The 117,108-nt window shown below is 40.2% G+C and overlaps 6 protein-coding genes across 6 annotated transcripts; 4 read left to right on the plus strand and 2 right to left on the minus strand.

Moving 5' to 3' along the window:
* Window positions 1–3,242: 3,242 nt before the first annotated feature.
* Window positions 3,243–13,271, plus strand: nags (N-acetylglutamate synthase). The gene is made up of 8 exons (XM_030793696.1): window positions 3,243–3,689; window positions 5,642–5,940; window positions 7,514–7,721; window positions 9,441–9,621; window positions 10,072–10,111; window positions 10,678–10,809; window positions 12,156–12,338; window positions 12,575–13,271. The coding sequence occupies exons 1-8, from the start codon at window positions 3,321–3,323 to the stop codon at window positions 12,747–12,749; spliced, it is 1,587 nt and encodes a 528-aa protein (XP_030649556.1). The 5' UTR covers window positions 3,243–3,320; the 3' UTR covers window positions 12,750–13,271.
* A 17,992-nt stretch (window positions 13,272–31,263) lies between these two features.
* LOC115829662 (beta-1,4 N-acetylgalactosaminyltransferase 2-like) lies at window positions 31,264–36,728 on the plus strand (the record flags this gene model as incomplete). Its single annotated transcript, XM_030793826.1, has 9 exons — window positions 31,264–31,457; window positions 31,776–31,882; window positions 32,234–32,271; window positions 32,593–32,773; window positions 34,540–34,626; window positions 34,739–34,920; window positions 35,058–35,201; window positions 35,515–35,743; window positions 36,547–36,728. Coding segments are annotated over 9 exons (1,344 nt in total), but the record flags the coding sequence as incomplete, so codon positions are not given.
* An 11,628-nt stretch (window positions 36,729–48,356) lies between these two features.
* Window positions 48,357–67,642, plus strand: LOC115829181 (beta-1,4 N-acetylgalactosaminyltransferase 2-like). Its single transcript, XM_030793242.1, has 14 exons — window positions 48,357–48,738; window positions 48,905–49,063; window positions 49,150–49,259; window positions 49,362–49,490; window positions 49,578–49,693; window positions 63,384–63,524; window positions 63,877–63,983; window positions 64,332–64,369; window positions 64,677–64,857; window positions 65,600–65,686; window positions 65,799–65,980; window positions 66,117–66,260; window positions 66,569–66,794; window positions 67,461–67,642. Exons 1-14 carry the CDS (start codon window positions 48,357–48,359, stop codon window positions 67,640–67,642), a joined length of 2,184 nt encoding a protein of 727 aa, XP_030649102.1.
* Window positions 67,643–80,344: 12,702 nt separating this feature from the next.
* On the plus strand, window positions 80,345–92,319 carry LOC115829182 (beta-1,4 N-acetylgalactosaminyltransferase 2-like). The gene is made up of 9 exons (XM_030793243.1): window positions 80,345–80,475; window positions 80,706–80,812; window positions 81,103–81,140; window positions 81,684–81,864; window positions 82,642–82,728; window positions 83,863–84,044; window positions 84,228–84,371; window positions 84,738–84,966; window positions 92,144–92,319. The coding sequence occupies exons 1-9, from the start codon at window positions 80,345–80,347 to the stop codon at window positions 92,317–92,319; spliced, it is 1,275 nt and encodes a 424-aa protein (XP_030649103.1).
* Window positions 92,320–101,148: 8,829 nt separating this feature from the next.
* Window positions 101,149–106,226, minus strand: LOC115829183 (beta-1,4 N-acetylgalactosaminyltransferase 2-like). The gene is made up of 9 exons (XM_030793244.1): window positions 106,096–106,226; window positions 105,767–105,873; window positions 105,439–105,476; window positions 104,286–104,466; window positions 103,422–103,508; window positions 102,850–103,031; window positions 102,532–102,675; window positions 101,955–102,183; window positions 101,149–101,324 (listed from the first exon to the last, which is right to left on the minus strand). Exons 1-9 carry the CDS (start codon window positions 106,224–106,226, stop codon window positions 101,149–101,151), a joined length of 1,275 nt encoding a protein of 424 aa, XP_030649104.1.
* Window positions 106,227–107,525: 1,299 nt separating this feature from the next.
* LOC115829184 (beta-1,4 N-acetylgalactosaminyltransferase 2-like) lies at window positions 107,526–114,114 on the minus strand. Its single transcript, XM_030793246.1, has 6 exons — window positions 114,063–114,114; window positions 113,561–113,742; window positions 113,281–113,424; window positions 112,772–113,000; window positions 111,858–112,021; window positions 107,526–107,543 (listed from the first exon to the last, which is right to left on the minus strand). Exons 1-6 carry the CDS (start codon window positions 114,112–114,114, stop codon window positions 107,526–107,528), a joined length of 789 nt encoding a protein of 262 aa, XP_030649106.1.
* Between the last annotated feature and the right edge of the window lie 2,994 nt (window positions 114,115–117,108).

Below are 117,108 nucleotides of genomic sequence, written 5' to 3' on the forward strand. Positions count from 1 at the left end.
AGGCTCTGATCCATTTACATCTATCTGTACAACATACCTGTAAAGAAAAAATGACTCATATGTGGCTTATGTATGCACTGATGTATGTTGTGTAACTGTGACCCTGTTAGGATATTTTCCATCTATCATTAATCTAGCCTGTGGATAATGACATGCTAAAAAGTCACATAAATTTAACAGTTTGAAATGTCAATAGACTTCCCTTTAGACCTTCTTGATGGAGGAACATCACTACACAGTGGCCCTCTGCATTACTAACTTGCAGAGTTCTCATTGTCATGAGAAGGCACAAAGCAATGACAGGAAAACAGAATAAGACTGCTGAAAGATGTCTACCTAAAACTGCAAACAGAAAAAACAAAACCAAATGTTTTTACAATTTTGTTTTTCATTTTTGTTGCGTTGTGTTTTTCTTTCCGAGCGCCGGAGGATAGCTTCTAGCATACCACCCTGCTTATTCACAAATTTATGCCTGATGTATCCCTGTAGGTTGTAATCTGTAATGGAAATAAATTTACTAAAGTTAAATTTTGTCATTTGTTCTGCCTCTGCTTGTCTCTACCTCCACATGCACTGCAGTAGTTTTGGGAGAATTTGTCCTAGTTTGATCTGATCTAATGCACTTGGTGTTACTGGTAGAACTTTTTTTGTTTTTTAACTATTATAACACATGTGGCTGTCAGACTCAGGATATCCGAAAATCTCTTCACTACGAAATATAGGAAAAAAAACAAAACTTTGTCATTTAGCTTTGGTAATTCATCATGCTTAATTTGTCACAATATAACTTATTTTTTTTTTCCTTATTCAATAAGAGGGGTTCTGTTTCTCGAATATTTTTGCGATTTAGGACATCATATGTCTCAGAAAACATACCTTTATGTGTAGTTATTAAATTAATGTAAAGAAAGATGAATATAGACTTATGTTAGGAGTTACAGCTCTAATCTCCTTCGACCCTCATTGCTTGTGTTATGATACGCAACGGTTTTTTATATGGCGTGTCCCTGTGTAACACAAGGAGAATTCTAGATTTTCATTTACGATCTGGAACCCCCTCTGACCACACGACAATGCAACATCTGCTCCAGCTGAGAAAGGATTAGATGTCAATTAATGACTGCCACCACTCACCCAGGATTAAACCCTTTGACAATTTAATAAGGGCTGCAACCCACCAAAGCGTAAAACATCCCAGATTACAGCCTGTGACGCTTTAAGGGATGTTTTAGTTTTGAAAAGCAAAATGTTTGTGCTGTTTATTGAATTGTGCGTGGATACAAAGAATCCCCGCATTTATACCACTTCCATGAAGAGGCAATAGAATGAATTGAGAGATCAAAATTGTGTGTCAAATAAAATTAAATGTAGAAAGTTTCAAAACAGAAAATAGAGTTTCATAATAATATCTGATATCTTAGCATAGTATATAGCTACACTTTTGCATGATTCATCCCAAACCATCCATCCTCTATCTCAAAATAGGATACATTTATAATTAACTGTAAACTTTTGGGATTTTTCCCTGTTGTCTTAGATCAATGATACACTAGGCTGCTGATTTTAGTTTCTACAAGCTGCTGTATGTTACAAAAATCATCAGAGACCAAAAGCCTGCAGGTCTGTGGTCCTCAGAGAGAGAGAGAGGATTGGCTGAAAAAAAATGGTTTCATGGCAGATTTTTATCATCTGAATCTGGAATAGAAAGGATAGAAAGGGAAAGTGGCATAAATCCAGGTCACAAAACACCATATGGGCCTTATCCACATGTCAACATCACACCACTGCACTGAAAACTCTGAGAGGCAAACTTGTGATTTGGCATGAAAACCAACATAACCGTGCCAAGATTTCAGCTTGCAAACTGAACATTTTAAGCCTGCAGGCAAATGGAGGGTGTGTTTCATGTACATCTCCACTGGTAAATTTGCTGAAGTCCCTAAGAATCAGCTCTTGCTAGGAACTTAATGTGCGCCATACAGAATACATGAATGCTTCAAGTGCGCCTGGTTTCACTTAGGAATTTTGAAATTCAAAACTGTTCTGTGTCTTGTATCTACTCTAATTTTGAATCTAAAATACAGTCATGATTCCTGTAAATAAACAGCAACAAAGACATCATAGCAGCTCCTTGTGTGGTTACAAAGGCCCTGAAAACACTGAGATTCAGACAGAAAAATTCACATGAAATGGTCTCCCTCAGAGAGATGTTAGCCATTAGTAAAGTATTGCAAATACCACAAATGTCCTCAACACTACGTTCTATGTTCAGCCACAAAGTAAAGCCTGTGGTGGGGTAGTCTTTATAAAACATATCCAGTCTTCTACACCTTGATTCCTGTCCTTCATATTATGGACTGATACTCAGGTCAACAACAACAACAACAACAACAACAACATCAACTAATAAAGGGATATCCCACTGAACATGAAGATAAGCCTCTTATTCATTGTTCTCAAGTGCAAAGAATCTTCCTTTGTCCATGTCTTAAGTGAAAATGTAGCTGTCGAGATTTAGTTGTTTGGCTCTCCAGTATGACTAAGTCACCATGATAACGGTTTGTAGGAATGACAGTACAGTGGAATGCGGTGTAAAGTCAGATGTATGACTGTGACAAGAGTAGAAAAACCCCCATAAATAATTCTGTCCGAAGCCAATTTAAATACTTTTGTTTAGGTATACTGAAAGAGCAGTTTCATACTAGTTCCCAAAAGTTTTCCAAATTTCTAATTGCAAGAGCACTTACATTATTTGTTCTTCTAAGATTCAACGTCTTTGCTCATGTAAAACTGTGCACAGCTGTGCACGTATTAGTGTGGCTCTGACAACATTTCAGAAGCTTAAATCCCTGTTATCTAATGCACGACAAAAAGGAAGTTCCCCAAGATAATATAATCATCATCATCATCAACAAAAACCCACTTTACTTAAGATAACAGGACAGCCTGGGATACAGGATTAAATTTTAAATGAAAGGAAAGGATGTTTTACTTGTTGGGGAAATAGCTGCTATGGACTAAATTTATTAGGTCTAAATTATGAACCCATCAGCACTGAGCAGAGTTTAAGACAGTGGTTTGGAGAGGCCTAAAATACCGTAACATAATAGTGTGAATGAATGCATTTGAAGCTCACTTGTGGCCATGGCAACAACCCTTTAGCAGCTGTAGCCACGCCTTTACTTGGGATTGAGGGCAGACTATCTCTCTGAGAGAAACTAGCGTGGCTGGCATGGAGGCGAAGTTACAGAAGTTGTTAAAAGGCCAAAAGGCACACGTCTAATTCTCAGATAACTACCACAGAACACCGTGGAGTTAGTATGGCCAAGGTTAACGGTACTACGTCTGGCTGTAGAGCCATTGTTATGGCGGGACAGTTTCTGTCTAAACCCTCTCCATTAGTCCAGCGCCAGAACACCACTCAACAGAGATTCGTGAGACTTCAGCGTCGTATGAAATCAGCTAGCGCCGCTGGACAGGGAAACAAAACCCCTGCACAGACTCAACAAGATGTCTCACATTCTTTCTCCACCGTTGACCGCAACGTTTGGTCAAATCGCACGTTAATTTATCGGGACGTTAAAGCATTCCTCAATGAAATAGGTGGGGATCCCCGGGAGGCTCGTTACTGGCTGACGCAATTCCAGAGAGCTAACCTGTCTCAAGCACCAGCATTCGCAGTTCTAGAGGTGAGTCAGTGCAAAGTGGCTTTTGTAAATGGTGAATTAAAGAAAATGATTGCTCATGACCTTAAGTCTGAGGGGGACTGACAGAGTTCATTTGACGCACACTTGGCGCACACGCGAAATGGCATTTGTTCCACTGTTTCAGGATAATCTACGCAGATGAGCTGCGAGACATGAGCACTCAAGTTCAGCTGAGGTTCACTCATATCATATGAAATGTCGTTGGATTAATGTTCATTTATTGTATGAAATTACACTACCAGTTTTATTATATTTCACCGGGTTTAAAACTTAGTACAACTTTAAAAATAGTTAATTATTCCCAGTTTTGTTGTGCGTTTGAACTTCACTTACTGTGTGATTTGTTTGGAAGAACGAATAGCCTAGTCTCGTCGCTTTGTTTAAAGTCCGTCCAAAATTGTGCAGGGGTGCACATTTCCTTTCTTCCCCACTTGGCTCGTTTACCCCTGTAGACAATTGAAACGCGCCGGGCAAAATCGCAAAAACCCTGTCACTGGAACAATGATCTGGCCGCTGAAGTCCGACAACTTCAGCAACTTCTGAGTTGTTGTTGTTTTTTTTTGTTTTGCTGTTGTTGTGAGTGAGCGGTAGCTTGCACACTCATTTGCGATTTCATTAAAACTGTACAGTAAATTGCCGCACACCGACAAACCCGTGACAGGGTTATAGCTTAGGCATCTATTTACAGGCAGTCAATGTCAGCAGCCTATGCCACGGTGTAGCCGTTACAGCTGCTTTCTTGGCAGCCATGTAGCTAATGTTAATAGCAGCTGAAAAGGTCAAGGTAAAGGGCTATCAGCTGACCAAGTTCACGGTCACCTAAAGGGGTACTCATTCTAATGAAAATGAGGTTGTTAACAGTGTCCGTATTTCTGTAGTTTGGGCATACATAGTACAGAGCTGGTTTGGCATGTCAGATTTTTCTGATACGTTACAAGTCTTTCTGAGTTTTGTGAACCGCGTTCTTCTAGTTGTATGGTTGAGGCCTTCAGCTCGTTTACAGTCTTCTGCGTACTGTAAAACACCTGCATTATCTTAGGAAGGATTTGAAAATTGAACGATGAGGTTAAGCAGATGCAAATTTCTCAAGTATCCTGGAGTCTCCCAGAAGTTAGCGTCATCATTAGGATTCTAGGACTTGTGTAGTGCGCTCTCTTTGTCAAAAAATCCTTCTCAAGTGTGTTAGTTTCACTTAGAGATTGTAACTGTGTGATCTCAAGTAAAATGTCTAAGCTTTTTTGTTCCTTACTATTATTTGTTATCATCATAACTTGCCATCACAGGCTGTGATTAAGTACCTTTCCATACTTTTAAACTGTGAAAATGCCCACTTTCCTCTTTTTTTCCCCTACATAGTCAGTGTTGCAGATGGTCCATGTGAATTTGTTTTCTGGCCTATGGAAATGTGGTGTCCAGATGAGCAGGGAATGGGACGCGTCTTTTTCCTCAAAGCCATGTCTGTGGAAAAGTTGATAGCCCCTTCAAAACGAGTGTAAATAGATCTCTTTGTGGGACAGGACGCCGCAAACTCCATTTTCAGTATCCCAATAGAATTTTTCAATTTTGAACTGTTTCAAATTTGGAACTAAAATGACAGTTTTGAATCCTCAAATCACAAAGTTGCAAATTTATTGCGAAATAATCTCCTGGTCTCCTTACCAGTGCGCCATTTTAATTGTCAGGAGATTCAAATTAGAGCAATGTTTTTTTGTTGTTTTTTTTTTTTTTAGGAATGAACTGTATGGAGGTGAGCAAAATGTCCAGTTTTACATCATTAGCAGTAATAGATCCTCCCTGCTCTACCCAAGATATAATGTACAGTGCGGTGTCTTGTTAATGACACCTTTTCTGGTTTTATGCTGGTGAACACAGCTTAATTTTTAACCAGGAATCCTGACAGTTATGCTGACAGCATCTGTATCTCTCCCCTTTAGGTGGACACATCGGTATTTGAGAGCCGAGAGATGGTTCATAGCTTGGCTTTTGGGCTCTCTTTCCTGCAGCGGATGGACATGAAGCCAGTGGTTGTAATGGGGCTCCCTCGGCGTGAGGAGGAGATGGAGGAGGAGAAAGGTGGCCCGGCAGGGACCTCCTCCACCTCCGTCTCCAGAGCTACTCTGGTGAAATACTGTCAGGCTCTTACTGAAGCCCTGCAGTACAACTCTGCTAGTGTAATGCCCTTCTTCAGCGCTGAAGCCCTGCTACTGGTACAGGAACCTCAGCATGGGGGCAGGTCAGTCAAATCACAAACACAAATTGACCCAACTGTGAGTTCAAATGAAAAATCTAACTCCTCCCAAAATGTGTGTGTGCGCACTATCATTCAACCCCCAGCTTCAGTGCTTTGTGGACCATCCTTTAGCCTTCATAAACTTGAAAGGAGTGTTTTTGGTGATGCTTTTGGACATGCTTCTTACACCTCTCTTTTGGAATCTCTGGCCATTCCTCACGTGCAAAAGCCTCTACCTCATTGATGTTTGATGGCTTCCATGCTGCAACCGCCTTTTTTGAATCCCACCAAAAATTTTCAATGGGAGTTAAATCCGGGGACAGAGAGGGCCACTCCAGGACATTCCGGGATCTATTTCTCAACCAAGCTTTGGTTGTCATAGAGGTGTGCTTGGGATCATTGTCTTGCTGAATAGTCCAAGGATCACCAAGGTGCAATTTCCCAACAGAAGGCATCACATTCCTCTTTAAAATGGCTTGCTATTTTTAGGACTCTGTGATCCAAGTTACACAGTCAAGATTACCAGTTCCTGCAGCAGAAAAACATCCCTACATCATCAATGATCCACCTCTATGCTTGACTGTGGGGGTGGTATTCTTCTGGTCGTACCATGCCAGACTGGTCCACGTGTCCAAATAGTGCCAGTTTAGTTCATAGAACTGTCTCCCAAAACTCTGCAGTCCAATCAGAATTCCACCTGGAATATTCTAGTCGACCTTTGATGTTCCTTGTGGTAAAAAGTAAAGTCCTGGAGTCCGGCCATAAAGTCCTTGTTTATTCAGTGCTCGTCTCATAGCTGCCACTGAAGCACTCGTCCCGGCCCGTGTCAGGTCATCCTGTAGGTGTTTTGCAGTAATATTGGGGTTTTTATTAATTGAAATTTCAAGTTTATTTAGAGCCCAGTATGTCTTGGTTAAGTCGCTAAGGGCTCTTGATGAAACTTCGAGGTTTTCTCCCGTGGCCAGGCAGGTTTGCAGCTGTGCCATAAGTTTTAAACTTCCTTACAGTGCTCCCAGTGGGGTCTCTTGGAATGTTACATTTTTGGGAAATCTTCTTATACCCAATGCCCATCACGTGCAATGAAAGAATTTCCTCTCTCGGTTTTTGTGAAAGCTCCTCAGTTTTACCCATGATTTCAACTCACCTTGAACACCTTCATGGCTGGGGTTTATATATGCATCAAAGCTAAAGCAAATTAAGGATCATCAGAGTTCCCAAAGGCTTCCACTTTAGGCCATAAAAACTAGCAGAAGGTTTTAGAAACAGCAATATTACATAGGTGTTGAACCATTGTGACATGGCTAGATTAACAAAACATCCTGTTGCTCACGAATACTACATCATACATTTTCTTGGTTGATTTCATGGATCTCTAAATTGATAAATAAGTCATCCAAAGCAAAATCTAGCTCTTTGAAAAAACTGTCATCGGTAAATCCTTACAACCTCTGGGTGGTTGAATATTTCCGATTGCAACTGTATGTTTTTTGAATGTACAGCTACTTTATTCTGTTATTTTCTGTCATTTGTATAAATCACCCACATAACATCTTTCTTATCTGATTGGCCATTGCAGTTCTTCCATTGTCGTGGATACGGGGCTGCTTCAGTGGAGTTTGGACTGCGGCACCATCCCGCTCGTGTGTCCTGTGGGTCGTGACACCAGCGGACATTCTCTGGTACTGGACTCTGTCCAGGTCATGGCCTCCATCTCTAGGGCACTACAGCCCCTAAAAGTCATGTTCCTCAACAGCTCAGGTGGCATCCGAAACCAAAACGAGAAGGTGTGTGTGTGTGTGTGTGTGTGTGTGTGTGTGTGTGTGTGTGTGAGCTTACAAGGAGTAGTGGTTGTGCCTTTGTGTTTGCATACATCATTGATTTTAACGCATACGTGTGTGTGGCATTAATTAGTTTTACTGGGCATTTGCTTTATTGGCAAGCTTTTATATGAGAGCCTTGTTTGAATCAGTTATTATTAAAGGAGTGTTACAGACTTGGGCGTATGTGCTTTAGTGTTAGATACAACTGGAAAACAAGTTTAAAACAGATTTCCACTGACAAAAATGTTCAGTGAACTTTTCAGTTACTCATATTGGGATGAAAATCGACCATGTCATAATGCTCATAGTTTCATCACCGATTAAGTAAAAAACAAAAAAAAAAAACAGAGTTTGTCACTGGCATTGTACATCTGCAATCAGGTGAATTGATTAGTTATCAGAGAGGGTTGGGAGAATCAGCACTAGAAGTCATTCTTAAATGTTGTGGTGTGATGAACAGCAACCACTGACGTTTCTCAGGCTTCAGTAGGTTCTAACATGGGTATAAACTCTTAATTACTATACAAACATTCCAAGTCTTCACTCCTACAAGAGGTAAAGACAGCGCTCCCCTGAAAAGAGGTAAAAGTCCCTCCCCTGAATTGAAAAAACCCAATGTTCTAAATGAGTATTAAAATTTAAGCTCTCTTGTAGATTATAGTAAATAACATAAATATACATAGGCAACAGATTTTTTTTTCCTTTCTTTGGGGGGCGGGGGGGCTACCATACTGATATGAATAGTTACCAAACTGATGTTGATAAATATTGAATTACATTGAAATGTTAACACTAATGATTGGGTATAAGTAGCAGTTAAAAGTTGTCCCTCCATTAGAAGCCTATGAAAGGTCCACAAGCTGAAAACTATGGAGGGTCCGTAGGCTGAAACCTTTTCCACTGGATATATCTTAAAAAGTAAAATAATAAATCGCCCTGCATTCTTAATGTATTGAGTATGTAGGAAGATTCAGAATGTACTTCCAGTGGCTGCACAAAAACTGAAGTTAATTAGAGGTGTGTATCAAGGAAGGGTGGCCACTGTTTGCAGATGTTGGGGGTTTGTGACATGTCACTTGGGCGCCCTCTACTGCATTTTGTTGGTAATACTAGTTAGAGGACCAACCATGCTGTTTTAATACCATGACCATGTGACTGGCAGTTACTAGGGCCCACAAGACTGTTCTAAAGATTTTGAGATCAGTGTTTGAACTAGTCTTAGAACTCATTACAATGAGCTAAAATTAATGAAACTTTAACTAAAACAAGCAAACCTCAAAGATGAAATCTGATTCTCACAGTAACACAGCTAAACTCAAAGCTGCAAGTTTTCTTTTACACGAATTAGTAGACTTCATGTATGTACATTTAACTGAATCTTTCATTATATTGTCGCTGAGCAGCAGAACATTTTATGGCATGCAGCTTTAAAAATGTGATTTTTCCCTGGCATTTCATATTTGAATGTATTTTTTGGTATGTATGTGTTTTTTGTTTTTTTTTTTGGTTTGTTTTTTTTTGTTTTGTTTTTTTTTTACCTGCTGCATGGGAAAGCCAAGGGCAGTTTTCCCACAGGAGTAGAAGCAGTTACATTTAATGTGCTGCCTACTATTCATAGCTGTTTTCGTGTACCTTCTGTGACTCTGGTGAAGATGAGATGAGTGCGTTCTCTGGCTCTTGCAGGTGGTGGATTTGGTGTCGTTGCCCGGCGACCTGCCTGCACTTTGGTCCGCGCCGTGGCTGAGTCCGGCAGAACGGCAGCGGGTCGGCGCCATAGCCCAGCTTCTCAATCAACTTCCTGCCGAGTCCTCAGCTGTCGTCACCTCTGCCAATACCATGCTCACTGAGCTTTTCAGCCACAAGGGTAAAGAACACACACGCACGCACGCACAGAAGTGCCTCATGTTCTAAAGTTACAGAAACTCATACAGTCAGTCAGTGATACCCATTTACACACTAATTGCACCATATCGTGTTTCACTGGTCCCCTCTGACACATACACTCACTGAAATCCTAGCTGTGCCAACACACCATTCTCACCGATATACATTGCATTTAAGGATCCTTATGTCGTAATGTTGAACCAGTGACCACAGTGAAGCTTTCCAAACAAAAATCTTGGCATTTCGTTCTCTCTGTCTCCTCAAGGCTGTGGATGGTTTTCTTTGCTTCTCTTGATCAATGATGTGCTTATGACTGTGGTGTGAATTTATACACTTGTTATGCAAATATTGACAGATACCCAGAGATGGGAACATCTTGTCTTCTTGTTAACAAACTCTTAAACCCTTTTGATTTTTCTTTTGGGGTAAGGTTCTGGGACCCTCTTCAGAAATGGAGACCCTATTCACAAGTGAGTGTGTTTTCCATTTTTATTCTGCTCAGATCTCTTCTTACACCAAATTAAGTTCAGGATTCTGTTTCTGTCTGTTTGCGGTTTCTCAGCAAACCTTTTTAATTTCTCTATTTAATTTAACTAATACTTTGTCCTAGAATTGTTTGTCTGTGCTAATACTTTATTCTGTAAATCCCACGTTTACAATGGGAGCACCTAGATATTTAACCTGTCGCATTATCTTTTCTGATACCTTTTCTATTCATTACCATTAATTATTCAAAAGATGGCCAAATTCAGGTCAAAATCGAATGAACTGGGCCATGAGAAACCATGGCCGTGTCCCACAGAACTACAGCAGGAAATAAAAATTCAAATAGACATTTCATAACCCTTGTCCCAATTACTGGACACATCATTTGAGAACACTGAAACATGATGGTTCAGTATCATATTCATCTTAGATTATCTCCCAGGCAACACATAAATCTTAAAACACAGAGCACATGTTTAGTGGTACTGCAAGGCGTGAGGGAGAGAGTTTGTGGATACAGAGAAACTTTACACTCTCCTTCCTGGTACAGGTACAGAAGCTTGAATGACATTGACGTTGACCGCCTCCTGGCCTTAATCAACAAGACGTTTGGAAAGAACCTAAAGAAGGATTATATCACCTCATTGAAGGGGAGGCTCCACTCCATCTATTTATCAGAGGGGTAAGATGCCATGCTTTTAGCGCCTCTTACTGAAATCATGTGGAGACCACATATCTGAGGGGGTATGAAGGTCTGTACCTTTAGTTTGTGTCATTTTTACGTTTTGCAGTTCGAACCGCCGATCAAACTGTCCCGCAAACATCAGTCTAACAGCCGGTCTGTCAGTAAATTAGTTCTGTTGTCCATCATGTAGGAATAATCTGGCACCAGCGTCCCTTTCTTTTTAATCAAGCAATATGACGTTGTGGTAAACCAGTGTTCACTTTAAAAAGAAAAGAAAGACGTCATTTGAGGAACAGAGTCATTTCAGCTCTGTATTGACCTGTTAATGTGTCAAAGGTTGCTGTGGACAAATACCAAATCCATTCCCACCGTCACATGTGCATATCAACCCCTCCTTTTGTTCTTATAAAAACTCAGCTCAAGGCATTGCAACATGAAGGGGAGACCACATAGTGATAAATTAAACATCTCTTGATAAAATTAAGAAAAAAAAAAAAGATGATTTCAGCAGAAATGATGAAGCATCAGCGTAAGTGAAAGGTTCAGATAAAGGTTCAGAGTGTGGTGATGGCAGCATATATAGTGTAACACAAATCCAAAAGGTGCCGAAAATGAGGAGAGTAAGCACACCAGGGGAACGTAAGCGTTTTCCTCTCTAAGTCCATCAGCAGGAGCAATTAAGGGAACCACCACCACCTGTCAGTCATCTCCACCCCGACCCCGTGGGACAGAGACAGCTTGCCAGAGCTAGGCAGGACCGTGACAATACAAACACAGCCCTATTTTAATTTCTTTTTTTACCACAGAGCTCCGCTGAATGACACTCGTTTTGTAAGCAATGACTTTGCCTTCTGTATAATCAAGACGAGACTGCACAAACAAGATACTGTTCGGTCAAAAAAAAATTTTAGAAAGAATGCTTTTTTTTTTTTTTTTTTTTTTATTCCAAAATCTATCTATCCTGAATTATTTAAAAGAAAAAAAAACACTGAATGAACCTTTAGAATGAAAGTGTTTTGAAGGGTTTTGGAAGGACATGCGGTAGCAGCATGAGAAATTACAAGTGCTAATGGGATTTTTTTTTTTTTTTTCCTTGAACACATGACAGGCCTTCAAGAAATAATTTCCACAAAAGTCTCTGTTTTCAAATTTTGAATATTTTCCAGTTAGTAAATCGGCAATGAAATTCCTGTGGAAAAAACAATAACCACGTTCCTTTTTTTCCCATCATAATAATCATTCAAAATGAAGTATCACATCCGTATGTACCTCAAATCGAATTTAGACACTTTCCCCTCATGCCTAAGACAAAAATCACTCATGTCTGATTGGACCAAACACAGGTACAGCGCAGCTGCCATCATCACCTGCGAGCCGGTAAGCAGCGGGACACCCTATCTGGACAAGTTTGTGGTGAGCAGCAGCAAGCAAGGTCAAGGCACAAGTCAGATTTTATGGGAGTGCATCCGACAGGACCTGGGCAAGCTCTTCTGGAGGTCCCGTGCCACCAACCGCATCAATCCATGGTGAGACCTCCCACCTCAGCCATTACATTCATAATGGATGCCATTGCTTGTTGTAATGATCTGTGTCGTTTTTGTTGTTCTTAGAAGTTAAAAGGTAACTAATAGTTAAAAATTGTTAAAGGTGGAGAAAAAAAAAAGTCGAATTACACGCAGTTGGCCGTGGAAGGGTCTTTGTTAATCTGTGGAAATAACAATATGGTGAACTTGTCCTTCACTCTCTCACTTACTGACTTTAGGTATTTCAAGCACTGTGATGGGAGCTTCGTTAACGGGAACTGGATAGTTTTCTGGTTTGGCCTGTCGGACATCAGAGAATCTTATGAGCTTGTTGAGTATGCTAAGCAGCTGCCCGACTCTTTCAGTAGTCCTGGTGTGGAAGAAACTTCCTTGCAGCTACCCTCTGGATCATGATGTTCCCTTGACCGCTCTACCATGATCTTCATGCAGCGTGACAGCCCAAGTTTAGCCAAACGTTTTTGACGTAAACAATTTTTGGAAGCTTCAAGCTCAACCCCTGAGTGGCATTATTGAACACCCTAATAAAGTCTCTGGTAATATAGGTTTCTGGGTTTTTTCACCCAGAGAGTTAAGTCCAATATGCAGCTTCTACACTGTTGCATGGTTGTGAGGTTCTAGAAAAACATTTGTGTCAAACTGGTACCATGTGGAAAGAATTTTTTTGCACAATTTAACAAACAGTTCTGGGAATACAAATAGCATATGCTAGTTACCTTTTTTTTTTGCTTTGAGAAAGTCAAAACAATGGTCAATAATTTTGTTTTGTCTCTGTACAAACAGTTTAATTTCTAGAAATTAGAGATTAAAAACTTTACAGCACTTCAAATATACTGATGTAATTTCCTGTTAAAACACTGATCTATATTAGCTTGTACTATTTGCAACTCATGTGAATAACAAATTTTTACATTTATCTGAAAGGAAATATGTCCAAATTCTGGAAGTAAAAAAATCACTTCATGGTCAGTGCAATATGATTAATTGGTATGTCTTTTTTTTTTTTTTTTTAAGTTACAGGTTGATTTGAGACACAGTCGGTCATTGTGTTTCCAGTGTATCACTACCTAAAAACCCAAAATTGGACAGTGTGATTGGATCATAAAGATAACTGGATTAAGTAACAGATGAAGCCTGTGGTAATTCTACAGGGACTTCATCATTGGAATTACCAATTCCCTGTGCTTTAACAAGTCACTGACATAGCATGGCCTTTGCATCAATTAGGGAGCCTGAAATCTGGCACACACCTCCTAATGCAAGTGAAAACAGCCACCTTCTCAGCACTTGTCCAGTTTATAAGGGCCTCAGTGGGTGCATAACAAAGGAAAGAGCCCTAAACACAGAAGACATGAAGCTCACATCTTAGTTGTTTAGATGGCTTGCTACCCTTCAAAGAGCCATTTAAAATATTTGATGAAGCTAATATTTTTTGATTTCTTGTTTCACCACATTCTTCTAAGTAAATAAGTTACAAAGATATATAAATATTTTTTGGAGCGTTCTTGGTTAATGTGTTAATCCAACGTTGGCAAGTCCTAAAATGACCTGTGACTGCGGGTAGGGTTGCCACTACAGCCAATGTTTTTCCAAACCCCCAGTGCTTTAACCCAGTGCAAGCACAGTAATTTGACCAGTTATTCTCTTTGTCATCTCAGCTATATACACACAGTGGGATGAAATTGCATGTCCTCAGGAGAGCAAGTTGGACCTGAAGAAGCTGTTGCACTCGCACGCATTGAGCAGTTGGGGGTTAAATCAAGGGCACTTCAACCATGGTAGTTCAGGCTGCTCATTCACTCCCCCCACCCACGTTTTTCTTGCCGATCCGGGGGATCAAACCGGCGACCTTTCGGTCATAAACCCGCTTCTCTAGCCCTTAGCCCACAGCTGCCTTTTGACACTCTCAAACCAGCATGCCTGGCTTCTACCATCATTTTCCATTCCAAGACACTTAGTAATCTTTTTTTTCCTTGCCTTTTCTCCCTGACATACAAAATTACTGCCTCGTTTTTTTCAAGCCTTAATAGTCTCCGCCCATTCATTTATCCCAGAGTGGGTTGAAAAAGTGGATTCAATTAGAGATCATAGTATTCACCTGGTCAGTCTATTTCAAGGCAAGTGCAGGTGTCCCGTAAAGTTTTATAAACTCCGTGTACATCCCAAATGCTGGAGTAAATGCAGGTTAAGCTAAAATGATCTTCTAGCTTCTTCTTGCTTCTCTGATCAAGAGAATATAAAGGTTGGCTGTGGGATCAAAATGGGGAGGTGAATGATTAGCATTCATGCAGGGCAGCTAATGGGACCTTCCTAAGTCCCCTTGACAGGTACAAGTAATTTCTGGGGCAGGCTAGTAAAAGATGTAGAATAAGTAGCCAATCAGGCAACCAACATTTATTTAAACAGCTCGCAACCATTCAGGTCAGGTTCAGACACTCAACATGACAGCCACATCAGATGTTGTTAGTTAGCATGGTTTGAAACAAATACCACAAGGGTTATTTTCACTCACCAGCATTTAAAGCAATGATATTATACAAATACAAGGGGGAAATGATATAATGAAAGTCTTACATTGAGTTAACAACACTCAGCCATCACTTGTTGACTGGAATGAGCTCAAATGACATCAAAGTGACTCACCCACGATTATGGAGTCTCTTCTGTTTCTGCTTTATTTATACATCCATGTATAGACAATTTTAGTGTTTAAGACAACTGCTTATCTCTTATGTGAATAGTTAAATAAACACACAGCCCACAGTTTAAGCCATTATATAATGTAATGTATTGCTGAAGGTTTAGAAGATGTGAAGAGCTAGAAAGCTGGGCAGAGATCGAGAAAATGCTAACCAAATACCAGCACCTCTAATGATCTCCTGAATTACTGACAATGTCCTGCTCAAACACAGTGACCTCCACAGTCCTGTCAATTTTGTTCTCGTTGAAAAACAGGAAGACCTCCACCCCTCAGAAGGTATTTAATGGTTTACTGAGAGTTAGAAATAGGAAGTTCCTACCAGCAGAAAAAAAAACAAACAAACAAAAAAACGTTCAAAGACAATGCAAAAAATTTGCCTTGAATTATTTTTTTTTTTCTGTTTTGGACTCTAGATGTTTTTTGGAATTCCCCCCCCCTTTTTTTAACCTAATTTGGAAATATCAATTCCTGGTACTTCTGCAATGGATTGGTGACCTGTCCAGGGTGTTTCCCTGCCTTTCACCCAATTAACAGTGGGATAGGCTCCAGCACACCCCACGACATTAATTAGGACAAGCAGCTTCTAGAATGAATGAATGAATGAATGAACGAATTCCTGGTACTGCCAAGTCCCCATAACAGCAGGACCAGTGTTCCGCTGCAGGAGAGTGGAGGCCAGTATATTCTTCATCTGACAAAAAGTTAATTGCCACTTCTTTCCTCCTTCCACTATTTTATCGTAAGTATCTCCACCACAGTGCAGCGCTTCTAAAGCAGCATGCTATTTCCTCACATTATCTAAGAGGTGCTGACACCCCACTGAGACTAGCCTCCAGTGTGAAGACAAGGAGGGAACCCTGTCCAGCTGACCCTCCCAACTATATTCGTCACAACTCTCAACCCAGCCAGTGGTCACTTTCATTTTAACATTAAAGACACAACTTAGTATGACCTCATATTCTTATTATTTCTACTGTTTACTCAGCTATCAATTAGCCAAGTTAGTGTAAAGCAACAGTTAAATCTAGTCAATATCTGATCATTACATTAGCTTTAGGTGATGAGAAGAAAGGCTGAACTGTGCAAATGCTTTTTGCTTTACCCAAATCTCTAGTGTTGGTGTGGTACATGATGCAAGACACTTGACCAAACGGAAGATTTATGTGGTTTTACATTTTTGGTTGAAACATTCAGTTTATACTGACCCTGGCTCTGCACCTGGTCTGTTGTGCCCTCCACAGACAAAATACCGCTGGATACATTCAGTGACACCTGAGACCATAGCAATACCTCAGCTTTGAACACCAAAGAACACTACAGAACACAATGAGTGCTTCCCAACAAGTTGATCCTTGCATGGGATCAAACTGCTTCACAGTGTTTTTAAGGAGTGCATAAGGTGATATTTGTGGGAATTTTCAGTTAATTCTCAATCTCGTAAATTTCACTTACGTGCAATAAAAAAAAGACAAGCAGACAACTCTTGGCTTAAGTTTAAAATTTCAAGGGCATATACCTTTCAATGCTTCTGCACACTGCAAGATACGAGGGCCCATCTCATTAAAATACCCTCAGGTTTTGACAGTTGTCTTTCCGTTTGTGTTTTTTAATTGTTAGCAAAGCCTGGAAGTTCTCACTCGCTCATTCACTCAATATCTAAGCCACTTATCCTAACTTGGGTTGCGAGGGGTGCTGGAGCCCATCCCAGCACATTTGGCAAAAGGCAGGGAAACACCCTGGACAGGCTGCCAGTCCATCGCAGAAGCCTGGAGGTTATACCTCAGATTACATTTTTCATGTCATGTTTGGTCCCCATGGAAATACAGTTCTCTAGACTGTTTTACTAGAAATCTGATAGTTATACTGCTGTACAGGTCTCAGCAGTCCATCTTGCTAATACTCGCACTGTGTCAACATGAGAGGAAAACACAAATGAAGACAGAAACGGGACATTTCCTTCCAGCCCCGTGGTGAGAGATGGCTAGTTAGCTAGTGAACTTCGGTTAATGTTAGCTACAGACTTGGCTTAACACAAAGCACTGAACAAGGGGTAAGGGTATAGTTTTTCAGAGTGTTTTGAATTAGGCCTACTTTTGCCTAGATCGCTCAAACTTCTGGGACTTCTTCTTGAAACATGGCAGACATCCCACCTCTCCCAGAAGTTCCGGTAGTCTCCAACATACTGATGGCAGCTCCCTGACGCCCGTGTAGGTACCCGGTCCGTCCCGGCTGCCCGATCAGTTCTGCGCATGTGCGCGCTTGCGCAAAAGTCAGCTAACCCTATCCCTAACCATAAGCGCGTGCATGTGCAGAACGGATCGGGCAGCTGGGACGGACCGGGCACTTACAGCCCAAATTATATACAATATCCCAGAAACTGATTTTTTTGAGAGCGCGTGAGCGAGAGGGAAAGAGAGAGAGAGAGAGACCGAGAGAGAGAACGAGTGACCAAGAGAGCAAGTTGCTGTGTCCAAAATCACTCACTACTCACTATGTAGTGCACTATATAGTGAGTTCACCATTTTGTAGTGCTTTCCCAATGAGTAGTGAAAATTGTTATACCCCATATAGTGCACTGAAAGTATCCCACAATGCATCGTGGAACGTGCAACTGATGTACCTTACATCGATTGACTTAGATCATCATGCATTGCGGCCTGTCTCGTGAAAGCAGGCAAGTCTTTACAGACCAGTCAGATGCAGATGTTCTGGCGTTCATTTATGTGACAGAGACAATAATTACGAATATCCAGCGCATAATTATGTAGCAGCATAACATCCAAATGGTGTCTGCAATGTTTGAACAGCCCCTTATCCCCTCCAGTGAGTGTTTCATATACCAAAGTGAGTGAATGGTTTCGGACACAGCAAGTGACAGACATAATGACAGAGTGACAGAGAAAGCATCCTGATTGGTCTCTCTTTGAGAAGTAGATCTAACAGTTTTCTCCGTGGATGGGCTTTACAGTTGACCTCTCTCACTCTTTCATTGTCCATCAGTACAATTAAGTGTCCTGCTGAGCCATGGCAGAGTGTTACGAAAAAAACTTAAAGTTGGAATAGATTTAAAAAGAACGACTCCATGAGTTGAATAATATAATATAACATAAGTGCATATTTTGATGTCACATTTTCTATATCCAACATTTACAGATTAGACAAAGTCACTAAACAAAGTATTACATAAGATAATAAGGGTACACCTTATGCTTTTATTCCTTTTAGGGACCACGATGAATTAAGGAGGCTAAGCACAGAGAAGGCTGCAATCATATACCTGGGGGGTGGGGGTCTGCAGTGGTGGTGGTGCTGCCTCCCTGAAATGAGTTTTTGCAGGGTGGGATGTCTGAGTATGGACAAGTCACAGCATTTGTGTTGTTTTGCCAGATACATCCTAAGCCATCGATGAAAGATATGTCTGTAAATAAAAGTACCATTTAGCCTAAGGCTGGCTATTTTAAGTTGTTAAATTTCAAAGGAATTTCATGTTACTGGAATATTATAGCTAGTCAGTGGTTCATGGGCATGTAAGGTGGTAGACTTTCATATGACTGTAAATGACAGGTTATACCAGTATCAATTTCTGCTCATAGAATTGTACAGCACAATGACTGTTATTAGCATTTGAAAGGCCAAACCATCAGCTAACGACTGTGGTCACGCGGATGCCTGAAAACCTCCGTCTAACAGCTTTATTCGGACATTTGCGGGAGTTTGCAGGTCCGCATAACAAAGTTCTGCAGGCATCCGAATACCTCCGGCAAACAGCAGGTTTGGCGGAAGTTTACTTTGTCCGGATATTTCCAGATAGGCCTACACCACTTTTCACGCAGTGAATACGTTTTGTCATGAACGGTTCCATAAGTATGTTCTAGTAAAGACGTTATCTGTGGTTGGACGGCAGAGCCTAGAAGCACAATCACGCAGTTATACACTTGCTCACTGAAGAAGACAGAGACTTTGCATTTCGACTTGAATCCCAGTGAAGTGAGATGGAAAAAACAGCCAGACCACAGGCTAAGCTGAAAAGAACAGCATTCAAGAGGGCAGTGCGTAGGTCGCAGGATACAACGGCGGTTTTAGGTATGGGCGATATGGGAGTCTTGCTTCAGGCGGCATAGCACAAAAAAAAGAAAAGAAAAAAATCGGAATGTTGACATCTGACCGATCGGTTTCTATCGCTCATTGAGGGAGGGGGTCGCCCCGGGCGCCACAGCTAGAACCGCTACTAGAAGGAACATAACGTGTAGCTGAAATCAGCTCTGTGCGCACTATTGTACCATAGAGTACAAACACGTTTGGTTCATCTCTTCAGTTTTAATAATTAATTAATATTTTGCTTGTCTTTCCATGAAATGGAAAAAATACAGAATTAAAAATGATGCAGAATGTCTGAATGTCTTTTTTTTTTTTACAGTCACATAGTAGACTCATTATTGTGTCGTAGAGGGCTGTGTAAAGTATGTTTCCCATACCCAATATCAAAAGCCCATTTAGACAGACTGAAAATACAGTGTCACTAGGGCAAGTTCTTTTCTTCAGTTCTTTCTGGGAACCAGGAGGATTCAGACAGTAAGGGAGATCACTGGTCTGTGTGGTCGTATGTGACAGCTTTGTATTTTCAAGAGTATAAAATAATCACACACGATTTATGATCAGTGACTAAAGTCCTGCCACAGAATCTCTATGCAAAGATAGGTTCAGACATTATTCTTCTGTAAGATAAACCACTAGTGTTCTACTCAGTTTAAAAACTGTCAGTTATGAAAGCTTTTACTATACTAATGTCACAACCTATTGATTCCTTTAGTGTGTGATAATATAATTTAGAAAGATCATGATTATAATCTCCGGTGGGTCTGACTGTAACCATAATCTCAAATGGTTCTGTAACAGGGGCGATTCCAGGATTTTTTTTTTTATGTGGTGGCACAGGGGGGACCAAGAACCAGTCGGGTGGGGGGGGGGGGGGGGCGGGGGGTATGGGGCATCAGAAAATTCCATCAGAAATAAATACAGCGTTGAAAATTGACTTCGAAAACACTGGGCACGATTTTCAGGCTCTTTTTGCAGTGCCCTGTGCCCTAAAAATAAATACAAACCATTAAGTCGCTAACTTAGCCATTAATATTACACAAAGCTACATTAGATAGCTATGGTCTGGTCTGATTAGAGGCAGACTCATTCAGTTGTGAGGCCGTTTTTGGATACGCAAATAGGGTTTAATTTCTCCCAACACACCCCAAAATAATGTTGTTTTGTTCCAGTACGAACGTAACGGTATAACCAGTCTACAGCTTAAAATGCTCAACGTCAATGGATATCCTGCCAAAATGAAAAATGAAATTAAATAACTCGATTTTCATTTTCACGACAAACACGAGTCTTTTCTGACAAAAATAACAAAATAAAATTTTTACCATTTCACTTCATTAGTTAGGATTTTCCTTTCAACAGATTTTGAGGTACAACTCAGACAAAATGCGGGGTTCAAGACAAAAATGAGACAAAAAAACGGGGTTGGTGTCACCCCGTTGCACCCCTTTAGACACGCCCCTGGTCTGTAAATTGTTTCAAAAGTTACACAGTAATCAAATTGATTATCGTCATAATTTAATTTGTTCACAAAAATGTCTAATAAACCTACTTAGTTATAGTCACTGTGCTCTAACAGCAACAATAACTATGCCTACACGGATACTGGACTCTTGCTGGACTACTGCAGTTTTCATGAAACTGGGTTTAAATCTGCGCAACAGCAAGAGACTTTTCTTTGGTTCCCGACGATCTATAAGAAGGCCCCCCTGAATATTTGTCCACTTACATAGAAGGGACCGCCAAACCGTGTATTCAAAGCTTCATGTCCTGTGATAGTTAAAATACAAAATGCATCGGTTCCTATAAGGAAGACGGGAACATGCAGGAATACTGGCCGGTTTTGCATAAACTGACTCATTCACACTGAATAAACGGAATGCTTAAGAGGGAAGTCCAAGGCTGAGTTACATCCCTTTTAAATCTTCAGATTATAAGTAGATAAATCGAAGGAGAAAACAGAGGTTGTGACGATAGCTTACTGAGGAGAAACAACACATGCATGGTTGACGACCTCTTATTTACCCGTATAAAATCTATTAGAATCTAAATTGTTTAATTGCACTTTAAAGACGATATGTACACCATCGTTTCGTTCTCTCTTCGTTGATCACTTAGATATTTTATGAGCAGGAGAAATTTCAGTAGTCAGTCAAATTTTTCTCTCCTACATGTTTTGGGGAATCAAGGATCCGTTAGAAACAGTCTCTCACGTCTACATATTCAGACGCTCGAGAGATGTATGCATTTGCACTGACTTTTTGAATACAGTGTGGTTTAGGGTGTTAGTTACGGCATTAAGAGATTATATTTCCTTGTATTTTCTGTGTTCTATAAAGTACACATCAGATTTGTCGTTGTATTGCAGTAGCCACCTTCTCTGTAAAAACTAAATATATCTTTTTCTACCACTCACCTCATGAGGTGAGAAGCATGGCTTTGTAGTCCTCTTCGTTACAAAAAAAAACAAAAAAACCCCAAAAACATACAAACAAAAAAAAAAAAACCCAAGAAAAATCTCATTTAAAAATTAAGAAAAGTGAACTGGATTGCCTGATGAAAACTAAACTTAATTTAGATCATATTGACCAGGTCAGATCATTTTCTTCAAAGTAAATTACTGTGAATTTGATAATAGGCCAAATCAAGCAGACTACTTATCAATCAGTTCAAAACAAGCAATGTGAAACATTCATTCAGATTCATTAAGATATATTAAGATCTATATCATGATGCTCCTGCGATGGACTGGCGACCTGTCCAGGGTGTTTTCCCACCTTTCGCCCAATGAGCGCTGGGATAGGCTCCCGCACCCCCCACCGCCCAAATTAGGTTAAGCGACTTACAAAAAAGAATGAATGAATGAGTGAATGAATCATGATGCTCCTTTTTACTTTATACAAGAGCAGAGGCTATCCAGGTGATGCCTTCCAACATAGAATCCAAATGACAATTTAACACTGGACACAATGTCTACATAAGTTTAAGTTTAGTGTCTGCTTAAGTTTCGCAACATCACTTGTCCCTGTTTGCAGACAGTCTAGGTTGTCATTCTCCTTTTACTGACGTGTAGTTTTAGCTGTGTGCACACTGGCGTGTAGCATATTCGTTTTGTAGTTGTGTGCGTAGGGCAGGTGCTGTTTTCATTGTGGTTTATAGATGGAACTGGGGGCTACAGAGGGTGATGAAGGGTTTTGCCATTATTTGTAAATCTTGCTTTGTTTCAGATTTGATGTGAAAGTTTGGGTTACACTGTCAAGTAATTACATGCTTCATAGAATAAAGAAGTCAAGCAAATCTCACATGGGAAGGTAAATTTATTTTTCTTTGCAGGAGTAACTCATGAAAGTTACTCATGAAACTCAGACCTTTGGAACAACACAAATAAACAATCAGAACATTTCAAACTATACAACTATAGAAATATATATATATACAAAATAAGAGCCATAAATATCAAAAAGAAGTAACAAAGACAAATATAAACATTTTTTAAGTCTTTTAAGTTAGCCTATAAGACCGACAGAGCCTCTGTCGATCGACTCGTCCTAACAACACAGATATACGTCGTTTCCCAAAATCCCAAGCACTGTTCCTGGTGTGTAGACCATCGCTATCAACCGTGAACGTGTCAATGTTAACACCAAACCTCATGTCAGCAAGTTGGATTTTCTCTTTCTCGAAAAAACACCCAAGAGTTGCCCTGATATCGCGTGCCTCTCCTTTGCTTGAACTTGTCATTGAAAACTCTAGTTTCTGCCTGTTATAGGAGACAGATGGCTGTGGCCAATCCCTCACTCAACCTACAGCCCTCAGTTCCCTATCGGTCGAAGCATATTCATTCGAGCCTAAACTCACTGGCTTGCATAGTAACACAAGCATAGACATTAATCTGTTACACCAGGATGGTCGACTACCGGTAAAAGTCTGTTACGCCTTTTAATTGTGATCATATAGGGAAGTAAGAAGAGGAAGTCGTTTTTATTTATGATCACAGGCGAAGAAGAAAAAATTAACTGGGTTGAGAATTTAATTTTTCAACACGGGGACACCAGTTATAGTTCATACAACTCAAATTTAATGAAGTCAGTAGAATTTTGTTGTTTTGAAGCGAATAAATACCCGAAGTGGGTGCTTCCTAATGGCTTAGTATTTGTATGTGTGTATCCTAATATGCCTGTGTGTCGTCCTCTCCAGCTTGGTCACTCAAAATTAAAACACAAAATCCCAGTTGTTGCAATGTTCAGAATCCATCTCTCTGCCTGGTTAACTGACCCACACGGTGACATGATATCATTGACTTGACATGCAAATGAGCGATAGAAAACCGTTGGAGCAAATATCACCGTTACGAATTTTCTTACGCGGGCGCCCCATGACGCCCCAGGTAAGATGCCGGCCATGTCGCCCATACTTAAATCCGCCGCTGGTCTTTGCATCAAAAAATGTTTGTGTAAAAATGTGAAATAATACCAAGAAATTCTAAAGTCTCTCCCGCCCCTCCCAAGCTTCCTTCCTCCTATACACTGCAGTAGGGAGTTTTTCCTTGCCACTGTCGCCTTGGGCTTGCTCACTGGGGGTTTAGGCACTGATCGCTGTAAAGCCGCTTTGAGACAATTTTGATTGTAAAAAGCGCTATATAAATAAAATTGAACTGAATTGAAATGAATTGAAGTGTTACAACCGTCCCTTGTTACAGCTGTCCGTGGTCTCCCCTACTTTAAAAATGAAGGTGTGTTTTGGGCGTAACGTTCAATAAACCAATTTACAATGTATACAAGTTACAAGTTGGCATTTAGAAAAAAAGCGACTTACAACAAGTGCAATCAGGCTTAACTACTCCATGAGCGGAAGATCGCGGTGAGAATGCAAATTCATTATTCTCAGTACCACGCTCATGTAGCTCCTTCTGTGACCACAGAACAAAGAGACAATAAACAAGACCTGTGACATAGAGACAAGGTTAGTACATAGGATTTTTTTTACATAGCATAACATAGAAAGATAGGTTATGCATTGGGGGACAGATGGATTCTGAGAAGATGGGTTTTCAAATCAATCAGAATGTCATCTCTCATTCCCTTTAAAAACCACCTCCGCTTGCACTTTAGCGGATTGCTAATATAACGTCGAAATTAGGAAGAGCAAGAAACTAGAAAATCAAGGCGGAGGAGACAAACTTTCTCTTGCGCGAGGTGAAAGCACGAACAATCTAAACGTCACACAGCTCCCCAAGTCGAAGTAAGCATATCCTCCTTTTCTGTGATTTTAAAATTTCCAAAATAAGTTAAATATTCGGTGGACAAGGGTTTGGACTTTTTCTCAGTCAGATACGACGTTCCGTTTACCTACCAGCCTATAGATAAAGCATTTAGTAACCAAACATTTGAAGCGCATTTTTAGCACTCCAAACGTCCTCTCTGTTACAGTGAGTTTTTTTCATGTTAAATGACAGAGAACACGTTTTCGACTGAATGACAATTCAAGAACTGTTGTTAGAAGGATATTCATGAGGTGACAGTTGACTGTTACAGCCTGGATAACAGGGACGTACCCGAAACCGAATATGTTATCCGGGAAAGCATAAATAATGCGATGGAAACAACATATTTTTTTTCTACCCGAAGTTGCTTATTCGCTGGAAAAGCCACGATTGACATGTACATGTGTCAGCCATTATGTTTCTGCAAATCGATTCATATCATTATACATGTCCACAAGATAAAAATGCCCATTCTGTTGATTCCACTTTGATTCCACTAACTGGTCGTTTCATTTGCTACACATTGCTGAAAAGTGATCGCTTACTTCCACCGAGTCAGGTGCGTGAGCTAGCGAGACAAAAGCCTGGTGTGACTGCTGGATTACCCCCGCAACCTATACATCAAAACGAAGCTTAGAACCTGTAGTTTTCAGCAGTATGTGTTATTTTCCTCAATTAAAAAAAGACAGTCGAAAGTCGTTTCATTTACTACACATTATTGAAAAGTGATCGCTATATTCTATAGTCGCCTCCGCCGAGTCAGTGCAAAACACTGGGAAAATGAAACGGGCAGAAAAAGCTCATGTATTACTGTTATGTAATTACAGCTGTAATTCACTTCTTCCTCGTCAAGACGTTAACACATCAAGAAACGCGAACGCACCATCATTGGAATTTAAGATGATTCCTTCCAACTGAAGGATATTTTTTTTTATATTTCTTTACTGTAAATAGTTTCAATTTCCAATGCAAAACAGAATCTTTCGGTTTATAAAACATTTCTGCAGTTTCTGATTGTTCAACGTCCCCCAGTTAAAGAGGTGGGGGGATGGGGGGTCAGACAGTTCATAAAACTTAGTTTAGTTAAAAATAAAAATGAGAGAGAGCGCGAGAGAGAGAGATGAAAAGTAGCCCACAGTATGACGTGGAAATATATTTCATAATTAATTGTATGCCAATAAATCAATCTGATGTTTAGAAGGCACAAAAATGCATAGCCAATGAATATTAGGTTAGAAAATACAACATTTGCCCGATTGAACGTGATTTCCGGTATAAACCACGCCCGTTTACAGTCTACTATTCGAATGCAGATACAGAGAAAGATCATTTTGATGGTTGAACAGATACGGATACGGATAGAGATAAAGATTCAGATAATGACGTCTACAGCTCTACAGGATGAGCATAATTCATGGCGACATTCCTCTTTGTTGTGGGACAGGTGAGGGGTGAGGTGGCATAAAAGTCGTTTAAATGAAGACATTTAATCCGTGATCTGTGCATAATTGCTGGCGCTGTTGCTGTCGCTGTAAAAGGTCCCCCGACCGAATCTGTTTAAATGCTGTTGTGTATAGCTGATGAAATAATTAGCCAATTTCATGCGTCTTTGCTCTGTTATCACATGGATCTTTACCTTGATGTCCACGATAACATTCCACAGCTATATTTCACTATATTTTTTTATTCTTTTATGCATGTTTGTATGTGCCGCTGTAACAAACATTTACTTGCGTTGCGAACTCACCTACATAGGCGTGTATTACTATATTTATATTGCGCCCTTAATATATCAATGCAACTACTGCGCCATACTTTAGACCAGGTTTTTGTTGGTTTAAGCGCAACTGCTCTCAGTTGCAGTCTAAATAGCGATGCGCCAACAATGCGCTTGACCACTCTTCGTCTTCAGACCGATCCGCCCAGATAGGCGCAAGTGCATTTGGGGGCTAGGCGGAAAAATGACAACTGGGCGGGTCTGAAACTAGCAATGACCTTGCTCCTCTGGTTCGCGCCGGGTTGCGCCGGGTGTAAAATAGGGCCGAATATGTTTCAGTGCGAGCAAGCAACTATCAGACTGCACTTCGAACAGAAATGGATATAATTCTTGCAACTCGTCTAAAGGTAAGCTATGCGTTTAATTCACTTTATGATGTCAGCCTCGGCTCTCATGATTATTACGCAAAATGTTGAATGATTTTTGGGTCGGTCTGCATTTATTTGGTATTCGGTAAGAGTACATAGTCTATTTCAAATGATGTAGCAATGACGCGCACGGTGCAGTGTGTGTGTGTGTGTGTGTGTGAGAGAGAGAGAGACAGAGACGTGGCTTGCACGTAGGCTATGTTTTGTGCAGTGTGAGTGCGCAGTGCAGTGTGTGTGTGTGTGTGTGTGTGTGAGAGAGAGAGAGAGAGAGAGAGAGAGAGAAAGAAAGAGAGAGACTTTGCAGAATGTTTTGAAATTGGAACTGGGTTGGTGTGTTGGTTGTTGACGGCAAACTAATATTATCAGGCATTTACATAGGCTAATAGGTTGAGTTCCCGAACGACAGTTCGGGTAAACCCCCCGCGGTAACTCTAATGCCCCCATATTAAATTTGCTCTGGCACCGACCATATTGGACTCCGTTATTCTATGCATTACAAATTATCAGCTTACAAATGCATTTATTTTCGCATAAAAGCCTTAGTCTAGCGTTGCAAACCCTGCAGGTGCTGCTTCGGTGATTACAGGCAGAACCTTCAGCTCACTTGTTTGTAACCAGCGAAACTTTTCGCTCGATTTGAATAAAGAACTCTTAACCTGACTAGGGGATATATGTGTGGGCAACGAACGGACAGTACTCGTTGTAATTAATGCATTAATAATACTATTTATTTGTATTTTGACAGAATGAGGGTCCGATATCCTTCGCGGTTAACTGTCTTCACAGTGGCCACAGCTGTCACAGTTTTCATCCTATTTGGAGCTGTGTATTACACTACTAAAGGATCTCTGACTTTAAGGTACTTGGTAAATGTTATGATGTTTATTATTATTAGTAGTAGTAGTAATAGTAGTAGTAGTAGCTAGCCAGCCTATAACAGCACCTAATTTACTTAAGCAGCGATATAAAGTGCATTGTAATGGTAACATTTAAGAGCCAACATTTAACAGCACTGTATTTTTTTTTAACTTAAAGTTTTCCTGTAGGACAAATTGATATAAGAAAAGGCGTGACATGTCCTGAAATGGCTGCTTTCCCTCAAGAAAAGTAGGTATTTAAAACAGTAGTACTAATTAATGAGGTGATTGAAGTAATCAGTGAGTGTATTTGTTAACATTAGTGACAATTGAAGACTCACTGCAGAAGATATGGTGGCTTTTCTTTTGGAGAACAAACATATACATGTGGTTGGTCTTCTGTTCAAGGACAGTCATATTTCAGCCTAAGTCAAACTTTCCATTAAAGAGTCATATTTTCAAAATGGATGGATTTTTTTTTTTTTTTTTAAAGTCTATCCTAAATTTTCAGTTTGATATTTATACAGCACATGCCATATGAACAGGAAGCTGTTGCAACTTTGTGTATTCAAATATGACAGTTAAAAAGGAATTACAGCAGACATTATTACAGTGCTTTGAAAGCTGGCTTTTTAAGTCTGTATGTTGTAGGCTACAAATGGAAAATGTAAGCTTCAATAAGGATCTAGATGTACGGGGTTTTTTGTTGTTGTTGTTTTTTTTTTTTTCAAATTAAAACCTAAAGCAGGTCACGGAGCATGCACTTTTATGGAGCAACACCTAGTTTTGGTGCAACAGCAACATAAAAAGAAGACTTTTGTCACAGTTTTATTGAAACAAAACACGAAACATAAGACTTGAAAGAAACCTGAAACAAAAGAATTCTTGAAACCTATCAGGACTTGAAACATGATTCACGATGCAGGATTCTTGACACAAGCTTGACCATATATCCAACTCACTCGACAAAAGCAACTCAACTCAACAAAAAGAAAGATAGGAAAACCAGGAGTATTTAAACAGGACGGAGCAAGACTAAACTAACTGAAGACAGGTGAAATGATGATTCAGTCACGGTACACTAAACCTTAAGGAATCAGGGAGTAACACAAACCGGCTAGTAGAAGGGAAAAGAGAGAATTATGGCCTGACACTACTTTTACTTTATACACCCCTGCAAATAAATAAATTCATTAATAGCACATTTCATAGCCTAGTATTGTGTGACCTATAAAATATGTTGCCAAGACAACTTAAATATAAACTGAGCCTATATAATGCAAAAATTTGTTTTTTCCTCCGCTGTTACGACAATGACAGATTCGTTAAGTGTTTGGTCATGTGGCTAAGGGTTGTGCGAGATCAAAATCCAGTGGCGCGCCGGTGCTCACTCCATAGCAACAGCCCTGCGCTTTGAGTCGAATCCGTATATTAACACGACTCCGAGATATCAAAGCAAGCGCGGTTTCGCAATTCGGACCGACCAGCCTATTAGCTATTTTATTTTAGATCTCATTGCATCTTCAATTATCCTATTTTCAAGTTATGTAATTTGACGGGCTTGGAATCCAAAGAGACGTAGGTCCACATTTAATGTAGGCTAATGTCCTTATTTAATAAACAATAGCAAGGCTATTTGTTTTAGCCTATTTTATTGTTGTAGATAATATATTCACTTCGCAAAGTTTGCTAAGAGTTGCAAAGAGCTCATTCGTGCTGACTACTTTTATTAAAATACATTTGTTGAATCATAGCGTTTGTGTTTATTTATTTATTTGTTCATTTTATTGCTGTTTAAATGTAGGCTATTATATAGCTATTTAAAAACATATGTCCAGTAGTTGTTCTACATGGAGTTCTGGAATATTAACGGCCATAAAAGCCGTCAAAAAAGTCAAGCGTAAACTCAGGGGAGGACACAGACAGACACTGGTGGCGGACCGGGAGACGGGACTGGTCCAGAGACTCTGCAGGTGGCCTGGGAGACGGGGCTTGGCGGTCCAGTTTTTTGTAAATTGTAAATTTAAAAGTATATTTCATATTATAAAATGAGATCATTTTAGACTTCGACTGCTCTGTATTGTAACGCGCAACTGAATGAGAAGCAGCTATTCTCAGTTATCTTCCTAAATAATGTCTAGTTATATGATTAATACAAGGAGAGAGGAAAATATTAGGCCCCTTTGCCGTATCCTCATATTCATATCTTCACCTTTTAATAACACGCTAAATTCGTTGCGTTCTTTAAAAAAGAAAGGATTGCTCCTCTAATCCCTTTTTAATGCACTAGTCTTTGATTTCCTTATTGTTTTACAATAAGCAACGTAGGTGTTCCTGGTTGCAAAACATTCACAACCTTCATTTGGTTTAATATTTGTCGTATTTCTTTTTCTTTTTTGGTCACATGTCGTGATCTGTGACTTATCTTAATGCGAGAGAGCTAAGGAAACATATCAGACGGAAAGCTATAGTTTTGTACCTTAAACAATTATATGCTAATTTCCATTTTTTTTTTTTACAAGAAAGTCATTCCAACATCCAGAATGCTAACCTCTGAAGATCACAGTGGGACTAAGACTTATCATTGTCTCATGGAGCTGTACATTCTAAAAAAAAAAGAAAAGAAAAAAAAGCTGTATGCGTTCTAAAAATTATATCAAAAGGAATGTTTTAATTAAATTGTTACAAAAGATCTCGTATTTCCCCTTTCCTTGTTTTTCATCATTCCAGTTTCATCTTGGGGGCAAAATTAAAACGGAATGCTCAGCAACAGTTTTCAGATCTGCAGCTAGGTAAAGGGTCTGCGGCCTTTTCTGTTGAATCATATCAAATAGCCTAGATCTACAAGAAAAACCTAAGGGCGACTGCGGTAGCCAATTTAATAATTATCGAACGATTAGCTTAAGAATAGTTATGCAAACTTTACTTCATCTACAGATTTGGCTATAGGTATCTCTTGGTTGCAGTCAGAGATATCTTCTAACAGTGTTGCGCCGAGCACAGAATTTTCGGACCCTTATCGCAGAACATCCTCGTCCATCATACAGTTGCGAGAAACTCTCGGCGATTTCTGCATGTTTTATCATACCTTTCATTAAATCGGAACAAGGTTCTAAAGTGGACATCTCAACAAGAGAACAGATCCTCTAAACTAGTCTTATTTGTGCTTCTAGATCTACTATGTTTGGGCTGAAATTAGTTGCAATGGGCCTTTATTCATAATTGGATTAATGAAAGTTTGATGTCTTGATTGTGTGTGGTGAAATCTATTGGAATAATTAATGTTATTTTTTCCTGGGATATTACTCCGCTAAAAATGAATGCTTTAAAAAAAATTTTTTTTTTAATTAATTCTTTTAATTCAGTGTGTGAAGAAATACAGAAATAAAATAAAAAGCTGTCTTTTTGTTTTCCAGTTTTCCATTTCTAAACGAAAAACGAACGCAATATACACGAGTCCAAAACATACACAGATCACTTGGAATTGCATTAGTATTTCTTGATACTCAGTTTTTCAAATAATCTTGTACCAGCGGAGCCCATCACCTGCTTGACTGTAGTTTCCATTACTACGTACCTCGTGGCTAGATTCAGGGAGGAGGATTAGACACGTTATTTACATGCTTGCTCTACTGAGATTCCGTTTCCACGCTGTCTAAAATATGTTCTTTCCTTAATCATAATGGGATAAATACTGAACAGCACTGTATCACACTTATGCTGTAATTTAAATTCTCCTGTGTGATCGTTAAAAAAAATCTTGATCAATTGCTAGTATTATATACTCGAAGAACTACATGATAAGAAAAATATTTGTAATTTAAAAAGACAGAATGATGTACCTTCTTGTTTATCTCTAAATATACGATTAATCTGCTCATTATTTACACTCTATCTTACAGTAAAAACCAGATGGGAAATTTCGACCACACATCATGCTCCTGTACAGGCAAAGGTGTTGTCCTCAAAAACGCTATACCTGGGGACCAACTTGATGAAGTCCTGAGACGCAGAGCAGAGGAGTACAGGAAACAGCAGAACAGGTGGGTAAACATTCACACACACGCATCTCTAAACAAATTCATCATTCAGTAAAAAAAAAAAAAAAAATCAGATCAGTTCAACGTGGGAAACTGAGCTCTGAGGTGAAAAAAGCGACGGCAGGTTAGGCATCTGTCTTAAAAGGTTGTTCATATTCACGCACACATCCCTTATATAGCTTCTTTTAAAATCCCATAATTAAAAAAAAAAAAAGATTATGGGCTAGTGTTTCCATTACGTAGTTTTAATTAATCCAGCGGCATAATAATCAACGTCAGTTTCATACTGCGTTTTTTGAAAATGTAATATCTTTTGTCCAGGACAAATACCAACCTAGATGTCCTACTCGTAGCTCCTTCCAACTCTCCTCTTCAATATCCTATTCATGGCTTCACAGTTGAACCCTTGACAAAGAGCCTGATTCCAGGTATTCTAATCTTTGAGAAGACATATATAAAATCCATTTCACAAAACCTATTATTTACAAAGGTTTTAAACATAAGAATATTCACTAAGATGACACTTTGTTCAAAAATACTGTAAACAAGGTTGTATTTTTTGCCCTGTCATTTATGTAGGCTAGAACTGTTATTAAAAAGACATATAAATAAGTATGGATGTCTAATGAACTTCTGAAGCAGGCAATTTTATCATTCTTGTTTCTCTGAAAACACATGATTTTAAACACACTGTTGAAACAATGGTACGTTACCTGCATTACCATGTTATCAGTCCTTTCACAGTGGACTAAATATTAAACTAATGACTATTGTTACAGGCTTAGCTGTGCATGCAGGAACAAGGGAACTTTACAAGGTGTGTTTGTGAAAAAATAAATTCAGCTTCTCTTCAGAACTGCTGTGAATAATTGATTCCCACTTTTCACTAAAGTTCAAGTGACTTGTTAATGAAACAAAATCTTGCTGGTTTTCTTTTGCCTTATCATATTTCATGACCTGAATTGACAAATTGAGCATTCATGCTCTTTGATGCAATTTGTCCTGAAATTTATTGTACTTTGATGGCTCATGAATATGAATGCCTGTCTTTTTTTAAGCTACTCTTTTTTTTTTATTACTATACATGTACATACAGATTTTGGTGGTGTTGTGAGCTGAGGTGCTGCTGTGCTTTCAGGTGTTCTTGAGTGTGTCCTATGGTAATCTGTTAGTTGACGGTGCAACAGAAACAGATCTGGTGGTAGGCCAGGGTCAGAATGCGCTGAACATTTCAACTACGTGTGTGGATCGACTGAATCAGCTCCTGAGTCAGGTGTCGTACACCAGCACCATCTACCGCATCAACACCAGAGACTTGGGTAAGATCCAGATTTCACACATACCAGCCTTACTTCCTGGGTTGATGTTATCACCGAAGACTTATGTGACTCGAAAAAAAGAAAGATAAGACGCATAATTTCTGTATCACTTAGACAGAACTTGTGTCTTAACCTTCCTTCTTCTTCCTTCTGCTTCCAAATGCATATTATTTGCAAAGAATGCAAACACTTGAGTATATGTCTTAGTATCACGCTGAGTCAGGTCAGTTTTGATTCATCTGACCATTAGTTTGTATATTTGACCTTGTTTTAATAGTAAATTCAGGAAAAACATATGTATTTTCATGTCTAACGATACCTGTTTTAGAGATATCAGAACACTTGGTTTGGCTGCCTTGAGTTTCCTTAGTGCCTTAAATGTAATTTTGCTGAGTGAAACAATTGAAAAATGCAAAGATTTTCCTCATTTTGAAAGAACATTATTGTTCTTGCTGGGGAAAAACCCCCCAAAAAACACATCTGTGTGCTTGATATGATTTTGTATTGTTTAATGAACGATATTTTTACAACCCACAGGTCACTTGCTGAGTTAAAAATACAGGTGGTCAAGGAAGACAGCTCCCTGTTCTTTTATTCCAAAAGAATGTTTGTCTCTAACATATAAGAGGAATTTGAACTGTTTTTTTTTTGTCTATACACAGCTAAAGTTCTTACGCCCCCGTTGTAGTGTGGTATCAAGGGGTATGTAGGGGGGACGTAGCATAAAGGAACCCACCACCTGTGCTGGTTTTGGGACGGTGTGATTGGAGACGGAAACACTGACACGGGGAATTGATGTGAAAGAAAAGTGCATGATATATTTGGAATATTTACAAAAAGTTTACAAGTAGATATTTACAAAAATATGTACAGGGATATATTTACAAGGACACACAAAACACACGAAGGTGGGAGAGGACTACAGACAGTGCCAAAGAAATGAAACTAGTAAAACAAAAACCACCCTAAATGTCTACCGAAAAACACACTAGACTACAACACAAAAAGGTGGCAGAGCCAAAGGAAACCTGACTACACTCACTATCTAGTAACAAAAATACAAAAGTGGCACCCGCCTCAAACCTAACCCTATACAGCGTGATCACTACCGCGGGGGTCCCCTTCCTTACCTATCCTTCTCCCCGCGATAACCAAAACACCAAAGCCAGAGTACAATCCACAAACAAAGTCAATAAACGAAAATTCAGGGTCGAACACAGAACGGCAAGTGTGTAACGATAGCAGGAAACACGAAAGGCAGAAGGCAAACAACAAGATCGAAATCTTACACACAGCACATCCAGCAACTTTAAATGTTGGCGCTCCGCGTCCGGTTGGCCAAGCCAAAAGGGGCACTCCGTTGCTGTTTGGCCAGGCTGGCATGGGGAGGCGGGACCTAACATCAGGCCAGATGGGACTGACAGCCTTTCACGCCACAGCTGGGTACCTGGGGGGAGAGAGAGAGAGAGAGACAAGACACAAATAAAACGCATAGCGCGCCGCACGTAACACATTGCTAATGCTAGTGTAAGCATATTGAAACTCATCTACTTTGACAGTGGAATGGATCACATAGTACTAAGCCCAGTTGCATTAAGATGAAATCTACCAGAAAACTGAAACTTGGTTGTCATAAAAACACTGGAATATTGAATATTCCATATCAGATTTTGCTCTGTCACTGTTACGTTGTCAAAATGAGAAGTGATGGCATGAAGAAACATAATTGGACGGTGTCAGTTTGATCTCCGTCTTGTCTCTTACAGCAAACTTCACATTTGAAGACCATGCAGTCACGTTTCCCATTATCATTAAGAGGTCTTCTATGCCCGTTTTATATGATCCTGGAACAGGTTAGATCACCTTTTCTTGTTTTCCTTTCTTTAGTAACCACTACTGAAAAACATCTCTGTTTCTTTTTAAAAGCATTTCTGTGAATGAGAACTTTCGTTCATTTTTCTTTAGATATCAACACTCAAGTGACAGTTGCAACTAAAACCTTCCTCAGATACAAGGAGCTAAATGTCCTAATTGAAAGTATTCGGAAGTATTACAAGGACATTAAAATCATTATTGCAGATGACAGTTTAAACCCAGAAAGGGTGAACGGCTCTAACATTGAACGTTACATTATGCCTCCAGCTCAGGCAAGTTGAAGTTTGATAACTTTGATTCATCTGTAGTTGAAGACCAACTACAAGCTCTGTGCACCTTATTTTTTCTCAACGTTCTGATAAAAAAATACGCTGTTCATAATTAGAAACTATTCTGTTTGATACTACAGGGCTGGTTTGCTGGCAGGAACCTGGCTGTCTCTCAAGTAACAACGAAGTACTTCCTGTGGGTAGACGATGACTTCCAGTTTAACAGTGAGACCAAAATTGAGAGTTTTGTGGAGATCATGGAGGCTGTGCCAGAGTTGGACATTGTGAGTAATTCAGACAATCATCTGCTCTGGTCTAAAATGTGAGAGTTACAGAAAAAACTGTCACTTTTATTCCAGATTGAATAAACACAATATACTTACATTCAATAGATTCTAAACAAGGAAAGCAACTGATGTGTATCCTAATAGGTATGAGAAGTTAATTGAGGCATAAGACTCAATCATCAACCTTTTAGATTCAATCCTTAAATTTTGTTAATTAACCGAATTGTGTTAACCAAATGCCAAACCCTATTGACCTTAAGCCCAATAAATTGAGACAGGAACTTTCTTTTTCTTCCCCCTTCATGAGCAGGTGGGTGGTGCTGTGAACAACAATCAGTTCTATTTCAAGCTAGTCTATGAGAGTGGGGACATGGAAGAGGGAGGCTGTCTTTCCAGAGTCTTCAACACTACCCACCAGGCTCTCCCCAGCTATCCACATTGCTCTCTTGTAGATGGCGTCGTCAACTTCTACTTGGCCCGAACGGACTCAGTGCGTAGGGTGGGCTTTGACCCCGTCCTTAATAGAGTGGCACACAGTGGTAAGGGTTGTACAGAATATCACAAAAGTATTGTGCATCTCTAGGGATTAAGGTTTTGTTCATTGTTATATTGATTTACGCACGACTTTCCTTGTTTTAAAAATCAGATATTCAGAAGCCATATCCTATTTTGCAGTGCACAGATGAAGTTAATAGAGAGAAAAAATGCAGGGACAGGATTCACACTTACTAGAGGATGGAGGTCCTTTCTTATTGCTTCTCTCTGTTTGGAGTGGTTCTTGTATTCCGAAAACAGATTCATTGGCTATTTGCCCTTCTGAACTGAGAAAGAAAAAGGGCTTAGACCTCTTTTAGTTCTTAAATTTCAGATGTTTTTCTCAGTTCTGATTTTTTCAAGGTCATTGAAAGGCACTCCCTCCCACAGGCCAGTTTTTGCTCAGTTTCAGCAAATTGTATGCGGCTGCTTCTTATTGCTGATAATAAAAAGTTATTTGAAACTGTTAAGATAGCTTTTAGACTTTTTATATACGTTATTAGCTTAAAGGGAAAGTCAAACCAGTGATGATAGCTTTGACCTGCAGATGCTGCACTGACAACCAAGGCAGGGATGTGACCATTTCTCAATTTAGTCATTTGAAACTGATGAACTGCTTTGAATGTCACTGGGAAAATGTGTGTTCCTTTTGCGTTTAAGCACACAGATTCTTACATACAATTAACTTAATAAGCTGATTGGTTCATAAACAAACTACTAACCCATGCCCCCCTTCTCTCTCTCTTTCTCTCTCTCTCTTTTTTTTTTTTTGGTATTGCCTCTTCCTTCACTCTCTTCCCCCATTAAGAGTTCTTTATGGATGGCCTTGGAGAGCTGTTGGTTGCCTCTTGTGGCAATATCAAAATTGGCCACCAGGCTCAGGTTAACCACAATACCTATAGTGAATACAGGACGCAGAAGAAAACTGATGAGAGAAGGAAACTAGCCCACCATTTCTTCAAGAACCATCTAAAATGTGTTGAGTACTGAAAAGCTTTTTGCTCATGTTGTGTCTGTATTAGTAATGTGTTTTAATGTCTAAGATGAACTGAACTGAAATGAACTGTCATGAAGTACTTTTCAGACTTACATTTTGAAGTATCATCCAATACTGCATGGCTCAGATGGGCATATTTTAAATCCCGGGGATCACAGTGGTTTCAAATTTACTGTGCATGTATCCAGGTTTATTACAAAACTAAGCTGTCTAACAATGTGGTAAAGGAGGGCATCAATTTTCTCCTGTTTTTATCAAAATTAAGTACCAGCCCACTAGTCTGATAGAAACGTATACAAAAGGTTTACAAAAGGACATGTTATCTTGATCAAACTGCAAAAGCTGTTAAACCATGTATTTTCTTTCCTAATTTTAATAAAAAGTGAAATGCAACTACAGGTGTATGTGTGCACGTAATTCCATATGTTCTGTGTTTTGGTCATTCATAATTACTTTAACATAGAGTCTGTCTTACAATTACAATTAATATAGTTGTAATCACATCATTTCACTGAGAAAACATTTAATTTAAACCGTAAATGTTAATGTAATTTTTTATTTAAAAATCAGGGAAACGGTGTTGGACAAGGTGGTGAGACTCTGTGATGAAAAGCCGACAGGGCAGGAGAGGCTGTGCAGATCCCACAGAAACAACTCGCAGAGGGAGTAGGTTGTAAGTGATCCCAGGAAAAGCAGAATCAGCTACATGATTGAAAGAACACAAGCCAGTCATATCACGCTGCCATGCTCTGGTTCTCTCTCTTTCCCCCTTCTACTGGTTAGGTTTATGTTAGGTTTTGTGTTACTTCCTGGTTTCCTTTGTTTCCCCTTGTTAGTTTGATCATTGGTTCCACCTGTGTTTGGTTAATCGAGTCTTGTTCTGTCTGTATAAACACCTTTTGGTTTTTCCTTAGTCTTTTGGTGTGGGATTGGGGAATTGAGTTGTCAATGTGTTGTGTTGAGTTTCCTGTGTTGGTGAATCCTGCAACTTCCAAGAAGTCTTATGCTCCCTGTTTCACTCCAATACAACTGATTGATTACAAGAGCTTAAATGACGTTAAAATAAAGAACCGTTACCCCCTTGCTCTCATGACTGTTGCCTTTGAGTTGCTACAGGGTGCTCAAGTATTCACTAAGATGGATTTGTGTAATGCATACCACCTTGTCAGGATACAAGAAGGGGATGAGTGAAAGACTGCTTTCAATACCTCAACTAGACATTACGAATACCTTGTTGCTCCTTTTGGATTGACCAATGCCCCCGCAGTATTCCAAGCCTTAGCTAAAGATGTACTCCGAGACATGATCAACAAGTCTGTGTTTGTGTATCTGGATGAAATCCTGATATTTTTCTCCCCTTCTGTCAATACACTTCGAATACACATCAGGCAGGTTCTGTAATGACTCCTGGAAAACCAACTCTGTCAAAGCAGAGAAATGTGAATTCCACTGCACAGAAATATCATTTCTTGGTTTCATTGTCTCTCCAAGTAAGATAAAGATGTAGATACAGACCCCCCCAAGGCGAAGGTTGTAACTGTATGGCCCAATCCTTCCTCCAGATGTGAGCTCCAGCGGTTTCTGGGATTTGCCAATTTCTACAGATGATTGGCAAAGATGATTATTTGAAATTACAGTTCTGTCGCTGCTCCTCTCACTGTTTTGACCTCAGTTAGCTCTTTTCCACTAGGACGGTGCTGGTGCCCGTGCGAAGCCAATGCTGCCTTGGTGCCTTTTGAGAACCGGCCCGCATTTCCACTGGTTTGGGAACCGAACGCTACATAGCGAAAGGTTCGGTAATTTCCGTGGGGAAAAAATAATGTCGGACAGAACCCATCTGCTTGCTTTTTATAAATTTACTTTTACGCTAGGCTTCCACACAGTGAAACACCTCACGAATTTTGTCCTATAACTTTTCGCTTGGAAGGCAAAATTCATGAAAATAGTAAGTCTGTCACCTAGCTCAAAAGTTAAAACGAGTGTTTAAATGAAGGTCTGCAGTGGTTTATTTGCACCAGCTAGAGCTGAGAGAGAGAATGTCTTTTTCTACCACTCTGGGTCCGACTACGTTCATGTAACATGTAAACAACAGCCCGTATTGATGTAGACACAAATTGTTGCTCATACATCTTTTAATCATATACATATTTTCATACTACACATATCCTTTAGCCTACCGCTACTTGGTCAGACATTTTTTGTTACTCCCGCCTCTCTAGAGAACGTCACGCACCAAACACCTCAAACGCTGAACTGATTGGTTCTCGCGTGGTTTTTATTTGCACAGCCTCTGACGTCAGCGGTTCCAACTTTTGGGACCAGCAATTCTGTGGTGCCATGCTGGTGCCAGCTCTTTGGCTCCGGCACCAGTATTTTGTCAGTGGAAAAGCGCGGCCCCGGTGCTCGATCAGGCACCGGCACCGCGGCAGTGGAAAAGGGGTAAGTCAAAGCCAAAAAGCTGGCACCGGCACGGTACCGCAGAATTGCTGGTCCAGCAGTGGGAACCGCTGACGTAAATGGCTATGGGAGGGGCTCCGCAAGACACTCGCAAGATAGTCACCGCCATTTTTGATACACTGCGAGCAAGCAAGGAAGAATGAGGAAGAAAACATGACTGAAAGCAGTGAAAAGTCCAACCAGCAGTGGTCTATTGAGGAGACCAGTGCTTTGCTGGAAATCTGGGTCTCCACAGGGATGCAAGAGAATTTTTCAGGAACGGTGAGGAAGAACAAGCTATACGAGGAAATACGTGTCGAGCTCGAGATGGCAGGCTACCGGAGAACAACGGAACAGATAACAAACAAACTGAAGAAGGTGAAGAAGGAATACAGAGACCACAAAAGAGAAATGTCGAAAAGTGGTGCGGGAAAAAAGAAGTTAAAAACCTGGCTGAATATTGATTTGCTCGAAAACGCGCTTGGTCACAGACCGGCCAAACAGCTGACCGGCACATTAAATTCAGCTACCGCTACCACATTGCTAGAGGAGATCTGCGAAACAGATGCTACACCCTCTTGTGACCCTGGTAAGTTTTCCTTCTTTTATCTCTGTGATATAACTGTGAAGTGCATTTTTTGCTGTACATAGATGCTAATTTTTCCGGCCTATTATGTGTTGTAAGACGTCTCTTATGAGGAAGAAAGCGAGAAGACATCTGGCACCGACAACCCCGTGCCATCTGCGACCTCTTTGCCCCCAATAACATCTCCATCGACAAGCACCAGAATCAGAAGGGGTTATTACAGTTCAATAAATACAACACTGGCACTGTGGTCACGGATAGACATTATTTTATGTAACTATGTACATATACTCGGTTGTTGACGACAGTAAGTTTGACTTAGAAGTAGCCATAGTCCTACAGATGCGTCCAAACAAACTTGTGCATTGCAATGTTATGTCCCAGCTGATAAATCAAATCAAAACTGCATTTTAACTGAACTTGTTTCTCTTTAACATGATCCTTTTCACAGGGAAAAGGAAGCCACACCAGCAGGACCTGCTGGGGTATATGGCCAGATCAGATGAAAAGTTCCTGGACAAGTTCCTTGAGCACAGCCAGAGGATGACCGAATCATTCCTGAACAGAATGGAAAGCCAAACCAGTGCTGTGCTTGCCCTCATGGAACGACTGGTTACTACAGTGGAAAAGCAGTAGCAGTAATATCAGACTGCTACAAACTGTTTGTGTGTGTGTGTGTGTGTGTGTGTGTGAGCTTGTATGTTAATTATTTATCGGTAGTCAACTTTTTTGTGTAGTACTTATAAAAATATATAGGTCAGAAAGGTTGACAAAATGTACAAGTTGTTACTTGTTTAAAATTTTTATTGGAACATTTTAGTTTGCACAGCTTTTTTACATGTTCTTCGCACAACTTCTTTACAGCTCTTAAAAACATGCAAGTGTTGAAAATTGTTAAACTGAAAATACAATATGTACAAAATAAAAATTGTTCTCCGCATCATTCGAGTTTTGCAGAATCAATCATCCTGGGTGTTGAAATACTCCATTAGTGCAGTTCGGACATCAGCTCCTTCTTGCTGCCCATGCTCTGGTAAAGTGTATATGGGGGGCTGCATGTAAACATGCATTTCTGGGAGGTCTTCACAAAAGCGATCACCATTTTCTTCAGAAATGTTGTGCAACACACAGCATGTCAGCACCATTTTCTTTATCATGTCCACCTTGCAGTCCTTCCTTTTTAACAGACACCTCCATCTACCTTTAAGCCTCCCAAAGGCTGTTTCCACAACTGATCGCGCACTACTTATTCTGTAGTTAAATTTGCGTTGCTCTGGGTCAGTTTTCCAGTATCTGCAAATGGTTTCATCAGCCATTTCTGCATAGGATAAGCTGGATCTCCAATCAAGAAGTGTCCGATGTCATGTCCGGCAATGTTCACTTTGTTTTGACTCATTATTTGTCCATCGTTCAACCTTTCCCAAAGATTGTCTGAGCACTTGGGCATCATGGATGCTTCCCGCACATACAACTCAGAACAGCCCTTTGCCATTCACAACTGCCTGCAGTATAATGGAGTGCCACCCTTTTTGGTTGAAGTAGTCACTAGCATATTCTTCTGGTGCTATTATAGGAATGTGACTTCCATCTATTGCCCCCACCCATTGAAGCACTCCCCAACGAACGTTAAAAAAACTTGTCATTTCCAAAAACATTCTTTTGTCGGGAACAGGGATGTGTGCAGGAAGACGTACAGGAATTACAGCATTACAAGAATCGTTCAAAGTGTTAAATACTGTGCCTATGCCCACTCCAAAAAGGTGACTCACTGTCCTGTATTCGCCGTTGGTAGCCAGCTTCCAAAGCGCCAAAGCAACTCGCTTTCTCACAGGCACACACAATCGATAAACGGTTTCTCCTCCCGATTATGTGTCCAAGGTGGCGGCATATGTAATCGAATGACTCTGGTGAAACTCTGAAGTTTTGGATGAATTGCGCGATTAAATCCAGGAACTATCATGTCCCACCAATGGCTCGTTCGTGGATATGTCCACACAACAACTTCTGAGATGCCGCAAAATCTAAAGAGAAAGGGACAGCATATGTTTCAAACAATTTGCCAAGAAGTTAGCAGTTGTAATTCATCTGCACTGAAGCTATTGTTCAGCAAACAAACTCTAAAACGATACCTACCTGTTGTCTGATACGCAATCGTCGTTTGGCAAGAATGATGTTTGCAGTCGATACACTCAAGAAACCTTCAAACGCACAGTGTAATGACTCTAACGGGCTATGACAGGTTCCCAAACCTGTGGAAATGCGTGCTGGTGCTCAGCGGGCACCAAGGCGGCTCCGGCACCGGCACCGGCACCAGCACCGCACTAGTGGAAAAGAGCTATCAGAGTTCACCAGCAGATAACAAGCTACATCCATGTGCCTATTTTTCTCACTGTCTTTAGAGGGCACCAAACACCCTTTCATAGTTTGGACAGACCACTGTAACCTGAAGTATTTGATGTCTGCAAGGAGACTCAATTCCCACCAAGCCAGATGGGCCCTGTTTTTTGTTGGATTTAATTTTCAATTATCGTATTGCCCAGGATCGAAGAACATCAAGCCGGATGCATTGTCCCAACAACTCTCTGCAGTCAGGAACCCGGAAGCCTCCAAACCTATTTTTCCCCCTTCACCGCTTGGTGGGTGTGGAGACAAAGGTGAAGGGGGCACTTACTCAAGATCCTGGCCCAGGTATCGGACCTCCAAACTGTCTATTTGTGCCTCTGCATGTTTGTTAACAGGTCCTTGACTGGGGATTTGAGTCACAGATGGCTGGTCACCCAGCGGTTACCAGGACAACAGCGCTGATTCGCTAACATTTCTGGTGGCCCTCCATGAAGGAAGACATCAAGACCTGTGTGGCCACCTGTGAGGTTTGCTCCCATAACAAGCCTGGTAACCAGCCTCCAGCTGGTCTCCTTAGATCACTACCAGTCCCTCATTGCCCATGGTCTAACATTGCAATAGATTTTTATCACTGGACTTCATGGCAATACATGCATACTAATCATTGTTGACTATTTTTTCTAAGGCTGCTCATTTTGTCCCCTTACCCAAGCTCCAGTGTGCCAAGGAGACTGCTGAACTTTTAATGTATCATGTTTTTAGACTACATGGACTACCTAATGACATTTTGTCTGATTGTAGCCCCCAATTCACAGCCCATTTTTGGGAGGCTTTTTGCAAACTAATTGGTGCCTTACCTAGGTTGTCCTCAGGTTACCATCCCCAAACAAATGGCCAGACTGAAAGGACTACTCACAAGCTGGAGGTAGCTCTCCATTGTATGACCGCTCAAGACACTGCTTCCTGGAGCAAGACCTTAATCTGGGTAGAGTACGCCCACGATTCTCTTCCCTCTTCATCCACAGGCCTCTCCCCTTTTCAATGCTGTCTAGGCTATCAACCTCCCCTTTTTCCCATCCAGGTGGAGGAAGTGGCAGTTCCATCTGCCCAAACCTTCATTTGTTGGTGCTGCAGAGTCTGGGCCCAAGCCCGTTCCTGTCTCCTATGTACCACCACCGCTATAGGAAACAAGCAGATCATCATCTGCTCTGCTGCTCCTGCCTACTGGGTCAGCCAGAGGGTCATGCTGTCAACCACTAACCACTAATCTCTCAAGGTCACGTCATGCAAACTGGCACCTAGATTTGTTGGTTCTTTCCCCAATTTCAACGTTACAAATCCAGTCACAGTCTGGCTCTCTCTACCACTCGCCATGTGTTGAATTCACCCAGCCTTCCATGTTTCCCAGATCAAACCCTTAGTCTCTAGACCCTTCTCCCATCCCTCTACACCTCCCCCTCCTCCAAGGATCATTGATGGTGGCGAAGTGTACACAGACATCTGCTGAAGGTCTGCCGCTGCAGCAGAGGGCTGCAATACCTGGCTGACTGGGAGGGATATGGTCCAGACGAGAGAAGCTGGATACCTGCCAGGTTAATCCTTGACAAGTCTCTCATCATAGAGTTTCATCAAAAGCACCCTGGGGCCATTCCTAAGATACCTGGTGATGTCCATGGGGGGAGGGGTACTGTCACGATCCAACCCAGTCCTTTTACTTCTTAGCTATGTTTTCCCTCTCATTTGTGTGTATGTTCTGTTCCACTGAATTCCACTCCAGGTTCATGCAATTCCTGTTGCTCCCAGACCGCATGAGTGGCAGCTGACTTCACCTATCACCAGCATTCTCTCCACTCACCTGATCCTCATCTCTTCATTACAGACTGTTTAAAAGCCATGTTAAATCTTCTTTTTCTTGCCATATTATCTTGTCAGCTTTTGGAGGATTTTCTAGCCTTTTTTTCATGATTTCTCTGGTTTTTTGTTAATGTTTTTGTCTACTGCTTGTTTTTGGATTGTCGCTCTTGCCTTGACCTCTTGTTTTCGTGATTCTCTGGACTGTTTGCCTTCTGTACTTGCTGACTGAGTACTCTGTACCTCTGTCTTGGATTTGACTGTTCTCTGGTTTTTGTGCCTTGCTTGGATTTTTACTATGATTTTTGCGTGCTCCCTTGGTTTCCTTGTGCCTTTTTGCCTGGTCTCCTGTGTACAGACTCTTTGATTACCCTTTTGGATTCTGTCTGCCACTTTCTGTATTGAAAATTACTTTTATTGAACTCTTGCCTAAGAGGCTGCTTCTGGGTTCAGTAAACTACACCCCAGGCCTCACAGGCCATGACACTATGCTTGGCTGTACATATTTGACCTGAATATAGAAATACTTTGGTATTCTGTGTCCAGAAATGGAGGCATAGGTTTTGTTTAATGTTCTGACTTGTCTATTCAGAAATTCCACCAGCTTTGTTCCACCGGCAAGACTTGGTCTACTACAAATGCTCTGACCTTTGGAACATGGTTATATATTTATTAAATCCTTCTATTTCAAAAATGTTCTTCAGGACGAGGTGGTATTTATAGAGTTTGGCTGACGTCCCGATTGGAGCTATAGCCACTCTATGCTGCTAAGTTATGAATTCACTCTCAATTAATTTAACATTAAGCAGCATATGTGATGACCAACCCCCTAAGCAGTGAGAGCACTATTCCTGTTCATTCATTCAAAGCCGCTTATCCTAATTAGGGTCACAGGGGTGCTGGGGCCCATCCCAGCATTCATTTGGAAAAAGGTGGGGAAACACCTTGGACAGGTCTCCAGTCCATCGCAGGGCAGACACACAGACAAACACAATCACACACACATTCACACCTAGGGGCAATTTAGTATGTCCAGTTTGCCTGACTTACATGTCTTTGGACTGTGGGAGGAAACGGGGAGATAACTGGAACTCCCGGAGGAAACCCATGGAGACATGGGGTGAACATGCAAACCCCACACAGAAAGGACTCTGGCCGCCCGGCCAGGATGTCTTGACAGTTAAGCTAACTTTTTTTCTAGATAACAAGCTTGATCTCATGACTTGAACACAGTCTAACATAATAATAATAACAACACTAATAACAATAATAACAATAGTCATAACAATAATAACAATAATAGTAATAAACATGAACAGCTATTATGGCCAAACTCTACTCATCTGAAAGCTCGTCCTGCTCCTATAAACTGACTGCTTAAGTGCACATAGATGTACGTATTAAGTTTACATGTACAGTTGATGTACTAATGATTACACAGCTGTTAATACATGGCATGTGAACAGTCAGCTCTCAATTACTCTCTCTCTCTCTCTCTCTCTCTCTCTCTCTCTCGCTCTGTCACACGCATACACACACACACACACACACACTCACTTAGTTACTATGCTCTAACAGCGACAATGAGTACGTGGTTACTGGACTCCTGCGGGACTAGTGCAGTTTTCATAAGACTGGGTTTAAATCTGATGTTGGATCAGTAGACACTTAAAACGTGCGCAACCGCTGACTTTTGTTTGTTTCCCGACGATCCAAAAAGGCCCTCCTGAACATTTGTCCGCCTACACACTGTCGAAGCTGATTGAATATACGGTTTGGTAGTCCGTTCTAAGCCTCATGTCGTGAAGAATAAAAAAAGAAAATACATCGTTTAGGCTACTGTAAGCAAAACAGGAACCTGCAGGAATGGTGGACAGTATATGCATAAACTGACTCCGCTCACACTGAATAAACGGAATGCTTAAGAGGGGAAGTCCAAGGCTGAGTTGCATTCCTTTTAAATATTCAAATTATAAGCAAATAAATTGAAGGACTTGGGGGGGAAAAACAGAGGTTGTGACACTAACTATAGTGAGGAGACACAACACACGCATGGTTAACGACTTTATTTACCCATATAAAATGTATTAGATTATAAATTGCTTAAATGCACGTTAAAGACGATGCGCATACCTTCATTTCGTTGTTTCGTTTCGTTCTCTCTTCGTTGCTCACTTAGATATTTTAAGAACAAGAGAAATTTCAGCAGTCTGTCCTACATGTCTTTGAAAATGCAACCAAGAAAAAAAAAAAAAAGATCCGTTAGAATCAGCCTCTCACTTCTGCATACCGTGTGGTTTGGGGTGTTAGTAGCAGCATTGAGAGGTGATATTTTCTTGTATTTTCTCTGTTTGCTAAGTACACATCAGATGTATCATTGTATTGCAGTAGCCACCCACCCTCTCTATAAAGACAAAAGCCCCCTTCTCTGCCACTCACCACATGAAGTGAGAAGCATCTATAGCTTTTTGTAATCCTCTCTGTTACCAAAAAAAAAAAAAAAAAAAAAAATCACTTAAAAATGAAAAAAAGTGAACTGAATTGCCTGATGAAATCTAAACTTCATTTAGATCATACTGACCAGATCAGATCATGTTCTTCAAAGTAAAATATTATGAATTTGATAATAGGCCAAATCAAGTAGACTACTTGTCCATCAGTTCAAAATAAGTAACGTGAAACATTCATTCAGATTCATTAAGATGATATTAAGACTCATATCATGATGCTCATTTTTACTTATACAAGAGCAGAGACTATCAGGGTGATGCCTTCCAACATATTATCCAGTCTAAATGACAATGTAACACTGGGTACAGTTAACTGTCTATATGGGTTACATTTGTAAAACTTTTAAATGAACAAAAATGTTCTACACTCCTTTCTATTTCTCAACCCTCTCTCAGCTCTCCATTTCTTAACCCACTCCCTTCATCCCTCAGCCTTAAACCCCAACATTTGAATGGTATATGATAGAGAGGATCATTAAAAATCCACTCACTTGTCACCACCACATCCGTCTGACACACGCAGACATTTTTCAAGCATGGAAACTGACACGCATGCACACTTAACTAATACAAGCCATACACACACATTACTAAGTAATGTTAGCTGGGTAGCAACACACTAGAAATCAACTAACAGACACAGAAAACAAACATTTCAAATGCTGACGTACACAAACAAAAACATGACTGACTTACTTTTCCGCTGTCAAAACTCTGTCCCTTGAAAGTCTCTTCTTCGCGCAGGAACAAAATCTTTTGACTTGCCCCTGTACTGAGAATGCTTCGTTTGAAGAAGTCTGTCCAATTTGTTCATTTTTAAGCTTTCATTACTGAGCACCTCCCGACATTACACGCATTGGCCTCTTCTCTCCATTTCGAACGTTAATAAACTCTTCTTTGTATTTTCGTTTCGACATCATGCACGCGATCGACACTGAGGAAATCACAGTAACACTGGCACAGATCTGGCTCTCTGGTGTCTGGAGGTCGTGTTAACGGAATATTTTCCGTAACTGACTAAATTTTTTTAACAGTGACGGAAGGCTCTGAAGGCTGTCCGTCATTTTGACAAACTGGAACACTGAGGGTGATACACACTCTTGTTTGTGTGTTACTTCTAACAATTGGCATTGTGGCAGCGCAAGATCACCGTACCCAGCCCAACATGAAACAAAAGCCATGAACGCAAAACGTAACACAGACAAAAGAGTCCAGTAGTTAGGGTAAGGGCTAAGCTGAGCTATCACTAATAACCATGGCACCGAAACAATGGTGCTTATCTAAGCAAGAGACGCGATTCATTTGAGAACTGGGAGCAGAGCCCTCTGTACACCTTATCACTGGATGCAATATTTGCCCCTTTCCTTGTCGGGGGAACAACGTGGGCAAAAAAGAGAGAAGCAAACAACCTCAGAGGTTTCCTCGACGATGATAATCCTCCTGCAGGACATAGGCAAACTGCTCAGCAAAAAGTGAGCCATCTTGAATTAATGCTAGGTCAGATTGTGAACTATCGCCCCGTGAGCTCACGCAACACCATTGTCTGGAATTCTACCGCAACAGACAGCATTTGGCAAGTTTTTCAATTACACTGTGGTTTTCAAACAACTGGCACTTATTTTAATGATTTTGTGGACATCCAATTAGAAACTGCTGAGAGGCCTGAAGATCTATATCAGCGCCTCGTGGCCTTCATCGAAGACAGCCTCCTAAAAGCCAATGCGTTAACCCATCATTGTGAAACTGTAACTGAGGATGAGGAGCTTTCCCTGTCCCTTGAAAACTTTATTGTCCTGACATGGTTGCAATTAATTCATCCTGAGTTGCTCAAACTCGTCAAACAATGCTATGACACTGAGCTGCGCACACACACATTAGCCTCTATCAAACCTGAGATGTCACAGGCCCTCGACTCCCTCCTTAATGAAATCCGCTCAGCTGACGATGCTAAAATCATGCAAGCAGCTGCCTCCAACCTGAGTTACAGTAACTCACAACCACGCAAGTCCTCGTATGGCCCCGCTCCCAAAATGCCTGTTAAGTTGAGTCCCCATGTGAAATCCTGTCCCTTTTGCAAACAAGCTGGCCACCCGAGCAACGCACACGACCTCAGCACAAGCAAGCTCTTACCAGAGCAGGACCGTAAATTCATGCTGAAAGCCAGACAGATTGTCTTTGTGCTTTATGATGACACTGAGGACACATTTACCCATCACGAGGACCAGCACTCTCAGAGCCTACGCAGTCTTACACTGCCTGCTTCATCCAGGTTCCTCAGTCACCATATATTGACACCTTTTGTAAGCACCACCACGCATGCATCATCCTTGACAGCGGAGCAACATGCAACATGATTATACTGTCTGGTGCTCACAGGCTCGATGCACACGTCACATCCAGCTTCTAGTCTGCACATAAGGTGGCTGGGTCTTCTCCCATGAAGGTGGTAGGGGAAACCCGACTTGTATTCTGCTGTATTGTATTGTATTCCACTTTGATGGCCTGGTTGTGGAGAACTTGAATGTGGACATTCTGGCTGGCACCCCCTTCATGTCCTCAAATGACATCTCTGTTCCACCCGCCAAGAGGCTGGTTATCATAGGTGATGGGACAGCATTCTCCTATGGCTCTGTGGACACTTCATGACATGACAACACTGTCCGCTGCACTATTGTGTTGGGCCCCCAGTTCACCTGCACCCAGTTGCCCCGGCTGATCATGAGCTTATACGCCTAAAACACATTGATCGTCTGAGGAACCACCCATATAGTGAGAAATCTAAGGCCCTTCGGGAGAAGGTCCTTAACACCCCATCAGTCGACTTTGGTGACCTTGTCTACCTGCATGCGGACCGCAACAAGTCCTGTAGCTGTGATTGACACCTCGTCACCTCTGTTGAGGGTCTCTGGTGTGAGCTACGCCAGTTTGCAGGGTCTCAGCTCAGGGACTTCACATATCGCGTCAAGAAAAGTGACTGTTACAAAGTGCCTGTTGCATGCCTGGATTCCAGCCGTGGAGGCTCCGACAACGTCACTTACACTACCCCCCCAGTCCCTCATTCCCTGTGCCATTCCCCCTGAAATCGCCTAAGTTCCCACCCCTGCTTGTCCCCCCAGGCCCCACCCTTCCATGCCGGAGACACAATGCCCTCCTCCCTAGCCCTATCCTTTGACCAGCAGGAGGCCCTACAGAATTTGCTGTTCGACCCTGGTGTGGCATCCTTCCCAACCAGGTGCTACACCAGGCGATGCTTCTGCCTCATCATCTGAGTGACTATATCATGGACCAATAATGGACTATGTGGTTATGTGGCTATGTCTATGCGATGAACCTTTTGTGGCATGTCCCTTTCTGTCCCATTACCAGAGTGGCAATGGTTACATATTGTATTTTTTTTTCTTTTTTCTCTCCTGTTCTTTTTTATGGTTTGTCTACTTGCCACTTTGTTTTTAGTAGTCTTCATTTAGCTTGATCTAGTGTTGGAAAATTATTACTCTCCTTTAAGCTAACCGTAGTAACCATGATAAACAATGTAACCACAATGTATTCATTATTATAGGGGTGAATCAATGTAATCATTTATATTAAAAGTTATAACTATACAATCTTTGGTATTACAAGAAATATCAAGTTCTCTGTGTTCAAAAAGAAGAGGTCTATGAGGCCTTTAAGGACTGCCTGTGAGATAAGGAAGGAGCCTCTGCCAGAGTGGTGTTGTCATTAGCAACGCAGGCAGATGGCTAAACGTTCAAGGTCTCATGGTACGTCATATACCACTAATGAACAGGGCAGCAACTATTGGTGACCACTTGTTTTAGGAGCAAAAGGAAAATAAGAAATAATGATGTGATGTCATACAGAGTTGAGAGGGAATCTGTGAGGCTGGGCCGGCAGAGGCGCCCCCCTACAAAGAGATGAGGTAATGTGTATCTTTTTTGGGGAATTGATATGAACAGGTATAAGAATCGGTGCTTTGTGAGAATACGTCAGTCACTCCCCGGGACCTGACTCAGTTTGTTGTATGCCTTTTGAACTATACAATAAACTTACACTGCATCTGACTCATTGTTAGATTTCTGTTGTTTTTGTCACAGAACAGGTATCGTGTGTCGTTGGGACTCAGTCTCATTTGGCCCAGGCTGAGAATTTCACCCACACTAGTGCACCGTGGTCTAGAGGGACTGATGCAGTGGACAGAGGATGAAGGACAAGCAAGGAGCCTAACAGGCTACTGATAATTTTTTATCAGCCAGCAGCACAAGCGAGCACTCAGTTTAAGTCCATGTAGATCAGGAGGAAGATTTGAGTTCAGGCAAATCTACAGCAGGTCCTTCAGTTCACTTAATTTTTTGGAAATGGTTCGTTCATATTTTAATTGTAATTGTCTAATTCTGTGAAATTGCATTGTTCATGTTTGCTTGTTTTAGGCAAAATGGCCGCAGTGGTTTTAGTGGCCTCCGCTGTTACCACGGGGGAAAAAAATCGTTCATCTGCTTCGTTGACATGAAAAGTGACGGTGCGGTCAGTCTCTCTGTTCACCTTTTCTCTGCATGACCTCAAATCTATAGTCTATAAGCTTCTTTTGTATTAATTATAAAAAAAAATGAAAATGAATGAATGAAAATGAAATGCTATTAAATATGTCTTATCATTAAAAAATGAAATTAAATGGTGGGTAATAACAGATTACGAAGGAATTTTTAAGACCCTGTCCGTCAAAATGACGGTCAACGAGGAAGTCTAACGCTCTGGTCTGGTGATATCAGGAGACTTTTGGAGATGTCTGTGTAGGAGAGAGGGGAGAGTGTAGCGAGTGTTATGCTTTATGTTCATGTGTTGAGGAGAATTGGCTGCGAATGTCGGCCACTTCCTCTAAAAAGAAAGAAGCAACGTCGTCAGCAGTCAGGGAGGTTGGTAGTGGTACTGCTAGAGGTGTTGGTAGCGTGATATTCAAATGAAGTATTATTGGAGTAAGAATTACAATAGCGTTCTAAAGCGATAGAATCGGACCTTCATATTGCAAGACGAAGGTAAGCAGATTTTTCGCGCAAAAACCTCTGTCCCTGAACGTTTCTCAGCCAGGAGGCATCATTTAGGTAGTATAAAAGTATTAAGTATTAGAAAACTTAAACAAGTATGAGAATATATGTGAATTTTCGCTCAAATCAGGGATAAGTTTGTACTTTAGAGGTAAATTTTTTTGGTCTTGTTTGTCAGTCCTTACCCATTAATGTGTGTGGCACCCTTGTGCATTAAAACTCTGCGTTACTGGAGTGGTTAGAGACTCGTATAGAAAAATCATATTATTAAACCTTTTGACGTATGGGTGATCTCACAGTTTAGGAGTTGCAAGGTAGATTAAAGATAATGCTATGTTTCATCTGTTACTGAATTTTTCTTGTTTCCACCTAGTTGTTTTATATACCTTCTTATGGGGCTTTGTTCATTCCGTCGTTCTTTTTAAATTTAGGTAAGAATGTATCAGTCTGACACTCTCTTGAGAGGGAAAGTTTTAGTTTGTTTTTTACACAAGTTTATGGTCAACGTAGTCATTCTGTAAAACATATGATCTGCCATTTTATCTTTAAATGAAGGGAAAATACTTTGTCTTAAATAGCCCGGACCTAGTCAAGCAGGTAATGTAGTGGTGGCAGTAGTAGTAGTAGTAGTAGTAGTAGTAGTAGTAGAACACTATATGCTACTAAGGACAAGCCCTAAACGTTTTGACTCCCAGGCGAATATCTTGTGTCCTTGTACCAAAAAATATTTGTGTAAAAATGTGAAACGACACTCCTTTTTACATTCATCATAACCATCATCAGAGAAATTCCGATGCTACGTATCCTGTTGAAAAAATAAACTGTCTCGTTACTTGTTTAATCATTAAATGCGCCACCTCCCCAGCTCTTAGAATAATTACTTTTTCCCCAGTGTAGTAAGTTATTCTATACATGCAATGTGTTACAAATGATCAGTACACAAATGCATTTTTTTCGCATAAAAGCCTTACTCTAGCGTTGCAAACCCTGCGCTGCCTCTGCGGTTACAAGCAGAGTCTTTAGCTCACTTGTTTATAACCAGAGAGACTTTTCGCTCGATCTAAATAAAATACATCTTAACCTGACTAAGAAACATGTGTGTGGGACAGACAGTACTCGTTGTAATTTATGCATTAATAATACTATTTATTTGTATTTTGACAGAATGAGGGTCCGATATCCTTCGCGGTTAACTGTCTTCACAGTGGCCACAGCTGTCACAGTTTTCATCCTATTTGGAGCCGTGTATTACACTACTAAAGGATCTCTGACTTTAAGGTACTTGGTAAATGTTATAATGTTTATTATTATTATTATTATTAGTAGTAGTAGTAGTAGTAGCTACCCAGCCTATAACAGCACCTAATTTACTTAAGCAGTGATATAAAGTGCATTGTAATGGTAACATTTAAGAGGCAACATTTAACAGCACTGTAATGTTGTTTTTTTTTAACTTAAAGTTTTCCTGTAGGACAAAATAATATAAGAAAAGGCATGACATATCCTGAAATGGCTGCTTTCCTCCAAGAACAGTAGGTATTCAAGACAGTGGTACTAATTAAAGGGGTGATTGAAATAATCAGTGAGTGTATTTGTTAACATTAGTAACAATTAAAGACTCACTACAGAAGATATGATGGTTTTATTTTTGGAGAACAAAGATATACATGTGCTTGTTCTTTTGTTCAAGGACAGTCATATTTCAGCCTAAATCAAATGTCTCATTAAAAAGCCATATAATTTCAAAATGGATAGATTTGTGTAAAAAACCTAAATCCTATCCTAAATTTTCAGTTTGATTTTTATACAGCACATGCCATATGAACAGGAAGCTATTGCATCTGTGTGTATTCAAATGTGAAAATTAAAAAGGAATTACTGCAGACATTATTACAGCAATTTGAGACAGCCTTTGAACACAAATGGAAAATGTAAGCTTCAATAAGGATCTATGTAAGGGTTCTTTTTAAAATTTCAAATCTAAAGCAGGTTACGGAACATTAACTTTTGTGGAGCAGCACCTAGTTTTGATGCAACAACAACATAAAAAGAAGACTTTTGTCACAGTTTGTAGGAAGCCCTGGATGTATGTGCAGATTACCTCAGTTTTATTGAAACAAAACATGAAACAAAAGACTTCTTGGAACTTACAGGACTTGAAGCAGGATTCACAATGCAGGATTCTTGACATAAGCCTGACCATACAACTCACTAGATAAAAGCAACTCAATTCCACCTAAAGAAAGACAGGAAAACCAGGAGTATTTAAATAGGCCTGGACAAGGTTAAACTAACTGAAAACAGGTGGAACTAATGATCCAATTGAAGTGAACTAAGGAACCAGGAAATAACATAAATTGGTCAGTTGAGGGTGATCATGAGAACCATGGTATGACAGAACAACCCCCCAACGTACATTATTGCAACATGCATCGGAGCTCACATATGTCTGTGGATATGTTCATTAATCGCAGTGAGCTTTCATGCTCAAATTCCAATGATCAGAGGAGTTATATTTTGCATTTTTCATGTAGCTGAAAAATGTAATTGCTGTGAATAAGCTGAAAAATCTTATGTAGAACAACTTAAAATGATCACCCATAATGTAATAATTTCTCTGAGAATAGAACTAAAGTTAACTGCTGTGTAAAACAGCCTCTCTGACTTTCATTTACAGTGTGCATACATTGTAGTCACAGAAAGGAAAAACATTTTATTTTCATGAGTGTGAGAGGTTGCCCAGACATCAGATCAGAGCTGCAAACTGGGGTATGCAACCACATCAGTTTATTCTGACAGACAGACAGGAAACTGATGTGGTTGCATACATCCCCAGCTTTGGCAGTAAGAGTTGCTCTCACGCTGGCAAAGGTTAACCCTTTACCAGTTATCATTTAACTAAATGTATGACGATGCAAGACTGCAAACTTACATGAAAAGTTCACTGTACAGACATTTGTTTTGAAAATTAGAAGGGAATAGTAAGTTTTAAAGCATGAAAATTTACGTGACCGAAATCATGATTTCCTCTACAAATTTCCAACAACGTGTAATATTCTATTGCAAAATAACTTCATGTTATGAGGCTAAAAGTAATGATGATTCTTGTCATGATTCTAGCAGGAAATGCCAATGATTAGAGATGGGGGGAAAATCGATTCAGTTATGTATCGCGATTTTTTGTGTGGCGATTGTTGTATCGTCACACTTGTTCCAAAATCGATTTTTTTATTCATTTTTAATTTATTTGCTTAAATTCGAAGTGGTGAAATGTTGCCGTTCCTCTATAGTCCTACAGGTGGCACGCTCTAAACTGTTCATACATTGGCAGGCAGCACAGCATCCCATATGGTAAGAGCGAATTATTTGCTGACTTTGTGTAGAAATAATTATGGCGGATGACAGACCAGAGATACGTGCTGCTCCTCCACATTTCAAGTCAAATGTATGGAGTAACTTTGGCTTTCTTAATTTAAATGGTAAAGGGGAGTTGGATATGAGCCATGCTGTATGCAAACTGTGTCATGCAAAAGTTAAGTATTGCGGTAATACAACAAACATACGGGCCCATATTACTCGACACAATTTACAATTTACAATTTAGTTATTTGGCAGACGCTTTTTACCAAAGCGACTTACAATCAGTGCATCAGTCAGAGTCAGATTTCTAATACCTTGTGAGCAGAGATCACAATAAGACCGAGCGTAAAATTGCCCCTTCGTATTGCGCCCCTGGAATACTTTGACAAACGCAGATACAAGACAAAGGTTATTTTTTTTATTTTTTTATTTTTTTTAGGAAAGGGAGGTTAGGCATTGGGGGACAGGTGGGTTCTAAAGAGGTGGGTTTTCAGTTTCCTGCGGAAGATGGTAAGAGATTCCGCAGTCTTGACTGCATGGGGGAGGTCATTCCACCACCTCGGGGTAATGGCGGAGAAGAGGCGTGGTCGGGAGGAGCGGTTGCCTCCCGAAGTGAGGGGACCGTCAGTTGTCCAGACGTCATAGAGCGGAGGGTCCTAGTTGGGGTGTATGGAGTTATAAGAGCCTGAAGGTATGATGGGGCAGAGCCTCTAGTGGCCTGGTAGGCCAGCACCAGTGTCTTGAACTGGATGCGGGCTGCTACCGGAAGCCAGTGGAGTGCAGTAAGCAGTGGAGTGACATGAGAGTGTTTAGGGAGGTTGAATACCAGGCGTGCAGCGGCGTTCTGCACGAGCTGGAGCGGCCTGATGGCGCAGGCTGGCAAGCCAGCCAGTAGCACGTTGCAGTAGTCCAGGCGGGAGATGACAAGCACTTGGACCAGGAGCTGGGTCGCCTGTTGTGTTAGGAATGGGCGGATTCTCCTGATGTTGTATAGGGAGAATCTGCAGGATCGAGTGACTGCCGCGATGTGATCGGAGTAGGTCAGCTGGTTGTCCAGGGTTACGCCAAGGTTTTTGGCTGCTGTGGTGGGGAATACCACAGATCCCTCGATGGTGATTGCAGTGTCGATCGCTGGGGAGTTCTTAGCAGGAAAAAACAGGAGCTCCGTTTTCTCTGGGTTGAGTTTGAGATGGTTAGCAGACATCCATGAGGCAATGTCTGCTAAGCAGGCTGCGATGCGAGGTTGAACCTGGGAGTCAGAGGGGGGGAAGGAGAAGAACAGCTGTGTGTCATCAGCATAGCAGTGGTAAGAGAGGCCATGGGTGGAGATAACTTGACCGAGTGATCTGGTGTAGAGAGAGAAGAGGAGTGGACACCATCCTGAGTTAGACAAGGCGGCAGAGAAAACTAAACCTGTTGCTAGCAGCCAACAACAAACGCTGGACACAAATTTGAACAAAATTCCTAGCAGCTCGGATAAAGCTAAGCGCATCACAACGTCAATTGCCCATTTTATACGCAAAGATCTAAGGCCATACAGTGTTGTTGAAAATACCGGGTTTCGTAATAGGGTTCACACTTTAGAGCCAAGGTACGTCATACCATCAAGACGCTTTTTTTCCAACACAGCAATACCCAACATCTAGAACGAAGTAAAGATACAAATTAAGGAATCACTGAGTAAGGCTCATTGAGTTGCTTTAACGTGCGATGCATGGTCATCAAGGGCCACTGAGTCCTATGTGACAGTTTACTCCTAATTTTAAGTTAAATTTTATACTGTTGAAGTAATTTTGTATAGTTTAAATGCTCTCCTTGGTTTTTGAGGGGAAAAATGTTCCAAGGATTACATTTAATTACTCATGTTCAGTTCATTTGTGGAGCTCTTTTATAAAGATTTGAAGATTTAAAGCTTTAGACGTATGACTCAACTCTTTTACAAGACTCAGGGTTTTAAAACTGTAACAAAAAAGCAAAAAAAATTGTAATATCGAATCGGGATATTTATAGAATCGCAATACAAATCGAATGGGCACCTAGGTATGGTGATAATATCGTATCGGGTGGTCCCTCGTGATTCCCATCCCTACTAATGATGCTGTAATAGAGCATCTTTGTATTTAGTCGGTTAATTTTACATTCTCATATGAGAATAGCAGTCTTTTTGGTGTAGAGAGCATTAGCTAATTGATACAAATGTTAATCTATAATCGCTACTAGAGATGCCTCGATCCGATCAAACGTTTCACAGAGCTGCGTTAAATAGGCTATTACCAATTTGATATGGCACCTAAAAAATATACACTCAGCGGAATAGCCTACAGCGAGTTCAGGTAACTCAGGCAAAGGCTGCTCCGAAGCAACACACATTGGAGGATATACTTTTAAAAGTAAAGAGAAATTTCGTAGAGACAGCGACAAGGCCAAAAAGATTACAGAGAGCGTAACTGAATTAATCGCTTTGGATGACCAGCCCATGTGGTAGCGAATTCAGAGGTGCGTTCAAATTCGGCAGATTGTGGCGAACGGGTTTTCTTTTAACTTTTAAATTTGAACGTTTTTTAAGTCAACATACTCCGACGACATTAATCCTCAAGGCTACGAATAACGACCAAGGTATTATTTCAAAATTGAAACACCTAACGCTTTAGCTGTAGGCCTATGAGATTTATGCGAGTTAGCCCAAACTAACGACCACAGAGAGCTATACAGTCGCTTAACTAACGATAAGGACTGATAACGATAGCATACAAAAAAAGAGGCTTTCAGAAAAAGTATCAACGTAACCGATCGTTAGACAATTTAAGCACTTGAAGTATTGTAAGATTCAATAAAATCGAACACTTGCGTATATTTTCAAGTATAACCCCCACAGTACGCTTTAACCCTCTTGACACTACATTTCAGACACTGCTCTACCGGAACTTTTCAAGAAGGTTTACTTTTTTATTTTGTAAAAAAAAAAAAAGTTATAATCAAAAGTTAAGGAACAGACTTGCTGCAGGCAATTTTTTTTCTTAATGCATTTGCTATTCAGTTGTCAAGCATATACATTGATTTGGTTTTAATAACTTTAATGTACTTGAAATGTGCACTATGCAACTGTATTACCTAGGAAAATACAAGTATGGGATCGGCAGATACTCAATATTAAATTACTCGAATCGGGCTCGGGGGCAAAAAAACTTGATCGGGACATCCTTAATCATTACTAAATTTAAATTCAATCAGTAATATATACCAGTAATCATGGGATTTTAAATTTATGAAAAATTTCTGTTTGAAAGAAGTTGCGAAACCTTGAAAGGGAGTAGAGCACAATAATGATACAAGAAAAATACAGATGCAGAAAAAAATACTCCTAAGTAATAGTTATCAAAGAAGGAAAATACAGTGCTTGATCAAAGTTATATGCAAATAAAATTAAATAAGCAAACTGTCTGATTTGTATTAGTGTTTGGACTAGCAAGCTATGAATGATTTGTGTCCGCTCCTCTTAGGACAGATATGAAACTAAAAAGCAGATGAGTAAACTTGATTGTTGAAAGTGGTCACTACTAGAGATGCCAGGCTTATCATAAATGACATAAAAGGTGCTAAATTTGATGGGTTTTAATCCTCCTTGTGGTTCTTCTTTGGTGGGGGTTGTTCACATATGGATTACGCATGTTGGCTTGTGCCACATATTGGCAACATTTCTGAATGTCCCATTACAAAGGCTGGGATATTGCTTGAAGCCAGGGGACTGATCTCATTATCTCTGTATAGGCTGCCAACATATCTGAATATGATTGATACCAAACACGAAAAACACCTAAGTGCTATCGCTGTTACATTCATTTGTTAAGAAAAATGTGGAATTTAGCAGTGCTTTGCTGGTATTGATAATTCTCAGTGGTTGCTAGAAAACTTTGTAGGTATTTATGACCATACCCAATGTGCAGTCTTAGCTTACGCATGGTGAGAGCATTCTGAGTGTGGATGGTCTGTGCCTTACAGAGTAACCCAGTCAGAGCCAAAATCTCATTTCATTACAGTCTCTGAGCCACTTACAGAGAACTGTTCACATAGTGTTTCTATCCAACTTGAGGAAACTTGAATGATTTTAAGTATAAAAATGCTAAAATCATCATCATCATCATTATTATCCTAGTAACCTTTTCTTTAATCCTTGGAAAAAAACACACAGAGGGAAAGACCTTTTTTAATTGATGAGGAACAACAATAAGATACAATAAGATAACTAAAATGACTTAAAAACCCAACCAAATCAATTATGCTTGAAAACAATTTAAAGAATTATAAAAAAATGCTACCATGGTCATCTACTCTCTCTGGTGCTGGTTTGTGGTCTGTAAACTCTGATAGTTTTTTTTTTTTCAGAAGCAGAATTTTAAGAATGAGAAACAAGTGGTTACTTGATTTCCTCTCAGAAGTCAACATTAGGGGGAAAAAATCATCTCTTCATTTTCCTGGTCAGAAAGGTGGACAGCTAAAAAAGGGCTTTACTTTCCTTTTCTTCTTCGTAACACAGAAAATTAAGTTGCTAATGAAAAGAGAAAAAAGCATTTTTTTTGTACTTGTGATACCACAAATTGTCACAGAAAAATCTGTGAATTAAGGCGTGGATGTGCTCCAGAAAGATGCCTACAGTTTTGCTGCATTTATGAATCCCACTAGATTTCTGGGCAGAGGACCCTGATGTGATATTCCAAGTGTTGTGATGGGTTGCTCTGCCCGAGCATTACAATCTGGAACACTGCAGTACAATCGACATCTCTTCTGTGTGAGCAACTGCAACTGTATGGTATTTCCCCTGTTTTCAGTTACTGTCCTTTATACCAAAAACAACTAAAAACAGATAACAAATAGATATTCTGATAAAAGGAATATCTGAAACGTGTGCTTCGAGGGGCACGTGCCACCCCGGAGACTTGATTGGCGACCCCGAGTGCCACCCAAAAATCCTAGTCTATGATTGGCCATCAACCAGGTCAAAGGCAGGACTGCCAACTGAATGAATCAGTGCTCCGCTTGGGCCACCCCAGTCAAAAAAGTCTAGAATCACCCGGTCTAGAATCACCACTGGTGTGGAGGAACAGCAGGTCAAGTGGGAATGTTGGTTGGTGAAGATTCCAGAGTAACTGCAGTTACGAAAGAAGCAGTCAGTGAGAATACAAGGTAGAGTGTTGGAGTAAAAGAAGTAATTGACTTAGTCTGCACCAAAATCAATAACCTTAAAGGTGAAATCCGTAAGGTTGAGTCGCAAGTTGAAAAACTGAACCCAGTTCTGCATCACAAGAGAAACTACACTCCCACCTCAAGGCTTACTTATGCTGATGGACTTTGAGGATTCCTTTCAGATATGAAACAAGGTCATGAAGTCATTCAGGTGTGCCAAGCTCTTCTTCCTGAGATGAAGAGCATCCTTCAGTTTTAACAATTTTAATATGAATGTGATGCCATTTGGCATGCAGCAAAGGACTCAAGGAGGCCAGGCCTTCATTAATGAAAGCAAAGTATTCCCTCCTCCACGAACTACGTCTGGTCTCATGGTCCATCACTACCTGTGACAAAGGACCGGCAGTTTTAATCGGTGTCCCATGACATTTTGTTTGTTAAGATTCAGTATCGTTTTATTATTTTACGGTTCCTTTAACATGATGTACTTTCAGCCAATGGGGGAATGTACTCATGCACCTCGAACTCCTTGCATGGTGTGGTCACCATCTTGTAGCTTGCATACACTTTCACTGAGTCAAAGTGTATGTATGGATATCAAGAGGTATTGGCAGAGTATCCGACAATTTTGTTTTAGGCATTTGAGGGGTTCAACAGTAATTTCTCATAGAATTCACTAGGTGTCAGCCTTGCTCTTCTCCCTCAAAAAATAATAGCACTTTTTCAAACCAGGGTAATTATTACCCTTTTGGGTTGCGATTAAGTGACCTGATCTGAGGTATTTTAATTGAAAATTTCAAAATACAGTTCATATTATAAAAACAGAATTCAAGACTTGGACTTTTTCTCCTTATTTCTATTGTAATGAGCAACTGAATCGCAACTAAAATGCTGCCTGTATACTGCAGGTCATTGGTTCACTCCTCAGAGGGCAGTTAAAACAGCTATTCTCAGTTATCTTTGTAACTAATGTCTAGTTATATGATTAATACAAGGAGAGAGGAAAATATTAGTCCTCATATGAATGTGAGTGTATCTTCATTTTTTAACAACACACTGAATTGATTGTGTTCCTTAAAAAAGAAAAGTTTGCTGTTCTGATTCCTTGTTAATGCACTAGTCTTTGATTTCCTTATTGTTTTGCAGTAAGGAACTTAGGTGTTCCTGGTTGCAAAACATTCACAACCTTTACTTGGTTTAATACTTGTCGTACTTCTTTTTCTTTTTTGGTCACATGTCGTGATCTGTTACTTATCTTAATGCGAGAGAGCTAAGGAAAAACATCAAACGGAGAGCTATAGTTTTTTACCTCAAACAATTAAATGCTGAATTACATTTTTTAAAAGAAAGTCATTTCAGTATCCAGTGGGGTAAGGGGGCGTCGCCCCCTCAGTGAAGGTTAAGGCCTAATTTGATTTTTTTTTTTTTACATTTATGTTTAATTTAAAATACTAACACACCATTTAGCCCACCGTAATTTGCTAAAACCAAAGTCACGTTCCAGCCTACATCAAAACCACGCAAATCCACTTGACTGGTTGCCTGGATGAGTGCGATCTAACACTATTTGTGCTGCGTTGTGTGTGGCCCTTGAGTTGGCAACTTTCACACTGTATTTCAAGAAGGCAGCTAGTTTAGTTTGTTATCTAGCTTTAAACAAACTAAATGGACATCCGAAAATGCATTAAAAAATTACGATAGAGGACCCTTGGAAAAGCGTGTCAACCAGCACTGACCAACCAGCCATTCAGGACAACGCAGGCAAGCGTTGTGTGCCAAGAAACACTGAAGTAAACATTAAAAAGCTGTTTTCTTGTTTTCCAGTTTTAGAACTCAAAAATTAGCACCCGCCACTCGCTAAATGCGAATAAAAATCCACGTTGGCGAATAAAATAAATGAAGTCAGTTGCCACTGGCGGGTTGCTGAAACAGGCCTATTTCACAACAAACTTTCATCACTACAACAAATAAATAAATTGACTATGTTTCGCAAGTCTTTGATTGAGCCTCGCTGATGATATAGTATCCAATGGCGTAGCCAGAAGTTTATTTCCGGACGCGCCTCGGCAAAAGTGAGCAGGCACGACTCATACACAGTCCATCACTAGCCTCCGGATTCATTATAACCTACTGCTGAACCAGATGACAGGTCAGACACCCGCCTCGTAAATGTAGCGTACGCAATAACCAAGCCAGTCGAATCTTCCGTTCTTTGTTTTCATTGAAACGGAATATGTCGTAAACTGCAAAATACTGTCCCATTTTGGGCTATTCACCAAGCACATCTTAACCAGAAGTAGCATACAACGCGTAAATGTCACATCAAACGCACAATATAATGCTGTCACAACACTAGCTTGGTTTCCATCCAACTATTTAATGTAAATTAACGCCTAAACTTCGCATCAAACTTTTTAAATCGCATAAGAAATGTATTCACTGGAAAGAGGCGATTAGCTTAGGGTAAAATAATACTGTTTAAGAGTTTATTTGTCATATGTAGGTTAACACAGGGTCAACGGTACAATGAAATGTGTGAGACGAGAGAAACAGATCAAACAGGTTTAGTCACATCAACAAGGGGTTTGTTGCGATTTTACACGTATTTCCGTTAAAGTTGCCTGAGACAAGTTTTAAACCTACATATGTTCACAGCTACTCCAGCGATGAGGAGAGTGTACATTTTTAATTCGCATAACACAGCTGATGGAAATGCGCACAGACATTTCCTTAGCCGAATTTGCATGCGAACGCGTTAGGTGTAACACCAGCTACAGTCTCCGGTTGAAGGTTTACATCGCTGGAGCTATAAAGTTAAAACCAAACTTGTTACTTGGCTAATACAGATGTCAGTCAAACCCACCAAGCATTAGGCTATACAAATAAAAAATTAGAACACCTTTTCTTTACTTCAGGAGCGTTTATGATGATATTTTAGTTGTATTATCAACCAATTTAACAAACGATAACGTATTATTTTTTTAGTATTCAATTAAGTAATTCCATACTAACTTGGGCAGCGTAGGCCCGTGCCTGATCGTATCTTACGCAGTTCTATGGCCGGTTGAAAAATAATTTGGCCGGTAATTTTTTTCCGTTGACCAGCCGTTGGCAGATAGACCAAAAAGTTAATTTTGGACCCTGACCACACTTATGCTGTACCACAATTATAATTCTCCTGTGTGATCGTTAGAAAAATCTTGATCAATTGCCAGTATCATGCACTTGAAGAACTGCATAACATGAAAAATATTTGTAATAAAAAAAACCAGAATGATGTACGTTCTTGTTTCTCTCTCAATATATGATTAATCTGCTCATTGTTTACACTCTCTCTTACAGTAAAAACCAGATGGGCAGTTTCAACCATACATCGTGCTCCTGTACAGGCAAAAGTGTTGTCCTCAAAAACATTATACCTGAGGACCAACTTGATGAAGTCCTGAAACGCAGAGCAGAGGAGTACAGGAAACAGCAGAACAGGTGGGTAAACATTCACACACACGCCTCTCTAAACAAATTCATCATTTAGTAAAATAAAAAAAAAATCAGATCAGTTCAACATGGGAAACTGAGCTCTACACTGAAAAAAGCGATGGCAAGTTAGGCATCTGTCTTAAAAGTTGTTTGTATCCAGTCACACACAGGAGTTCCCTTATGTAGCTTCTTTTAAAATCCCATAATTAGAAAAAAAGATAATGGGCTAGTGTTTCCATTCAGTTTCTAATTTCTGTCCTGCCCATTTTTATTTTACATAGTTTCAATAAATCAGCGGCTTGATAATCAATGTCAGTTTAATACTGTATTTTTTAAAAATGTAATATCTTTTGTCCAGGACAAATACCAACCTAGATGTCCTACTCATGGCTCCTTCCAACTCTCCTCTTCAATATCCTATTTATGGCTTCACAGTTGAACCCTTGACAAAAAGCTTGATTCCAGGTATTCTAATCTTTGAGAAGTCATCTATAAAACTCATTTTGCAAAACCTATTATTTATGAACATTTGAAACATTTAACAATATTCACTAGGATAACATTTACAGTATTTTCAAAAATACTGTAAACAAGGTTGTATTTTTTGCCCTGTCATTTATGTAGGCTAGAACTGTTAATAAAAAAACATATAAACAAGTATGGATTTCTAACAAACTTTTGAAGTACACATTTATATCATTCTTGTTTCTCTGAAAACACATGATTTTAAAGACAATGGTACATTACCTGCATTACCATGTTATCAGTCCTTTTATAGTGGACCAAATATTGAACTACTGACTGTTGTTACAGGCTTAGCTGTGCATGCAGGAACAAGGGAACTTTACAAGGTGTGTTTGTGAAAAAATAAATTCAGCTTCTCTTCAGAACTGCTGTAAATAATTGATTTGGGCTTTTCACTGAAGTTCAAGTGGCTATTACTTGTTAGTGAAATAAAAGCTTGCTGGTTTTCTTTTGTCTTATCATAAATTGTGCATTCATGCTCTGTGATGCAATTTATCATGAACCACACTGCACTTTGATGGCTCATGAATATGAATGCCTGTCTTTTTTTTAAGATACTCTTTTTTTTTATTACTATACATGTACATACAGATTTTGGTGGTGTTGTGAGCTGAGGTGCTGCTGTGCTTTCAGGTGTTCTTGAGTGTGTCCTATGGTAATCTGTTAGTTGACGGTGCAACAGAAACAGATCTGGTGGTAGGCCAGGGTCAGAATGTGCTGAACATTTCAACTACGTGTGTGGGTCGACTGAATCAGCTCCTGAGTCAGGTGTCGTACACCAGCACCATCTACCACATCAACACCAGAGACTTGGGTAAGATCCAGATTTCACACATACCAGCCTTACTTCCTGTCAGTCTGGGTTGATGTTATCCCCAAAGGAACTGAGTGACTCGAAAAAAAGAAAGATAAGATGCATCATTTCTATATCATTTAAACAGAACTCGTGTCTTAACCTTCCTTCTTCTTGTGCGTGTCTGCTTCCAAATGCAATTGACAAATGCAAAGATTTTCTTCAAAATCATTTTAAGGGAATATAATAGTTCCTGCTGAAAACAGCAAGGAACATTAGTAACAGCAAGGAACATTATTGTTCCTGCTGGAAAAGAAAAAAACATCTGTGTGCTTGATATGATTTTGTATTGTTTAATGAATGACATTTTTACAATCCATAGGTCACTTGCTGAGTTAAAGATTCAGGTGTGCAAGGAAGACAGCTCCCTGTTCTTTTATTCCAAAACAATGTTTGTCTCTAAAGTTTAAGACGAATTTGAACTGGTTTTTTTGTCTATACGCAGCTACATTGCTAATGCTAGTGTAAGCATGTTGAAACTCATCTACTTTGACAGTGGAATGGATCACATAGTACTAAGCCCAGTTGCATTGAGCTGAAATCTACCAGAAAACTGAAACTTGGTTGCCACAAAAACAGTGGAATTATGAATGTCCCATATCAGATTTTGCTCTGTCACTGTTACGTTGTCAAAATGAGAAGTGATGGCATGAAGAAACATAATTGGACGGTGTCAGTTTGATCTCCGTCTTGTCTCTTTCAGCAAACTTCACATTTGAAGACCATACGGTCACGTTTCCCATTATCATTAGGAGGTCTTCTATGCCTGTTTTATATGATCCTGGAACAGGTTAGATTGCCTCTTCTTGTTTTCCTTTCTTTAGTAACCACTACTGAAAAACATCTCTGTTTCTTTTTAAAAGCATTTCTGTGAATGAGAACTTTCGTTCATTTTTCTTTAGATATCAACACTCAAGTGACAGTTGCAACTAAAACCTTCCTCAGATACAAGGAGCTAAATGTCCTAATTGAAAGTATTCGGAAGTATTACAAGGACATCAAAATCATTATTGCAGATGACAGTTTAAACCCAGAAAGGGTGATTGGCTCTAACATTGAACATTATATTATGCCTCCAGCTCAGGTAAGTTGAAGTTTGATAACTTTGATTCATCTGTAGTTGAAGACCAACTACAACCTCTAGGCACCTCATTTTTCTTAACGTTCTGATAAAAAAATATGCTCTTTATGATTAGAAACAATTCTATTTGATACTACAGGGCTGGTTTGCTGGCAGGAACCTGGCTGTCTCTCAAGTGACAACGAAGTACTTCCTGTGGGTAGACGATGACTTCCAGTTTAACAGTGAGACCAAAATCGAGAGTTTTGTGGAGGTCATGGAGGCTGTGCCAGAGTTGGACATTGTGAGTAATTCAGACAATCATCTGCTCTGGTCTAAAATGTGAGAGTTACAGAAAAAACAGTTGCTTTTATCCAGATTGAATAAACACAATATACTTATATTCAATAGATTCTAAACAAGGAAAGCAACTGATGTGTATCCTAATAGGTATGAGAAGTTAATTGAGGCATAAGCCTCAATTATCAACCTTTAGATTCAATCCTCAAATTCTGTTACCCGAATTGTGTCACCCAACTGCCAGATGCTATTGACCTTCAGCTCAATAAATTCTGAGACAGGAACTCTTTCTTTTTCTCCCCCCTTCATGAGCAAGTGGGTGGTGCTGTGAACAACAATCAGTTCTATTTCAAACTAGTCTATGAGAGTGGGGACATGGAAGAGGGAGGCTGTCTTTCTAGAGTCTTCAACACTACCCACCAGGCTCTCCCCAGCTATCCACATTGCTCTCTTGTAGATGTCAACTTCTTCTTGGCCCGAACAGACTCAGTGCGTAGGGTGGGCTTTGACCCCGTCCTTAAAAGAGTGGCTCACAGTGGTAAGGCTTGTACAGAATATCTCAGTAGCATTGTGCATCGCTAAGGATTAAGGTTTTGTTTTAAAAATCAGATATTCAGAGGCTATATACAGTACTATTTTGCAGTGTACAGATGAAGTTCATAGAGAGAAAAATACAGGGACAGGATTCACACTTACTAGGGGATGGAGGTCCTTTCTTATTGCTTCTCTCTGTTTGAGGTGATTCTGGTATTGTGAAAACAGACTCACTGGCTATTTGAAAGGCACTCCCTCCCACAGGTCAGTTTTTGCTCAGTTTCAGCAAATTGTATACTGTTGCTTCTTATTGCTGATGATAAAAAGCTAGATTTGAAACTGTTAAGATAGCTTTTAGACTTTTTATATACATTATTAGCTTAAAGGGAAAGTCAAACCAGTGATGATAGCTTTTACCTGCAGATGCTGCACTGACAACCAAGGCAGGGATGTGACCATTTCTCAGTTTGATCTTTTGAAACTGATGAACTGCTTTGAATGTCACTGGGAAAATGTGTTGTCCTTTTGCTTTTAAGCACATAGATTCTCACATAAAATGAACTTAATAAACTGATTAGTTCATAAACAAACAGTATTCTAACCCACACCCCCTTCTCTCTCTCTCTCTTTTTTGGAATGGCCTTTTCCTTCACTCTCCTCCCCCATTAAGAGTTCTTTATGGATGGCCTTGGAGAGCTGTTGGTTGCCTCTTGTGGCAATATCAAAATTGGCCACCAGGCTCAGGTTAACCACAATACCTATAGTGAATACAGGACGCAGAAGAAAACTGATGAGAGAAGGAAACTAGCCCACCATTTCTTCAAGAACCATCTAAAATGTGTTGAGTACTGAAAAGCTTTTTGTTCATGTTGTGTCTGTATTAGTAATGTGTTTTAATGTCTAAGATGAATTGAACTGAAATGAACTGTCATTTAACTACTTTTTTGACTTACATTTTGAATTATTAGTACCACCACCACTCCCCAAAATAAGGACAGAAACTGTGTCACCCAGCAGGACAGGCAGCGGTGGATTGGAGGTCACTACCATTAATGACAAAGTATAGGCCTATTAAGTAGCCTAGAATTGGACACTGCTGTTTAAATGTTTAGAAATTTCCATCCCCTAACGTACTGTATAGCCTATTAAGTCAATCAAACAAAACATTTCCTGAGACACTGCATTGCCACTTAAGAATAATTTTATATTCATGTTATTATGTTGCTATATTTTCTTTATATTTACATTTTGTAGTTATATTTTAAGTCTTTCTGCGTAGCTTGGTACTGCACACTGAATCTCGTTGTACATGTACAATGACAATAAAGGTATTTGTTATACATTTACTTGTTGCCTCTTTTTCAGTATCCTCTGTTAAATTGTTATTATCAAAGTGTAGGTATAGGTTACAGTATACAAAGATGTATGTGTGTTCTGGGCCTGTGTGGGTGTGGTGGATGTAGGCAGTTACAGCATAAATCAAATGCAGTGATGTATTCACGATCATTCCAGGTTCCACTAATTGAAATTAGTTTAATCCATTTAAATGCCAACTGGAACGTTATCATTGTGAACTCAATGACCCAGCTGTCTCCATGTAGAATATTGCTGTGTTTGTTACTGCGCTGGTTGTACAGCCACTGGCCTCATTCTTCTGCCAGAAAGAACTGCAGCTCTCCAGATATATTTAACGGTTTTAATGATAACTTGGGTATGTGTATGGGAGTGTGTGTAGTTTCTATGGAGAAAGCAAAGAAATGAATAATTAACAATGGGTTTACATTGTCAGAGTACAATCAGACGGGTTTGTACATTATCAACACTAAAAGGTCTACAGATACAGATACTTCACATGTTACATCAAATGGAGGGCGTAATTACAGGCAAAAAACACATAAAAGGTCTCTGCTGAACTACTATTAAGGTTTATTGTCCTCATCTTTGGGTAGCTAAGGGAGTTCAATCAGCTTAGCTACAGGACGGGTGTAAGTGGTACCCTTGATGTCCACCAAAGCTGTCTGGATTTTCCCATCATCGCTTGGTAGTTGATGTGGCTTATATTACTCTATTATTATTACTATTATTATTATTATTATTATTATTATTATTATTATTATTATTATTATGTTTTCATTACAGCACATTTATTTGGCCATTTCCTGGAGACAACACAAAACCTTGAGTTTAGAGTAATACTGGCATTTTTTTCAAAAGTTAGGTTTCTTTTTCATGATTGTTTTTGTAGTAAATGTTCGTATATAGAGTAATTATGTAAATATCCACATTTACAAAAAAAATGAGAAGAAACAGCTTCAGTTGAAGTCTACATTTAAATCAGTTGATCAAGTACTTCCTATGAAAAAGCTAAAGCTGTTTAGGGTCTATTTGTCAATTGATTAATGATGATTTTTTTTTAAAGCAAATGATGTGTATGTATGTTTAATCAGGCAGATTATGCATATTTTAAAGCTGATTATGTTCTTTAAAAAATTCTGAACATGTTAATAATGAAGGTATGCGATAACTTGGCTGAGGCAATATTCTACAAAGGAGTCTCTGTGGTTCAACGGCAACTTAGTGAGTAGAGTATCGACATGTGAGTTACAATGAAGCTCATACCTAGAGGGCCCATCCATTGTATTTAGCATGCCTACCACAGTGTTTACAGTAGCAGTGAAATCCTCAAACCATTAAGTATTGCTTTCACTTCGCTTTGTATGAGCTGTCTTGGCTGACCATACCTCTGCTCCAGGGCCTGCATTGCATTGGTGTAAGGCAGTGGGCTGTTAATGTACCTCTTTGAAATTTGATGGGCTGCAGGGAACTTCAGATGGTCTAGGAGCACCTGATGTTTATAGTCAAATGCCTATGAGGGCCAAGCAAACTGTCCAGACCCCTTTTCAGCATGAGAAAGTCACTTTCCTTGCCAGATGAAAAGGTGACTAGGGTTTGGCTTCAGTATCCCAAATGATGACGGTATTGCCAACTCCATCAGACCAGGGATAATGGGATCAACTTGGGCTTGTCCAGGTGGAGGCTGTGGTGGGTAGGGATACTGAGGTCTGACTTGAAGCCCAGGAGGTAGGTCAAATGGTGGCGCTGCATATGGCTGATGCAACTGAACTGCCTGTATGGCATATTGTGGCAAAGGCGGAGCAGGAGCATGCTGGGCTGGAGGAGGCATGGGTGGCATAGGAGAGGGTGCCTTCGGCTGTGCCGGGAGCTGCACAGGAGTTGGTGGAACAGGAGACTGCACAGGCACAGGGGAAGACTGCAGCTGTGCGGGAGTTGGAAGAGCTGAGGACTGCACAGGAGTCTGAGGAGACCGCAGATGCGGAGGAGCTGGTGACTGCACAGGATCAGGCGTCTGTTGGGGTGCAGTCAGTGAAGACCTGACCGGTGCAGATGTTAGCACATGAGTAGGCACTGAATCATAATGTCTCCTGAAGCCTTGCTGGGTTGCTGATCATGAGGCTGACCTTGGAAAGCGAGTCAGCTTTTGACTAGGTTGCATTCCCATGTGTGGCTGCGGAGGGTACATCAGCTGTTGGGCGTAAGATGCGTGACGAGGTGGCTCAACCCAAATAATTCAGGACGCTCTGGAATAGCAGCCGGCTCTAATGGTTGAGTGAAGGGAAGGTGTGGCAAGCTGCTACTGTACTGTCGACGGAGGAAGTAGAGAGAAGAACTCCCATGTAAGGGAACTGAATCTTTAATTTCTAAAGTTTATCTGAAAATACTACACATTTTTAAAAGGCATTCACTATTTGTGTTAATTTAGTACACTGACTGTTGCTCTGCAGGCAAAAATGCAAGAGTATTAAATTAGTCGAGGAGTGCACGATGACTTGATCAGGGCTTGAAACGTAGGGTTAAGCACTTGGACTTTACTTTGGACTTGGTAATCCTTGACTTGGGACTTCTCTGTCTTGACTTGGTGCTTGACTCAGGACTTCATTGTTAGGACTTGAGACTTACTTGTTACTTGCCAAGCAATGGCTTTGTCCCGCCTCTGATTTGCCCACATAATTCCGTATGTTCTGTGTTTTTGGTCATTCATAACTACTTTAGCATAGAGCCTACGTTACAGTCACAATTAATATAGTTGTAATCATATTATTTCACTGAGAAAACATTTTATTTCAACTGATTTTTTTATTTAAGAATCAGGGAATGAACAGGGTGGTGGGACTCTCTGATGAAAAGCCAACAGGGCAGGAGAGGAGAAGCCATGTAGATCCCACAGAAACAAATCTTAGAGGGAGCAGGTTTTTCGGTGAGCCCAGAAACAGCAAAATCAACTACACGACTGAAAGAACACAAGCCAGGCATTTCATGCTGTCTCGCGCTTGTTCTCTTTTTTTCCCCCCTTGTTTCCACTTGTTAGTTGAATCGTTGGTTCCACCTATGTTTGGTTAATCGAGTCTTATCCTGTCTGTATAAATACCTCTGGTTTTCACTTAGTGTTCAGAGTGGAATTGAGTTGTCAGTGTGTCATGTGTTGAGTTGTGTTGTGAATCTGGTGTTGGCGAATCCTGTAAGTTCCAAGATCTCTTCTGTTCATATTTTGCTCTAATAAAACTGAGACAACCCTGAGCATGCATCCCACTGTTTTTACAAACTGTGACTCATGCTATCCTTGGCCGGTGGACCTCGCAGGAAAGTCAAAAAAATGGTTAGAGGCAGGTGTCCCAGGGCCACATAGAACACCAGACAGACTGGTCTAACTTGCCGACATGAAAGCATTAAATAATTCACCTTTCATCACAAAGCTCCTTTCTCACGCTTGCTGAAGTATGGCGTTACGCTGTTAGAATCAGTTTACCTAATTTCTCCAATGTTTCTTAATCCAACATCTACTAACACTTGAATTCATGATGGAGTATGAGGAAGTGAAGAAATGAGATTCTAATAGTAATCAGCCTGAAAACCATCTGCTTAGACACTGCTATTGCATGAGGCTTTTCAAATCTGGCCAACAGATACTGGGACTGGGGCCAAATTTAATGAAGTTGACAGGGTGAACTGTAATAACTTGACTGGTGCCAATGTAGATAAGAGCCAAGTATGACAGTACAGAATGTGCAAGAATGGGGCATCTATGGGTTGAAGGTGTGGGCTGTGGCATAGCTGGAAATATTACTTTAGGTGGGCCTGTGGGATATAAGGTGTGCAGGATTCACTGCAAAAAGTGATCTGTAGATCAACCATAACAGTTTTTTTTTATCTTATTCTTAGATATCATTAAAACATTATTCAGAGTATTTGGCTACTATCAGTTGGGACATTCTTAAACGCTTAAACACGAAAAAGCTTAAAGTGGCTTAATGTTCCAAAAGTGCGATCAATGACCACCAAATTTCTGTCGAACATCTCTTGTCAGAAACACTTCCTCCTGTGAAAAAATCAAAACTGAAATCATATGAGTATGGACGTTATCTTGCATTAGGCGTTTTACTCGCCATGACGCCAATTATAATGAAAAGGCTTAACACAGCTTAATGTCCCTAAATAGTGTCCAATGATCACCTCATGGAGTATTATTTTAAGATGGAAGAGAGCTCATAACAAGAGATGTGTGAGAGCAATTTGGTGATTTTTTATCGTAGTTTTGTTGTATTAAGCCACGTTGAGCTTTTTCCTTATAATGGGCATCAATGAAGCGAAAACGCTTAACGTAGGCCTACATTAACTTAGGCTAACATAACAACCATATTCATAGGATTTTAATTTTGCTTTTTTGATAGGAGATAGTGTTTATGGACATGTGAGATGTCAGATGAATTTGGTGATGATTGCTCGCTGTTTTAGGACATAAAGCCACGTTGAACTATTTCCTTATAATGGGCGTCAATGGAGAGGAAAACACTCAACGTGAGATAACGACCGTACCCATAGGATTTCGGTTTTGATTTGTTCACAGGAGGAAGTGTTTCTGACAAGAGATGTCCGAGATAAATTTGGTGGTCACTGATTGCAGTTTTGGAACATTAAGCCACGTTAAGCTTTTTTACGTTAAGCTTTTTAGAATGTCCCAGAAATAAGGTGGCTAAGGCGAGGTGCAACATTATTTCTTCATTTAATGCTGAAAGGATTTCCCCAATAACATTACAGAACAACTGTTGCATAAAAGCAATGTCATACCTGGAGTTGTAGCGACTGTAATGGTCTACTCACGAGGCATCTCGCCGTGATCTGTCACTGACCGCCAATTGACTAGCATAAAGGCAGCGCTTGAGCCAATGCCACCCCGCGCTCATTTTAACTTTGAACTTTCATCACGAGTGACGGGAAGTCTCTGTCCATTAGTTTATTTTTTCCCTATTAATTTCAATATTGTAAGAAATAGTAAGAGATAATATGAAGTTTTTTTTTTAGTTTGCAGCTAATTCATGCATCTATTTATGATTAGGTGTGCCAGCTTTAGATTTAGATGGCACAGGCACATTCGGGCACACCCATGGCTACGCTAGTGGGTGGCGGTATAACGTTTTAAAACGGAGGATGTAGACTAGGAGGGAATAATTTTTCCGTGGAATATCAGACTGAGTGAAAGTAGAAGAAGGCACTGCAGCTTAGCTGATACAACTAAACCCTGGGAAACAGACTTAGGAGATAGAGGAGGGTGAGTTGATGTGTCTTATATTACTCTATTAATTACTATTTCTTTATTATTATCATTATTATTATTATTATTTTCATTACAGCACATTTATTTGGCCATTTCCTGGAGACAAAACAAAACCTTGAGATTAGAGTAATACTGGCATTTTTTCAAAGGTTAGGTTTCTTTTTCATGATTGTTTTTGCAATCAATGTTTTGTACGTAGAGTAATTATGTAAATATCCACAATTACAAGAAAAAAGAGAAGAAACAGCTAAAAAAAAAAAGCTAAAAAGCTGTTTAGGGTCTATTTGTCAGTTGATTAATGATGTTTTTTTTAAAGCAAATGATGTGTATGTATGTTTAATCAGGCAGATTCTGTATATTTTAAAGCTGATTATGTTCTTTAAAAAATTCTGAACATGTTAATAATGAAGGTATGCGAAAGCTTCACGCTGTTAAGATCACAGTGACGCTCATTTCTACTCATGACTTTCTTCTTTACACAACTGTAATAATAAACTGTGTATTATGAACTGATGCTAAGAAATACACGAGTTAAAAGAATGGCAACCAGTAAGAGGAAGGTATTAGCGGGGTATAAGGTTGGAGTAACAATAGCTTGCAAAAAACATTTTTTCCTCGCGTAAGCGTTCATGGTTGTCATTACATATGGTGCGCTGAAATTTCGGATAGAGCTGTCCACGCACTTATTTAGGAAGGAAGAGGAATTATTGACTTAAGATTTCAGATAAATTTTTCTTTCGATTTGAATAAACCAACATAACCAATAAATGCATTTTTTTATTGTAGAGAATAATATTATAATGTTGTTAACCTGCATTTGAACAGAATGAAAAACCTCGGTCCTGTTCTGCTCACCGCTTTCATAGTGGTGCTTCTTGTCACAGTTACTGCCGTTTTCATCCTCACGGAGGGCATGTTTGGCTTGCAATATTTCACTGAAGGACCATCGAGTTTAAGGTACTTACCCAAGTCTTTGCGTGTCTTTAGTTAGTTAAATGTCCTATGATGAAACTGAGCGGTGTTTCTCTGTCCATTCAGGGCTCTGACCCTAACAGTGATTTCAGATTGCCCCCCCCCCCCCCCCCCGCCACAATATGTGCCCAACCCTAAACAGTAAAACACTACTTCTTTTTCAAACTGAACACTTTAATGCAAAGAAATTAGACATTGTAAAACTATCAAAAAGTACAGTAAAAGTAAAGCACAATATATAATAAATAAAATATTAAAGCTTAACGTGGCTTAATGTTCCAAATCTACGAAATATGATCACCAAATTTCTCTCGGACATCTCTTGTCATAAACACTTTCTCCTGTAGAAAAAAAAAAAAAATCAAAACTGAAATCCTATGAATATGGACGTTATCTCTAGTTAAGCGTTTTCCTCTCTATTGACGCCCGTTGTGTAAAGAAGCTTAGAGGAAAGAAGCTTAACGTGGCTTGTCCCAAAACAGCGAGCAATCATCACCAAATTGGTCTGACATCTGACATTTCATAAACACTATCTCCTATGAAAAACGCATAACTGAAATCCAATGAAAGGTGTAACTGGTGATCTTTGACCGTAGTTTTGCTGTATTAAACCACCATAAGCCTTTTCCTCATATTTTGCGCTAATGGAGCGAACACGCTTAATGTACGTTAACTTAGACTAACTTAACAACCATATTCCTTGGATTTTCAGTTTTGATTTTTTGACAGGTGGAAGTGTTTATGACAAGACATGTCCGAGGGAAATTTGGTGATTATCGTAGTTTTGGAACATTAGCCACGTTAGGCTTTTTCACGTTAAGCGTTATAGAATGTCCCCTATATTTAGCTCAAGGTACAGTAAGATCACGTCATCAAACGAGGTATACCAAGTCAAGACAGAGAAGTCCAAAGTAAAGTCCAAGTGCTTAATCTTATGTTTCAAGTCCTGATCAAGTCATTGTGCACTCTTCGACTAAAATAATGCTCTTGCATTTTTGCCTGCAGCGTAACAGTTAGTGTACTAAATTAACACAAAAAGTGAATGCCTTTTAAAAATGTTTATTATAGTGAGCCGCTGCTGTCAGTCAGCCACGCGTTCACGAGGGTGAACAACCGATACTCTATAGGGTACTGTTTTGCCAGAGTTTCTAAGTACGTTTAAGACAGGCTAGACTAAGCTATGATGTTCGGTAGGTCAGATGTACTGTATTAAATGCATTTTTGACTTACCATATTTTCAATTTACGATGGCTTTATCGGGACGTAACCCCATCGTGAGTTGAGGAGCACCTGTAATTATAATATTAACGTGTATTTATTTTACCGGTCTTTGTGCAAACTTAAGTGTCGAACAAAGTTGGACGTTGTTGCTTCATCATTTGTAATTTTGGTCCCGCATGTTTTACGTATTGCCGTCCGTTTGCTGTTTACAACAGTGTCGTCTTTGAAACTGACTGCAGTAACCCGAGGCATCATTTTCTTGTCTGCACGCCAATGCCTCTCTCTCTGCTCTACACGTTTGTTCATTGTAGACTTCGCTGAGGCTTCAGTGTGGGCAGGAATATCAGGCCATAGTTGCACACGTTTTTGATAAGATTAATAAATGTAATATTTGTACCTATGAAATATGTCAAGTCATAACAAGTCAAAGAGGTAAAGTTTAATTTTGTCGAGTGAAGTCTTAAGTTACCAAAATCATGACTCAATTCTGAGTGGAGTCCGAGTCATGTGACTCGAGTCCACACCTCTGCTGATTCCTACGAGACGCAAATTCTATCAGTCATCTGATAACTGGTCTTTCATCTGCTGACATTAGCCGGCTAAGAAGAAAAGCTCATGGAAAACAGCATTGGCAGATGGGAAATGTTAAAGTATCATACCTGAGGCCTAAAATGATCGTATTTTTAGGAGAATTATCGTAAGAGAGTCAAGCTATGATGTTCGGTAGGTTAGATGTACTGTATTAAATGCATTTTTGACTTACCATATTTTCAGTTTACGATGGCTTTATCGGGACGTAACCCCATCGTGAGTGGAGGAGCACCTGTAATTATAATATTAACGTGTATTTAATTTACCTGTCTTTGTGCAAACTTAAGTGTCGAACAAAGTTGGACGTTGTTGCTTCATCATTTGTAATTTTGGTCCCGCATGTTTTACGTATTGCCGTCCGTTTGCTGTGTACAACAGTGTCGTCTTTGAAACTGACTGCAGTAACCCGAGGCATCATTTTCTTGTCTGCACGCCAATGCCTCTCTCTCTGCTCTACACGTTTGTTCACTGTAGACTTCGCTGAGGCTTCAGTGTGGGCAGGAATATCAGACCATAGCTGCACACGTTTTTGATAAGATTAATAAATGTAATATTTGTACCTATGAAATATGTCAAGTCATAACAAGTCAAAGAGGTAAAGTTTAATTTTGTCGAGTGAAGTCTTAAGTCACCAAAATCATGACTCAATTCTGAGTGGAGTCCGAGTCATGTGACTCGAGTCCACACCTCTGCTGGCTCCTACGAGACGCAAATTCTATCAGTCATCTGATAACTGGTCTTTCATCTGCTGACATTAGCCGGCTAAGAAGAAAAGCTCATGGAAAACAGCGTTGGCAGATGTGAAATGTTAAAGTATCATACCTGAGGCTTAAAATGATCGTATTTTTAGGAAAATTATCGTAACAGAGTCAAAACCAAGAGAACAAATGGACGTAATTGTGTAATTGAAGAAAATACGTATTTATTGAGGCGAACAACTTTTTGAAACACGATCGTACATCTGGTGACGCTGATCGAAAATAACTAAACATGATGCGCACAATCGTAGCGATTCTGACCTCCATATTCCTTCTACTGCTCATCTTCTTTGTGCCGCTTCTTTCCTTGGGCGCCTGATAATTTTTTCCTTTTTTGACTCATTTTGCAGCTAAAACGAGCTTGTCTTGAAGGATAGTGCGTAATATCGCGCATGCTATCATCGCATAGGTTACATATATCACGTCATGATCGCAGACAGTGTTTATTCCATCATGTTGTCAACTTGTGACGTTATTAGTGTAATTAAAAGTTTTTGGTGATAGTGTTGTTACTGTATCTATGACTGATAATACCATGTTAGCGGCATATTCCGCTGCACCTGAAAAAAAGCGACACTACTCCGGTGAAAAAAAACCCTTTCTCTTGCGGCGCCCCCTTGACATTTTGCGCCCCATGCAACCGATTATGTCGCCTATGAGGCGGAAGAATTTGTTTAACTAACGGTCCGCATTTACTTTCTGTGACCTAGTTGCCTATAGTACTGAGAAAACGTATGGATTTAATTTAAAATCAACAAGAACGTAGTTTGTGTATATAAAATTCTAAATTTCCCCTGCTTACAATAGACCATGATATATAGACTTGACCATGATAGACATTTTTTATTTTAAATTTCCACTTTGAATCCTTTTGAATTGTTTAAATCTTTTTAAATACCATTTCAGTGGGACTATCAAACCCTTCATTCCATCAGCAAAATAGTGCTGAGTTGGACAAAAATATTTAGGGCGTGAGATCCTGAAAGAACAGAGAGATGCTGAGAAAAATATCTAATCTAATACATATTTTTAGTTTACATAGATACTGCACTGGATTTTAAACGTTTTTCATAAAAACAGACAGTTAATCATAGTTCATGTTTTCGTAGGCCAACTTCAGATGGTTTGAAAATGCTGCACATTGCAGACACCAATATATCTTTATAATGAAGCATTGGCCTCCGTTTATTTTGCTCTCTTTACATTTGAATCTAAAATGTCATTCTGAAATTTCATTATGCAAAATACAAACAAACAAGCTTCCTTTGAAATAAAAAGGTCGTAAACCTTGTATTTTATTTGTGTCGCACAAACACATGTGAGTTCCGGAGTCTATAATCTAATCTGAGGTCAGCAGCCTCTATTACATGTCTTAGTGGATTTTAACTTGTAAAATTACAAACAACGTGTCAACTATTACGATGCCGTTAACAGTATTTGTCTTTGGTGTTTTGTCTTAAAGTTATCTATTTGGACGCAATGGTTCAAGAAAAGAGGTGAATTTTCTCAAAACTGCCGCTTTCCCAACAGCAAGGTAGGTATTATGCAAGCAGAAGAAGCAACAGTCTAAAATGGAATGCATCACATTATAAAAAGGCAGATGATTTCATATTTATTTTCATCTAGTAAAGTGATAAATTTAGCTTAATATGAATTAATGTAGGTTGATAAAATAAACAACCGAAAAATACTGAAAGAGAATTTAAGTGTTTGAGTGATATGTTGAACTCACTTACATACTTACCAAACATGCCTTCTGTGAGGATATCACATCACTTGTAACATGGAGATATATGCATGTGCAATTGCAGGAGTTTTGTTAATGTATGACATGTTCCTTTCTGATACCCAGTTCCACTTTGAAGTGAGACAAAAAGCAAGATACTGAGGAAATCTGTATTAAAATATATAATGGTGAATACCACCAGGACAAATGTACTAATTCTGAAAACAGAGGGAATGTCAGTTAGAGGCTCACCAACAGGGAAAAGGATCCGCCCAGAGGTCCAGTGAAGGAATGGCCTGGCTAATAAAGTTAACAAAGCCCAGCATCTGATATCCATATACTCTTGCAGGAATGAGAGAAACCAGAGGTGAAGAATAATGTAGTTTGCAGGGTCCTTTAAACAAGTCCAATTTTGAGCAGCTAGTTTCCCCCTCAATTACCAAACCAAAATAATCGACATTATGATTCTGAACATACTGGTTTGACAAGACATGCAATTTCATCTGGGGCAGAGTGTTCTGACAACTGAAGAGTGACTCAGACTACACACAAAAGAAAAAGACTTAAAAAAAACATTGAAAACATAATTAACATTCCACACAGGTCACTGAACCTGATAACTGTGAATCATTTTTTCTGTATGATGAGGTGAGAATGATGAATAATACCCTTTATGTTGATGTGCAGTGTTTTGTGGCATTCCACTGCATCTCTTCCAGTCCAGACTTCTGTCATGATGAACAGATTATGACAACAGTAAAGCAAGCTACATATAAGTGTTGTCCAAATAAAACCTGTCTCAAACTATTAATCAAAGGCATTGAAATGTCAAATATAATTCCACATTGCGCTAAAATGTCACAAGCGACAGGAAGGAGAATGATGGGGTAGAATGCATTGTCAGACAATGTATGAATTTAAAGCCATCACATCTTTGAGTATTTCTGTGTTTCTCAGAAGCAAAAACAGGTTTGCTGAATTAAGAGTTAAATAAGGCTTTTAGTAATTGAACCTTTGTGTTTTGTCTTCAGCTAAAAGGTGTTGCATTTTTAAATGTTTAGAAATGTTACTCATAAATGAAGATTGAGTTTGTTTTGGAAATCAATATTTCTGATGCCATTCACATGAAGCTTTACTGTCAGGCGTGCAGTGGAGCTGGAACCAAACGCGAGACAGTGATGGTGGTAACAAAAAAGGAGGACTTTACTTACAAAATGTAGACAAATAAACAGGTGCAAACAGGAACCAAAACTGGATATAAACAGTGCAGCCAAACAGTGTCTTCACATGAACACAAACAACAATAGACAAAAGACAGGTCAAACACAGGGGCTTAAATACAAAAGGAGAACTATACTGGGGAAGCATGATTGGTGGAAATTAACAAGGGAAAAACGAGGTTAATAAATAGAATAAACAGAATTAGGTGAGGGGTGGAGACAGACACAGAACAAAAGCACAAGACATTTCAAAACAAAAATCCAAAATAAGGTGTAGGCTGTGATGGTTACATATTGAATTTTCGTTATAAACTACCTCTTGACAAAGTCTTACACATACATTTTTTTTCACTATTTATTAACTTATGACTGACATATCTGCTTACTTGAAAACAACAACAACAACAAAAAACTCTGTCTTGCAGTAGTACGCAGATGATCAGTTTTAGTCGCAAATCATGTTCCTGTCGAAACGAACGTGCATTTCTCCAGAGACATGTGCCTCAGGACAAGCTTGATGAAGTCCTGAAACGCAGAGCTGCAGAGTACAGGAAACACCAGATCAGGTGGGACAGCATTACTACAGCCCTGTCTAAACTAGGACATTACACCACATTTTATTCTTACACATTCATTCAATATCCCATAATTAAAAAAAAAAAAGCCTCTTTGTCTTCACTTTTTTTTTATTTCCACGGTTTGAAAATCAGGTGATTAGTTTGCTGAGTTGAAACAGAATATTCCTTGATCTGAATTAGAATGAAAGGTCTGCAAACATAACATCTTTTTTGTCCAGGACAAAAGCAAGCCTAGACGTCCTACTCATAGCTCCTTCCAACTCTCCTCTTCAGTATCCTGTTCATGGCTTCACAGTTGAACCTTTGAAAAAGACACCGATACCAGGTATTCTTTTCACTCACAAGTCATTCATAAAATTCATCGTACAAAATTAAGTATTCAGGAACATTTATGTTTGACTGCACTGTAAATGAAGAGTTACATAAAGTATGCATGGATTACAAAGGGATATTTTCTCTGAGACTAGTGAATTTGTGTCAGTGTGTCAGTTGTGTCTGTGAATTCTTTTCTAATTAAACATGATTAAGGAACTGCAGCAATGGTGCATTTACTAGTAGCAGTTTATCAGTCTTTATACATGTGATAAAATATTTATCTAATGGCCTTCGTTACAGGTTTAGCTGTGCATTCCACTGAAAGGACAGTATATAAGGTGAGTAAATGAGAATCTTATTAGATGTTTCTAGAAAGTGAATTGAAATAAGTGCTTTTCTCCATTCACTAAGGCTGAGGACTGTTGCTTTTTGGGAGAATCCCTTTCATTTTCATTTGCTGCTTAATTAACTTTTCCTCTGTCTTCTCTTCATAAACTCATAATCTCAGTCAGTAAAAGTGGTGCATAAATACCCTTCCGTGCAATCATTCCTAAAGCAAATGTTATAAACTGTGTGTAAGGCTCATATGCAGGCATGCTTGTGTTTTTTGGTGACCTCACTTTAAAAGACATGCTTTAAATGACCTCACTAAGTCTATCAATCAAAATATCTCTGACTACACATATCCCTGTCTGATCTGTCGCCGCCATATCCTCAAGGTGGACTTCCTCTTAACATTTGAATAAGTGAAACATATGACACTGAAAACGAACTAAAAATCTAAATTCAGTCAAAGAACATGGTATGATCATTGTAGTGCAATTTGAACACATGGCAGCAAGCGTTTAGGGATCAATTGGTAATGGTTCCTGTGCCCTCAGGTGTCATTGAGTGTGTCCAGTGGTGTTCTGTCTGTGGAAGGCACAACAGACATGGACCTGGTGGCGGGTCAGGGTCAGAATAAGCTCAACATCTCAACCAAAGATGTGACCCAGCTGAATCAACTGCTGAGTCAAGTGTCTTACACCAGCACCATCTACCACATCAAGACCAAGGACTTTGGTAAGACAAAGACTTTGTAGGGGTTTGTAGGCTTTGTAAACACCAGCCGTACTTTCAGTTACTAAAGACTGATGGTGGCACTTAATGCAACAGACTGCTCCTTAATGGCTAAATGCCTAGTTTGTATTCTGCCTGTCTTGGAAGCCACTTTAGATAAAAGTGACTTGTAAATGAATGTATGGAATGTAATGGCTGATGTAATCACCAAATATTGACTTCATTCAACTGCAACAGTAAAGTGTTCAGTAAGTCGACAGCACTTAAAGAAAACTTCTGTCCACTGTCCACTCTTTCCTGTGTCTCATCTTTGCCCTCCTTCAGCGACAAGTTAGGGACAAAGACTGGAAAAGCTAAAGTAGAGTTTCACAACTTAGTGCTCCTTCAGTTTTTGACAAAAGAGACTGTTTTATCAAATATTTACAACAAACTTGAACAAACATAGAACCAAGTCTCACCACTCACGGTAATCATGGAGTGTACTCAAATTTTCCTTCATTTTTTCACCATTGTGGTTTAATCCAACCAAAGCCTCCAAAGTCTGTTTAATGTATTACACAGGCTTCAAGAACTGAGTAAACCACAGTAAGTTACAAAACTACATGAGACCACCATGGTCTATATCTTCCATGCTAGAACTATCGTCCAAGTGCTTTGATTGTCTGTATGAATGAGACGTTTACTTACCCTAAACTATTGTTATTATAAGTTATTATAGGACATGATATGAAAAAATATAAGTGGACAGTGTCAGTTTGATCTCCGTCTTGTCTCTTTCAGCAAACTTCACATTTGAGGACCATGCAGTCATGTTTCCCATTATCATTAAGAGGTCTTCTATGCCTGTTTTAGCTGATCCTGGAACAGGTTAGACTTCCTGTTGTACTGCCATTTTTGGTTTCTGTAAATGTAAACAAAAACAAAAAACAAACAATGATTGAGAGTATGAATTTGTTTGGAGATATTTTAAACCAGGGGTCAGAAACCTTTTTAGCTGGGAGAGCCATAAATACCAAATATTTTTAGACTTTTTTTCTTTGAGAGCCATATAAGAGTTAAAGCAATTTGATGCGTCTATTTTTAATGTTAGGCCTACATTTTTACTAATATGCAATATAAGGGTATAAATGGATTATTATTAAGAATTACTGTTGCCACATTATAGGCTAATCAATAATAAATTGAACACTTCTAACCATTAATGCGACTTCTTCTGGTGCTGCAATGTTCTGGCATACTCGCCATCTGCGAATGGCTTCCCATTCCTCATGATTACCAAAGCACCAGCAAAGCTAGCCGAGCTCCCATCCCCTTGCTTGGCCCATGCTGCTGACCGGCCTGTATCTTCCGCTGGAGCTCTTTGCATGCTTTTTTCCTACTCTCCCCAGTTGAACATTTCAATGCAAACACAGCACGGTGCATATCAAAATTCCGCTTTACATTTGACCATTTCATTGATGCAATGGACTGGGGTCTTGTTCAGGGATTGTTATGATTAGTTGTCTACCTGGTGGCCTCGTGGTTCTTGGCCCCTTCATTGCTGCTTGCAGCTATATTTTGGAGAAGTAATTACTGTCATTAACGTTTTAAGTTGAATTGACACAGTAGGATTATTTTTAGCCGCTTATTTATTTTGTTAAAAAAAAAAATCTCCTCTCAAATTTGTCCATGAGCCATATGCAGTCAACGAAACAGCCATAAGTTCCTGACCCCTGTTTTAAACATTTGTGGTCTAATTTAAAGGTATCTGTTATATCCGAGATGTTTGATATGATGATGTCTGAAGTATTTCTGATTTAATGTGTAGAGCACAATGTTCACATGTTAATTTGACATTTGTTGAATCATGAAAGATATTAGATTTTGCTCAAAATTTCAGCTATCACCAGAAGCAATTGGAGGCTGAACACAATATTGGAACAGAATAAATCAGTGCTATAAAGGAATCCTTAAATCCAATTTAAAGACATCTTATGAGAACTTTCCTTTCTCCTACTTTAGATATCGGCTCCCAAGTGACAATTACAACTAAGACATTCTTGAGGTACAAGGAACTTAATGTCCTAATTAATAGTATCCGGAGGTATTACAAGGACATGAAAATAATAATTGCAGATGACAGTTTAAACCCACAAAAGGTGAATGGAACCAACATTGAGCAATACATTATGCCCCCAGCTCAGGTAAATTTTAGTTTGATTTATTTGAAATTTCAAGACACATGAACACATATATTGTCCATACATTTTCATATATTCGCTGTTTATAACTACACACAACATAAAACAAATGCAAAAGAAATTGCCCACATTCACTTTAAAAAGTATCCTAACAGTGATGTGAAACCATTCTGTCTGTTATTAAAGGGCTGGTTTGCCGGCAGGAACTTAGCTGTCTCTCAGGTGATGACCAAGTACTTTCTGTGGGTAGATGATGATTTCTTGTTTATTGATGATACAAAGATTGAGAAGTTTGTGGAGGTCATGGAGGCTGTGCCAGAGTTGGACGTTGTGAGTACTTCAGACAGATTGTTCCCTCATTTGTGAGAGTTATAAAAAGGCTTGTTGTAATTCTCAGAATTTTATATTTTTACCTGTATTCATAAAGTTATCTATTTATTGGTTTAGCTGTTTTGGTGGTTTTTAACTGATGATGTCGTGGTTTCTGCCAAACTGTCTGGTTCCACATGTCTTCCAAACCAGTGACAATACACAACATTATATATGAGCTTAATTTAGAAACAAGACTCATATTATGAGTTTCTGGCCTTATGAATCCTTTTCCCCATGAGGTTTTGACTCGTGGGGTCATTGAACTCAGCCCAATATTCATTCTACAACAGCAGCTTTCTCCTCTGTCTCTCCGGACTTGAACAGGTAGCGGGAGGCGTGGGCCGAGACCGGGTCTACTTCAAAGTAAAATATGAGGAGGGAGACGTGGAAGAGGGAGGCTGTCTGACCAGGTTTATTGGCCAGAGCCACCAGACCCTTCCTGGTCAACCACATTGCTCCCTGGTTGATGGTGTTGTCAACTTCTTCTTGGCCCGAACGGACTCAGTGAGGAGGGTGGGCTTTGACCCTTTCCTGAAAAGAGTGGGCCACAGTGGTAAGAGTGGTTAAGAATATTTCAGCAACATGTAGTCCCCCAGACATATACAACATATCAATAATGAAGAATTCATTTTAACACTTTTTACATAGCCTTTTTTTCAAATGAGCTAAGACACTGCTTTCTTGCACAGAAAAAAATGCAATGTCAAATCTGACATTAGATCTTAAAATGCAATGTCAGGTCTCAAATGGTCCCATCAATGATTTGCTGTCATGGGACTTTAAAATTCAAAATATTGATTGTTACGTCCCTGGTGGAGTGTGGTGTCTAGGGGTATGTAGGGGAACGTAGCATAAAGGACCCACCACCTGTGCTGGTTTTAGGACGGTGTGATGGGGGAGGAAAAACACGGACACGGGGAATTGATATGGAAAACAGTGCACGATATATTTAGAATATTTACAAAGTGATATTTACAAAATATTTACAAACACACATGAAGGTGGGAGAGGACGTAGACGGTGCCAAAGAAACGAAACTAGTAAAACAAAAACCACCCTGAACTACACCGGAAAACACACACTGAGCTACAAAACAAAAAGGTGGCAGAGCCAAAGGAAACCTGACTACACTAACTAGTAACCGAAATACAAAAGTGGCACCCGCCTCTAACCTATCCCTAGACAGCGTGAAGACTAACGCGGGGATCCCCTTCCTTACCTGTCCGTCTCCCCGCGATAACCAAAACACCAAATCCAGCGCAATCCACAAACAAAGTCAATTAACGAGAATACAGGGTCGAACACAGAACGGCAAGTTTGTAACAATAATGGCAAAAAAACACACGAAAGGCAAAATGTAACAATGAGACCGAAATCTACAGCACAGCGCATCCAGTGGCGTTTAAATGTTGGCGCTCCGCGTCTGGTTGGCTGAACCACGAGGGGCACTCCCTCCCTGGTTTGTCGGACCAGAGAGGGAGGGGCGGGGCACAACATCAGGCCAGACGGTATTGCCAGCCCGCCACAGCTGGGTACCTGTGGAGAGAGAGAGAGCGAGAGGGAGAGAGAGAGACACACACACAAACAAAACGCACAGTGCGCCGCACGTAACACCCCCATAAGAACAAACTTGCCCCGCAACATCACATAAAATACACCAAGTTTGTACACAAACACACACGACACAAGTGGTTTAGACACGAGAAAAAGCGTCAGCTGTCACATTCTCACAGCCGCGCTTGTAGCAGATTTCTAAGTTATAATTTTGCGCGATCAGTGACCAACGCATAAGGCGCTGGTTCTGATTTTGCATGCGGGACAAGAATACAATTGGATTGTGATCCGTAGATACTACCACCGGGAGTGAGCTGGATCCCACATACACTTCGAAATGTTGTAGAGCTAACAGGAGGGCCAGACATTCCTTTTCAATGATGGCGTAGTTACACTGATGTTTATTAAATTTTCTCGAGAAATAACTGACGGGGTGACCAATGCCATTGCCATCCTCCTGTAGCAACACTGCGCCAGCCCCAGTGGCACTGGCATCCACCTCTATCTTAAATGGTCTACCATAATCAGGGGCACTGAGCACAGGCGCATGACACAATAGCATCTTCACATGTTCAAACGACTCCTGACATTCAGGCGTCCAGACAAACTCCCGCGGAGGACTCAAAAGACTTGTAAGAGGGGCAACTACGGTTGAAAAATTTCGGCAAAAACACTGATAGTAACCCGCCATGTCCAGGAAACGTCGGAGTTGCCATCTCGTCTTGGGCACGGGGAAACAGCGGATGGACTCCACTTTAGCGTCCACGGGTCGCACCTGCCCTTGGCCAACGATCTTACCTTGATAGGTTACGGTGGCTTTGCCAAATTCACACTTGGCCAGATTAAGAGTTAACGAAGCAGCGTGCAGTCGACTAAAGACCAAACGAAGGATTTCCATGTGCGTTTGCCAGTCGGCAGAAAACACGACTAGGTCGTCTAAGTAGGCTTCGCAGTTAGGCACCCCCTCCAGAACAATAGACATAAGTCACTGAAACGTAGCGGGAGCATTCCGCATCCCAAATGCCATCACCGAGTACTGGAGGAAATGATCGGGCGTAACAAAGGCAGAGACCTCAGCAGCATGGGAAGTTAATGGGACCTGCCAATACCCTTTTAACAAGTCAAGTTTACTAACAAACTTCGCCGATCCAACTTTGTCGATACAGTCCTCCATAAGAGGCAGGGGAAACGAATCAAGCACGGTCACCGCATTCACCTTGTGGTAGTCCGTGCAAAAACGAACTGTGCCATCACTTTTGAGTACCAGGATGCATGGTGAGCTCCAGGGACTCGAACTAGGCTGGGCTAAGCCATGATCAAGCAGGTAAGATACCTCCTGCAGCATCAAAGCCCTTTTGGCTGGATTTAGACGATAAGCGTGTTGCTTAATTGGTTTAGCTCCATCCACGTCGATATCATGGTTTAACACATTGGTTTGCGTGGGTACATCATTAAACAAAGAGGGGTACTCATGTACTAAACGTAACACATCTGCTTGCTGCAGGGGATCTAAATGAGTGAGGTTACGGGGAAGCTCTTGTAAAGCGGCAGAATTCTGCAGCCTGGCACACTGCTCCGGCGTATTCCGCAGCAACAGACCATCTTCATCTCCGCCGATAGTCAGCACTGGCACAGCGAGTGCGGAGGGAACAGCGGTTTTCGGGCCCGAACAGGGAGCCTCCGAAACCTGATTACGTACATAATAGGGTTTCAACATGTTGATATGACACACGCGAGTCTGACGCTTTCGGTCAGGCGTCCGAATTACGTAATCAGTTTCAGAAAGCTTATGATCTACAACATAAGGGCCAGAAAAGCGAGCTTGCAAGGTCGACCCAGGAATCGGCAACAACACCAAAACTTGGTCCCCAGGGGTAAAACTGCGGGGCACCGCCTTCTGATCATAGCGAGCCTTCATTGTTACCTGCGAAGCAGACAGAGATTTAATGGCATAAGCGCAGGCAGAATGAAGTCGCTCCCTGAACTCACTAACATAGTCCAGTATATTGGATGGCGCTTTTGGGACATCACCCAACAACTGCTCTTTGAGGAGCTTATGGGGACCTCTCACTGTATGCCCGAATACTAGTTCAGCGGGGCTGAACCCTAGCGACTCCTGCACCGTTTCACGAACAGCAAACATAACGAACGGTATGCCAGTGTCCCACTCTTTTCCATGTTCCATACAGTAAGCACGCAACATGGCCTTCAGCGTTTGGTGAAAACGCTCCAGAACGCCCTGTGATTCTGGGTGGTAAGCACTCGAAACCTTGTGGTTAACGGAAAGTGTTTGCATAACCTGCGCAAACACTTTGGACAGAAAGTTCGTGCCTTGATCAGATTGCACAACCCTTGGCAAGCCAAACGTGGAAAAGAACTGCATTAGTGCCTTAACTATAACGGGGGCCGTAGTCTTACGGAGAGGGAAAGCCTCGGGGTATCTGGTAGCAGCACACATAACAGTTAACAAGTACCGATTCCCCGACTTGGTTTTTCGTAAGGGGCCCACACAATCAACCAACACATGCTCAAATGGTTCCCCTATTATTGGTATGGGATACAAAGGAGCCGGGGGAATGGTTTGGTTAGGTTTACCAACCATCTGGCAAACGGAACAGGTTCGACAGTAGTCAGCCACCGCAGACTTCATACCAGGCCAAAAGAAATGCTGCAGCAAACGTCTGTAAGTCTTAGTGACCCCTAAATGTCCTACAAGATGATGATCATGCGCGAGCTTTAAAACATACTGCCGATACTTTGTCGACACCACAATCTGGAAAACAGCGTTCCACCCTGAGTCATCAGATGTTGGTGGTGACCACCTCCGCATAAGTAAACCCTTCTCAACAAAATAAACACTTGCTCTTCCCCGGCTAATTTCGCAAGCTTCAGCAGCAGACAGACATGAAGCGAGGGAGGAATCAGCACGTTGAGCTGCGATGAGCTGCTCACGGGTGGCTGGTAGCTTAATCTGCTCATCTTTTCCATCACCGGACACAGCACTGTTTACAAAACTTTTCATTCTAGAGTCCGCCACCGGCGAGACCTCTGAAACTGTGTCGTGGTCAGATGAGGCGAGAAATGAATCAGACAAATCAATTGCGTCTTTGTATTTACGAGTCTGAGCACGGGTCATTACACAGGAAGAAAAGACGGAAGGAAAATCACGAGCAAGCCCGTCAGCCTGAGGCTGTTCCATGGGCATTGCAGTCACCTCTGGCAGAGGCAACACCTTACCACCTGCCAGATCATTCCCCAAGATTAATGCGACCCCTTTTACCGGTAGCGAGGGTCTTACCCCTATTTTAACAAAACCATTCACAAGCTCCGACTGCAAATGAATTCTGTGTAGGGGAACCCTCACACAGCCCATCTCAATCCCATGTACCAAGACGTACGACCCAACACATGTGTCATCGGTAAAATCTAGCGTGTCTGATCAGATGAACGACTGCGCTGCACCGGTATCACGCAGCATGACCACGGGTATCTGCTCCTCCGCTTCACCGGACTTTGACACCAACCCTTTCAACAGAAAAGGAGTGTAACTAGGGTCAGGAGTGGATTTAACACTGACTGGGTTTTTAGGAGGCTCTAAGACAGTTTTAACGAGACCCACGCTCTTAGACTGGTCCGACTGCTGTTGCTGTTGTTTACTTTTTAAAGTCGGACAGTCGGCAATTATGTGACCAACTCTATGACAATAAAAACATTTCCAGTCAGCTCTCGAACGGGACGAAGTAGGGCTCAACTGCTTCCTGTTCGGAGCTTTGGTGGCTGTGAGTGATTTCTCATCATTCTGGGCCGGGACACGATCAGACGCAAACACAGTCTTGTGCGTCAAGCTGAACTCATCTGCCAGCACAGCTGCTTGAGACAGCGACTGAACCTTTTGCTCATTTAAATATAACGCCATACGCTCAGGCAAGCAATTTCTAAACTCCTCTAAGATGGCTAGCTCCCGAAGACTGGCAAAATCAGACACTTTGCTAGATGCACACCACTTATCAAAAAGAATTCCTTTCTCTCGAGCAAACTCCACAAATGTTTGACTCGGTGACTTTCTATGGTTTCGGAAATGCTGGCGATAAGCCTCGGGCACCAGTTCATAGGCGCACAGTACAGCTGCCTTGACAGTGTCGTACTGCAAGCTTTCAGCCAGCGACAGCGCAGAGCAGACCTCTTGTGCCTTTCCTACAAACTTACATTGCAGCAATAAAGGCCAAACCTCTTTAGGCCATTGCAAGGACGCTGCAATGCGTTAAAGGCATTAACATAGGAGTCGACCTCGGACTCACGGAAGGGTGGCAGCAAACTAATGTGCTTGCTGACATCGAAGCCGGGGAGAGCCTGTTGAGCTACTGGGGCAGAGTCTGCGGCAGGAGAGGGAGATGCAGCAGGCGTAGACTGTGCGACGGGAGCCGCAGCAATCTTTATTGCCTCTAACTCGAGCTGCCTTATTTTAATCTCCTTCTCCACCTCCAACTCCATCCGGCGAACCTCTAGCCACCAGTTAAGCTCCGCTTGGAGCGCATGTTTCTTTTCCTCAGACTCGAGCTGGAGGCGCGGCAAATGCACTCTCAGTCGAGGATCCAAAACACTGAACCGGGAGCCCCCACTCTCGGTCACAGTTGACACAAAGGGTGGTAGCGTAACTTTAGCTTCCGCCTCCGCATCAGCCTCAGTCTGCGCTACCTCCCGAGCCTCGGACCGCTCAGCTGCAGGAACGTCTCCTATAGCCTGTGCAGGCGCACCCAACGCGAACACACCTCGCTCCACTAAACCTTCAAATACCGCCACCTTAATGACTTTTTTCAAAGCCTGCCTCCCAACCACAATGCCAAAATGATCGGCCAACAATAGGAGGTCGTCCTTATGGCACGAATCCGGCCGGTCCACTGTGGGGAAAATGCGTACACACAAAAATCCAGAGAAGGGGTGGGAGACAAAAAAAAAACTGGGAAAATTATCCCGGACGAGCCCCCAATTTATGTTACGTCCCCGGTGGAGTGTGATGTCTAGCGGTATGTAGGGGAACGTAGCATAAAGGACCCACCACCTGTGCTGGTTTTAGGACGGTGTGATGGGGGAGGAAAAACACGGACACGGGGAATTGATATGGAAAACAGTGCACGATATATTTAGAATATTTACAAAGTGATATTTACAAAATATTTACAAACACACATGAAGGTGGGAGAGGACGTAGACGGTGCCAAAGAAACGAAACTAGTAAAACAAAAACCACCCTGAACTACACCGGAAAACACACACTGAGCTACAAAACAAAAAGGTGGCAGAGCCAAAGGAAACCTGACTACACTAACTAGTAACCGAAATACAAAAGTGGCACCCGCCTCTAACCTATCCCTAGACAGCGTGAAGACTAACGCGGGGATCCCCTTCCTTACCTGTCTGTCTCCCCGCGATAACCAAAACACCAAATCCAGTGCAATCCACAAACAAAGTCAATTAACGAGAATACAGGGTCGAACACAGAATGGCAAGTTTGTAACAATAATGGCAAAAAAACACACGAAAGGCAAAATGTAACAATGAGACCGAAATCTACAGCACAGCGCATCCAGTGGCGTTTAAATGTTGGCGCTCCGCGTCTGGTTGGCTGAACCGCGAGGGGCACTCCCTCCCTGGTTGGTCGGACCAGAGAGGGAGGGGCGGGGCACAACATCAGGCCAGACGGTATTGCCAGCCCGCCACAGCTGGGTACCTGTGGAGAGAGAGAGAGCGAGAGGGAGAGAGAGACACACACACACAAACAAAACGCACAGTGCGCCGCACGTAACATTGATACATAACTTTTGCTCCCTATTTAACTGGAAAGTTTAAGTAGTAATAACATCTTTCACCTACAGACAGACAACAAAATAATTACAAGGGCTGTGGTAGAGCTTTTTTTTAAGTCAGTCTGCAAATGAATACCTCCAGCCACTTATATTCATTTTGAAAAGTTTAAAGCTGACCAATGATCTACATTGATAATATGTGGGAGATATGGGATAGTGTGTATATTTGATGGACTTCTGCTTTTATGTACATGTCACATGGTTAGGCACATACAGTAATGACCATTAATCCACTGAGGTTTTAAAGATGCTTCTCATCCACATCCTCCATCTCTCTTTTTTTGTACTACCTCTTCCTCATCCCCAATGTAGAGTTCTTCTTTGACGGCCTCGGAGATCTTTTGGTTGCGACTTGTGGTGGTGTCAAAATTGGTCATCAACGGAAAGTCAATCAGGGCAAGTATCTTAAATACAGGAGGCAGAAGGAAGCTGATGCAACATTAAAACTGGCCCACCAGTTCTTCAAGAACCATCTAAAATGTTTCTAATCCTGAAAAGCTGATTATTTTCATTTCCTTTCTGTGTTAGCCACACTCGTTTATGCTCAGGAACCATATCTTTCTCTGAAATATGCCATACTACAATCTATCTATTTACACGGATGTTGTTTTGAACATATGGGTTACAGCAGAACTAGAAAAGTTCTAAATCTTCATCATAGTATGTGAGATGATCAGATATCCATTTCTGAAAGCCCAGTGGAAATTCCAATAAGCAAGAGATTTTGGGAAATATTCAAAGCATTTCCCAGGCCTGGTCTTATCCACTGTGCTGTTCACTGCTCAGTAATCACTTCAGCATAAGGTTAAGATTATATTCTGGAAGTAGACCGTCCAGGGTATGGTATACACATGGATGACTGGCATAGTGGGAAGACACTGCTTGATGACACTGTTTAGGGCCTTGGTATACTTGTTTAAGTGATATGATCTTCATGTGTTTTGTGTTATGTTGATCTTCTGTGTGTAAATTAGAATGCTTTCTCTGTCTGTCTCTACAAATTGCACATGCTCATTAGTTTGATTTTGTATCGTTTGGGTTTCTTCCGATACTGGTGCTAAAATGATACTTTTAAAATGGTGCCGGTACCTAAGTGGTGCCTGAACTGATACTTAAAAAAAAAGCACAAAATGAAGGCTGACGACATGAAAGAACGGCTTCAAATTGAGCAATATGCTAACTTAACATCTTAAATATATAAATATAAATAAATACAAAACACTTAACAAATTTACATAACAAATTCACATAATAAATAAAACCCAACCCAACTACAATAATTTAACACTAAATAGCAAAACAGCCATTTTTGTGTTGGAATTTTTTGTATTCCACAAACTTCAGCTTAATATTTCTGCAAAAGAATTGCTGAAGTTTATCATATTTGCTTTCTCTGGCAAGATATATACCTCTACTGACTAATTGCATGTCCTGCTGGGATCAACAATTGTCTCCCTATTGCCGGGGCCAAGGACGCCGACACTGCCAGACTGCCAGACACTGCATCCCTCTACTTTCAAGCGTATCCCGTGTGTCGCCAGATGCTTCATTAAATTTGATGTGTTCCCCCTTTTACACGCAATTGTTTTTAAACATTTGTTGCAGTGTTGGAATCCTTTCAAGTGAAATACAGCCACACTTCACACTTCAGTTTAGTTCAAGGCATTTTAACCATGTTTAAGGTAGCTACTAGCTAACGGTAGTCATCTGCTGCCATCAGAGCAGGTGTAATCTTAGCTAGTGATGGCACATGAGGTGCAGTGATGCTTCTGTTGCTTGTAACGTCCGTTTCACCAGAGGGCAAATATTACAGTCAACAGCTCAGGCATTTAAGTGGCACTGAAATGAGTCACCGAAATCTCTGTTGTGATTCAGTCTGGTAGATACCAATTACATAGGAACTCGTGCCATATTGGCACTGGGTTTCCGTACCCAACCCTGCTCATTAGTTATATCCATTGTGCATACTTGAAATAAACTACATTCAAATCTGTGGTCTGACTGATTTCATCTTACTCACACTTTCAGATGGTGGATAAGGTCTTCACCTATTTCATTAAGAATTGTAAGTGTACCCATGCATAAAAAAGTTAAGATACAGAAAAATAGAAAATGAAAAAAAAAAATTAGAATGACTTCCTCATCATCATGTTTTAGCCCACAAACTACAGCAATCAAAACCTATGTATTTGGCATAATAAACAGGGGCTCCAGTCTACTATGGAAACACATAAGGAAAAAGAACTCGTTCCCCAGGTAACTGGTAAAGTCCTCAGCTTCATGTGTGTGTGGTCAAAGCATGGAGTTACCCATGATTTCACATGATGCAAAAATCTCTTAATGTCCAACTTTGGCACAGCCTCCATGACCATAACAAACTTCTCAATCTTGGTAACACTTATAAACAGGAAATCATCTTCTACCTACAGAAAGTATTTAGTCATCACGGGAGAGACATTGAGGGTTCTGCTAGCAAACCAGTCTGACTAGTTTTACATGATTGCAACAATAGACCTTATGTCCAAAGAGATTGCAAGCAATTGTCCTTAAATTAATTTTATCAGTTAGTGTTTCACTGTGTGTGGTTACAAACTGTGAGTACACAAATATATATCTGTGTATATATATATATACATACACATACACGTTTATTGCACACGTACAATCAAAGCCAATCAAGCAAAAACGTTAAATAGTTTACATTTGACTGAGGCAATGATTTGGACTTCATTAAGGGGTCCTTATTTTCTTGGTACTAGGACCTTCGAAGTATAGGGGAGCTAAATTTGACAGGGAATTGGCGAGGGGATGGCCCAAAGAAGTAGAGAAATAGTAAATAATCTCATAACAAGCGTTGGTTTCATAGAAACCCATGATGCAAAATGCGACAGGAGCGACAGAACACCGTGTGCTTATGGCTCAATGGCAAGTTCCAGCGGACACCAAACCACGGAGGAAGAAGTCTGCATGCCTTTCTCCCCGGAGAATTGTGGGTTTGGAGAAGTGCATCAGGTTGTAAACAGGAGCAAGAAAACGTTCGCCTGGTTTAAAGCCTCGACGAAAGACTGTGCAGACCTCTTCCTCCGTAGTTTGGTGTACTGAACTTGCCATTGAGCTGTAAGAATACGGTTGGTTAAGAGCTTGTTAAGAGATTATTTACTATTTCTCTAGCTATTTGGGCCATCTCTTTACCATTTCCCTTTGGAATTTGGCTCCCCTACTTGAAAGCTCCTGTAGCTTGTTCAAGTTCACCATGGTGTAATCAGACTTTAGTTATGAGATGTACAGTTAGGGGTTTATTTCGCTATAATGACCAGCTAGCTGTACATTATCTCGCTTATTACACGGTTACTTACTAAAGCAATCAATAATTTGACACAAAATATCGATTTAAAAATTATTCTCACATTTAAAAATTATTTTATTGCTTACGCTAAAAAAAATAGTTGCATGGCAATGGTCTGTTACGCATAGCAGCGGTCTGCTATGCGTGACAGACCATAGAAATAACAGACCGTAGAATGCCGTAATAGTAAGGAAAAATCCGTGTAATGAGTAAGGAATAATGTACAGCGAGCCGGTCATTACAGCGAAACAAACCCCGACAGGATGGTGCAGGACCCCGACGCAGAGCGGAAAACTGTGTAAAATAAACGGTTTTAAAGAATGTTGCACTGTTGCCTGAGCCGGATGTTTGTGGGGGTTTCAGGAGAGGCTCGCCTTCCGTGTGTGTGTGTTCGGTTTGCCTGAAGCGGGGAGATTTATTCGAGTGTCTGCACTAAGCAGGGAAAGACGACCTATGAGGAAGTTAATTGTGCTCTGTAAGGCTGTGGCCGACAACATCCAAAAATAAAGACAACGTTAAATTCTAAATGACATCAGTGTGTCCTTTAATAGAGGCCAAGGATGCCGTCCTAATACCAAGAAAATAAGGACTCCTTCATTAAGTCCAAAGTATTGCCTCATTCAAATTTAAATTATTTAACGATTCGCTTGATTTTCTTTGTACTGTAAAATTTTACTAATGTTAATGTTAAACTTGTTTTGCACACTCAGTAGCCTCTGAAGAAGAAAAAAAGAAATTATTTGAAAAAGAAAAACACCTGTCTTGTATAAACTGATTTTTATAGAGTTCCTTTCATATATTTAGAATTACATTTAAAAATTCATCTTTATATTTATATATTTCCTGTTTGGTCCCTCGTACTATCTATATGTAAACATCGTGTGTGTGAATATATAGCCTGTACTGTGTGCCAGTTTATTTTTATAAGGCCCTAGATTTGGAAAAAAGGTGCAAAATTCCTAAGCGAGAGTGACATTGAGGGTACAACAAACCCACATTTTTGCACCAGTATGATATTAATCTGTCAAGAATCCGAAACTGAAGCAGGACGCAAGTGCGCAACACAGGATTTTATTCACAAAAAGGCCGAGGAAAACAAAGGATCTGGAGAATTCAACAAGGTCTGTCTCACAAAGTTCGTCCAAACTGGGTTCGTCTCACAAAGTTCGTTTAAACAGTGTAACAAAGGACTTTGACCACGCCTCCGGTTTCCAGCAGCGACCAATAGCGCAAGCAGTCACTCGCTATTGGTTTTCCTTCTCTATCAGTTTCGCCAATCGCAGTCGCACGAGTCTCCATAAATACTGCCGCAACAGCCGCCGTCTTTGTCGGCGCGAAATTCAAAGGGAGACGGCTTGTGGCGAGACTGCCATTGTTTGTACACATTTCGATGACACCAAACTGCAGAGCCCATCAAAATGTAAAAAAAGGTACCTTGGCTTTGCTTTGCAAGATAGTTGGCTAGTACCAGCTAAAAACTTAGCAGCCATCCCTCAATCCAATTGTTTAGCCTTCTTCCTTGCTAGCTAGTCACGAGTTGTGATAGCGTCATATTCTATTCGATTGTGACCCCCACCCCACCCCCAAGAATTTAATTGTGCCCCAGCAGAATTTTGGCTTGCATGATGCCACTGGGCAAGAGAACGGAATCTTAAACTCAACAAAAAACAAGTGCAACATCAGAAATCCAGTACGTTGGGCATGTACTGTCCGCAGAAGGTCTCAAGCCAGATCCAGAGAAAGTGAGAGCTGTGGCACAGATGGCTTCACCAGAAAACAAATAAGCACTCATGAGCTTCATGGGCATGATTCAATACCTGTTCAAGTTTATTCCCAACCTCTCAGAAGTCAATGCCCCTCTCAGAAAACTGCTGGAGTGTGACACTCAATGGCATTGGGAAGAAAAGCAAGCACAAAGCTTTGAGAAGCTGCAAACACTGTTAACAAACGCACCAACATTAAAATCCTATGATGTGCAAAAACCTGTGTCACTATCTGTGGACGCTAGCTCTGAAGGCATCGGAGTAGTTATCCTCCAAGATGGAAAGTCTGTGGCTTATGGATCGCGTGCACTTACTGACTCCCTACGGCAATTTTTGCAAATAGAGAAGGAACTGCTTACCATTATCTATGGTTGCAAAAAGTTCTGTCAGTATGTATGGCAAGGAAATCCTAGTTGAGAGTGACCACAAGCCCTTACAGAGCATATTTAAAAAGCCACTGTACAAAGCCCCACCAAGGTTGCAGCAGATGTTACTCAGGCTTCAAATGATACAGTCTCAGTGTCATGTGTAAACCAGGTAAAGAACTCAGGTTCATATGTGGATGTATCTGGCTCTGATATATCCAGTGCCACCCCAGTCATTGACCCCGCCACATGCCACCGACCACACCATCTCACACATCTAAGACATAGTGGATACTGAACACTTTTTGTTCATACTTGTCTTAATCTGAGTCCAATTTCATGCACAGATACACAATTTAAAAGGCATGTCAGTGCCTAGAATAAGACAATTTGGATCTGTTAACCTATAATTAAATCAAACTGCCTGCATTTAATTTTTCCACACAAGCAAATTAGCCGTCCTTTTGGCTTGGGTTTGTCAATAGTATCTGTCAGCTGCAGCCAGAAAACACTCATGTTCATACATGGGTCCATGAGCTGCACAGAGAGGTTTGGGAAAGTTTGCATTGTAGGACATTTATGAAACACTTTCTACCAACTCAGATTATGATCAGATAAAGGAGAGGGATACTGATGAAGAGACCTGAAAGGAGATTTGAGCAGGATATCTAGTTTTGTCTTTGTCCAAGAGAAAAGATTTTTTAAAAATTAAAAAAACATACAGTGTTAAACTATTACAGGCTTTTCGATCTAGTGATAGACAGTAATTTCTAAGGAATGCTGGGTGTCCAGGAATTACACATGAAAAAGGACAAAAAAAGACTAGCGACCTCATTCACAAGTCTAAATTTCTAACATTTCTCTCCCATCATTGTTTCACGGTGGGAAACTCTTGGTGGTGTTTGGAGTCGCTCCTTTAAACTCTTTCTGGATTCCTTGACAAAATAAAGATACAGCATTATAATCATGCCCCTACAAACACCTATAACTTGTGTTAAACACGCATGATCAACCAGTCTATTTTTCTATTTAGGGTAAATTTATGAGATGAGCGAGAGTTCAAAGGTGCTACAGCTAACTTGTTAAATAGCACATCACAGATGTAAGTTGTTTGACACCCAAAGAGAATGCTGCATTGTGAATGAATGAATGAGCACTGCACAATGAATAAATTAATCAATGAAGTAAGTCTGTCAGTATGGTCCACATGGCAAGAAGATCTAAAGTTTCCAGGTGCTTAGAATGCCATACTCAAATTGTACTATATTAAGCAGATATAATTTTTTTCGTTTTCCACAGGTCACAGGACACTTTTCCTCTAGGGCGGTGCTGGTGCTGGGGCCCGTGCCCGTGCGGAGCCAGTGCTGCCTTGGTGCACTTTGAGAACTGGCCCACATTTCCACAGGTTTAGGAACCAAGCACTACATAGCAAAAGTTTGGGTAATTTCCGTGGGGAAAAAATAATGTTGGACAGAACGCATCTGCTTGCTTTTTACTTTTACACTCAGCTTCCATACAGCGAAACACCGCCTCAGACAAGTCACTGCATCTGCTAGTGAAAACTGCCTAGTTCAGTACTCAATCAGGTTTTCCCACTATCATGGACATCTACGCTGAGCTATGGAAGGCCCTGCAGTATCAGTGGAATCCTTCTCACCTCTCAAATATACTGTTTGCTCCCCCGCCAACTGGAAGAAGATTACAGAGCATCCAGTCCAAACCCTCAAGATTTAAGAAGGGCTAATTCCCACATGTCCTCAGACTACTGAAGGATTCTGTCTGATGGCCCACTCATGCTCCCATTCTTCATCCTCTGAGCACTTCAGTTGCTGCACCAATAGCTGTTTAACACTAGGACAGTGCTGGTGCCTGAGCCGGTGCAGAGCCAGTACTGCCTTGGTACCTTTTGAGAACCAGCCTGTATTTCCACAGGTTTGGGAACAGAACCAGCAGAAACCTGGCTGTCATGTGATGACCAAGTACTTTCTGTAGGCAGATGATCGTTTCTTGTTTAGCAGCAATGCTAAGATTGAGAAGGTTGTCAAGCTCATGGAGGCTGTATTGAAGTTGGACATGTTTGCATTGTGATTTGGGCATTTTTGTGAAGTCATGGGCAACACCATGCCATAACCACACACACACACACACACACACACATCAGAATGAGGAAGTTACTGGGGAAGCTTCTCTGTTTCCCTGTGTGTGTAGTAGACTGGATCCCCCTGTTGTATGTGCCAAATGGACAGGACCTGGCTTCTGCTGCACTGCTGCACTTTGTGAGCTAAAATGTGATACTTATGAGGGAGAGAATATATTTTATTTTTGTTTTTTTATGCTTTTGTACACTTAAAATTCTTGCTAAAATAGGCAGAGACTGTATCCACCACCTGAAACCAGTGATGTTTAAGTCAAGGCTGAAAACTTATCTGTTCAGCCAAGCCTTTTGCTAACAGCTCTTTACTAGGTGAAGGAGCAGATCTGGAGGGTTCTCGGGCATAGAATGTTTGGTGAACTGGGATGTTTGGATGATGTCGCCCCCCACTCTAACATGTTCACTCAGGTTTGTTGACAGTGGAGTGGGTGGCCGCCTTGTGTCCCAGAGTGCCCTCATGTCCGTATTACCTTCTAGCTCTCCCTTTTAACTATGCTGTCATAGCTAGTCTTGCTGGAGTCCCTGCCTGCACTCGGCACACGATGTATATTTTCCCTTAACCATTATGTGGAAATGAACATCTAACAATGTCTCTCTCTCTCTCTCTCTCTCCCTCTCTTTCTCTCTCTCTCTCTCTCTCTCTCTCTCTCTCTGTCGAGCCACACATGCTACTCGCCACACATGCTACTCCCCTTGATACCAGTGATCTTGACTCCTGGCCTCTGGACTGATCCATCCTGGTGTTATCATCTTTCATCCCCCTGTCAGCCTCCTGTCAGCATCGCCATCCCCTCTGTTCATGCTCAAATTTACTTGCAATTGTAACTGCCCACTGGGTCGGCACCTATTGCACACCTGTCTGGCCAAGGAGGGGTCTCCTCTCTCTATGATCCTTCTCAAGATTTCTCCCATTTTCCCATTTCCCTTCTGGGTTTTTGGGGAGTTTCTTCTTGCCCGCCATGAGGATTAAGTCAGGGGGTGCCATCCTGTTTTGATTTTGACTGTTGTGGCCTGTAAAGCCCTTTGAGACTGTAAACAGTGATATTGGGCTCTAAATAAACTTGAAACTTGAAACTTGACAATTGATGTGAGTAAGATGAAATCAATCAGATCACAGATTCAGTTAAATGGGGTTTATTTCAAATCTGCACAATGGATCAAACTAATGAGCAAGTGACACTTGTATAGACAGACAACAAAACATTCCAATTTATACACAGAAGGAAAACATAGCACATTAACATCAGGTTTCATATCACGTAAACAAGTGTACCAAGACCCTAAACAGTGGCACCAAGCAGTGTCTTTCCACTATGACAGTCATCCATGTGTATACCATACCCTGGACGGTCTACTTCCAGAATATAATCTTAACCTTATGCTGAAGTGATTACTGAGCAGTGAACAGCACAGTGGATAAGACCAGGCCTGGGAAATGCTTTGAATATTTCCCAAAATCTCTTGCTTATTGGAATTTCCACTGGGCTTTCAGAAATGGATATCTGATCATCTCACATACTATGATGAAGACTTAGAACTTTTCTAGTTCTGCTGTAACCCATATGTTCAAAACAACATCCGTGTAAATAGATAGATTGTAGTATGGCATATTTCAGAGAAAGATATGGTTCCTGAGCATAAACGAGTGTGGCTAACACAGAAAGGAAATGAAAATAATCAGCTTTTCAGGATTAGAAACATTTTAGATGGTTCTTGAAGAACTGGTGGGCCAGTTTTAATGTTGCATCAGCTTCCTTCTGCCTCCTGTATTTAAGATACTTGCCCTGATTGACTTTCCGTTGATGACCAATTTTGACACCAGCACAAGTCGCAACCAAAAGATCTCCGAGGCCATCAAAGAAGAACTCTACATTGGGGATGAGGAAGAGGTAGTGCAAAAAAAGAGAGATGGAGGATGTGGATGAGAAGCATCTTTAAAACCTCAGTGGATTAATGGTCATTACTGTATGTGCCTAACCATGTGACATGTACATAAAAGCAGAAGTCCATCAAATATACACACTATCCCATATCTCCCACACATTATCAATGTAGATCATCAGTCAGCTTTAAACTTTTCAAAATGAATATAAGTGGCTGGAGGTATTAGTTTGCAAACTGACTTAAAAAAGCTCCAGCCCTTGTAATTATTTTGTTGTCTGTCTGCAGGTGAAAGATGTCATTACTACTTAAACTTTCCAGTTAAATAGGGAGCAAAAGTTATGTATCAATATTTTGAATTTTAAAGTCCCATGTCAGCAAACCATTGATGGGACCATCTGAGACCTGACATTGCATTTTCAGATCTAATGCCAGATCTGACATTGCATTTTTTCTGTGCAAGAAGGCAGTGTCTTAGCTAATTTGAAAAAAAACAAAAACAAAAAAACAAAACCCAAAAGCTATGTAAAAACTGTTAAAATGAATTCTTCATGATTGATATGTTGTATATGTCTGGGGGACTACATGTTGCTGAAATATTCTTAACCACTCTTACCACTGTGACCCACTCTTTTCAGGAAAGGGTCAAAGCCCACCCTCCTCACTGAGTCCGTTCGGGCCAAGAAGAAGTTGACAACACCATCAACCAGGGAGCAATGTGGTTGACCAGGAAGGGCCTGGTGTCTGTGGCCAATAAACCTGGTCAGACAGCCTCCCTCTTCCACGTCTCCCTCCTCATATTTTACTTTGAAGTAGACCCGGTCTCGGCCCACGCCTCCCGCTACCTGTTCAGGTCCGGAGAGACAGAGGAGAAAGCTGCTGTTGTAGAATGAATACAGGGCTGAGTTCAATGACCCCACGAGTCAAAACCTCATGGGGAAAAGGATTCATAAGGCCAGAGAGTCATAATATGAGTCTTGTTTTTAAATTAAGCTCATATATAATGTTGTGTATTGTCACTGGTTTGGAAGACATGTGGAACCAGATAGTTTGGCAGAAACCACGACATCATCAGTTAAAAACCACCAAAACAGCTAAACCAATAAATACAGGTAGATATAAAATTCTGAAAACTACAATGAGCCTTTTTATAACTCTCACAAATGAGGGAACAATCTGTCTGAAGTACTCACAACGTCCAACTCTGGCACAGCCTCCATGACCTCCACAAACTTCTCAATCTTTGTATCATCAATAAACACGAAATCATCATCTACCCACAGAAAGTACTTGGTCATCACCTGAGAGACAGCTAAGTTCCTGCCAGCAAACCAGCCCTTTAATATCAGATAGAATGGTTTCACATCAGTGTTAGGATACTTTTTAAAGAGCAATGTCCCTTGCATTTGTTTTATGTTGTGTATAGTTATAAACAGCGAATATATGAATATGTTTGGACCATATAGGTGTTAAAGTATCTTCAAATTCAAATGAATCAAACTAAAATTTACCTGAGCTGGGGGCATAATGTATTGCTCAATGTTGGCACCATTCACCTTTTGTGGGTTTAAACTGTCATCTGCAATTATTATTTTCATGTCCTTGTAATACCTCCGGATACTTTTAATTAGGACATTAAGTTCCTTATACCTCAAGAATGTCTTAGTTGTAATTGTCACTTGGGAGTTGATATCTAAAGTAGGAAAAAGAAAAGTTCTCATAAGACGTCCATAAATTGGATTTAAGGATTCCTTTATAGCACTGATTTATTCTGTTCCAATATTGTGTTCAGCCTCCAATTGCTTTTGGTGATAGCTGACATTTTGAGCAAAATCTAACATCTTTCATGATTCAACAAATGTCAAATTAACATGTGAACATTGTGCTCTACACATTAAATCAGAAATATTTCAGACATCATCATATCAAACATCTCGGATATAACAGATACCTTTAAATTAGACCACAAATGTTTAAAAGATCTCCAAACAAATTTATGCTCTCGGTCACTGTTGTTGTTGTTGCTGTTTTTTTTTTGTACATTTATAGAAACCAAAAATGGCAGTACAACAGGAAGTCTAACCTGTTCCAGGATCGTATAAAACAGGCATAGAAGGCCTCTTAATGATAATGGGAAACATGACTGCATGGTCCTCAAATGTGAAGTTTGCTGAAAGAGACAAGACTGAGATCAAACTGACACTGTCCACTTATATTTTTTCATATCGTGTCCTATAATAACTTATAATAACAATAGTTTAGGGTAAGTAAACGTCTCATTCATACAGACAATCAAAGCACTTGGACAATAGTTCTAGCATGGAAGATATAGACCATGGTGGTCTCATGTAGTTTTGTAACTTACTGTGGTTTACTCAGTTCTTGAAGCCTGTGTAATACATTAAACAGACTTTGGAGACTTTGGTTGGATTAAACCACAATGGTGAAAAAATGAAGGAAAATTTGAGTACACTCCATGATTACTGTGAGTAGTGAGAATTGGTTCTGTGTTTGTTCAAGTCTGTTGTAAATATTTGATAAAACAGTCTTTTTTGTCAAAAACTGAAGGAGCACTAAGTTGTGAAACTCTACTTTGGCTTTTCCAGTCTTTGTCCCTAACTGGTCGCTGAAGGAGGGCAAAGATGAGACACAAGGAAGAGTGGACAGTGGACAGAAGTTTTCTTTAAGTGCTATGGACTTACTGAACACTTTACTGTTGCAGTTGAATGAAGTCAATATCTGGTGATTACATCAGCCATTACATTCCATACATTCATTTACAAGTCACTTTTATCTAAAGTGGCTTCCAAGACAGGCAGAATACAAACTAGGCATTTAGCCATTAAGGAGCAGTCTGTTGCATTAAGTGCCACCATCAGTCTTTAGTAACTGAAAGTACGGCTGGTGTTTACAAAGCCTACAAACCCCCACAAAGCCTTTGCCTTACCGTAGTCCTTGGTCTTGATGTGGTAGATGGTGCTGGTATAGGACATTTGACTCAGCAGTTGATTCAGCTGGGTCACATTTTGGGTTGAGATGTTGAGCTTATTCTGACCCTGACCCGCCACCAGGTCCATGTCTGTTGTGCCTTCCACAGACAGAACACCACTGGACACACTCAATGACACCTGAGGGCATAGGAACCATTACCAATTGATCCCTAAACGCTTGCTGCCATGTGTTCAAATTGCACTACAATGTTCATACCATGTTCTTTGGCTGAATTTAGATTTTTAGTTCATTTTTAGTGTCATATGTTTCACTTACATGTGATAGAAAGACAAAAAGAACATAAGCAGGAAACTCTTGGCTTTTCTTTATGGGTCTAATGATATAGTCTTTCTAAGGACAATAATGATACTGATTGTCAGTGATCAAGGAGACTGAAGACCAATATTCAGGGTCAAAATAAATACGAAAATGAATTTTCTGTATGGAGTAACACAAAGTGCAACATAAAGTTTTCTTAAATGAACATAATTTTAATTAAATGCTTCGAAAAACAGAGAAAATTGGAACTTTATATTAAAAAAGTGTACGGAGCTCTCATAATGTACAAAAACGGTCAGGTAAATGTGTAGGCTTTCATTCTGAATGTATGGAATTTGCCAATAACTATCATCTCAAATTTAACCCCTGACTCTCACGGGGGTTTTCACACTCACAGAGACTGAACTTGTATTAGCTTTAACCCCTGATACTTTGACGACCCTGTCACAAATGCTGTTTTCATATATTACAAACATGACAGTTTAAATCTGGCTTTCAGAGATTACCTCACGTGCCTCATAGAAGTTTTTCCCCTTTCAACAGTATGTCAACAGTCACCAAAAAACACAAGCATGCCTGCATATGAGCCTTACACACAGTTTATAACATTTGCTTTAGGAATGATTGCACGGAAGGGTATTTATGCACCACTTTCTACTGACTGAGATTATGAGTTTATGAAGAGAAGGCAGAGGAAAAGTTAATTAAGCAGCAAATGAAAGGGATTTTCCCACACCAAAAAGCAACAGTCCACAGCCTTAGTGAATGGAGAAAAGCACTTATTTCAATTCACTTTCTAGAAACATCTAATAAGATTTTCATTTACTCACCTTATATACTGTCCTTTCAGTGGAATGCACAGCTAAACCTGTAACAACAGCCATTAGATAAATATTTTATCACATGTATAAAGACTGATAAACTGCTACTAGTAAATGCACCATTGCTGCAGTTCCTTAATCATGTTTAATTAGAAAAAAATTCACAGACACAACTTACACACTGACACAAATTCACTAGTCTCAGAGAAAATATCCCTTTGTAATCCATGCATACTTTAGGTAACTCTTCATTTATATTGCAGTCAAACATAAATGTTCCTGAATACTTAATTTTGTACGATGAATTTTATGAATGACTTGTGAGTGAAAAGAATACCTGGTATCGGTGTCTTTTTCAAAGGTTCAACTGTGAAGCCATGAACAGGATACTGAAGAGGAGAGTTGGAAGGAGCTATGAGTAGGACGTCTAGGCTTGCTTTTGTCCTGGACAAAAAAAAACATTTACAGACCTTACATTCTAATCCAGATTAAGGAATATTTTGTCTCAACTCAGCAAACTAATCACCTGATTTTCAAACCGTGGAAATAAAAAAAAAGTGAAGACAAAGAGGCTTTTTTTTAATTATGGGATATTGAATGAATGTGTAAGAATAAAATGTGGTGTAATGTCCTAGTTTAGACAGGGCTGTAGTAATGCTGTCCCACCTGATCTGGTGTTTCCTGTACTCTGCAGCTCTGCGTTTCAGGACTTCATCAAGCTTGTCCTGAGGCACATGTCTCTGGAGAAATGCACGTTCGTTTCGACAGGAACATGATTTGCGACTGAAATTTATCATCTGTGTGCTACTGTAAGACAGAGATGTTTTTGTTGTTGTTGTTGTTTTTAAGTGAGCAGATATGTCAGATATAAGTGAATAAGTGGTGAGAACATGTATGTTAAAGACTTTGTCAAGAGAAAGCTTATAACAAAAATTCGATATGTAACGCTTCAGGTGAATGGTGTCAGAGATATTGATTTCCAAAACATGCTATCTTCATTTATGAGTAACACTTCTGAGCTTTTAAAAATGCAACACCTGTTAGCCGAAGTTAATTGTAGACAAAACACAAAGGTTCAATTACTAAAAGCCTTATTTAACTCTTAATTCAGCAGACCTGTTCTTGCTTCTGAGAAACACAGAAATACTCAAAGATGTAATGGCTTTTAATTCATACATTGCCTGACAATGCATTCTACCCCATCATTCTCCCTCCTGTCGCTTATCATGTTTTAGCGCAATGTGGAATTATATTTGACATTTCAGTGTCTTTGATTATTAGTTTGAGACAGGTTTTATGTAAATGACAGTTACATAAGTACTTTGCTTTACTACTGTCATAATCTGTTCATTATGACAGAAGTCTGGACTGGAAGAAATGCAGTGGAACGCCACAAAACACTGCACATCAACATAAAGGGTATTATTCATCATTGTCAACTCATCATACAGAAAAAATGAGGCACAATAGGCAAGAAATCTACTGGCACCATCAGGAATGGAAAGGTGTCACTAAAGATCGCTCTGCTTCAAGTACGCGGACAAGTCTGAAGTATCTGACTTTATTCAAATGGCATGTTTATGTAAAGCTATAAGCTTCCTTGACTCGTGTGGAATTTTTATCATACGTTTTCAATGTTTTTAAAGTCTTTTTTTGGTATGTAGTTTGAGTCACTCCTCAGTTTTGTCAGAACACTCTGCCCCAGATGAAATTGCATGTCTTGTCAAACCAGTATGTTCAGAATCATAATGTCTTGGTTTGGTTTGGTATTTCTGAGGGGAAACTAGCTGCTCAAAATTGGACTTGTTTAAAGGACCCTGCAAACTACATTATTCTTCACCTCTGGTTTCTCTCCTTCATGCAAGAGTATGTGGATATCAGATGCTGGGCTTTATTAATTTTATTAAGCAGGCCATTCCTTCACTGGACCTCTGGGTGGATCCTCTCACTGGACCTCTGGGCGGATCCTTTTCCCTATTGGTGAGCCTCTAACTGACTTTCCCTCTGTTTTCAGAATTAGTACATTTGTCCTAGTGGTAATCATCATCATATATTTTAAATACAGATTTCCTCAGTATCTTGCTTTTTGTCTCACCTCAACAGTCTAAGTGGAACTGGGTATCAGAAATGAACGTGTCACACATTAACAAAACTGCAACTGCGCATGAATATATAGCTCCATGTGACAAGTGATGTGACGTCCTCACAGAAGGCATGTTTGACAAGCATGTTAGTGAGTTCAATATATCACCCAAATACTTAAAATAAACAACCGAAAAATACTGAAAAAGAACACTGAAAGAAAATTTATCAACCCACATTAATTCATATGAAGCCGAATTTATCACTTTACTAGATGAAAATAAATATGAAATCAGCTGCCTTTTTATAATGTGATACATTCCATTTTAGACTGTTGCTTCTTCTGCTTGCGTAATACCTACCTTGCTGTTGGGAAAGCGGCAGTTTTGAGAAAATTCACCTCTTTTCTTGAACCATTGCGTCCAAATAGATAACTTTAAGACAAGACACGAAACACAAAACTATTACAATGCCATTAACAGTATGAGTCTCTGTTAGTAATTTTACAAGTTAAAATCCAGTAAAGACATGTGATAGAGGCTGCTGATCTCAGAATGACATTTTGGATTCAAATGTAAAGAGAGCAAAATAAACGGATGCCAATGCTTCATTATAAAGATATATTGGTGTCTGCAGTGTTCAGTATTTTCAAACCATATGAGGTTGGCCGATGAAAACATGACCTGCGAAACGAAGATTAAGCGTCTGTTTTTTTGAAACAGGTTTGGAATCCTATCCAGTATCTGTATACACTAAAAGTAAGTATTAGATTAGATTTTATTCTCAGCGTCTCAGGATCTCATAAATATTTTTTTTATCCAGCTCAGCATTATTTCGCTGATAGAATGAAGGATTTGATAGTCGCTGTTCATTGGTATTTAAAAAGATTTAAACATGTCAAAAGGAATCAGAGCGAAAATTTAAAAAATAATCGTAGTCCATCGTAGTCTGTCCTATTCTTATATCATGGTCTATTATAAGCAGATGAACTAGTAGAATTCAGTACATGTACTACACAGAAACTACGTTCTTGTTGAATTTAGATTAAGTCTACAGTTTTTCTCAGTGGGGCACTACAGCCAACTAGGTCACAGAAAGTAAATGCGCTCTGTTAATTAAACAGTTTTTTCGGCTATCATTAGATCTTCAGCATAATGACAAAACTAAATGCAAGTGCAGAAAAGAAAAAAAAGAAAGAAAAAAGACAACTCAAGGTACGAAAATTTCTGTTGGCGTGTCGGCTGCTGGTTTTGGTCCTGTGTACAGCCGCCTTTGACCATATGATTTGACTGAGAAACACCGCTCAATTTGATCCTAGGACATCTAATTATCTTAAGACAAGCAAAGACTAGGGTAAGTACCTTAAACTCGAAGGTCCTTCAGTGAAATATTGCAAGCCAAACATGCCTTCTGTGAGGACGAAAACCGCAGTAACTGTGACAAGAAGCACCACTATGAAAGCGGTGAGCAGAACAGGACCGAGGTTTTTCATTCTGTTCAAATGCAGGTTAACAACATTTTAGTATTATTCTCTACAAGAAAAGGAGCATTTATTGGTTATGTTTGCTTCATTCAAATCGCAAGAAAAGTTCATGTGAAATCTTTAGTCAATAAATCCTCTCCATTCCTAAATGAGTGCGTGGGCAACTCTATCCGAAATTTCAGCGCAACCTTGAGCGCTTACACGAGGAAAAAATGTTTTTGCAAGCTATTGTTACTCCAACCTTATACCCCGCTGATACCCTCCTCTTACTGCTTGTCATTCTTTTAACTCTCTTGTGTATTTCTCAGCATCAGTTCATAATACACAGCTTATTATTACAGTTGTGTAATGCAGAAAGTCTTGGGTAGAAATGAGCATCACTGTGATCTTAACAGCGTGAAATTATCGCATGCGTTCATTATTAACATGTTCAGCTTTTTTTTTTTAATCACCTAATCCGCCATAAAATATGCATAGTCTGCCTAATTAGATATACAAACACATCATTTGCTTTAGAAAAAAAATCATCATTAATCAAGTAAAAAGGGATTCTAAACAGCTTTAGCTTTTTCCTAGCAAGCACTTCATCAACTGACTTAAATATAGACTTTAACTGAAGCTGTTTCTTCTCTCTTTTTTTGTAAATGTGGATTTTTACATAATTATTCTATGTACAAACATTTACTACAAAAACAAACATGAAAAAGAAACCTAACCTTTCAAAAAATGCCAGTATAACTCTAATCTCAAGGTCTTGTTTTGCCTCCAGAAAATGGCCGCATAAATGTGCAATAATAATAATAATAATAATAATAATAATAATAATAATAATAATAATAATAATTAATAGAGTAATATAAGATGCATCAACTCACCCTCCTCTTTTTTCTAAGTTTGTTTTCCAGGGTCAAGTTGAATCGGCTAAGCTGCAGTGCCTTCCTCTACTTCCACTCAGTCTGATATTCCAAGGCAAACTGCATCCCTTAGGGTCTACATCCTCCCTTTCATAATGTTACACCCCCACATTCCCCATTCTGGAACATTCTTTACTGTCACACTTGGTCTTCACATATATTGGGACCAGTCCAGTTATTACACTTCAGCCTGTCAACTTCATTAGGTTTGGCTCCAGTCCAAATATGTGTTAGCCAGACTTGAAAAACCTCAGGTGATTATAGGTGTCTAAGCAGATTGGCTTGAGGCTGATTGCCACTAGAATTGTACCTTTTCACTTTGTCACTCTCCGTCATGAATTCAGTTGTTACAAGATGCTGGATCAAGAAACACTGGAGAAATGAAGTAAACTGATTCTAACTGCCTAACACTATGTTTCAGCAAGCAAAAATAAGGAGTTTTGCAGTGAAAGGTTCACTGTTTGTTTAATGCTCTCATGTTGGCAGGTTAGAGTAGTCTGTCTGGTGTTCTCTGTGGCCCTGAGACACTTGTCTCTAACCATTTTTTCCCCTCCTCTCTATGAGGTCCACCAGCCAAGGACAGCACGGCGTGGTTTGTAAAAGCAGCTGGATGCATGTGCAGGTTTGTCTCAGTTTTATTAGAGCGAAACATGAACAGAAGACTTCTTGGACCTTACAGGATTCACCAACACAGGATTCACAAGGCAACTCAACACATGACACATTGCCAGCTCAATTCAACTCTAAAGACTAAGTGAAAACCAGGAGTATTTATACAGACAGAATAAGACTCGAGTAACCAAACACAGGTGGAACCAATGATTAAACTAACAAGGGGAAACAAAGGAAACCAGGAAGTAACACAAAACCTAACATAAACCTAACCAGTAGAAGGGGGAAGAAAGAGAACCAGAACGCGACAGCGTGATATGACTGGCTTGTGTTCTTTCAATCATGTAGATGTTTCTGCTGTTGTTTCTGGGCTCATTTACAACCTACTCCGTCTAAAGGCTGTTTTTGTGGGATCAACACAGCCTCTCCTGTCCCGTCGGCTTTTCATCACAGAGTCTCACCACCTTGTCCATTACTGATTCTGATTTTTAAATGAAAAAATTCTATTTTAAAATTTATGGTTTAAAGCAAATGTTTTCTCAGTGAAATAATGTGATTAAAACTATATTGATTGTAATTGTGAAATAGAATCCATGTTAAAGTAATTACTGAATGACCAAAACACCGAAGACATGGAAATATGTGCACACATACACCTGTAGTTGCATTTCACTTTTTATTAAAATTAGGAAATAAAACACATAACAGCTTTTGCAGTTTGATCAAGACAACATGTCAGTAAACCTTTTGTATATGTATCAGACTAGTGGGTTAGTACTTTTTTTTTTTTTTCCAAGATTTGACAAAAACAGGAGGAAATCAATGTCCTCCTTTACCACGTTGTTAGACAGCTTAGTTTTGTAATAAACCTGGATATATGCTCAGTAAATCTGAAACCACTACTGATAACTCCTTATACCCCTACTAGAACCCTCCGCTCTACCACCTCTGGTCAACTGACGGTCCCTTCACTTCGGGAACCCGGCAGCCGTTCTTCCCGACCACACCTCTTCTCCGCCATTGCTCCGCGGTGGTGGAATGACCTCCCTCACTCAGTTAGGACTGTGGAATCTCTTGCCATCTTCCGCAGGAAACCGAAAACCCACCTCTTCAGAACCCACCTGTCCCCCACTGCCTAACCTCCCTTTCTTTATATATATAAAAATACTAACCTTGTCTTGTGTTTGTGTTTGTCATTCACGGTCACAGAATTCCAGGAGCGTAATACGAAGGGTAAATTAATGCACAGCCTTATTGTGATCTCTGTTTATGAGGTAATAGGATCTGACTGATGCACTTATTGTAAGTCGCTTTGGCTAAAAGCGTCTGCTAAATACCAAATTGTAATCCCAGAAATGGTGGGCTAGTTTCCTTCTCTCATCAGTTTTCTTCTGCGTCCTGTATTCACTATAGGTATTGTGGTTAACGTGAGCCTGGTGGCCAATTTTGATATTGCCACAAGAGGCAACCAACAGCTCTCCAAGGCCATCCATAAAGAACTCTTAATGGGGGAAGAGAGTGAAGGAAGACGCAATACCAAAAAAAAAAAAAAAAGAGAGAGAGAGAGAGAAGGGGGGCATGGGTTAGTAGTTTGTTTATAAACCAATCGGTTTATTAAGTTCATTGTATGTAAGAATCTGTGTGCTTAAACGCAAAAGCAACACACATTTTCCCAGTGACACTCAAAGCAGTTCATCAGTTTCAAATGACTAAATTGAAAAATGGTCACATCCCTGCCTTGGCTGTCAGTGCAGCATCTGCAGGTCAAAGCTATCATCACTGGTTTGACTTTTCCTTTAAGTTAATTACATATATAAAAAGTCTAAAAGCTATCTTAACAGTTTTAAATCTAGCTTTTTATCATCAGCAATAAGAAGCAACAGCATACAATTTGCTGAAACTGAGCAAAAAAAATCAGACCTAAGAAAAACATCTGAAAATTAGGAAAATGACTAAAAAATATGAGGTCTAAGCCCTTTTTCTTTCTCAGTTCAGAATGGCAAATAGCCAGTGAGTCTGTTTTCAGAATACAAGAGCCACCTCAAACAGAGAGGAGCAATAAGCAAGGACCTCCATCCTCTAGTAAGTGTGAATCCTGTCCCTGCATTTTTTCTCTCTATGAACTTCATCTGTGCACTGCAAAATAGTACTGTATATAGCCTCTGAATATGCATAAATTGATATAATAATGAGCAAAACCTTAATCCCTAGCGATGCACAATGCTATTGAGATATTCTGTACAAGTCTTACCACTGTGAGCCACTCTTTTAAGGACGGGGTCAAAGCCCACCCTACGCACTGAGTCTGTTCGGGCCAAGAAGAAGTTGACGACGCCATCTACAAGAGAGCAATGTGGATAGCTGGGGAGAGCCTGGTGGACAGTGTTGAAGACTCTGGAAAGACAGCCTCCCTCTTCCATGTCCCCACTCTCATAGACTAGTTTGAAATAGAACTGATCGTTATTCACTGCAGCACCCACCTGCTCATGAGGGGGGGAAGAAAAAGAAAGAATCTATCGGGCTGAAGGTCAATAGGGTTTGGCATTTGGTTAACACAAGGATTGAATCTAAAGGTTGATGATTGAGTCTTATGCCTCAATTAGCTTCTCATACCTATTATGATGCACATCAGTTGGTTTCCTTGTTTAGAATCTATTGAATACAAGTATATTGTGTTTATTAAATCTGGAATAAAAGCGACAGTTTTTTCTGTAACTCTCACATTTTAGACCAGAGCAGATGATTGTCTGAATTACTCACAATGTCCAACTCTGGCACAGCCTCCATGATCTCCACAAAACTCTCAATTTTGGTCTCACTGGTAAACTGGAAGTCATCGTCTACCCACAGGAAGTACTTCGTTGTCACTTGAGAGACAGCCAGGTTCCTGCCAGCAAACCAGCCCTGTAGTATCAAACAGAATAGTTTCTAATTATGAACAGCGTATTTTTTTATCAGAACGTTAAGAAAAATGAGGTGCCTAGAGGTTGTAGTTGGTCTTCAACTACAGATGAATCAAAGTTATCAAACTTCAACTTGCCTGAGCGGGAGGCATAATGTAATGTTCAATGTTAGAGCCGTTCACCCTTTCTGGGTTTAAGCTGTCGTCTGCAACAATGATTTTAATGTCCTTGTAATACTTCCGAATACTTTCAATTAGGACATTTAGCTCCTTGTATCTGAGGAAGGTTTTAGTTGCAACTGTCACTTGAATGTTGATATCTAAAGAGAAATGAAGGGAAAAGAGATGATTTTTTTTTTTTTAGTAATGGTATTTACATAAAGGATCTGCTGTTTCCTGTACTCTGCTGCTCTGCGTTTCAAAACTTCATCAAGCTGGTCCTGTGGCTTTCTTGAGGAATTTACCTTTGTTTTGACAAGAGCTTGATGTACGACTGAAACTGCATATTACTGCAAGAGAGAGGGTTTGAAAAAAAAGAAAAAGAGCAGATATGTCAGTCATGAGTTAATAAGTGGCAAACCTGTTTTTGCTTCTGAGAAACACAGAAATACTCAAAGATGTAATGGCTTTTAATAATTACATTGCCTGACAATGCATTCTACCCCATCATTCTCCTTCCTGTCGCTTGCCATGTTTTAGTGCAATGTGGAATTATATTTGACATTTCAGTGTCTTTGATTATTAGTTTGAGACAGGTTTTATGTAAATGACAGTTACATAAGTACTTTGCTTTACTATGCCACAAAACACTGCACATCAACATAAAGGGTATTATTCATCATTGTCAACTCATCATACAGAAAAAATGAGGCACAATAGGCAAGAAATCTACTGGCACCATCAGGAATGGAAAGGTGTCACTAAAGATCGCTCTGCTTCAAGTACGCGGACAAGTCTGAAGTATCTGCCTTTATTCAAATGGCATGTTTATGTAAAGCTATAAGCTTCCTTGACTCGTGTGGAATTTTTATCATACATTTTCAATGTTTTTAAAGTCTTTTTTTGGTATGTAGTTTGAGTCACTCCTCAGTTTTGTCAGAACACTCTGCCCCAGATGAAATTGCATGTCTTGTCAAACCAGTATGTTCAGAATCATAATGTCTTGGTTTGGTTTGGTATTTCTGAGGGGAAACTAGCTGCTCAAAATTGGACTTGTTTAAAGGATCCTGCAAACTACATTATTCTTCACCCCTGGTTTCTCTCCTTCATGCAAGAGTATATGGATATCAGATGCTGGGCTTTGTTAACTTTATTAGCCAGGCCATTCCTTGACTGGAGCTCCTGGCGGATCCTCTCACTGGACCTCTGGGCGGATCCTTTTCCCTATTGGTGAGCCTCTAACTGACTTTCCCTCTGTTTTCAGAATTAGTACATTTGTCCTGGTGGTAGTCATCATCATATATTTTAAATTCAGATTTCCTCAGTATCTTGCTTTTTGTCTCACTTCAACAGTCTAAGTGGAACTGAGTATCAGAGAGGAACATGTCATACATTAACAAAACTCCTGCAACTGCACATGAATATAGCTCCATGTGACAAGTGATGCGATGTGACGTCCTCACAGAAGGCATGTTTGACAAGCATGTTAGTGAGTTCAATATATCACCCAAATACTTAAAATAAACAACCGAAAAATACCGGAAAAAAACACTAATAATACATTAATTCATATGAAGCCAAATTGACCACTTTACTAGATGAAAATACATATGAAACCATCTGCCATTTTATAATGTGATGCATTCTATTTTAGACTGTTGCTTCCTCTGCTTGCGTAATACCTACCTTGCTGTTGGGAAAGCGGCAGTTTTGAGAGAATTCACCTCTTTTCTTGAACCGTTGCGTCGACATAGATAACTTTAAGACAAGACACGAAACACAAAACTATTACGATGCCATTAACAGGATGAGTCTCTGTTAGTAATTTTACAAGTTAAAATCCAGGACATGTGATAGAGGCTGCTGATCTCAGAAGGACAATTTTGATTCAAATGTAAAGAGAGCAAAATAAACGGATGCCAATGCTTCATTATAAAGATATATTGGTGTCTGCAGTGTTCAGTATTTTCAAACCATATGAGGTTGGCCGATGAAAACATGACCTGTGAAACTAAGATTAAGCGTCTGTTTTTATGAAACAGGTTTAAAATCCAGCCCAGTACCTACACTAAAAATAAGTATTAGATTAGATTTTTTCTCAGCGTCTCAGGATCTCATGCCCTAAATATTTTTTTTATCCAGCGCAGCATTATTTCGCTGATAGAATGAAGGGTTTGATATTCCCTTCAGTGAAATATTGCAAGCCAAACATGCCTTCTGTGAGGACGAAAACCGCAGTAACTGTGACAAGAAGCACCACTATGAAAGCGGTGAGCAGAACAGGACCGAGGTTTTTCATTCTGTTCAAATGCAGGTTAAAAACATTTTAGTATTATTCTCTACACGAAAAAGAGCATTTATTGGTTATGTTTGCTTCATTCAAATCGAAAGAAAAATTCATGTGAAATCTTTAGTCGATAAATCCTCTCCATTCCTAAATGAGTGCGTGGGCAGCTCTATCCGAAATTTCAGCGCACCATATGCCATGGCAACCCTGAGCGCTTACACGAGGAAAAAATGTTTTTGCAAGCTATTGTTACTCCAACCTTGTACCTCGCTGATACCCTCCTCTTACTGCTTGTCATTTTTTAACTCTCTTGTGTATATCTGAGCATCAGGTCATAATACACGGCTTATTATTCCAGTAGTGTAAAGAAGAAAGCCTTTGCTACACTATAAAATAAATCTTTTTTACGGAAAAAACTGGCAGCTGCGGTTGACAGAATAATTTTGCATAAAATATAGTTCAAATGTAAACAACTTTACAGAACAACCTGTAAATTTTATAGTTTAAAACTACTGTAATTTATAAAAATTACAGTTTAAACCGGTAGATCCAATAGCCTGTAAATGGGAAAGTGCAAGTGTAGGCTAACCTGCAACCAGTGGTTCTCAACCTCAGTCCTGAGAACCCCTTGTCCTGCGTTTTTTTTGGTTTTAACTCTTTATTATCACAGTTAATTGAGTTAGTCAAGGGTTCCACGATTAATTGAACAGTGGAATGCAGTTAGTAAGTCCTGAGCACTGTCCCGCACCGGACTTGAACTATTAACTTTGGACATGGGAGGCGGGCATGCTAGCAAGAGGTCTAAAACGCATGGGTGCTAGCTTTTCTCACTAGCACGTTTTTTACGTGTTGGGGAGTTAGTTCGAGTCCTGTGCGGGACTGCTTGTCTAGACAGTGCAGGTTACACCACTACTATTATAGTTTTAGCCTAGTGTTTTATTATTAAATATAGGCCTATAGTTGTGTTTGGTTCAGTATTTCACTATAGTATACAGTAAATTAAACACTGCTTCATTGTTTTTCTGTTTACAGTTTTTTAATGTTATGATTTTACAGCACTTCACTGATAATTTCACGGACATTTTATTACAGCGAACAGATGAGTATTAATGTCTTAAAGTTATCACATACATCTATTATTAATATGTTCAACTTTATTTTGGAAGCACCTCATCAGCCTTAAAACATGCATAATCTGCCTGATTAAATACACATACTGGTCATTTGCTTTAGAAAATAA

The sequence above is a fragment of the Chanos chanos genome, chromosome 16, assembly GCF_902362185.1.
Source record: "Chanos chanos chromosome 16, fChaCha1.1, whole genome shotgun sequence".
NCBI classification, from domain to species: domain Eukaryota; kingdom Metazoa; phylum Chordata; class Actinopteri; order Gonorynchiformes; family Chanidae; genus Chanos; species Chanos chanos.

Excerpts from the sequence above, each read along its gene's own strand:
- LOC115829181 (XM_030793242.1), top strand. The coding sequence starts at position 48,357 with ATGTCACAGGCCCTCGACTCCCTCCTTAATGAAATCCGCTCAGCTGAC. Across the intron at positions 49,694-63,383 it reads GTGGCATCCTTCCCAACCAG|TAAAAACCAGATGGGCAGTT; the intron begins GTGCTACACCAG and ends TCTCTCTTACAG. Across the intron at positions 64,858-65,599 it reads CATCAACACCAGAGACTTGG|CAAACTTCACATTTGAAGAC; the intron begins GTAAGATCCAGA and ends TGTCTCTTTCAG.
- LOC115829182 (XM_030793243.1), top strand. The coding sequence starts at position 80,345 with ATGATCAGTTTTAGTCGCAAATCATGTTCCTGTCGAAACGAACGTGCA. Across the intron at positions 80,476-80,705 it reads TACAGGAAACACCAGATCAG|GACAAAAGCAAGCCTAGACG; the intron begins GTGGGACAGCAT and ends TTTTTTGTCCAG. Across the intron at positions 84,372-84,737 it reads CTGTGCCAGAGTTGGACGTT|GTAGCGGGAGGCGTGGGCCG; the intron begins GTGAGTACTTCA and ends GGACTTGAACAG.
- nags (XM_030793696.1), top strand. The coding sequence starts at position 3,321 with ATGGCCAAGGTTAACGGTACTACGTCTGGCTGTAGAGCCATTGTTATG. Across the intron at positions 9,622-10,071 it reads TGAGCTTTTCAGCCACAAGG|GTTCTGGGACCCTCTTCAGA; the intron begins GTAAAGAACACA and ends TTTTGGGGTAAG. Across the intron at positions 10,112-10,677 it reads AATGGAGACCCTATTCACAA|GTACAGAAGCTTGAATGACA; the intron begins GTGAGTGTGTTT and ends TTCCTGGTACAG.
- LOC115829184 (XM_030793246.1), bottom strand. The coding sequence starts at position 114,114 with ATGGCAAGCGACAGGAAGGAGAATGATGGGGTAGAATGCATTGTCAGG. Across the intron at positions 113,001-113,280 it reads CTGTGCCAGAGTTGGACATT|GTGGGTGCTGCAGTGAATAA; the intron begins GTGAGTAATTCA and ends CCTCATGAGCAG. Across the intron at positions 112,022-112,771 it reads TAAAAGAGTGGCTCACAGTG|AGTTCTTTATGGATGGCCTT; the intron begins GTAAGACTTGTA and ends TCCCCCATTAAG.
- LOC115829183 (XM_030793244.1), bottom strand. The coding sequence starts at position 106,226 with ATGATAAATTTCAGTCGCAAATCATGTTCCTGTCGAAACGAACGTGCA. Across the intron at positions 105,477-105,766 it reads GAAAAAGACACCGATACCAG|GTTTAGCTGTGCATTCCACT; the intron begins GTATTCTTTTCA and ends CTGTTGTTACAG. Across the intron at positions 102,184-102,531 it reads CTGTGCCAGAGTTGGACGTT|GTAGCGGGAGGCGTGGGCCG; the intron begins GTGAGTACTTCA and ends GGACCTGAACAG.